This window comes from Microtus oregoni, unplaced genomic scaffold, assembly GCF_018167655.1.
Source record: "Microtus oregoni isolate MIOR12 unplaced genomic scaffold, Mior012 000035F_ref0000213, whole genome shotgun sequence".
Classification (NCBI taxonomy): Eukaryota; Metazoa; Chordata; class Mammalia; order Rodentia; family Cricetidae; genus Microtus; species Microtus oregoni.
In genome coordinates, this window is record NW_024543094.1 from 23905613 (window position 1) to 24049791 (window position 144179).

At 39.8% G+C, this 144179-nt stretch overlaps 1 protein-coding gene across 2 annotated transcripts; it reads left to right on the forward strand.

Annotated features, from left to right (window-relative positions):
- Window positions 1-21556: 21556 nt before the first annotated feature.
- Window positions 21557-115082, forward strand: Slc39a12 (solute carrier family 39 member 12). 2 transcript variants are annotated; one of them, XM_041630834.1, is made up of 13 exons: window positions 21557-21765; window positions 22521-22855; window positions 29008-29289; window positions 33190-33397; window positions 42556-42725; window positions 47399-47573; window positions 57821-57990; window positions 77865-78017; window positions 78656-78763; window positions 84107-84173; window positions 88953-89111; window positions 91118-91305; window positions 114165-115082. In XM_041630834.1, exons 2-13 carry the CDS (start codon window positions 22547-22549, stop codon window positions 114291-114293), a joined length of 2118 nt encoding a protein of 705 aa, XP_041486768.1. In that variant the 5' UTR covers window positions 21557-21765; window positions 22521-22546; the 3' UTR covers window positions 114294-115082. The 2 variants fall into 2 exon arrangements, with proteins under 2 accessions (XP_041486768.1, XP_041486769.1); XM_041630835.1 differs by lacking the exon at window positions 114165-115082 and adding an exon at window positions 106830-106933.
- Window positions 115083-144179: the final 29097 nt, after the last annotated feature.

Consider the following 144179-nt stretch of genomic DNA (forward strand, 5'->3'; position numbering starts at 1 on the left):
GGCCTAATTTTAAGAACCATGTCTGCTTTATATACATCTGAATCCTGGGCTATGATCTAGTACAGCCACAGGTAATCAGGATCAATGGTCTCCACAGTCCTTGTGACAGACTGTGATGTGCCACGGACTGGCTCAGGGGAGTCACTCAGACCGCAGGAGAAGCAGGGTCTTGGTACGCAGGAAGGCACAGGTTTGGCGAATGACAGACACAACACACAAGGGAGAGCTTGGAATCTGCCGTACTTTTACTAAATTTATGTTTTCATTATATAGTAATCAAACAAAGAACAAGTCAGAAGGCCATGTGTCAACAGTTGGCACAGTATGAAAGCTTCTTTTAGTCACATTACCAGGGACAGGTGTTAGACATAAAACATCCTTAGAAAAGAAAATCTTGTCTTTGAGAACATAAACCTCAGACAAGTGGTTTCATCTTATGAATAGAAAGTTTCTGTCTCATTATCGCTATCATGGCCTTTCCTCTTCCTAACCCTTTGCTTCATTTAGTGACCAAATATACCTAATCATCTCTCTGCACCTGCTGAAATATACTTTTTAGTACCTTCTTATGCAGCAGACACTATGGGGGTTGGGGTCTAGCAAGCCTATCCATAAAGTTCAGAGTATAATATAACACTTTTTGTCCATCAACATTAACCCATCTATTCCCTTGCTCATCATACACCCTGTGTATGACAAAGGTTCTGCTGTAGTCTTATACATTCCCATACTGTGCTTCCTTATCCCAGAGCTGTTCCTGAAGAGAATGATCCTTGTCTTGTATATATAAAGACTAACATTATTATGAAAGAAATTGTGCAAAGCTCATATCCCACATAGCCAGCTAATTGAGAAACCTGTCTATGCCTCAGCGGTGGCTAATACCAGACTGTCTGCCATTGACCTCCAGGAAGCCTAGTCCCATGGGACACGTAGCTCCCGTCCGGCATAATGACATATGTCATGTTACACAGACGACACTGGAGTTGGTGTGGCAGTGATGTGCACAGACACACAATGATCAGAAATCATCATATTATTGCCTGTTCTGGAGCAAGCTAGAGTCGGCAGCTTCTTTCCTTGCAAACCTTTGTATGACTAAGAGAATAAAAGGCCCATGTTAGTAAGTATTTCTCAGCTGAGATATCAGGGAGAGCCAGTTTCACCAAACACAAGTCTTAGGTTGTGATTGTAATCACCAAGCCCTCACCTCTAATCTCTTAGATTGGAATCTGGGAGTGGGACTCGAGAGAACCAAAGAAACTCTCGGTTAAGGTGTGTGTGTGTGTGTGTGTGTGTGTGTGTGTGTGTGTGTGAATTTTGCCTGAAAAGTATAAAGAAACTGTCATTTAAAGTGTGTGTGTGTGTGTGTGTGTGTGTGTGTGTATGTATGTATGTATGTCTCAATTTTTCCTGGAAAATGTAAAGACCCAATCTTGATTCCCAGATCCTCAGAATCTATGTAAAAAGTCAGCATGATGGTTCACACTTGTAATCCCAAGGCTCAATGGTCAGTCAGTTCAGCCTAATCTGTGATCTCCATGTCAGTGAGAGATGATTATTTCAAGGAGGTGGATGACATTCCTGAGGATGACATCTCAGATTGTCCTCTGACCTCTGTGTATATGTGCTCATAAAAGCAACAAGCAGAAGTAAAGTTCCAGTCAGTTCTACCAGGTAGTGTGTGGCTTGATTGACACTCTGTGGTTTGACTGGAACCCTACTAAAGCAGTACTGAAACCTGGTAGTTAATGGGATAGTGTGGACAGGCAGGCTGTTCTGTGGGAACCCTGCTTTGGAGTTGTGATTGAGTTCCTTAGGAAGGAGTCATCACACAGATTCAGATCTTCTGTTCTTGTGCCTTCTACCACACGAGGATCAAACTGTCCTCCTTTGAAGCGACATGTAGGGGGCTCTAGCAGGATGCCAGTCCATTGAAAGTGGACTTCTTCTGGAGAGCTGTGGGAAAGTAGTTCTGTTCTTTTAAGTTACCTATTTCTATTACAGCAGCGCAAAGGGCCTCAGATACAAAGAAATGATATTTAAAAAGTACTAGCTGATAGTGTGAATTCTTCCTCAACATTCCCGATTAGTCTGGATTCCGGAGAAGTGAATTCAGTGATTTCTCTCACAGTTACAAGATGAACAGGGGGCTAGTTCCCTAGAGCATGACTGCTCAGAAAATAACCAATTTTTGTTGAAGATGGGCTTTGACCAAAAAATCATTGTATTATTGCCTTTTTCCTGATTCTGGTCTTTTGTTGGGAATACATATCATGTCCAAATATCACATAAGAAAATGGCCTTAAAGTATTGTTTTTGATTAAGTCTCAATAAATATTATCATAGAAATGTATCAGGAGGAGATGGTTTCAGTGGGAAATTTTACCCAAACCACACCACCAAGTACCAGGAATGCATGTTTTGGTATTAGAAGTTCTTTGGCATTCTGTAAGTAGCATTGTTTCATTTGGAAGGGCCCCCCCTGCCAGTCAGTTCCTTTAAGAGAAGGTGACAGCGACATTAGAACGCTCCTTTGCTTGGCTGGAGACACTGAGTACTGCTGCTTTTGTTTGGTAACAACTATTGATCTTGAGCTAGTCCTGAGTGCTAAGTGGAAACCCTCAGTCAGACAGCTGTCTTGTTTGAGGTCTAGTACCCTGGGGATGTTAAAGAACCCTTTGTAACTACCAGGCTTTTTCTTGCTGGTTTTCAGATTTTATTTATTTAAAATAATGTGCATTTATTTACTTCCTGTAAGGGCAAGAACTCCCAAACTCCTCTGTCCATGGTGCATGGTTTTGGTGGTAGTGGTGGGGATCTCCACCCTGCTGTACACTGGTGTCCTTGGAGCCTGTTTAAAGGTCCCCTTCCTGTGAGTCCATGCTTGGAATTTTGATGAAGTACCTCGATCAGAGCCCTGAAACCTGTATTTTAGTCAGCTTCTACGGAGAGCCCAAGGAAGGCCTGCCTTAGTCTGCCAATTTGACAAATACTGTGTTTACAGCCATATCAGGTCAAAATAGTATTTCCCTAAATTGTTAGAAGTCTCTCATAACCAAAGGGCACAGCCCAAGAGCATCTCCACTTTTTCTCTGTCAGGAATTATAGGTGCCAAATTCAGCTCCAGGGCTTGGTGTAGATAAATGGTCCCCAGTCCTGGTACCAGAGTGGCATTATTGGGAAATAAGGGAACTTTTGGAAGATAAGACCTTGTGAAAACTCCTTGGAACTTAAAGGTATATTCTTGAAAGCAACTGTGGGGCCCCCGGCTCTGCCCACCAGTCGCTACCCCTTCATCCTTGTTCTCTGGCTCTTAATGGACTGGCTTTTCTCTGTCATATGCCGCTTCCACATATGTTGCCTTAACACAGGCTACTGATGATTTAAATAATAATGCCCCCTTTAGGCTCATCTATCTGAATGCCTAGTCACCAGGGAGCGGAGCTGTTTGAAAGGATTAAAAGGATTAAGAAGTGTGGCCCTTTTGAAAGAAGTGTGTCACTGGGCAGAGGTGGGGAGCTTTGTAGTTACAAAAGTCAATGCTAGGTTCCAATTTTCTCTCTCTTTGTATGGATCAGGATATAGAACTATGTCCACCTTTGTATTGCCATGGAGACAATGGACTATTTTCTGAAACTATGAGCAAGCCCATAATTAAAAGCTTTGGTCATGGTGTCTCTTCACAGCGATAGAACAGTGCCCCGGTCTACTTAGCCATAGGCTGGGAGCTTTAACACCGTGATCAAAAGTATCTTTCCTTCTTTTTCCATCGTTGTTTCCCTCCATTTTTCTCTGTCTCTTTCTCCTCCTCGTCTCTCATTTTGAGCCATGGTCTTGTTGTATAAGCCAAGCTAGCCCAGAATTAGTATGTGACTTATTCTGTACTTAAATTTTCTTGGCCCTCATGTCTTGGCACCTGAGTATTGGGGTTACAGACATGAGGTGCCACACATGAAAAAGAGCTCTTTATAAATGAAGACTCCAGTATTGTGTTATAGTGATGGAAAGCTGGTAACATGATACATTTCCCCTGAGCTTCTTCCCTTTCCTGGTGTTATACTGTTTCCAGGTCCCTATCATCAGAACCACTAATGAGTATGTGCAAGCAAATAGGTCCCATTTGTCTAATCCTGGAGTATGAACTCCAAGAGAGGAATGGCCAGGGTTTCTGTAGTTCTGGGGCAGAACTTACATTTCTGTAAATAGAATCATGTTGCTGCCTTATTGATGAGGAGAGTGAAGTGTGTCTTCATAGTGATGCTGACCTCAGGAGAATTTCAGAATTCTTGGGTCAGAGCGCTGCTCATCTCCTAAAAGGAAGGAAGCAGGAACTTGTGTGCTGAGAGCACAGAATGAGCAAATCTTGCTAATACAGCTTTATTCTCTATTTGAAAAAAAAAAAAGGCAGAAGTAGAAACCGCAGCAGCTTCTTAGAATTGGCTATACACAGTTTGAAGGGATATTATCCCCTCAAATGTGTGGAGATTAAGGTCCCCTTTGTTATACAATGGTAATGATTTGGTGGTCATCTAGTGTGGAATAGTAGCATGTGGCCTTGTGGGATTCTATACATTGCTTCTTTGTCATATACTACCATCGGGATTGATTCCAAAGTCAGAGGTCCTAGCTCTGGTACTGGTGGGGCAAGGGAGGACTTAAGTGTCCAATGATGTTCTGTAGGAATCCACTTCTTTGAATAGAATCATTTATTTGACTGGTAAGGTTTTACTCTTTGGGCAATGCACCTTACTCTGTGCTTCTTGTGTTACTGAGTTAGATTTCCTTTTATTAATTTTATATATAAGTTTGTATGTGGGAGGGGTGAGCACATGCATGTGTGCAGGCCGAATGATGAGGTCTATCATAGGTATTGCTTCTTAAGTTTGTCTAGGTTTTTGTTTGTTTGTTTGTTTGTTTTGAGACAGGGTTTCTCACTGGAATTCACCAAGTAGGCTGGGCTGTTTAATCAACAAGCTCCCTGTATCGGCCTCCCCAAACCTGGAATTACAAGTGTGTGCTACCTTTTTAAAATGTAGGTTCTGGGGATGGAACTTAGGTCCTGGTACTTGCCTGGGAAACACTTTATTCCCTGAGCCAGTTCCTCAGCCTGACTATAACTAGGAATGGGTCTTTGAATAAATGCTTCTTTTAGAACAGGGGCATCCATGGTGAATGCACTCTGCAACCTCTGCTGACAGCCCTCTGTCCGGGGACACATAGCAACCTGGCTGAAGGTGTCAGCAATGAGTCTCAGGCACCTGTGATCTCTGTATCACAGGTGGGACTCCGCCTTTCACTTTTGCAGGGGTACACCTCCTCCGGGCAAAACCCACAGTACATGAAGAAAGCAGATTCAGTTGGGACCTTAGCCTGAGCAGCTGACTTGGATCTACTGCCAAGTAGCAAGGAATCTGGCACACGCTCTGAGCATTTCAGCCAGCTTGAGCTGCTGGAGCCCAAGCTCCCCTCTGCACCCCCTCACCATGTGGACAGCTTCCCTGTTTGTTTTGTTCTTTTCTTGTTTTATTTAAAAGTCAGATTTCATCCTTGAAGGGCAACAAAACTGTGGGCACTGCACATCTCCAAGAGTGGGGAGAATAAGCTGACCAAGTAGAGGCTGTATCAGGTCACCTTTCCTGAAGTTGATCCTTGGACGGTCCAAGCCACTGTGTTCTTTTGGACTGTCTTCAACCAAGTATGTCGTGCAGTGCCAAGCCTCAGGATACCAAAGAACTGCTTACAAAACACTTGCTCCTTCACGAGAAGCAGAACGCTTTAGCCAAGAGAAGATCTCTGCCAAGAAATCTCACATAGGCTAAGATAAAAGCCAAAAGCCCCAGCACATGAGAGTGAGTTCTTGGTAGAGCAAGGCACAGTAGGTCCTGCTAAGCCTCCCAAGTGCTAAGATTACTGGCACATGTCACCACACCCCGCTGAGATCGGGAAGAATCAATAGTGGAGTTTGCTTGCCTTTCAGTGTGGCTGGGTGTCTCCCTGTCCACTGCGGAACTGGAAAGAACCAAGGGAGGAGGAAAATGAGTCCACCCTTTTGCTTCTGGTCACCCTGTTTGATCTGGGAGCTTCAGACTTGACTGTGTTTGGACTAGAAGTCACGTCACTGGCTGTGGGTCTTAGAACTTAGACTGAATTCTGCCACCTGCTCCTCTGGGTCTTCAGTTTGCAGAAAAGTCTTGGAATTCTCAGCCTTCACAATTTTTATAATCATATTAGGATACATATCTGATATAGACAGATATAAACACATCTCTCTATACACATGTATGTCTGCATGCATACACATAAGAAGATACATTTATACTTAGAGATCTGTCTATTAATGAACCAGAATATCCTATGACCTATTTTGTGGGTCCAATACGACTCCTGAGGACTTCTTGACAGCCATGACTGAATGCCAATTGGTGCCCAGTGACAGCCATTTTCTTCGAGGGCGTCCCTAACCTGTGTGGTTCACTTGATTTCACATAGATGGTTCCATGTTATTATAAAGTTCAAAGTCAATTTAACTTTTTTTTTTTGCTCTAAGTTTTTTTGTACTCAATAATGGGTAAGGATTCCAAAGAGCAATGAATATCCTTCCACTTAATTTTTTCATTGTTTGAGAATTTCATACGTGCAAATAGCATGTTTTAATAAAATCTACATTCCTTTCTCTCCAAGTTTTTCCTTTCACCCATACCATTTTTTCTCCCCAATTTCAACCTCATGATTTTTGTTGTTCTGTTCTTTTTAAACACTCAGAATCTGCTTAGTGCTCTTTTTATGTTAATGAATGTAGGAACAGCCACTGGGGCTGATTTCAGGGACGGCATCAATGAAGAAAATCAATCCCCCTGCCGGCTTCAGTAGCTATCCAATTAACAATAGCTTCTTTGCTAAGGGTGCGAATTTGCTAGCTTTACCTTATCCGTGCTTAAATTTGAAGTGGCTTGATCATGTGCCCGCAGCCACAGCTGTCATCAGTTGTGCTCTGAAGATCAGTTTCTATCATCACTCTGGTGGTGTAAATGAAAATGTCCCCCCCCCCTCCCCGCCCAGACTCACATATTTGAATGGTTGGTGCCCGGTTGGTGGACTGTTTAGGAAGGATTAGGAGGTGTGGCTTTGTTGGAGGTGGGTAACTAGGGTAACTTTGAGATATCAAAAACCCACACCAGGCCCAGAATCCCTCTTTGTTTGCCTCCAACTTGGGGATAAGACAGAAGCTCTCAGATACCATTCCAGCACCAAGCCTGCCGCGCTGCTCTCCTGCCCTCACCATGTGGTTATGGAAGTAACCCTCTGAAACTGTAGGCAAGCTTCCAGTGAAATGCTTTTATAAGTTGTCTGTGTCATGGAGTCTCTTCACAGCAACAGAACAGTAGCTAAGACGGTCACTCTCACAGAAAATTCAGGATCATCGTGTAGCTTATCCTACAGCCCAAGAAGCAGAGACAGAATTTGAGCAATGGATGGACAATGAGTCATCAAGGAATCATGATAACCTTGAAAGGAAAAAAATGAAAAAAAAAAGATAGAAGAGCAAGGACTTTTATCTGCATGAGTTTCCTTCCCTGGCAAGAGGACAACAGAAAGGGTCAGGGGGTAGTGAAAATGGCCATGAGGTGGAGACAAACCAAAGGCCGGAACAGAAGTGTCAGTGTGTACCCGAGGCAGGAGCAGGAGCGTCCTGGAAACCGCGTCAGCAAAGGTTAATGGGCTTTCCTGAACCTACTTGTCCCCCTCTCCGAGAGACGAAGGCCTTGGGATCAGTGTGGTAGGTACTAAGGGCCTTCTGCTATTTTTTCTAAAATCGTCAGGACTAAGAACAGCAAAAGCAGAATCTTAATGCAGTTGCTCCGTTCATCACTGTTCTCACCTCCATCAACTTCCTCAACCACAGAATCGTGAAGAAACATAATACATCGTAGGGTGAGAGGAAGAAGACCCCGAACTACTCGCTCCCTGAAACTCTGCGCAGGCTCTGTGACTGCATATGGGAACTCATTCATGTCAGGAGCTGATTTGCAAAGAGAAAAGATCTAGAGCTTTTCCTCATAGCACGGGGATCCTTACAGCAGAGTGAAGTCTAAAAAAGTGATGGAAGTGTGATACTTTTATATTTTTCAGGCAAATAATAATACTAAATTTGTGAAGGAAAAGCAGGCCAAATAAATAACTGGACTAGGCAGTAAGTTCTAGGAACGTTACTCAGAGATGGGTGAGAAGGGTTAGAGGCTGGGGGAAGATAAGGGCCACTTCAGAGCTTGTTTATTTATATCTGTTGCCGTCCCATTAATAATCTCCGGTGCTCACAGCCATTTTTCAGCCTGGCTGTGGGAAGGACATCTCATGCAAAAGAATTTTTATGGTTACTGCCACAGGGAAAGTCAGGCCAAATAACCTTGCCTGAAGTTATAACAGCATAGGGGATATCAGCTGGGAAAAAAATCAATTTGGCAATTTCATCTATTTTGTCCTAATGTTGCCAATACTTTATACATAAATACATACCCATGTATGCACTCCTATGCGTGTACATATCACAGCATGTCTCTGGAAAATATAAAGGTTAATATAGTAGCATTTATATAGATAGGAACTGCTACATATAGCAAAAAGAAAAAGCAATATATACTCCCTCACATTGTTATTTTATACAAATGCAAAATTATATGCCTTATTTTTCCCTTAAGCTAGCTTTTAAAAATTATTTTTTAGTAATACCTATAAAATGACTTAGTTAATTGGCTGCATAGTGGTCAACTGAAAAGATGTCCCATAAATTAACTAGTTCTTTTTTGCTAGTCACTTGAGAGGGCCTGAACCTCCATCATAACTATACTGTTGTGATGATTGCTTAACAGGTTTCTGTTTCTTTAGCCAAGGGAAACAGAGCTGGGGAGATGACTCTCTTAATAAAATGCTCTGACTTGAAGTGATGTCAGAACTAGGTCTTAAAAGAAATAGAAACCTATAGGTTTAGGAGAAGAATGGGCCATTTTAGTCTGGTATAGTAGCATGAAAATTTTAATCTAAAGAATCCCCAAGAGACAAGGGATGCTGGTTTAGAGAAGGAGCTAAAGAGATAGAGACGGGATCAGTTACTACTCTCATTGGGTTGATAGATACCTGTCAACTGTAACTTAAGGAAGGAAGGGTTTAACTGAGCTCTGGTGCAGGAGAATTATCTGTATTCTGTCAATCATGTATTTTAATAAAACACTGATTGGTGAGGCAGGAAGTATAGGCAGGTAAACCAGACAGGAAGTAGAACAGGAGAATGCTGGAAAGGAGGAGGCCCATTGCTCCCATTCCAGCCCAGACCACCGAGAAGCAAGATATAACCTGCCCTACTAAAAGGTACCGAGAGCCATGTGGCTAACATAGATAAGGTACAAGAGCTAATAAGAAGACTGAGCTAATGGGCCAATCAGTTTATAATCTTAATCTCTGTGTGATTTTCATTGGGGCTTGCCGGTTGCAAGGTACCGGGCAGGACTGAAACCCCAACAAGCAGGCTGTCATGTTACAGAGCTTACAGTTTGAGGGTGCAGTCCATCATGTTTCATGTAGAAAGCATGGCAGTTGGAGCTGGAGACAGCTGGTCACACTGTTTCTACAGTCAGGGGGCAGAGACATGAATGTTCAAACCAAGCTCTCTTACTTGGTTTTATGCCTTCTAGCACCCCAACCCACAAAGTAGAGTCACGTACATTTAGAGTAAGTCTTCCCAATTCAATTAATCCAATATAGATAATCTATCATAGACAAGCCCAGAGGTTTGTCTCCTAGGGAGTCTGGATCTAGTCAAGTTGATAATTGGTACTAATTATCACAGGGTTTAAGATTATGTTTTCTAGAATGACACCGTAGAGCTTGGATAACAATTGAGAAGTGATGAAAACATTTACTGAGGGCATAAATGTGCCAGATACAAAAGTTTCATAAGAACAGAGGGTACTCTTTTGAGTCCTTCTTGGAGCCAGAACTCTTTGTCTCCAAACACTTAGATTTTTATTTCTTGTAAGACCCAGCTCAAATATCACAGCATATTGATATTATTGTGGCATGACTTAATGCCAGGTAGCCTTAAAATTCTGTTCCAAAGAACATTTTACTATAGTGAATTTCTACAATAGTAAGAAATATTTTCCCAAGGTGTAATCATCATTATCATTAGCTTTATAAATTATGGCACCCACCAAGTTTTTAAGAGGAAGACTTTTGACCCTAAAATAAATAAATAAATAATTTTATTAAAATAAGCTGTTATTTTCATTTAGTCTTTCCTTGAAAAAAAAGGGACAATTATTTTTCTATGTAAAATTATATACATCTTAAAAATCAAACTTTGGAAAGCATAATAAATATAAAGTTCTAAATTTTAGTCATCAGTAGGTAGTTATAATTAATACTTTATTGATATCAAATTACTTGGCCATAAAAGATTTAATATAGCTATGATTTAGATAACATTATATGTAAATATTTTTTAGTGTTTTTGAGGTAATTTTTAAGTGTGTTCTTACTATGTATCCCAGATTGACCTTGAACTTTCATCCTCCTGTCTCAGTCTTCCTCCCAAGGGCTGAGATTACAGGTATGCATTACCAAGCTCCAGGACATTACACATAGAGGCCAAAAGTAAAAAAAATTACATCTAATAGTTCCTCAGGTACTGGAAGCATCCCAGCTTACACTATGACTAAATCTAGTGAAGAATAAGCTTTGAACGACTTACTTGGTAGCATACTCATCAATGCCGTTAACTTAATTAGCGTAGTGTTGAATCACTTTTTCTTAGCAATATTTGAACTTGAACTTTTAAAAAGTATTCTTATTTTGAATGCTATTTAAATGGCAAAAATTTTAATGTAAGCTACATGATCAGATATATTCACTAATCAATTTAAAACTCTTAAATGAAAAAAGAATTCTATTTTTTAAGAACATTGTACAAATGGCAATACTTTTTGTTTGAGAAATAAAGTCATGTTTGGTTATATTAGCCTTTTTTTTATTGCTATGAAATGCCTGAGGCTGGCTAAATTTGTGTATAAAATGTTTATCTAGATCATAGTTCTGGAGGTTCAAAGTTGGAGACAGAGTGGGCCCCTCTGGTTCAGCCTTTAGTGAGGACTTGGCTGTAGAAGGCATTACAGAGAAGGATTATCTCAGAACAAGAAGCAGAGAGGTATCTCTCTAACTCAAGAGAGACTTGCAAAAGGGTGTGAAGTGTGGGATAATTTATAATTTTAGGATCAAACAAGTAAGATTCATTTTTAAAGAAGAAAAGAGCCCAAATGTTTTACATGATTATTAAGATTCTGAATAAATAAAAAGGTTAAATCTATCTTTTGTAGATATTTGAAGCTAATCTGGGGAATTAAAAAATGGGTAATTGCCGGGGAGAAAATTAGGATCTTGGGGGTGGGGTGGGATGGGGGTAAGGGGAGATGGGGAGAGAAAAGGTAGAAGGGAAAGAGGGGGGATTTGGGGAATCAGGAGAATTGGGATAAAGGAAAGGTGGATAGGGGAGCACGGAACCACAATTCTTAGTTAAGGGAACCACTTTAGGGTGAGCAAGAGATTTGACCCTAGAGGGGCTCCCAAGTGCCCAACATGAGGTTCCCAGTTAGTTCCTTGGGTAGCTGAGGATTGGGAACCTGAAATGACCCTATCCGAGAGCAATACTGACGAATATCTTGCATATCATCATAGAACCTTCATCTGGTGATGGATGGAGATAGAGACAGAGACCCACACTGGAGCACTGGACTGAGCTCCCAAGGTCCCAATGAGGAGCAGAAGGAGGGAGAACTTGAGCAAAGAAGTCGGGACCACGAGGCGTGCACCCACCCACTGAGACAGTGGAGCTGATCTACTGGGAGCTCACCAAGGCCAGCTGGACTGTGACCGAAAAAGCATGGGATAAAACCGGACTCTCTGAACATGGCGAACAATGAGGGCTGATGAGACGCCAAGGACAATGGCACGGGGTTTTGATCCTACTTAATGTGCTGGCTTTGTGGAAGCCTAGCCAGTTTGGATGTTCACCTTCCTAGATATGGACGGAGGGGGGAGGACCTAGAACTTAACACAGGGCAGGGAACCTGGACTGCTCTGTGGACTGGAGAGGGAGGGGGAGAGGAGTGGGGGGAGGGGTAGAAGGGTGGGAGGAGGGGGAGAAGGGTGGGAGGAGGGGGAGGGAAATGGGAGGCTGGGAGGAGGTGGAAACTTGTTTTTTGTTTATGTTTTTTTTTCTTCTTTTCTTAATAAAAAAAATTATTTAAAAAAAAAAAGATAAAAAAAAAAATGGGTAAAGTTGGAAGATGGTCAAGAGATGATGTAAATGCCATCTTCTTCATTACCCCAAAAGGGCTATGGATAACAAAAATGTTCTTTTGGATGTTGCATTAGCTTATAACTTCTTACCATTCTGTGCTTGGTAAGTTATGGCCCTAGGTATCTTGGTAAGCTAGTGTAGGGCCCTGGTCTCCCTTATTCCTGTGGTGCATTCGCGGGGACAGTTTATGATCAACTGACTAAGCTTCCTGTGTGTTTCTGTGCTATGCCTGCCCAGCCTGGTGGTTAACTGCAGGGAATTCACTCCATTGTTAATATGGTAATTTCCCTCCTGCCTGGGTGGAAATCCTTGTGCTGCAGTTAGGTAGATAAGGACTTCCCAAAGGCCGAATAAACTGGCATTCGGCTGTTCTCCTTTCGAATGACCCTGGTCTCTCTGTGTGTTCTTTTCAGTCTCCAGGCCCTTGCCCGACTCGCGTTCGGTACGGTGGCGCGCGAACTGTACCGAGGGTGTAACACCAAATCGGGTGTTACAGGCTAGACCATATAATATCCCATCAAGTGTGAGTGGGACCAGTGATTCATCTTTAACTGATACGGTGTAGACATTACTCCAATTAGATTCCATCATTTGCTGACACTCATGTGAGCTTGAAAGGGGGCCCCCATTTAGGCAAGTCTTAAAAAAATAACCACAGCTCTGGCTGAAAACATTACAACTTGTGACATATTCTGAAGCAGAGGATTCCTGACCCACATGGCAAGGTAAGTCATGCATCTTGTGAATTGTTTCAGGTTAATTTGTCATACAGAAACTCAGAACAGGCCTTGTTTACATAGAGACTTATTCCTAGTGACTCAGAGTATAGCTGTGAAATTGAAGGCACCCACTACTTCTCCTAATATTAGTTTTCTGTTTTTATTAGTTTCTCCCTTGCCTGACAATGTCACTTGAAGAAACAGCATTGTAAAAAGAGAGAAAGACATATTTTTTTTTTTTTTTTGTATCAAGCTGAACTTAGGTTGATATTTGACTCAAATCAGTGAAAAACCTGAAAGTGCTTTCAGAGAAATGGGATTTTGTTGATCTTACCCTAAACCCAAAAGATGACAGAGAGCAACTTAATGAGTAACACAAATAGTGTATTTTATTTCAATTTTCTGAGAAGCAAACTTTCAAGATGACAAATATGTATCTTACAAGATAAAGCAGATACAAGTCTCACAAGATTGATATGATGCTGTAGATAAACAGTGAACTCATAAATAGGTATATAATAGAAATTACATTAAAAGAATAAAGAGTGAATGTAGGGTAAAAAGGACCAGTGAAAGAACACCCCGGCCCTGAGACCAGACCCAAGAAAACACACCTTGATTCTAACCAATTCAAAACTTGAAATCTAACCATAAAAGCCAACCAGTGCCTGAAAACAAAAAAACAACCAATCCCTGAGTATGAAATCTAACCAATCTCTGAGATTGTACCAAGCTCAGGATTTGAGATCCTACCAATCCCCACCCTGAAAATCTTCACTCTGGAAACTCCATCCTTTAGAAACCCTATATAAGTTCTATATCTGTTCAGTTTTGGGGTTTTTTTCCACCCTTGCAGAGGCAGCCACTCTGCCTGGATTCCTCCCTCTCAATAAATCTCTTGAGTGAGGTTTGTTGTAACAACTTTCTTTTGCTGGAATGGAATGAAGCTATAACAACTTTGTCTGAAACAGAGCTGTAATGGCTCTTGCCAAAGCAGAGCAGAACTGATAGCTACACTTCCATGGGGAAGCTTTCCCTTAGCGGAGAAGAATTGGAGCAGAGCTGGAGCAGAGAAGAGCTGCAACACTTTGGAAGGGGAAACTTTTTGTTGTTGGAGCAGAGTTGTTGCACTTTGGGAGAGCTGAGCAGAGCTGTAACACTTCTCTGCAGCAGAGCAGAGCTGTTAGCAACCTCACTGGGAAACCCTCTCCCGCTGGGACAGAGTTGTTATACTTGCATTAGGGAAACTTTTCCTGAAGCTTGCTGGGGAAACTCTTCCCTGATGGAACAGAGCTGTAACACTTTTGTTGGAATTACTTTCCCTTTGAAGAAGTAGGTATTCCTCGGCTTCTGACTGCCAGGATACTGTTCCATCAGAGCTGCAACACTTACAGTGAGGACCCAAACTATTGAAGATAATCTCTTTTATCTTTATTTTTATTTTTTTTGAATAATTGATGTTTTTAACCTACTCAACTTTTTTTTTTTAGAAATTTTAATTTGTAACCATGCTAATTTCTACATGGAAAAGAAACACTGTTGGAAGGTCACATATAAAATCCATAGCTTTATCATTTACTATCAGCTTTGAAAGGAAATGCAATTCACAGGGCAAAATTCAATATATCTTGACATGTTTCTAAGTATTGACTTTACAATGTCACAGAGAAGTATAGGTGACTGGTCCCTACCTATGGGCACTTTCTGTTTGGATAGTCCACTCACTCCATTATAGCCTGGAATGTTTATACAGTTTCCTAAGAAGGCATGGTTCATAGCTGACAGTACCAGTGAGATGTTACTGGGTGAGGAATATGCTAACCTCATCAGTGGATTGTTCTATTGGGTTCATGGCTGGGTGGGGCTATCAGGAAGTAGAGCTGGCTGGCAAAAGTAGGTAAATAAAGCTGTGTCTTTAAAGGGTATATTTTGTATTCTTTCTCTTCCTCTTCCTTCCTTCTTCCTGTGCACCATGATGTAAGCTGCTTTCCATGCTTCCTGTTGCAATGTTCTACCATGCTACTTGCAGGCCCAGAAACAGTGGAGCCAAGATAACCATGGACCAAGATCTCTGAAACTGTGAGATAAAATGAACCTTTTATCTCTTTTTTAAAAAATATTTATTTATTTATGATGTATACAATATTCTGTCTGTGTGTCTACTCTTGATTATGGTATTTGTTTGTTCAACTCTTTAAAAATGGAATGTATAATGAAGAAATACAGGTTAATAGATAATCATCTATAATAGTTAAACTTGTAGTCGTATTAGTTATGTTTTCTAGATATACAGAGATGTATTTCAGATAGGTATACTTCAAATCTTTCAGAGACCTTCAGAATATGGCATTTAAGATGTTTTAATGACTTAGGACTTTTTATGACAATGAGACACATCTGCTCCTGGCAGCACCAATCTACTTCAAGAGGAAGAGGCACTAACGTGGCTTCTTATGGAGTTTGCTAGCCCTTTTGGCAAGAAATTGATCTTGTCTGGACTGCTTGATGCTATGCCATATGAGCTGGACATGCAGGACTCAGAGAAATGACTGATGAACTTGCCTAAAGGTGAGATGGTCCTTTGGGGTTCCTGCTACAGAAAAGAGTCTGCCAGACATTCTGCAGGACACAGAAAAATGTTACAGACAAACTGCCAATATAGGTGCAACTGTCTTTGAAATTCCCTGCCTTATGGAAAAGTCTGCTAGATACTATGGACCTGCAGGCTGAAGATGGATGCCCCAACAGAACAGAATAACTTTGGGTGATCGTCCAGACAGCGAGATGTCTCTGTCAATTCTAGTGTTTCAGAAGTTGTTTACAATGTACTTTGTGTTTACTTAAGCAATATTACATCCTTCTGGAGTCTTTGGTGGAGTTGAAGAATAGATAGATAGTTATAATTATAGTTTCCTTAGTATGACAAAAGATAAAGTGAATATAAATATTGTAACTGTAATTCTTACTTGATACCTGTTTTGTTATATGTAATTTTACTATGTTAAAGTTAAAATCTTCCTTTTTATTTAAACAGAAAAGGGGAGGTGATGTGGGATTCCCCTCTCTATTCTTGAATACCATTGGTTAATAAAGTAACTGCCTTTGCCTGTTGCTGTGGTAGAGAATAACTAGGTGGGGAAAACTAAACTGAATGCTGGAAGAAAGAAGGTAGAGTGAAGGAGAAGCCATGTAGTCCCCACCAGAGACAGGTGCTAGAAAATTTACCCAGTAAGCCACAGCCACGAGACAATACACAGATTAATAAAAATGGATTATATTAAGATGTAAATATTATTAAGAAATAAGAAGCTAGAGCCAATGGGCCAAACAGTGATTTAAATAATATAGTTTCTATGTGATTATTTCAGGAGTTTGAGCTGCCAGGCAGCTGAGAAACAAACAAGTGGCCCCCTTACAACATCTTAGCATTTTTGATGCTGTGAAGAAACACCATGACCATATCAATTCTTGGAAAGAAAACATTATTTAGGGTGGCTCACTTACAGTTTCAGAGTTTCAGTTCATTTTTATTATGATGGGGAGCATGGCAGCATGAGGGCAGATATGGTACTAGAGCTGAGAGTGCTGTATCTTACAGGCAACAGGAAGTCAATTGATACACTGGTTGGTATCCTGAGCATAATAAACCTCAAAGCTCACCTTCAAAGTGACACACTTCTTCTAACAAGGCTATACCCACTCCAAGAAAGCCACACCTCCTAATAGTACCACTCCCTATAAGATTATGGGGGTTAATTACATTCAACTACCACACATGAGAACCATCTGTCTTCTGAATTATAAATCTGTCAATTATCTACATGCTGTTTGGGAACTTAAAAAATATGGGTGAAAGATGGATATACTTGGTGACTGATAACTATCCATAACTCCAGTTCCAGGGGATCTGATTCCTGTTGTGGAACAATCTTTGTACATTATAAATATGTATTGCTCCTATTGGTTAATAAAGGACTGGCTGGCCTATACCTAGGCAAGAGAGATTGGACAAAAGAGACAGACTAGGAGAATTCTTGGAAGATGAAGGGTAGCGTCAGAGGAGTCATCAGGAGACACAGAGGGAGCAAGACATGCTGGAGGACAGGTAAAGCCATGAACCATGTGGCAGCACACAGATTAATAAAGCTGAGTCAACTTAAGGTGTACGAGCTAATTAGTAATAAGCCTGAAATTTTGGCTGAGCAATTTATAAATAATATGTTTTCATTTGGTTATTTGGGAACAACTGCTGAGACACAGAGAGACTCCACCTACAAATGATGTTCCAATGTGGGGCTATAGTTTCCACATCAGACCTGACAAAGCTTAAAAATTTATTCTAAGTACACAAAAATGGAGTCAAGCTTGGCTTCTTGGTAACCACCCTTTCTCAGGTGGGATCTGTTTGCTGACTGCAAGCAGAGGCATGGGTCCTCTAAGAGACAGCTTCCAGCTTCCAGGCTCAATGCTAGCAGCATAAACAGGCCTGACTCTTTTAAGAGGCCCTGCTTCTGAACACTTAAATGGGATTTATAAGTATCAGGCAGTACCTTACTTGGTGGCTCTTGACAGCATGTACTCAAAACTCCCCAGAGTTGGGACAGTAGTGAAGCTAGGCTCTCAGGAAACCAAGCAGGATAGAGTAAGCCACCAAAACAGAGACAGAAATTTTAAGTATATTGCTTAGCAGTTTAAAGGCTGATGCAATCAGAAAAAGATTACAGGTATGCAATAAAGACAGATTTAAAAGGAAAAATCTTTAAATGTATTATAATGTATTTATAAATATACATAGGTTTTGGAGAACAAAGAAAAATGATACAGACAGTCATAGATTAAAAATAGTTTAAAATATTAAAATAAAGTTCTTAAAAAAGAATAGGGTAAAAAATAGAATAAGTTGTGTAAAGATGGAAAATACATAAATGGCCTAGATTCTGTATGTTATTGTGTTGTCTTTAGATTTTCTGATTGCTAATGAAGGAACAACTGCTAAAATACATTGGATTATGACAACTGCTGATTAAGCCAACTCATATATTTTTAAAATGTCTTGACTTCAAAATGGAAGTCAAAAATATGTTTCTTTGGGGACGAGGTTATACCTTTATTTCCACAGGATATAAGCCTATGGATTCATTCTCGAATAAAGAAAACTAAATTTGATTGGGGAAGACCCATGAAATCCTAGCTACAGACATAAAAATAAATAAACCTCGAAAAGCTGAAAATATAAAATATAAACAGGTTTATTTTGATAGGTAGATGATCTTCAAATATTTCAAAGGCCTACAAAATATGGCATTTAAAATGTTTTTTTAGCATAAGACTTTTCTTGACAATGAGATATATCTGCTCTTTGCAGCACTAATCTACTTCAAAGAAGATGATAGGCATCAGAGAAACTCCATATAGAGTTTACAATTTTTTGCAAATGTTAACTGTAGGCAAGAAACTGCCCTTGCCTCAACTGCTGACAGTATGCTGTCCAAATTGGACAAGCAGGCACAGAAGAAAGAGACTGAAAAACTTTGCCAAGACAAGGTAGGAACTCCTTCAAAATTCCTGCTTTGTTGTAAATTATGTCAAATATAGTAGGCCTGCAGGACAAAGTTGGATGCCCAGTATTACAGAACTTGGAGTGACTGTCCAGACAGCCAGATGTCCCTTTTCTCTAATTTTGCCAAATATAAATGGACTGGATATTGTAACTGTAATTCTTACTTGATAACTGTTTTTTTGTTTTATATAATTTTGCTGTGTTAAAGTTAAAACCTTTCTTTTTAACTAGACAAAGGGGGGAATGCTGTGGAACAATCTTTGTACTCTGTAAATATATATTACTCTCCTTTGATTGATAAAGAGCTGTCTGGCCTATAGCTGTGCAGGAGAGCCAGACTAGGAGAACTCTGGGAAGAAGAAGGGTGGAGTCAAAGGAGTTACCAGGAGAAACAGAGGGAGCAAGACATGCTGGAAGACAGATAAAGCCATGAGTCACTTGGCAGCACATAGATTAATAGAAATGAGTTAATTTAAGTTGTAAGAGCTAGTTAGTAATAAGCCTGAGATAGTAGCTGAGCATTTATAAATAATAATAATTTTCCATGTGCTTACTTGGGAGTGACTGCCAAGACTCAGAGAAACTCTGCCTACAGATGCCCTCTTCTGGCCTCTATGGCATCTGCACACACGTGGTTCACATACATATCATCAGGTAGGCACACACACACACACATACAAATGAATCTTAAAAACACAAACAAGCCATGGGTCACATGACAACCAGTGGTTGCTTGGCAGGGCATGGACTAACTCTGGTGCAGACAGGCTTAGAATTCTGGCAACTCACGCTAAATGTTTGACCCTGAGCGTTCTCGAATAGTACAGTGAGGATTTTTGAACATTTATCATGTTTTCATGATGAAAGTGCTGGTGTGATGGATGCTTAAAAAAGTCAAGAGACACTGTTACAAATGACATCTAGAAGGGATAGAATTTTAGAAAAAAGGAAGGAGTCAGCGCAGGAATATGGGGGAAAGTGCAGAGATACCTCTGTAGGGACAACTGGGTGCCCAGGAAGAGAAACGTCTTCTGCCACAGCATTAAATCAAAATGTACAATGCGTGAATTATCAGAAGGCTCAAGACATTTACATGTCTTAAAAAATCTGTCATAATGCATACAGAAATTCAGGATTATTATGGAAGTGAGACTCAATCCCTAGAGTGGCTTACATGGATGACTACATGGTACCTCAGGATTGTACCTCCAGGATGTCTCAAGTCTTGTTTGAGTCTCATCTTAAATCACCATTCTTTTACATTTTAAGAGGTCCCTTTAAGTTCTATCTTGTTTACAGAACATGTGTAAATACACTGTATGGCAGAATTTGAAGTTCAGGACAGATGAATAAGCAAAGAACTGAGTGAAAGAAAACTAGTCAGCAAGACTCAGCCCCCGCTCCCCTGCTGCTTCCTACGTCAGCACAAACAAGCTCCTCTAAGTAAGGAAATACCGCATCAGATACTGCTTGGGTGAGATGTGTCACAAATGTGAGCCAAATATCTCACATTTTTCAATCAAAAGTAAAACATCTCCTTTATGTAGCTAATAAACACATGCAGTTAACTTCTTGGAAATTAGTCTGGATTCCCCCCAAAACAAAACAAAACAAAACAAAAAACAAAACACCTTTAAGCCAAGTAGTGGTGGCATACACCTTTAGACAGAGGCAAGCGGATCTCTGTGATTTCAAGACCAGTCTTGTCTATAGAGTGAGTTCCAGAAGAGCCAAGGTGACACAGAGAATCTCTGATTCAAAGAAAAAAATTAAAAATAAGTGAAAACCAAACAAGAACAAAACAAATAAACCCCAAAAACAAACAAAAAGGAAAATCAAAACACATTTAAGAAAGATTAACTTCAAGTTTGCCGGGAAAACAGGAAGGGTGAACATAATGGGTGTCAACTACAGCCCTGAGTCAGAGAACCAGAGACCATGTATGACTTTCAGGCAGGACAATGGCAAAAAGGAACTAGGGAGCAGGTGAAAATGCTCTAGAGAGGCCATAGTCTTGAGAGTACTCTTCAGAACAAAGCAGAAACTAGTCTTGGAGCCATGGGAGTTGGTGTACTTGTGGTTCTGTTCTTTATAACTTAATTAATGAGGAGATTAAGACCAGCTAATTTATTGCGTAAGTAGAAAACTATTAATTTTTTAGTGGCTTTTTCTTTTCTTTTCTTTTTTTACAGGCTTTTGAGAGTGGGTAGACCAAGACTTTACAGGGTGGTTCCTCCTGCCGGGACAGCCCTCTAGGGATGAGCATATGATGTTAGGGAGTTTTGGTCCAATGCTCTGTAGTCTGAAGCCCACAGCCTGCCAGTTCTTCAGCCCTTTCTGGACCCTTAGATTGAAAGTCTTTGGCCTAACTCCTTGTTTCTTGCCTGAGTCCAGCCTTTAATTCCAGTTAATACCACTATGGTGCTCATGAGAAAAAGGCCAGGTCCTTTCTTTGACATTTGAGACAAAACCATGTACACAGTGGATAGCTTAACAGAACCGTCATGTTTTCTGAGCCGTTCGTGCAAAGTCCATCGCCCCACAAACTTTCTTTTGTGATCATCTCACACCCATGTGCCCAGTTTTCATATTCAATGAGTAATTAGAATGAGTTCCCCATTTGTAAGACTAACACTGCTTTTGAAGTCATAACATCGTGTAAACATTTGCAGCTTGTGAAATGAAGTTTTAAAGGGCCAGTCTTTCCGGCAACTTTTGGTTTAAGCAAAAGTGAAAGAGCGATCAGCTGGACAGACTACCTTATCGAACACTAATCTCTTTCACTTTGCAGTGTGGAAGTTTTTGACCTAGATTCTGTCCCTTGAAAGGCAACTGACTGTAGATAATTCTAAAACACTGTGCTAACTGTTAATATAAAAGGTTATTTCCCTAACCACATTTTGGTTAGGGAAAATCTGTCAGCCCGAAACTGTCCGCTTTTATCCACCTTCGTTTTTACCTTCTGAGCAGCCCTCTCCATAGCAACTAGAAATGTCTCTGGGCTGAAATAATCCTCTCCAGCTCCCAGCGCACAGTCAAAGAATTTTAAAAACAGAACTTGGGAACCGCAAAAGGCTCTCCGAGATTTAAAGGCCCAGGGAGCTCAAGATAAATATCCATTTCTCTTTCTTGAGGTAAGTGCTGGGGTTACAAAGTTTTGTGTCACCCTCTAACTTTATTTTAAATACTAACATAAGAGTCTGAAACTGTTTTGTAAACCATGAAAATAATTTCAGAATCTTGTTCTTACCGTCAAGGTCATTGTTGGCTCATTTCTGGATCCTGCAGGAGATGCTGCTAACATGTTGTACTCCTTGAACAGTCAACTGAGTGTTTTTTTTTTCTCCATAAATTCTGATTGATTCGGAAATCTCTTCCCTTGCTCTCAGAGATTCTTGCGTGCACAGATTTATCGTTCTCCTGGAGTCTTGAAATGCTCTCGTTTTTTTCTAAGATACTTCATTTTCCAGAGTCTTGATTTCTATTAGGCTAGAAACTAACAAGTGGTTCCCAAATGTAACTTGTTTTTTCTAGTAAATTGTCCTCTTGAAAGATTCTAATTCGGTGTGAGACTGGAAATTTATTGGAAGTCATTTTCTCTTGAATTTTCTTCACCGACTTCACAGGACTTGTTTCACAATGGTGTGTCTCTCTCCAGGTCCTGTGCCGGGCACTGCCTGCAGACTGAGGAAATGCACCTCTTCTCAGCATTTGCCTCTTTGTGTATTTAGTTCAGTCCAGTTTCCTGGCTGGTCTTTGGAGTTACATGCTATATACAGACCCCCCCATTGCTGCCACTGCAAATCAGCTTAGCCACCCAATTAGTGGGTGCTTTCAAATGTGTTGCAGGCACAATAATTGAAGGATTTTCTTCTCCTTTCCACCATAGAAATTCCTCTGGTTGTAAGGTCTCCTATGCACAGCCCTCACCGCAGGCCAGCTCAAGCCAAAGGAAGAGTGGACATGTGTACCCTGACAAATCTTTCAGTGGTGATGGTGCTACTACTGTCCTACCTCCTCGGCCTTGTTTCCTCTACTGAGGCGGACAAGGCCCTCACTCAGGATACCAGCAGTACTGGGAGTCAAGGCCTGCTAGAAGTCCTAAGGGGCCTCTCTGTTGGTGCCAACCAGTCCCTCAACCATCCACGAAGCCTCATCAAAATTCTGCTTGAGAAGACTGGGTGTCCACAGAGGACAAATGGAAAACAAGGAGTCTGCAAGCTGGTTAGTAAAATAAAGTGGGACTGGGTGCTAAGAATGGCCAGAATGGGAACAGTGGATTTCACAGAGATTCTTTATCACAGTGAATGGCAGGCATGCAAATCTCTTCATATGCAAGAGGGAAGTTCAGCCTGGTATGATAATGTCTGGGTTACTACAACTCATCCAGCATCCCGCAGGGAGCTCATCAAGACGAGGGCTTGTTTTATCTTTGGGAGAATAATTTGTAGGCTGTCTACACCCGATCTCCTTCTTTAGAGCTGCTGACTTGCTGGCACGCATGCTCAGTCCTTCCTCCTTTCTGCTTTGCTGAGATCGTTTTTGTTTTTATTTTGTAAGCTTGCAGTGAACATGCACAGATGTTAGGCAGAGGCAATTGCCCCTTCCACGAGATAACCACAGCATTCTGACATCTGTCTAACATTCAGTTCCTGGGTGCCCTCTCCTAGGTGCCAATGGTGTTTTCTGACTTTGTGCGTGCATGTGTGCGTGCGTGCGTGCGTGCGTGTGTGTGTGTATCTGTGGAAGGTAGTCAACACCTCGATAATCACTAGCAGTAAGGAATCAGCTGCGGGAGAGCAATGCTGCAGCCAGAGTTGAAACTGGACCACGCCTCGGGAAGCCTGGTCCACATCCTCTCAGGCAGTCTTTCATTCTTCTCATCTGTCAAGTGAACCGGACCTGTCTACTCACAGAGGCGGTGGTGCAGGCCTCATGGCTACTCCAACAAGACTTCCCTCTCCCCAGACTGAATCTTGACTTGCCTAGGATGGGATTTTGTTGTTACTTGCCCCGCCCCCCCACCTCAGACAAGGTTTTCTGTGTAGCTCTGACTGTCTTACTCTCGGTTGGCCTTGAGCTCACAGAGAACTACCTGCCTCTGTTTCCCAAATGCTGGGATTAAAAGTGTGTACCACCTCCCTGCCTTCACTCCCAATGATTTTTTTTTTAAAATCTCCAGATTGCTGTAGCTTGAAGTTAGTGGAAATTGGTGGGGACTGAGTCTGTCTCCCATTAAGGTGTTTGGGGGTCATGGGAGAAGACCCATCTGATTGCACTATGGGTCTGTGCATGTCACAGGAGAAGGTCCATCAAGTCCCACTGTGGAGGAGAGGCTGGGTTTTAAAAAAACTGCTAACAAAATCCCTCTTTGTCTCCCCATTCTAAACCAGTAATTTTTTTAATTTTTATTTTTTTAAAAGAAAACAAACTGTATTTTTTCATTATACATACCCAATCCAAGTTCCCACTCCCTCTTCTCCTCCCATTCACTCCACTTACCCCACTCCCACCCATATCCACTCCTCAGAGAAGGTAAGGCACATTGCTTTGTGGAAGGTCCAAGGCCCTCCCTACTATATCTAGGCTGAGCAAGGTACCCATCAAAAGAGAATGGGTTCCCAAAAAGCCAGTACAGCAGTTGGGATAAATCCTGGTGCCAATTCCAGTGGCCCCTCAGTCTGCCTCAGCCATGCAATTGTCAATCACATTCAGAGGGACTGGTTTCGTCTCATGCTTGTTTCTTCCCAGCCTGGCTGGTGTTGGTGACCTCCCTTCAAATACATGGATAAGTAAAACCATAAACAAGTAAAAAAAGAAGCACATAACTTCTTTCAAAGTAAGTTTTGACTGGGTTTCTCAATCCACCAGAGTTCCTGGCTAAGGGTGGGGTGAGGCAACGCATTTCCCAGCCAAATGTTTTCTGGTTTTGCCCCTCTTGTGACAGAAAGGGTCTTGCACAGATGGAATTTTCCCTCTGCTCTTTGCAAATGATAAATAACTCTATAATCATGAAAATGCCCAATGGCTCCCAGAGGAGATGTGTTATAATAATAGGCAGCTCGTCTGTGATGACATTAATAGATATAGATAGTAACAACAGACATCCCACTGGAAATAACCAGGAGCCATATCTTATTAATGTCCTCTGAGAATCTGCTCTGGGGCCATGTTCTCCTCTAATAATATGACATGCGCCTTATTAAGGTGGTGGAATATTAATTTTGCTGGGTGAAGATAAACAGGCAAGACTGTTCTCCATGTTTGAGGCTGAGGAGCGAGTGGTTGTTTTATGTTGTATTTTAGTAATATTATCAAGGGTTTGGCTAGTTTTCCTCCACTTGAATTTTATCTATTCCCAGGCTCAGTCCAAGAGGATTGTGTGCTCATAGCTGCTCTTCTTCGCCCCTGGGAAACTAAGGGGAAGGGAATGTGATAGGAGGGGTTTGATCCCCCTGAATGTTGCTTCTGTAAGGAGCCTAAGAAATGTTTTCTTGTCCTTCATGAGAAGCCAGAGGAAAAAAAATCATCCACAGACACTCATGTTCTTGCCCCAACCGCAGGGTCTGGCTTGTTGTTGAGACTCTTCACTAATTTTAGATGTATTCTTTAGATTTAGATATTAGGTGTGGCTTGTGTTAGACGCTCTGTGGTGAAGCATAGGAGCAAGAGGGTGGGTTTGAATCTCTCAGTGTCTAGGAAAAGAAAGACGGAGGTTGGTGGTGCTGTTGAATATGTGAGGAGGAAAAATGTAAACTGAAACTAGAAAAATCACTATGAGGTATCTGAGAACTGAGGCATTTAACAATAAATTCATTTCCGTTGTATTCTTTAAAAATGAATTTTGGTCCTGATCCTGGATTTCTTTCTTTTTTTTTTAAATGAGAAAAGTTGCAATGTTTTTGCTGGGAAGAATTGAACCTAGGACTTCCTGCATGCTAGGCAAGAGCTCTGCCAACTACCATGTATTCTCCGCCCCTAGGATGGAATTTTGGGAGACTAACAGAGCGGTTAACTAACCCCCATAGAACAAGCCCTCTCACAGTGGAAATCAGAGCCCTGCATACCTTCTTGGAGGGGAAATATCTCTATTCTGGAAACTTCTGGCTTTTGAAGCATATTGAACTTCCTTTCCTAATCCTTAGTCAAAGGTAATGAGTCTCCTCTGGGATACCACTATAGCCGTGGTTCTCAACCTTGCTAATGCTGCAGTCTTTAATACAGTGACCCCAACCAGAAACTATTTTCACTGCTACTTCATAACTGTAATTTTGCTACTGATATGACTCATAATGTAAATATCCATGTTTTCTGATGATCTTTGGCAATTCCTGTGAAAGGGTTGTGGCCTCCAAAGGAATTGCGACCCAGAGACTGCTAACTACAGCTCTATAGGATCACATGGACGCAGATGTATGTGCTGATACATAGAGCTTCCAATGCCTTCCGTCCCTTACAGTTTCTAGTTCCCAAGGCAATGAATGCCCCTTTTCCAGAGACTGTGGAAGAGAGCCATTCCTCATAAACTCCCTCCTGTCTATTCCAGATATTCCCCTCATCTATTTCAGATGCTTAGGGTTTTAACTCGATTTGTCAGGCAGTTTTCTAGCCTTAGCTAAGTTATATCCTGAGGAACATCTGAGTGTGTGAAGTGCTTAGCATGGTGTTAGACACAAAGTTGTCCCTCAGTTATAAGTGTGCATGCACAACTATTTAGTACACAGATTAGTTTTATCATGATAGTTTCAGTCCAGCTACTTTGATGTCTTGCTTTCAGCCCTATCATCAGTCACTGATGCGCACACTCACTGTGGGACACGGGCTACTTACGCTGTGCAAAATGGCTGCTGTGGATTCACATAGAACGTTGATTTTTCATGTGAACTCTGTGTGTCCCCAAAAGTTGAGCTGGAGAGGAAGTAGACTACAGTGTATGAGGCTTTGGGAAGAACACCTTCGTGTTCTGCTTTGAAGATGGATGTCTGTAGGTTTTTCCTGATGTATATGGCATGGACCATCTGTTACCCAGCCTGTCACGTGAGTCATGTCATTAGACCCTCCCATTCTTACGGTTCAGAGAACATATTAAAAGATCCTAGGGTAATTATTCCCACAGTAGGCTGAGCCTCCCTGAAATTTGAGAAAGTCTCCAATGCTTCAGCCTGGGGTTGTTGCTAGGCAACAGAGTTGCTTCTCAGATACTGAAAGAACTCCCAGCTATCCCTGACTGTAGTTTTTCTCTATTGAGAAAACTTTCTAGCCACAATTTCTGTCATTTTTTTCCCACTATCCAGTGATGTTACTTTGAACTCCTCGTGTCACGTGACTCTTTCAATTAGAGGATCTGCATCTCTCTATGGCTTGTGGCACAGTGCACCAGAGTGTAGGGTCTTTCCAACCAGTATTGAAGTGTTCTGAAACCAAGTGGCTTTAACAGAAAAAAGAGAAATTAATAGGAGAAAAGTGTGTAAGTTTTATTTGTATTAATAATTTATATGGTGAAGGCAACTGCCACAAAAGACAAGGATGCCCTCAAATAAGTAGGACACATATACCATTGTATCAACATAACAACAACAACAACAACCCAAAACAATGAATTGTGGAGATGTGACAAGAGGAAGGAAAATGGGGTAGTAAACTGTGAGGACTTATTAGTAAATATAAAAAGGAAGCTAAAAGATGCTAGGGATAATTTAGAAAGCCCATGAAGTTTAATAGGATTATATCAGTTCCCTGGGATAGGGATGTTCTGTTCTTGGTACAGGAAGGACACGCTTCTCAATGGAATTTTCATCCTCGCTTTTAGGAAGAAAGGAAGAGGGCAGAGTGTACTTCCATACTTACTGTTTCCCATTTGCCCTTAGCTCAAAATTGTCGACACGCCACAGTGATATGTTTGGGGATGATATATTCTGATTCCTTCCAATGGGCACATTTTTTGGCAACTCAGAATAGAAGAGGGCCAGGGGATCATTGAATTTTTAATATCTCCTATGTACCAGATTTTGTGCCAAGTGCTGAATGTAAGGCCAAGAAACCTGGCCAAATAAACACTTGTTCTTGTTGTGGGAAGGCAAAATACGCAGGCCAACAAAAGAGTTTTATAATAGAGCGCTGTGAAGAAAATATGATTCTAGAGGTATGTGGCCTAACACTGTATCTTTAGCTACATGTAACTGCTGAGTACTTGGTAAGGGGCTCTACGAAGTAAGATGTGCTAGCAATTGTACTCTAGACTTCAAAAATGTGGGCTTACAAAAAAACCTCATAAAGTATCTCATTAGTCATTTTTGGCTTTTTCGTTGCATGCTAAATAATTATATCTGTAATATGTAAAATTTTTGTAAAGTATTAAAATGAATCTCGTGTTTTTATTTTATCTATTGAAATCATGGCTGTCTAGAAAATTTCAAAGTCATATGTGTCTTGCAAACTGTTTCTACAGGCCAACACTGTGAGGGACAACACAGGTTGAGAGCGTTGTGCAAGGCATCCAGAAGAGTGACATTTCTGTCTGTATGCTTCCTTTTTTTTTGTCTTTTAATTTTTCCTGTGTATTCCTGGCTGTCCTGGAACTCACTTTGTGGAGCAGGCTGGCCTTGAACTCACAGAGATCAGCCTGCCTCTGCCTTCTGCATGCTGGGCTTAAAGGCATGTGCCATCACACCTGACTAAGAGTGACATTTTAAGACCTGAAAAATGAGGGCAACAAGGAGACCTCTAAGGCAGTGGAAAGAGATTGGTGTAATGTCGCAGAAATGAAATCACAAGAGCAGAGTTTAGAGAGATAGCAGAGAAAGAAGAAAACAAGGTAGAAGGGACAGTATAGGTGGAGAGTCAGGCCAGGAGAAATCAGAGGGTTTGGGTTGAATGCTATGGAGAATGGGGCCTTTCTCTCTCTCTCTCTCTCTCTCTCTCTCTCTCTCTCTCTCCCTCCTTCCCCCTCTCTCTTTCTTTTTCTTTTTTCTTCCTTTTTTCATTGTTTTTCAGACAGGGTTTTTCTGTGTAGCCCCGACTGTCCTGGAACTCACTTTGTAGACCACCTAGAACTCAGAGATCCACCTGCCTCTGCTTTCCCAAGTGTTGGGAGTAAAGGTGTACACCACCATGCCTGGCCAAGAAGTTGATTGGTTTAATGCAAAAGAGCAAATCAACAGCTTGAGGACCCAGAGGCCACTTGTACAAAAGGGGTCCTTAGGAAGAGATGATAGTCAGATAAAAGTCTCACCACGACTCAATCTTTGAGTGAAGCTGCTAGGACTGCCCGCCTTGCCCTGTATTCACACAGCACAAGCACTTGATCATTTATGTGGTGGTAATGCTATGGAACTGTGTGTAAAACTCGCCTTTGTCTTTCTTACTGTCCCCCACAGTGCTTGGAGCCGGATGAACTGTTACTCACGGCTGGAGGAGATTTTGAGGATGAGCTTAGAGAGGAAGTGATCCAGAGAGTTTCTCTTCTCCTCCTCTATTACATCATTCACCAGGAAGAGAACTGTTCGTCAAAGCTCAACATGAGCGAAAGAGAGTATGCATTTTACCTGCATAGCCTCCTGGGCCTCCGGCAGGATGAAGACTCCCATTTCCTTTCACAGAAGGAAACTGATGACATCTTGGCGCTCACCAGGAAGTATTTTGACACTTCTGGTGGCCAGGTAAGAGGCAAGGAACTGCTGTCTGTGCTTGTGTTGAGGTGTGGGCTTGGCCTTGCTTAAATCACTTAGTCCTAGGACATGAGTGAACTTCTAAGAGAGATAGGTATTTCTGGTTTGAACCACAGGATAGTAGATAGTAAGCGACGTAATTTAAAATTACATGTGGAAATGAGATGATTAAATGGAGGATGACTTTTAGACAGAAGTTGGGTGGGTGGGCGGGTAGGTAGGCAGGCCAGGTGACAGGGCAGTTTTCATCTCCTGAATAACTATGAGTCAAAAATTTGATCAGCATCCAAGAGATGAACTATCGTGGTGGAAGGCCATGTGTCTGCCTTGGCTTCTGGCCAGGGAAGAAGGCAGATACAATTATGAGATGCATTTATCATCAGTGATTTGATTGATAAAAGCACTACTTGCAATAGTCAACTCTAAACAGCAGCCACTCTGCTGCTTAGCGTTTTGTTTCAATGCACATACTTCTTAGTGCACTCAGCTCCGCATCTCAGCTAATGGGCCCCTGATCTTCTCTCGCCTTCATTATTGTTCTCGGAAATCTGCCTTCCAAGCATGCTTTATGTATCAGTAGACAAAGGTATCTGAACGTAAAGTTTATTCTTATTGTTCTTGTCCTATGGAGCAGGTACACGGCTCACGGGTGAAGCACTTAAAGCACAAACAAGGACACCTGGGTTTGGATCTCTAGCATCTTTGTAAAAGCCAAGTGTCTCAATCACTCTTGCAATCCTTGGAGTTAGAGGAAAATAGGCAGCTACCTGGGACTTGTGGTCAGCCAGTCTAGTCAAAATGGCAAGCTGCAGTTCAGTATCAGACAGGGTCTCAACAAATAAAGGTAGAGAGTGACAGAGGATGACAACTGACATTGACCTCTGGCCTCCATATGAGTACACACAGGCCACATACAAATTACATACCTATGCATACACCACACACGCACATGCCCATCATCACTATCATCATCATCACTGTCATCATCATCATCGTATTAGGGACTGAACCTAGGCCTTTGTGCATGCTAGGTAAGCACTCTACCACTGAGCTATACTCTCCAACTCATAAATCTTGAGCCATATTTCAAGAAGAGTTGACTGAGGATCCATTCCACACCTTGAAGAGGTGTGAATATAATTTATGTTTTTTTTTTTTTTTTTTTTTCTTTTTTTTTTTTCGAGACAGGGTTTCTCTGTGGCTTTGGAGCCTCTCCTGGAACTAGCTCTGTAGACCAGGCTGGTCTCGAACTCACAGAGATCCGCCTACCTCTGCCTCCCGAGTGCTGGGATTAAAGGCGTGCGCCACCACCGCCCGGCGTGAATATAATTTATGAAATAATGGCCATGACATTTCTATCTTTTGAATTATTCATTGATTTATGAAAACAAGCTTAATTCTTAGTCTCAATTCTGTTGTTCAAGAGCCAATGGTCTCTGCTGTCCTGTTCCAGCAAGTACCCTTCCAAAATGTTGCAAATGGGCTTACTATCTCCTCTTATTGGTATGCAATGAAGAACATATTTACTAAGCACCTTGCAAAGATCTTTATGGCACCTCTAATCCTGTGAATATCAATCTTCAGCCCATTGTTTCTGTTTCTATAAAGGTTCCTTGGTGGGATTCAATTTTTACCTTGAGTTAGGAGGTATCCCTATATGTAACAACTTCATTGCAAATTCTCTATGACATAATATTGACTTAAATTACCCAGCAGGATTTTAGGCATCTTTCACATTTTCTGTCTTTTGAGGCAGATGAAACAGAAATGGAAATCCAGTCCTTAAAGTCAGATGGTGGGTAGCAGTGGGTTTCTGGTTATGCCGTGCATAGGTCAATGCTCAGACTTGCGGTGTTTGTAAGATCAAGTATTTTTAGACTATTACATAGAAAACTACTTTTACCATGGAGTTATCAAAAAGTAAACTACTTCATAAGCCTTGTCTAGGTTTTAAGGCAGTCGTCTTCCAGAGATGCCAGTGTCTGCGACTCCTAGAGGGCCCTATTTACCTACATTATCTAGGAAGTCAGTCAGTCCAGATTTGGCAGAAGGCTGATGACATCTTTCTGCAGGCTGCTGCTTTGTCCTAGACAGCATAGGAGCTACACACCACCCTATCAACCACTCACTTTTCCAGCTCTTAATCTGCACAATCCTTGGCTCCCACAGGTCAGCCCCCCTAGTGGCCATTTTAGTGGTCCTCAACACACTTGTAGGGGAGGTCTTTCCATCCTAGTATCCTCATTCCAGTCACACTCAAAGATCAGAATATAAACATCACCCTGTTCCTTCCCTCTCGTGTGCATGAGAAACTGTGTCCTATCATCTTTAATCAGTTCCTAGGGCACTCATCACAGCAGTTCTTTTTGCTGTTTTCTGGGTTTATGGTAAATGTACCTGGATCTGCTCAGAGCTCATCCTAGCCCGAGTATCTCCTCATGAAAGATAGGTATTTACTATAACCCTAAGGACTCCTTGGGTCAAAACAATGGCTGAAATTCTCTATCCTCAATAAAACCTCATGACTATAATGTTTTCTTTTTTTAATAATCTCTCCAAAAATTCACTATGAGGATCATACTGTTATATCTCAACTTGTTCCCTTCACTCACAGCACTTCCCAAATGTGTCAAAAATGAGGTAACACTGCTGGGGATGTAGCCCGGAGAAGAACTGCTGCTTAGCCTATGAAAGGTCTAATTTCCATCCCCATATTTCCACTCTGGCTATAAACAGACTCCTGTCTAGAGGCTATCGCTAGACCTCAGAGAGAATAACTCCAATAGACTGTTTTATGCCTTCTCCAACATCACAAGAAATGAATGTTGACACAATAATTTATGCTTGCATCCTCTTTTATTGGACCAGACCACCCCAGTTCATTGACAGGGGACTTATCAGCATACATGGCATATAGCAGATATTTTAACCAATGAGAGAGAGTAACAGTAGGTTTTAAAGCAAAATTCTGCCTTACCATGTGTACACAATTTAATCAGAAAAAACTAACACACACACAAAAGGTCACATATCCTAAATTCTGTAGAAATTCTAAGAACACAGGCACAATGCTCAAGGGTACCACACACTCACTATAGTGAACACATACTGAGCTTGGGACTCAAGGTGATGTAGAAGTCAAGGTGGGGTCTTAGTTACTTCTCTGCTGATGTAACAAAACACCTCAACAATATCAAGGTAAGGAAGAATGGGTTTGTTTTGGCTTATAGTTCAAAGGGCAGCCATCATGACAGGAAAGTCAAAGTAGCAGGAGCTTGAATCACTTGGCCATACTGAGCCCAACAGTAGGAAAGAAGACAGCAATAAATATTTGTGATCAGGCTTTCTTCTCCTTTTTGTGCAGTGCAGAATCTCAGCCCCAAGAAGGGGTGCTGCCTTTAGTGGATGGATCTTTCTACTGAAGTTAACCCAATCAAGAAAATCTCCCACAAGCACACTTAGAAACCCTTCCCCAAGGTGATGGTAAACCATTTCAAGTTGACATTAAAATTAATCATTGCAGGTTCCAGTGTGCCATCAAGGCTAGGATGCAGAGTTGAAAATCATACAAGAGTCCTTGAATCTGGGAGAAAATTCACCAAAGGAAAGAATTCAAGATGTAAGAGCAGGGGATCCTTTTGAAAACAATGTATTTTTAAGACAGCCATCAGGAAGTGTAGACGACTGAGACCCGGGAGGGTGGGATTAGATTTGAAAAGGTCAGATATTTCACAAATTGAGTTCCTTCTGGGATAGTAGAATGGCGACTGCCATTCCTACAACCAATTTTCTTTTAGATTAACAATTCGTCATGCATTGTGGGAAATTTTAGAGGAGACTTATACAGTGTAACTCCAGAAGCTAACATTTTCTCTGTGTCTTTGGCTTTAGTGTGTAGACACTAAGACTCTGCAGAGGCAATCCGGCATTCAAGGCAGCGATGGTGCTGATGAAAAGACACTTCCCCAGCTGGCTGCAGCCATCCTTGCCCTGTCACTCCAAGGAGTTTGCCTGGGGAGAAGAGACTTGCCTTCCCCAGATGACTTCACGGACTATATTTTCAGTTTCTTGAATAGGACCAGTTCCCTCCACCTATCCGGTAAGGTTGTTTTTTATGAATTTCATTTCCACCTCACATCTGTCTAATTAATTGTGTCAAAACACAAAGGCTAGAGCATTGTGTGGCCTGAATTTGCTCAGGTCTGTTTTAAACACTGTTTATCTTGGCATGTGAAGAGAGGACAGATGACTTCTCAGGGCAGAAGTCTATCGGCTGATGAAGCATAAACGTGAACTTGGCTCACTTGTGTATGGATGGAAATCAGGGAAATAGAGTCAAATGGACAGATTTTAAACCTGTCTTGAGAACTAACTAAATAAAAACACTTTCTTATTGGATACATAATATTGGGCCTGAGATGGCAGAATTATGAAATGGTATTCAAAATGGTTCATGAGAGTCCATAGCAGCTTGAGTGTAACCATAAAAGTAAACCGTTTGTGTTTAAACATTAGTAGCTTATGAACTATTCATTTAATTTATTTATGATAAGCAATATTTGGAGGCTCTGAGGTGAAATGATGTCAGGAAGGAAATGTGAATATTAATTTTTGTATGTTTCTTTGTATTTAGTATGGAAAATGGCTTGATAAGCGTTTGAAATGGTTTGATAGTTCCTATATCTGAATCCAAGTATCTGTCAGTAGATTTTCTTTCTAATCTCATTATATAATATCAAGCAAAAATAATCACTTCTCAGTTTTGAAGAATGTTGGATTACATTTTCCTGAATTTTAAAAATATTTTTATTTTTTTAATTGAATCCGGATCCAGAAAAGATCCACTAAATGAGTAGGAAGTTGGATCAGTAGGTAACGTGCTTTCTATGAAAGCATGAGAAGCTGAGATCCCAGTATCCAAACAAAGCCAAGCACTGTATTGATCTGTGAGCCCAATGTTTCTATGGAAAGATACACAAACAGAAGAATCCCCCAGAAGCTCATGGGCCAGCTAGTCTGACATACATAGTGAGAACAAGAGACCCTGTTTCTACCAAGGCAGAGAGCAAGGACTGGCACCTTAGACTTCCTCATGTATAACATGTATGTGTGTGCCTATACTGAAACAGACACACACACATGCATGCAAACACATACACACAAACTAAAATCCATAAAATGTAAAATCTTGGTAGATTTCTTATTTCCTTTAAAAGTGGCATATCTCTCCCATTCTGTCTATTTTATCACAAGTAATTTTGTTGTAGGGAGTACAGGGTGTTTACCCTGGGGAATGCTGATTGCATTCAGAGTTAACTTGCACTTCTATGCATCACCTGTATGTTGGTGGTTTATGTGGTGGAGATTGTATTTATTTTCAGTTATTTAGTGAAGAGCACCTTTTTATGGTTGGTGACCACCATCCGAAGACTTGGAATATTTGCTTCTCTTTTGTATGAGATTCATAAGCTTCTGATGGATGTATAAATTGGCTATTTAAAGCTTATAAAATGATATTTTAATGCTCTCATTATGGCTCCCCCCTGCTCTCTGGTCTTTTGATCTCCATTGGAAGAATTTTTAGGAGAAACACATAGTATAGAAGATAAGCAGAGTTTATTTTAGAGTAGAAGAAGGTACATCCTCAAGTGATGACAATAGACAGTAGACAAAGGAGCCATTGTGAACAGAACACCCACAGGGTGAGAGTAGATGATAACCAAAGATCATTGATGCAACCAACATTGTAGGTAGATTTTACATGATTATTTTTGCAATTCTTTTTATTATTGTTTTTATTGAGCTATATATTTTTCTCTTCTTCCTTCCTTTCCTCTTCACTCCCCTTCTACCCTCTTCCGTGATCCCCATACTCCCAATTTACTCAGGGAATCTTGTCTTTTTCTACTTGCCATGTAGATTAGATCCATGTATGTCTCTCCTAGGGTTGTCATTGTTGTCCAGGTTCTCTGGGCTTGTGAATTGTAGGCTTGTTTTCTTTGTTTTATATATAAAAGTCACTTTTTCCCATTGTATACTTTTAGCTCCTTTATCGAAAATCAGGTGATGTTCATAGGTTTGTGAGTTAAAGTCAGGGTCTTCTATTCGATTCCATTGGTCGACTTCTCTGTTTTTATGCCAATACCAAGCTGTTTTCAATACTGTAGCTCTGTAATAGAGTTTGAAGTCAGGGATGGTAATGCCTCCAGACGATCCTTTATTGTATAAGATTGTTTTGGCTATCCTGGGTTTTTTGTTTTTCCATATAAAGTTGATTATTGTCTTCTCCAGATCTGTAAAGAATTTTGATGGGATTTTGATGGGGATTGCATTGAATCTATATATTGCTTTTGGTAGGATTGCCATTTTTACTATGTTGATCCTCCCAATCCAAGAGCAAGGGAGATCCTTCCATTTTCTGGTGTCCTCTTCAATTTCTTTCTTCAAAGACTTAAAGTTCAATGGAAAAAAGAGAGCATCTTCAACAAATTGTGCTGGCAAAACTGGATGTCAATCTGTGGAAGAATGAAAATAGATCCATATCTATCATCATGCACAAAACTCAAGTCCAAGTGGATTAAAGACCTCAATATCAGTCCGAACACACTGAACCTGATAGAAGAGAAAGTGGGAAGTACTCTACAACACGTGGGCACAGGAGACCACTTCCTACGTATAACCCCAGCAGCACAGACATTAAGGTCCTCATTGAATAAATGGGACCTCCTGAGACTGAGAAGCTTCTGTAAAGCAAAGGACACTGTCACTAAGACACAAAGGCAATCCACTGACTGGGAGAAGATCTTCACCAATCCCGCAACTGACAAAGGTCTGATCTCAAAAATATATAAAGAACTCAAGAAACTAGACCGTAAAAGGCTAATCGACCAATTATAAAATGGGGCACTGAGCTGAACAAAGAACTCTCAACAGAAGAAGTTCAAATGGCCAAAAGACACTTCAGGTCATGCTCAACTTCCTTAGCGATCAGGGAAATGCAAATCAAGACAACTTTAAGATACCTTCTTACACCTGTCAGAATGGCTAAAATAAAAAACACCAATGATAGCCTTTGCTGGAGAGGTTGTGGAGAAAGGGGTACACTCATCCATTGCTGGTGGGAATGCAAACTTGTGCAACCACTTTGGAAAGCAGTGTGGCGGTTTCTCAGGAAATTTGGGATCAACCTACCCCTGGACCCAGCAATACCACTCTTGGCAATATACCCAAGAGAGGCCTTATCATGCAACAAAAGTATATGCTCAACTATGTTCATAGCAGCATTGTTTGTAATAGCCAGAACCTGGAAACAACCTAGATGCCCTTCAATGGAAGAATGGATGAAGAAAGTATGGAATATATACATATTAGAGTACTACTCAGCAGTAAAAAACAAGGACTTCTTGAATTTTGCATGCAAATGGATGGAAATAGAAAACACTATCCTGAGTGAGGTAACCCAGACCTAAAAAGAGTAACATGGGATGTACTCACTCATATTTGGTTCCTAGCCATAAAGAAAGGACATTGAGCCTATAATTCGTGATACTAAAGAAGCTAAATAAGAAGGTGAACCCAAAGAAAAACATATAGGCATCCTCCTGAATATTAACCTTCATCAGGTGATGAAAGGAGACAGAGACAGAGATCCACATTGGAGCACCAGACGGAAATCTCAAGGTCCAAATCAGGAGCAGAAGGAGAGAGACCACGAGCAAGGAACTCAGGACCGCGAGGGTTGCACCCACACACTGAGACAATGGGGATGTTCTATCGAAAACTCACCAAGGCCAGCTGGCCTGGGTCTGAAAAAGCCTAGGATAAAACTGGACTCGCTGAACATAGTGGACAAAGAGGACTACTGAGAACTCAAGAACAATGGCAATGGGTTTTGATCCTACTGCACGTACTGGCTTTGTGGGAGCCTAGGCAGTTTTGATGCTCACCTTACTAGACCTGGATGGAGAAGGGTGGTCCTTGGACTTCCCACAGGGCAGGGAACCCTGATTTCTCTTTGTGCTGAGGAGGGAGGGTGACTTGATTGGGGGAGGGGGAGGGAAATGGGAGGCAGTGGCTGGGAAGAGACAGAAATCTTTAATAAATAAATAAATTTTAAAAAAAGTCACTTATGAGTGAGTCCATATGATATTTGTCCTGGGTCTCGGTTACCTCACTTAATATGATCTTTTCTAGATCCACCCATTTGCCTGAAAATTTTAAGATGTCAATATTTTTTCGTTTGTATAGTACTCCATTGTGTAAATGTACCACATCTTCATTATCCATTCTTTGATTGAGGGGCAACTAGGTTGTTATTTCCTGCCATCTAGTTCTCTGGGTGAGTTTGCTTCTTTTTGTTCTAGAGGTTTCAGGTGTACTGTTAACTCGAGTGGAATTTTTCCATTTCTTTTTGTAGGCATGTAGTGCTATGAACTTTCTTCTTAACACTGCTTTCATTGTATCCCATAAATTTTGGTATGTTGTGTGGTCATTTTCATTAAATTTTAGGAAGTCTTTAATTTCTTCCTTTATTTCTTCCTTGACCCATTGGTGACCCAATTGAGCATTGCTTAATTTTCATGTGTTTATGGGCTTTCTGAAATTAGTGTTGCTGTCAAATTCTAATTTTAGGCCATGATGATTTACTATATACATATATAACATGAGGTTATTCCAGTTTTTTGTATTTGTTGAGGTTTGCTTTGTACCTAGTATGTAGCCATTTTTTTTAGAAGGTTCCATGAGGTGCTGAGAAGAAGGTATATTCTTTTATGGTTAGATCGAATGTTCTATAGATGTTTATTAAGTCCATTTGAGTCAAGACATCTGTTAGTTCCCTTATTTCTTTGTTAAGTTTCTGTCTGGCAGTCCTGTAGTGATTGTGGGTTGTTGACATCTCCCACTATTAGTGTGTGGGGTTTAATTTGTGATTTAAGCTTTAGAAGTGTTTCTTTTACATATGAAAGTGCTGTTGTATTTGAGATTTCTTCTTGATGAATTTTTCCTGTAACTGATACAAAATGTTCTTTTTTTGATTGATCTTAGTTTGAAGTGTATTTTGTTAGATATTAGGATGACTACACCAGCTTGTTTATTAAGTCCATTTGATTGGAAATTTTTTCCCAACTCTTTACTCTGAGGCAATGTCTATCTTTGAGTTTGAGGTGTTTCTTGTATACAGCAGAAGGATGGATTCTGTTTTCCTGTCCAATCTATTAGCTTATGTTTTTTTATAGCTGAGTTGAGTCCATTCATCTTAAGGGATATTAATGACCAGTGATTGCTAGTTCCTGTTGTTTTCATTGTTGGTGATGTTATTGTGTGTGTTTTTCCCTTCTTTGAGATTTGTTGCTGTGAGATCATCTATTATCTGTGTTTTTGTGGATTTAGCTATCTTCCTTGGGTTGGAGTTTTCCTTCTAGTACTTTATGTAGGGCTGAGTTTGTGGCTAGATATTGGTTAAACATGGTTCTGTCATGGAATATCTTGTTTTGTCCATCTATGGTGATTGAACATTTTGCTGGATATAGTAGTCTAGACTGGCATCTGTGGTTTCTTAATGCCTGCATAACTCTTGACCAGACCTTCTGGCTTTCATTGTTTTCATTGAGAAATCAGGTGTCAGTTTTTATATTATTTTTAAAGACTGGAATAGACGCCTTTCCTGTGGGATATTTTTTACTTCTGTAAGTGATTGAAAGGCTCATTTGGATTGACCCTGACAGGAGAGGGTGGTGATCTAGCCTTGTTCTTTATCAGAATGCTTCCTGCCAGATGGTAAATTTAGGAGGTTTGGAGTTCATAGAATCAGTTATAGACTGTTATCAACTCATGACCTTCTTGGACCTTTGGAATGTCACACTCTTCTCCCAAGAATGACTCAGATTCATTCTTCTGGCCATGAATGAGAGTCTGTAGTTTCAGACCTTTCTGTTGGAAGCTGTTGATTATAAGTGAGGCATACATCTATGGTATTCTTCAAGTCTGATTATATCTAGCTACCTATTTCTTGATATTATAATTCTATAATGAAAATATTTCCTTCCACATTAATTTTGTTTTGCTTGGGATCTTTATATTGCATGTGTATCTGTGAGTGAAATGTGCATACATTCATGTTCACATGTGTATATACATACATATGATATATATATATGTATATGTATATATGACTTCATGTTGAAGTCAGAGGTTGATGTTTGGTACCTTCCTTGATGACTTTCCATCTTAAATGTTGAGTCAGAGTCTCTTGCTTGAACCCAATATTCACAGATTCAGCTAGTCTACTTAGCTTGCTCTGGAGATTCCTTGAGTACTGGGATAATAGGTGAGCTACTACCTTGACTGGCATTTTCTTGGGCGCTGAGGATCTGAAGTCTAGTCCTTATGCTTGCATGCACTGAACCATCTCTGCAGCTCTTTGCTGATGTTCTCAAAGGAAAACAACAAATTATTTTCAAGATTTTCCTGGCTTGTTTGTTGATCATAACTAACATGATTAAATTGTTGAGCCCCCCTTCAAAAAAAACATTGTCATGCATGCATACTTATATATGTGTGTTTATATAAATACTTAGAGAAAATAACATAACATGTTACATATTATATCCCATAATGAAACATATTTTTCAACTAGTTTGTCTTCGCATGTGTGTTTTATTATTTGTATGATAGAAGTTTCCAGATATCCCCTTTTGCGTTTATGTTTAGGCAGCTCACTTTCTTCCTGGCCATCTTAAATGAAGTTTTCTTTTATGTATCTTCTGGTTGGTTCTTATATAAGTGAGAGCTACTGACTTTTATAGATTAACTTTATAACCTGCCCCATTAAGACTATTGTTTTTACATCACTTTTCTGAGGAGTGTCAGATATATATTTGCATCATTTCCAAGTAGTTATGGCTTTGCCTCTTTCCAGTTCCTGTAACTTTGCTTGCTCTCTTACATACGTGTTTTAGTTAATAACTGAGATACAATATTAAGTAGTATTGTGGGTAACTTGTGTTCCTATGGTTCTGAGTTTGAAAGAAAAGACTACAGTACGTTCTCATTAAATATATATTTATAAATATAACTACAGAATTTCTTTTAGTAACGTACAATTTCATGTTTCTAAAGCTATCCATTCCTTATAATAAAGTTGAATAACCTGAAATTTTTACCAAAAGGAAACTTTGAGTCATTTCTTTACTTCTGGTGTTTCCAAGATGGCTCAGTGGTAAATAGGTCTTGCTTGTTTTTCAGAAGACTGGAATTCTGACCCCAGCATCCATATCAGGAGTCTTGCAGCTTGCTTGAAAAACCAGCTTCAGGGAACTCAATGCCATCTTCTGACCTATGTAGGCAACTGTATACACATATACATACTCAGACACACAGACACATATATGCATATAGATACAAAAAACCACATTTAATTCTGTGTTTCTTGTCATTTATGGATATTAGCAAAAAATTTTATCATTCACTGTTTACCAGGATTTTGGTGTTTTTTATTTTTTCTGATTCATTGTGAGGGACTGTTTTGCTGGGTATAAAACCATTGATTGACAACTGATTCTTTCAGTTCTTTGAATATGTCATCCTACTATTTGAAGGGGGGGGTGGAGCCTCCATTGTTCAGATAGGAAGTCAGCCATCTGCTGCCACATATATATGAATCATTTTAGCTTGATGAAAATCTTGGATTTTCATCAGTTTGACTATAATGTGTCTGAACATGAATGTTGGCTTATTTAAATTGGTTGGTGTTTAATACGTTTCCTGAAATGCTAATGAAGATTCTTATGACACACTTGAGAAGTTCTTGGCCACTCTTTTCATCAGTTTTTCATCATTATTCTTTGTCTCTCTTTCTGTGGCTGTCAATCCATGTCTGTTGATAATAACTGTACTTTTCTAAGCCTCTGAAACTTATTCCAGTTTTTCTTTCTCTATTCTTCAGGAAGGATTATTTCTGTTACCCAGTATAAATTATCAGTGAATTTTTTTACCTTCTGCTTTCTCACATATATTGTTTAGTACTTTTTGTGATTGTTTATCTTAAAACAATGTATTTTTTATCTACTATTGAAAAATTTTTTTTTACTTATTGCCATTCTTTACTTTTATTATTTAAGTATGATTTTCTTTTGTTCCTTAAACACACTTTTGCTAACTTCCTTGAGGACTTTGAAACTAAATCCAACATCTGGGATTACCCACAGATGTATTTATCATTTGCTATTTCTCTTTAATACGAGTCACCCTTTTCCAGTTATTGAAAGCTCATATAATTTTTCTCACTGAAAATTGGTCATTTATAATAAAATTGCTTGGTGTATTTTTATATAACTAATTATACTGTTTAAGAAAATTACAAAGCTATTTTATTCACAGATAAGAAGAAGAGTAATTCCATATGGACTGACTACTTTATTTAATCATTCTTTGTATATATAATTTTAAAAGTGTAGAAATGAATTGATGGAACTGAACTGCAATATATGTGTGCCATCAAGAGCAGAATTTTAAAAAATTAGAATCTAGTGAACCTCTCTAACCTTAGCTTGATTTCATTTATTTTATTTGTTCTGCATATGCCTCTAAAAGGAAAGTATTTTCATTGGTTTATGTACAACAAAGAAATATATAATCTGATGAGGATGTAGAGTACCTTCAGGGTGTAAATGTTCTGAAGATCAGGCCAGTTTCTACTTTACATTTTCTAGTTTGAGTTTTTAATTACATTGTAGTTATTTTATGTGTATGTGTGTGCGAGTGTATGAGTATGTTTACATGTATATGGTTGTGCACATGAGTGCGCCACAGTTCATAAATGAAGGTCACAAGAAATCTTTCTAGAGTTGGTTCTCTCTTTTCACCATGTGGGACCTGGGAATCAAAGTGAATCATCAGGCTTGGCAGCAAATATCTTTATCCCTGAGACATTTCTTTTTCCCCTTCATTATATGATTTATAGCAAGTAAAATACATGTGTCAATGAAATGTATGTTCTCTGGATGCTCACTTTTGTTATTTCTAGGGTATAAAAATGTAGGATTTTTCTGGGATGATTCACTTTTCATCCAAGTTTAATCAAGGTCTTTCGAGGGAATCAGCCCATGCGAAGTACAAATACTCTTTAGCTTTGTTCCATTATAACCATAAACCAAGTTTACTTTGTAAAAAGTCTGAGCTGTGGACTTGGAAATTGTGACTACTCAAAATGTGACCTGTATATTTCATGTGACACCAGATTTTATTTGAAATTTCTAGAACTAGAACAACTCCTCAACACACTCTCAACCAGAAGGGCCTGTGCCAAAAAGGATGCCCTCCATCAACACCAAAGGAAAGAAAACATGACAATACCCAGTTGGGGAATTCCTAAGTCAACTATAGCAATGGAAAAAGAGTCTGATGACCGTTCTGTTTCCTGGTATCCGGTATTTTCATTTTTTATGTTATCATTCTTTATTGTTGAAGGACATTGATAGTTCTGTTAGAATTATTGAAATCCTATGAAGATAATAAATATTTTTCTTTATGGTATGTTTATAGTTTTCTTTTTCTGTACATTGATTTCTAAAGACATATTAATAGACCTAAAATATTTAGGGTTTCTCTTAGGTCCATATTAAACATATGAATAATTAATTTAGAAAAGATACACTAAACATATATTATGAGCTAGTAGTTACCTTGGCAGAAAGAATGCCATACTGGTTGAAGATAAGCCTAGCCCTTACAAATCATACAAATCAGTGGGGGATTTAAATATTATACAAGTGAAAATAATGATAAGCAGTCTAAATTTAAGATGGATTAGTACAAGATTCCTTTGTGTTTTGACTAATGGAAGCATATGTGTATAATAGATTGGTCCTTTCATATAGTTTTCGGGTTTGAACCTAGGCCTAGGTAAATACATCCTTTGAACTACATCCTTAGCCCTATTAAAATATTTAGCTTTTTCCTTGACATATGTGTGCATGCATGCTTGTGTGTTCACATGTGTACCCATGTGTGTAGAGGCCTGAGGGGGTAGTAGAGTCACCCTGATTGATTGCCACTTTATATATTGGCATAGGGTTTTTGATTTGAACCCAGAACTCACCAATTCTGCCAGTCTAGCAAACCAGTTTGATCTTGCAATGCCCTCTGTTCTTGCAGTACACCGAGAGTACAAGCATGTTGCCACAGCTGCTCAGATTTTATGTGTGTTCTGGGGATCCAAACTCTGTTTTTACACTTGACCTGGAATCCACTTAATATGCTGGGCCTTCTCTCCAACCCCAAATTTTTGTTTTGAGTGTCAGAGTGTCACTAATTTCCCCAGTCTGGTCTGAATTCTTTATCTAGTTCTGAAAGGCCTTGCCCTTCCAAGGCTCCTGTCAGTGCCTTCTTAGTAACTGGGATCAAAGGCATTACTGCTCTTTGTGGTGACATGCCATGGTCAGCTCACAACTCTTTTTTAATATTTTGTTGATTTTATTGAGCTATACATTTTTCTTTGTTCCCGTATTTTCCTCTCCTCTCCTTCAACCCTCTCCCATCATCCCCAAGCTCCCAATTTACTCAGGAGATCTTGTCTTTTTCTATTTCCCATGTAGATTAGAACCATGTATATCTCTCTTAGGGTCTTCTTTGTTGTCTAGGTTCTCTGGGATTGTAAATTGTAGGCTGGTTTACTTTGATTTATGTCTAGAAGTCACTTATGAATGAGTACATATAATATTTGTCTGAGTCTGGATTACCTCACTCAATATGATGTTTTCTAGATCCATCCATTTGCCTGAAAATTTTAAGATGTCTTTTTTTCTGCTGTGTAGAACTTCATTGTGTAAATGTACCACATTTTTTTTGGTTGAGGGACATTTTGGTTGTTTCCTGGTTCTGACTATGATAAGCAAAGCTGATATGAACATAGTTGAGCACATGTCCTTGTGGTACAATTGAACATTTTGGGGGCATATACCCAAAAGTGGTATTGCTGGATCTTGAGGAAGGTTATTTCCTAATTTTCTGAGAAATTGCCATACTGATATTCCAAAGAGGCTATACCAGTTTTCATTCCAACCAGCAATGGAGGAGTGTTCCCTTTACCCTACATCGTCTCCAGAAGAAGGTATAATCAGTATTTTTGATGCTGGCCATTCTTAGATGTGTAAAATGGAATCTCAGAGTTATTTTGGTTTGCATTTCTCTGATGGCTGAGGATGTTGACCATTTCCTTAAGTGTCTTTCAGCCATTTTAGATTCCTCTGTTGAGAGTTCTCTGTTTAGGTCTGTACCCCATTTTTTTTTATTGGATTATTTGTTGTTTTGATGACCAAGTTCTTGACTTCTTTGTAGATTTTGGAGATCAGACCTCTGTTTGATGTGGGGTTGGTGAAAATCTTTTCCCATTCTGTAGGCTGCCATCTTGTCTTGTTGACCATGTCCTCTGTTTTACAGAAACTTTTCAGTTTCAGGAGGTCTTATTTATTAATTGTTTCTCTCAATGTCTGTTCTACTGGGGTTATATTTAAGAAGTGGTCTTGTGCCAATGTATCCAAGTGTACTTCCCACTTTCTCTTCTATAAGGTTCAGTGTGGCTGGATTTATGTTGAGGTCTTTGATTCATTTGGACATGGTGACAGAGATAGGGATCTATTTTCATATTTCTACATATTGATATCCAGTTATGCCAGCACCATTTGTTGAATATGTTTTCTTTTTTCCATTTTATATTTTTTGCTTCTTTGTCAAATCAGGTGTTTGTAGGTCTGTGGTCTGATAGTTGTATCTTCAATTTGGTTCTATTGGTCATCCTGTCTGTTTTTATGCCGATACTAGACTGTTTTCAGTACTGTAGCTCTTTAGTAGAGTTTGAAGTCAGGGATTGTGATATTTCCACTTCATTTATTGTACTGGATTGTTTTGGCTATTCTGAGTTTTTTGCTTTTCCATATGAAGTTGAGTACTGTTTTTTCAAGGTCTGTGAGCCCATATCCAGATTCAGGGTACACTGAGAACAGCATTAAGCACATCCTTTCACCAGATTAGATTCTATAGCTGTGTTCTGACATCCAACAAGAATAAACATGTTTTATAAATTGAATGCAAATACTTGTCACAGCAGGCATGGAAACACATCCAAGAACAATCCAGGGAACAGAATGCACTGAGGTAAAATACCCTCTGCCTTTTTTCCTGGAGCCTCTCTCACAGTCCCCCAAGGCATTGCTCACCATGTGTCATCCTTGTGACTGTGTTTTATAGTGCTATCCTAAAAGGTCACTTTGGAGTGAGCACTTACATGGCTATGTGTTTATAGACTAGGAGGACCATACTGGGAAAAGAAATACACACACACACATACTCACACATGCACATACATGCGCACACACGCGCACACACATGCATACATGCACACACACACAAATGCGCGCGCGGGCACACACACACACACACACACACACACACACACACACACAAGAATAAAGAAGAAGATCCTGGTATCCGGGACAGGCATGTGTGTACATCTTAATATTTTGGGATGCAGGGGCAGGCATGAATGTGCTTCTTTGGTTCTGATTTTTCAGTTTAGACTTTGGATTTTTCTTTACACTCTAGGCTTTCCTTTTTGTATGCATAGGTGATATTTTGTCTCATTCTATTGTAGGCTCCTCTTGGTTTTCTTGTTTGTGTGGCTTTTCTTCCATGAAACCAAATATTTCCTGGCCATAGTAAAACTTTATTACCCACAAAGTCACCAGTAAAGATTTTAATATGGGGAGAAAAACACTAAGTGTTTCTTCATAATTTCTTGATTAACATGCTTTTACTGAAAACTTCTTATATCCTACACCATAGAAAAATCAGGCCAGACTTGTAAATCATTGATTTGCTTCCCTAAAAATCCTGTACTTGTTGTAATTAAAGTCCACAAGGGCACTGGTTTGTTATTTGAATAAAAGTTACTCATATCAGAACTATATTCTATCCTCATTAAAAGTTTTAGGGCATGAGAAGATGTACTATTGTGTAACATACCTATCCCACAAATCTGTGGACTCGCGCTCAGATACCCAAAACCCATGTAAAGCCTGTCGGCATGATAACTCACCTGCAGTGTTGGAGAGATGGAGGTGAGGGATTCCCTGGCTATGCTGTCTGCTAGACTAATTAAAATGAGGAGTTCAAGGTCAGAGAGAGATGAGAGACCCTGACTCAGTACTAAAGGAGAGCAATAGAGAAAAATACCTAATGTCAGCCTCAGGCATCCATATGTGCATGCATACAACATGTATACGCTCCCACATACGGACATATGTCCCCACATTTAAACACAAACGCATTCATACACAGCACACACATATATATAGAAGCCCCAACTTTTTAAGTTGTGATTTTTGATGCATACAACCCTAGTTTTTACTTTTAAAGTGGACAGACACCTTATGACAGATTTTAAAGGCATGTTGCTTTGATTTGAGTTTTGTCTAAGCATGCCTATGTAACATCAAAAAAAAATCCATAAAATTGTAGCTAAGCCAGGTAAGGTCAAACGAAAATTAACTGTTATTGCTACTATTTTTTTGTAGAGAATGTTAACAGAGGTAGGTTACCCTACTATTTAATATGCATACTGGCTACTTGGCTATCTGATATTGCATTCCCTTCTAAATTTAAATTTTCATTTCTTTTGAAAAACGAAAGCATGTTTCTGGCTGAGGCTTGTTAAGTTGGATGGTACCAAAGCCAGAGATTTCATTACTACCAGGCTCCTTTCCATCATACAAAGTCACAGGTTTATACATATAAAGCTCCCCCCATTTTTCAGTAGGAGAAAAGAAAACTATGAAAACTTCTGAGGGATCACTGGTTAGAACACCATACAACACTTTGAAAATCAGTCTCTAGTTATCAGAAAGAAAAGATATATGCCAGCAATAATAAATGATTCTCAGAATAAAATAAAGGTACTTCAGATTTTTAAATAAACCTTGGAAGGTAGCAAAGAGTTAACAACGCAAACATGAGCTGTTGGGGTCCTGTGCAGTTTGGGCTCCTTGAGTGGCTGTTGTGCCTGATTGAAGGCTAAGGTTTGTAACTGTGTGTTTTCTTCATACAGGCTTGCTTCTCTGCTAGGCAGCTGGTGGAGATATTTCTACAGAACCGTAGTAGTCCATCGATTTCTAAGGAGGACTTTAAGCAGCTAAGTCCAGGGATTGTCCAGCAACTACTCAGCTGCTCTTGCCAAACACCCAAGGACCAGCAAGAAAAGCCCCCACCCACCACTCTGGAGAGTAAGTCTGGATTCCTCACCAGTGTGCACAGTGCATGTGGTAATAGCAGGAAATGCAGAACACTTACTGTGTAGAAAGAGCTGTCCTAAGCACTATGCATTTCCCAACTTATTTAGTTCTCTATGTAGTGAGGAGGGATGATTGCTTTCTTTCTCATTTTACATATGAAGAAGCACAGATATGCATATGCTAGGCCACAGCTTAGAAATTACACACATGATCACATTGGAAGCCAAACCTGAGCAGTCCTGGAGTCCTTAATTCTGTTTGCTCTGATGTTTTCCAGTGATTTTTTTTTTGTCACCTTTGAGACAAAGTTTTTCTTTATAACCCAGGTGGGATTCCCCCTGCTTTGTTCTCCCAAATGCTTGCTGGAATTATAGATATGTACTAACATGTGAAATTGTTTTCGAGGAATATTTTGTATATAATTCATGTAAATTGTTTCTGTCCTTCATACTTGACTAAATCGTGAAGCAACTTAAAATTCAATGATTCTTAAGGGGCCTGAAGAAAGATGAACCAGTAAAGTTCTTACTAGGGAAGTAAGGGAACCTGACTTGGGTTCCTAGCACCCAAGCAAAAAAGCTGGTGTAGTGGCATGTGTCTGCAGCCTCAGTTCTGGGGAAACAGAGACATGAGTATCCCAGGGGCTTGTAATCTAGGCAGATTGATAAATTCTAGGTTTGGTGAGAAACTGCTTTAAAAAATAATACAGAGCGGTCGAGGAAGACACTGTGTTGATATCAGCCTCCACACTCATGAATGTACACACACACACACACACATACACACACACACACACCTCTATAGTTCCTTCATAGTTGAGAAGTGGCAGGGTAAAAGAGAAAACATATCACTATTGGAATTGGAAATGTATACCTGAGACAATTCCTTTATTCTCAGGAACTGTGTGATCTTAAGCAATTTCTACTTCCACTTCTCGGGATTGGCTCTTTTCAACTCACTGGGAAGTAGGTGATACCTTACAGGGCTTTCAGCAATTCACACATCCTGGAACCTGTGAAACATGAAGGCATATTGGGGTAAATAAAGGTACATGAGCTGGTCTGTGTTGGAGGTGCCCAATTCAGGGAGATGGCCTTCTAGGAATGGTTGGTGGCCTTAGAAGTGCAGGGATCAATAACTACACTCCTGGCTCCCACTGAGTTACTATAGCAATGACTCATTGATTTTTATAGGGAACCTACAGGTTCAGATTGGATAGAGTTAAAAAATGTGTGAAATACCTTGAAACGCTTTATGTTTATGACCTTTCCCCAAAATGGTGACGGAGAATAGTTATGATATAGTGAAAATATAAACCTTCAAACACTTTCATTAATATGATCATACATTTGATATATATAAATATATATGAGTATACATATTTAGAAAATGGCCTCTGTGATAGACTGTAATGCCTACAATTTAAAAATTTAATTATTCAACTACTCATCTGTAAGCTACACTGGATTCTTGAGCAGTAGTAGTTCATTTTGAAGGTTTATTGTGAACAAAAGCATGGTATGTTTAAATACCTAAAACTTCATAGTTACTAGGAGGAAAAACACTTTATGAAGGTGAGAAGCCCAGAAACTCGGCATGTGTACTCACTGATGCTCCTCAAGTGATGGGGACAGTAGTGTGATACTTATGAGCACCTGTGGGCATGTTCATACTCCCACCACCTGGCAGGGTGCCTGGTGTATACAAACCCCTTATAGAAAAGCTGTTTGAACCTAAGATCTATGAAAAATAAGGTGAATGATTTATTCTCTTTTTTTGAACTTCTAGGCTCTTCTAGGGAAATCTTCTTTAAAAATATACCATTCATAGCATAAAGTAAAGAACACATTTTAATAGCTGTCTCTGCAATTTAAAATGTGGCATTATGTAATTAACGAAGGCTTTAAGACTTAGAGCAATGTAAGATGCTGCATTAAAGTGGGAGGGACACAGGGAGACATTAATAAGGAAACAGAGTTCAGTGAGTTTTAACGTATGCCTTTAAGTGCTACCCTCAACCTCATTTCTAGAAAGGACACTTGCTGCTCAGGCAAGGCCAATAATTTAGTGTGTAGTTCAAGTTCTGTCACAAAGGGAAATGCTGAGAGAGAAACTATTGTTAAATTATCAGTCACCAATCAAGATACCATGCTTGGCCTGGTGCTGAGGACAACAGCAACCCTTTCACAACACATCAGAAAGTTTATCATTTTCAAGATATCCCACCTGCAAGAAAGAAAGCAAAATCTAACTCACTGAGGACCTAAACAGACTTTAAAAGCTCCAAAGTTATGGAAATGACCATTTTCCTGGCAGCATCACTTTGTTGCTGCCCACAAGACAAAGAGAAGAACAGGGGGATAGGATGTGAGATCCGTCCAGACTCTAACGTGCCTTATGAGGTTTTCTTGACACTTTAAGGTCTTTTTAAGGTACTATTAGAAACCTTGAGTTGCCCATGTCAAAATTCTAATAATTTTGTGTATTTAGGTGAGAACCATGGCACTTGCGAATAAAGTCCAATTGGAAATGGATGGGCTATGAAAATCTTCAAAGATGTTTTAATAGCATGGGAGTCCTTGTGTTCTTAATAAATTAAAAAGAAATAAAACAGCTGTGTAGGTATATGACCATCCCAGCCATCCTTAAAGTTATTAAAATTAATTGTTGTAAAATATGTACGTCATAAAATTTATCTCCACTCCTTTCTTAAGATACAGAGGAAGGAAGCCAGGCCCCATGAGTTCTCAGCACATGCTGTACTGCTTGGACTGTAATTCCAGCTCCTAATTGCTTTGCTTTGTATAATTCAGCAGTGTTCTGTATATTCACATAACTATGAAACAACTAAGTTTTTGTATTACCAAATCGAGAAAACCGGCTCTTCATAGTCCCCTAGGCCACTATAGAGAGGCTCCACAGTGAAGAGGTAACAGAGGAGGTAAGAAGATTGATAACTGACAATTTCTTTCCTCTTCTTGGTACACTACCAACTCCCTTGATCCTGGTAAAGTGAGAACTAGAAATAAATAAAGCTCCCTCTTAAAACCTCAAGCTTATTGCTGTATGCCCCTTTGCATCATTAAAATGATCTGATGTGAAGTGTGAGCCTCCTAGAAAACCTGAATGTGATGGGAAAAGAACATTACTTTCTTAATAAATTTATATTTGTTCTTTGACAATTTCATGCTTATATGTAGAATGTATTTTGTTTAAAGTTACCTCTAATTCTCCTCTTCTACTAACCTGAATCCCCAACTTTTTTATTTCTTCTTTAAAAAAATAAAAACAACAACAAACAAACAAAAAACAACCAGGGAGTCAAGTTAGTGGTGCCCACAAGCTGATGAGCCATTCAGATGAGCTTGGGAAACCTACCAGCAGATAGATACCCTGATAGAAATGACTACCTCTCCATCCCCTCAGCTAGGAGTGGGGCCTCATGGTCGCCTCCCACAAGATTCTTCTAATATAATAAACTTGAAGAGAATATTTTTTTGAGAATACATTTGAGGGGGTACAGATAGCTAGGCAGGAAGGACCATGCACAGCTCTTAGAGAGGAACCATATTTGGTTCCTCACATTCACATCACATGACTTACAAGTGTCTGTAACAACAGCTCCAGATAATCTAACACCTTTGACCTCTGTAGGCAACTACACAGTGACATGCACAAACATAGATGTAGTCACAGGCTGCTCGTTCATTTCTTGGCCACCCAGACCCAAAATAATAACACAGAAGCTATATAAATTGCAATTCTGCTTGGTCAGCTAACTTAGGCATCTTATTAACTAACTCTAACATCTTAAATGAACCCATTTCTATTATTTTATGTATCGCCGCAAGGCTGTGGCTTACCAGGTATAATTCTGGTGTCTGTCTACTTCGGCAGCTACATGGCAGAGACCACATGGCATCTCCTCAACTGCACCTACTCTCTCTATGTGTATCTGCTGTAGGCCCAAGGCAGATTCTTTATTACCAAAGGTAATAAAACATATTCAATGCATATAGAGGGGAATCCCACATCACTTCCCTTTTTATGTCTAAAAAAAGGTTTTAACTTTAACAGCAAAATTGCATACAATGAAACAGTTATCAAGCAAGAATTATAGTTACAATATTTAGTACATTTACATTTCACAAATTAAGAAAAATATACTATCATCTATCATATCTTGGTGAGTTTTATATTGAATCTATCTTTTATAATTATAACTATCTTTCTTCAACTCCATCAAAGTCTCCAGAAGGATATAATATTACCTAAGTAAACTGGAAGTGCATTGTAAGCAACTTCCGAAATTCTAGAATTGACAGAGACATCTTGCTCCCTGGACAATCACCCAAGTTCTTCTGCAACACAGGGGCATCCATCTTCAGCCTATAGGCCCATAGTATCTGGCAGACTCTTCCATGAAGCAGGAAATTTCAAAGACAGTTCTGCCTATATTGGTAGTTTGTCAATCACTTTCCTCTGTGTCCTGCAGAATGTCTGGCAGACTCTTTCATGAAGCAGGAACCCAGAAGGGCTGTCTCACCTTCATTAGGCAACTTCAGCAATCATTTTTCTGTGGATTCTGCATGTCCAGTTTATATAGCATATCATCCATCAGTCCAGACAAGAGAAGTTTCTTGCCCAAATGGCTAACATACTCCATAAGAAGCCTCTTTCATGTCCATCATCCTCTTGAAGTACATTGGAGCTGTCAGGTGCAGATGTGTCTCATTGTCATGAAAAGTCCTAAGTTCTTAAAACATTTTAGATGCCATATTCTATAAGTCTTTGAAATGTTTGAAGAATATATATCCAACTGAAATATATCTCTGTACATCTAGAAAACCTAACATGACTACAAGCTTGACTATTATAGATAACTATCTGTTAACCTGTATTTTAAATTATACATTAGATTTTTTTAATGAGCTGCACAAACACAATACCTTAAACAAGAGCAGGAATACATGTAACAAAATTGACCTTAAATTTGTATTAAAAGACCAAAATCTATAACAATGCAAAGTATTTATCTCTATATCATATCCCCTTTAACTGAAAACAAACATTTATAAATAATATTTGAGAATTTGGGCATAGTTTTTCCAAACTGCTTCCTGCTTTTTGTGAGGTAAGTATTTTGTGGGGTTCTTGGAGACCATTTGGAAGGTCTTGGTTCATCAAACCACATTAGTCTTGAAGGAGTCCACAGGTTCTCATCCTCTGTGGAAACAAAAGCAGAGTCTCTTTACCAAAGCAGCAAATTCTTATGACTGTCTGTACTCTTTTATGTTTCTTTTCTGTCTCCTTAAAAACTTTGTTTTATTTTTAAAAACTATTTCTTTTCATAGCTGTCCATATTTTTTTCTTTTCTTACCCAAGCCTATGTACGTTATCCAACACTGTGATCCATTCTGAAGTCTTTTTCTTCTGAATCTGTCTTTATTGCATGTGTGCATATCTGTAATTACTTTCTGACCAAGAATGATTTTTTTAAATGCTAAACAGGTCTGGCTTACCTCACTCAGGATAGTGTTTTCTATTTCCATCCATTTGCATGCAAAATTCAAGAAGTCCTTGTTTTTTACTGCTGAGTAGTACTCTAATATGTATATATTCCATACTTTCTTCATCCATTCATCCACTGAAGGGCATCTAGGTTGTGTCCAGGTTCTGGCTATTACAAACAATGCTGCTATGAACATAGTTGAGCATATACTTTTGTTGTATGATAGGGCATCTCTTGGGTATATTCCCAAGAGTGGTATTGCTGGGTCCCAGAAAGAGAAACATGGTATGTACTCACTCATATTTGGTTTCTAGCCATAAAGAAAGGACATTGAGCCTAGAATTAGTGATCCTAGAGAAGCTACATAAGAAGGAGAATCCAAAGAATAACATATAGGCATCCTCCTGAATATTAACCTCCATCACGCGAGGAAAGGAGACAGAGACAGAGACCCACATTGGAGCACCAGACAGAAATCTCAAGGTCCAAATTAGGAGCAGAAGGAGAGAGAGCACGAGCAAGGAACTCAGGACCGCGAGGGTTGCACCCACACACTGAGACAATGGGGATGTTCTATCGAAAACTCACCAAGGCCAGCTGGCCTGGGTCTGAAAAAGCCTAGGACAAAACCGGACTCGCTGAACATAGCGGACAATGAAGACTACTGAGAACTCAAGAACAATGGCAATGGGTTTTTGATCCTACTGCATGTACTGGCTTTGTGGGAGCCTAGGCAGTTTGGATGCTTACCTTAGTAGACCTGGATGGAGGTGGGTGGTCCTTGGACTTCCCACAGGGCAGGGAACCCTGATTGCTCTTTGGGCTGACGAGGGAGGGTGACTTGAATGGGGGAGGGGGAGGGAAATGAGAGGCGGTGGCAGGGAAGAGACAGAAATCTTTAATAAGTAAATAAATAAATAAAAATAAAATGCTAAACAGGCATGGCTATGACCAACTTCATTTTCCTGTCTGCTTGCTCTGCACAGTCCAACATGGCAGAGGCATGTTCATTGCCTCTGAGCCATGAGCACACTGCCACAGCTCCACGGCCACAGCACGTCTATGCCACCATTAAGCAATTTGTAACATGCTGCTCACAAACCCCATTTACGTGCTCAGCCTCCTGAAGGAGCCAGAGCTGTTTGTACAACTAGCACAAATCAGGAAACCCTCTCCTAAGGAAGCCTTCCAGCTTTGCTGCCAATGCTGAGTCAGGAAGTTCTCTTTTAAAGGAGCCACCACACCTCTGCTCAATGTCAGCAAACAGAGCCTATTTGAAAAAAAAAATGTGGCTACCAAGAAGCTGCACTAAACTCTGTGTTTTGTGTATGTGTGTGTGCGTCTAGAATTCCTTTTTAAGCTCTCTCAAGTTTTGTGTGTATATAATCATCACACATTTGGCTCCATTTTGTAGTCAGAGGCTTCTTGTTCATTTTCCATCTGCCCAGACCCAAAAATAATAACACAGAAACTTTATTAATTGCAACACTGCTTGGTTTATTAGCTTAGACTTCTTATTAGCTAACTCTTACTTCTTAAATTAACCAATTTCTATTCTGTGTATTGCCACAAGGCTGTGGCTAAAGTAAAGGATAAAGTTCCAGCATCTGTCTCTTTCAGCAGCTACATGGTGGCTGCTACATGTCATCTCCTCAACTGGTTACTTTCTCTATTTATCTCTTCCAGCCTGGCTATATTCTGCCCTGCTATAGGCCCAAAGCAGATTCTTTATTAACCAATGGTGATAAAACATATTCACAGCACACAGAGGGGAATCCCACATCACAAAGACACTTTGTATCTATGTGCCTCACCTCCCTAAGTGGTGGGGTTTGATAGATCCTCTCCCCAAGGCAGGGGGTTTAATAGGTCTGTATTGGTTATGATGAAAATGAAGTTTATATAGCTCATTTCCAAATGGATAATGTGGTGTACCAAATAGGCAGGGTTACAGGAGCAGAACATAGGTATAACAAGTTAGTCACAATGACCTCCTGAAACAAAAACATGATTTGCAAGATGGTCAAAACAAGATGTAGTGAAACAAAGGTAGGGTTGTAAGATTGTTTTTAACCTTTTGAAACAAAGACATGATTGTCATTCCTGGGTAAGGCCATTTAAAACCATTTGTCGTGAAAGTTACAGGAAGGGCATAGTCCAATCCTTGAGAAATAGAGATTTAGTCATAAACAGGAATGAACCTAGTCATCTTAACTATGAGATGTTTTTTAAGCCTAAGAGGGAGGCAGGCTTGTTTTACAATACCCCACCCCCAAGTGGGAGGAACCACACAGGTGGTGAATAAAACCTGGGACAATGAAACTCAGGGCAGTACAATAGCTATTGGGACTGGTTAAGACCCCTTAGGGACTGACCTCTTGGCTCTTTTTCTTACATATTTAAATGTAGTAGAACTTGGGACCTGAGACCTTTACAATAAGAATGTATTCTATTGGCTGATGAACAGAGTTCAGGGCTAGGGCCTAGAGGAAAGATCTGTGATTAGCACGAGGATAGATTCTACTCTTGATCTTAGCAAAAGGCGGAGAAGCCATACAAGGATAGATTCTCTTGGTGGGGGAGCAGAGTTCACTGAAGGATCAGGCTCTACACAAGGCTCGGAGTGCTGGGGAATTCAGGTGGAGGCTGGCTCCTAATAGAATAGCAGAGAATCACCAAGTAGATTGATCACTTTTCGCTCTGGCATTCCAGGGGACTAGGAGTCATTCACTTGTTGAAGAAAATAGGCCTGTGTGGTTGACAATCTGGTTTCTTCAATACTAAGCTGTACTTCCTACACATATGTGCGCCATTAAAAACAATAACAATAAAATCTTTAAAACTGCAATCAGTTTTAAGCACTATGATAGCTGAAGTATTCCATTTTCTTCTTGATTTTTTTTCAAACACATATATTAATTTTTAAAAAAGAATCTTAGAATCTTACTGTATCAACTACTTTTATAGTTGCTGTGAGAAAATTCCCAAGGGTAGCATTTTAAAGAAGAAAGAGCTTGCTTTGACTCACAGATCCAGGGAGCAGGCTGTCATGGAGGAGTCTGAGGCTCTGATCATATTACAGACGAAGTCAGAAATCAGGGAGCTCAGCTCACAGTCTCCTTTTTAATCAGTCTGGGATTTCATCCCATACGATGGTGCTGTCTACACTTAAGATAGCTCTTTCCACCATGATTCACTTAAGCTAGACAATCACTCAGAGTGTTGTTGTCTTCTCGATGATTCAAGGTTCTGCAGGTGGATAACCAATTCAAACCACCACATTTACTTTGCTGATTATTAAAACAATATTTGGACGCCTAGATACATGAAACAAATTTTAGAGGTTATAAGAATTCTTGTAAGAGTCTAAAATATAGACTGTTAAAATGTATATTATCAATTGTTCATATTGATGGGTCAGTTTTAAGCTATAAAACTATTCATTTTAGTTACTGATAGTACCATTTTTTCCATATGCAATAGCTTTGGGAGCTTTAGGAGAAAGTTCTGCTGAAGGGTGTGCTCAGTTTGTTCATAAACGCTGGTCCACAATGGAGCAACACTTCATGCTCCCTTGTCACAACTTTTTTGTCTCTGAAGTGTGTAAAATGAGATAGGAGCCAGTACTGTATCTCTCTGGGATGTTGCACTGGGCAGCAGGAGACATGCCTTTCTCTGTGGGTGGTGGGAAAACTGGGAATTTGCTTGCTTTGGAGATTTGAAATAAAATATTGGGTAACTCTGCATGAACACCTGCATCTCAGAAGAGGGAATCAGATCCTCTATCAGATCACAACAGATGGTTATGACCAGCATGTAGTTGTTGGCGATTGCACGGCAGCACCTCTGGAAAAGCAGCTGCTAGTGCTCCCAACTGCTGAGCCATCTATAAGATCTCTATGGCTTGAGGCAACAGCAGGATGTCCAAGAGGAGTTTTGGTGAGGGTCTGGTGATGATGGTGTGCCAGAGGCCTTGAACCAGACCAGTAACTCATTGCAATCAGCGGGTGGGGTTGATTGGGCACAAGGGTACACTGTGTGACACCCCGTAGCTCCTGAAGCCATTAGGATGAATGAAGAGATGGTGGAAAGAAAGAGGAGTGAGGTGGGTTTTTTGTTTGTTTTGTTTTTAATTAATTTTGGGGGGATTGTGCTATGGGCAGATACAGAGGGACTGGGAGGTGAGTGGAGTTGGGGTACATGATATAAAGTTCCCAAAGAATCAATAAAGAGTTATGTTAAAATAAAACAAAAAACATGGGGTAGCTTCAAAGCCACAGTGAAAACTTAGTCTTTGTTGTAACGAAATAATCTGTTGACTCTTAAACAACAGAAATGTATCTCTCCCAGTTCTGAGAGGCCCAAGATCAATGTGTTGGTAGATTCTGTTTAGCCGTGGTGGTGATGGGGTCTAATTTCTGGTTCATACAATGGGACCACATCACTGTCTCCCCCTGCTGGAAGTTCGTTATAAAGCACTTTCCTCATTCTCTAGGACAGATTCCTCATGACCTAATGACCTCCCAAAGGCATCTCACTTCATACTGTCACCTTTGGGGGCTGGGCTGAAAAAGGAAAGTAATCCTTTACTCCACATAAAACGTATAAAATCATTGTATGTCCCAGCAAGCTGTTATCGCAGGAGAGCGGACTTGGAATTTCTGCTAGTTGAGGCATGAGTGGACAACAATGCACACTGACAGCCTTTGTCACCTCCTTTGACTAGAATATGGCTACAGCACGGTGGCTGTGACGATCCTCACGTTGGGCTCGATGCTTGGGACAGCGCTGGTCCTTTTTCACAGCTGCGAGAACTACGGCCTTGTTTTACAGCTGTTCGTGGGCTTGGCTGTGGGCACCCTCTCTGGAGATGCCCTGCTCCACCTCATCCCTCAGGTAATCTTCTCCTTTCTGCCGCAGATGGTGCTGTCTGGTTTTTCTTTCCATTCCACAACTTGAGATATTTACGCAAATTTTTGGTGTGAACCTCAGTGAATAAATACAATGACTGGTGTTTTTCTTGGAAAGAACACCTCTTGCCCCGAGTGACTTTGCACCCAGGGAAGAGAAGAGAGAGACAAGCAGATGTCGAGTCCAGTCCATTATCTTTGTTTTCGAAATGAAGGTGGTCAGATTATTGGTTTGGATTAAGAAAGACTCAGGAAGCAACTATCACAGGCAGGACACACAAACGTGCGCACAGTCTACAAGAGCAATGCTGGCTTTCTCAGATCCTTTCTTCCAGCCTCATGCATCAGATCCGTTTTTCTCTGCTCTTGGGTTCTGACACAAAGTTTGCTTCTTCGCAGATTTCTTGCCGGTTGGATTTTTGCTTAGTTTCTGCCAAGGGGAAGCACCAGGGGAAAATCAGGAATGAAGGAAGAGGGGCAGTAGCTTTTCTTTCAGGAATGAAGGAAGAGGGGCAGTAGCTTTTCTTTCAGCTTGGTCCTGACTCTGACTCTCATAGCTGCTTCAGAAGTAGTGGATACACCGTCAGGTTTTATCTGGAGGCTTCCTCCACAGCATCTCCTCTCTTGAGGTTTCAGCAATGTCATTTCGTACCTTTGCCTCGTTAGAGCTATGGTGGAAATGGGATCTTGGATGGCGGGGATCTGGGTCCCTTGTTCCTTGGCCCTGCATGAGTCTCTGCCATAGTGTCATTATTAGCATCATTGTCTTTGTGATTGAGCCCCCAAAATAAACTTCTTTTCTTCACTGTAATAATGGTATTTGGATTTCTTCCTCTTCCTCTTCCTCTTCTTCTTCTTCTTCTTCTCTTCCTCCTCCTCCTCCTCCTTCTCTCTCTGTCTCTCTGTTTCTCTCTCTCTCCCTCTGGTGTGTGTGTGTGTGTGTGTGTGCGCACACGCATGCACCTACGTCACTTACATATATGAGTATGCATACATGTGTTTGGGCATGACTGTGGTTGCTAGATATTACTAATAGTGTCTTCCTCAGCCAGTCCTCACCACACTGTTTGAGGCAGGGTCTCTCACAGAACCTGGAGCTCATCATTTGGTCACACTGGCCTGCTGCTGAGTTTCAGGTATCCCCCTGCCTCAGCTGCCCCAGGCCTGGGATCGCAGATACATGCTGTGACACTCAGTTTTTCATGTGAGTGCTAGAGATCTGAGGTCGGGCCCTTGCTTTTGTGAGATGAATCATTTACTGATAGCCCCTGTAATTCTTTCCTTAAGAACTCAGAAGCAGCAGGAGGCTTCTTTCTTTATGAGAAATGAAAGAACAATGACTTGAGATGGGATCCAGGTGAGGCAGGAGGCACTGCGAAGGAGGTCGGCTGTTTGTTCTTAATAGAAATGGTGATGGCGGACTAATGATCATGCCTCCTGAGAAGTAGGAAATGGTAAAAAAAAAAAAATTCCACAAGCTGCTGGCAATTTCCTCGGGATCACTGCTGTTGCTTAGAGATTCAACAATTATTTGATATTCAAAAAATTGTAAAGTGAGCTTTGGAGAAATTAAACAAGCCCCTATTGGTTTTAATTTCCCTCATAATCTAATTTTCTGGAACTATTTCAAGACTCATGTGTTGGCTCTAGGCAATGGCCACAGCCGTTTTCTAGGTCACTGCAGCAGATATAGAGATGTTTGTTGCCTGGGATCCTGGGAAACAGCAGGAGGTTGCCTGAGTTTCCTCCAAGGAGTAGTGCACAGCTGGGGAGCAAGCCTGGACTTGGGGTGCATAGGAAATCCTGCATATTTGTGCAAAAAAGTTAGCATGTATCTATGACAGTTGAAGGCCACAGTTTTGCCTTGAGGAAAGATATGAGGGCAGAGTTACTGAAAAGTGAATCTAGTGTAAAATGTGATAGAGTTAGAGAAATCTGTGGTCCCTGGATGCGATCTGCATTTTCAACCATCTTTACTCAAGTTAGAAAATACCACTGCTTGATTGACTTTAAAACTGATAAATTTGTTCACTGTGAAGACTTATATTTTCACCTGAGATTGTATTGTTCTTTTATTTACTTGTATGGTATTATAATGCTCCTCACCTTATGAAATGTTGATCATATGAGTATGATAAATACATCAGTGTTATTACCAAACACGTCATTACAAGGAGATCAGCATATTCTGGTTTTTAGTTGTAACTACACATATGTGCTTACACATGTATACATGGTATCCACTGGGGATTGGTTCTAGGACTCCTGTGGATACAAAAGCCCACACACATTCAAGTCCCTTTGTAAAAAATTATATAGAACTTGCATACATCCTATGTATAGCTTGTTACTTTAAATCATTTATATCACTCACAATATGTAAAATAACTGCAATACTATAGTACTCAGAGAATAATTTAGTGAGGAGAAGTTTAGTTATTTTTCCCCTAATATTTTCATTCTATATTTGGTAGATATATATATATATACCAAGACTATATTACATAAACATAAATGATCTATATGGATTTATAATTTCTATTTTCTTTATTTGACTCAGAAATATCCTGCTTCTACAAACCACTGAGCTATTTCACAAACTGATATCTTTTGGGAAAGGAATATACTAGGCGATAGTTACAAGCAGTCATAAAGTCATTCACGGACTGAGCGAATGGGATGAGTGAGTTAACCAAAAGGAAGCTAACAATGCCTTTCAGAAGCTGATAGCATTCTTGGTCACACTGTAAAATAGCGACGTCTTGAAATTTGCAGACAAATGGATGAATCTAGAAAACATCATGTTGAGTGAGGTAACCAAGACCCAGAAAGACAAATATCATCTTTACTCTCTAATAAGTGACTTTTAGATATAAATCAAAGAAAAACCAGCCTACAAATCACAATCCCAGAGAACATAGACAACAAAGAGGACCCTAAAAGAGACATACTTGGATCTAATCTACATAGAGAGTAGAAAATGACAAGATCTCCTGAGTAAATTGGGAGCATGGGGACCATGGAAGAGGGTTGAAGGGAAGGGGAGAAGACAGGAGGAGAAGGGACTGGAGAAAAATATATGGCTCAATAAAAAGAATTAAAAATGCATTATTAATAGTAAAGTATAATGATTAAAAACAGAAATGAACACATTTGAATTGAACAAAGCAAACAGAAGAAAAAGAACTAAAGAGAAGGCACAAGAAACAGAACTGATCATTTGTATACTTGGGAATCCCATAAAAACACTAAACTGGAAGCCATATACGCAAAATAATGTAGGATAAAAAGAGAGAGGCAAATAAAAATAATAAGATAAACTTATATAAGACATGACATTATAAGACAAGGAACCTCAAAATGCCATTGAGTTCATTTTCAATTGGCAATCTATTGCTAGGCATGTAGTCTTAAGAGTAGTTTGCTTCTCCAGTGAGACATCCTTGGAGGAAACTAAATTTTTATTTGCAAGTGGTTATCAATTGGAGAAGGTTCTGGGTTGGGCCATGTGACCACTTCTCCATTCAGCTCTAGGAACCCAAATGGTACAGTCTTGAGCAAACCCTGTGCATCTGCTGCAGTCTCTCTGAGTTCATATGACATTGATCACGATGATTTAGAGGGCTTTGTTTTCTAGGTGTCCTCCATACCTCCTCCTAGCTCTTACACTCCTTCTGCCTCCTCTTCCAGAGGGTTTCCTGACCTTGAGAGGCGAGACTTGATGGAGACATCCAATTTAGAGCTCAGTGTTCTGAGGTCCCTCACTGCATAATGTCTGGCCATGGGTCTCTGCATTTGTTCCCATCTCCTGCAGGTGGGAGCTTCTCTGATGATGGCTGAGTAGGGTTACTGATCTATGATATAGCACAGCGTCAGTAGGAGTCAGTTTATTGCTACTCTTTTTCTTTTCTTTTCTTTTTTTCTTTTAGAACATTAGTATTTGGTTTTACCCAAGGTCAATCCTGGGCTACCTAGTGTCAGGTTCTTTCTCACACAAGCACTGTTGGGTGTGGGTTCTAGCTTATGGAGTGAGTGAGCCTTCTGTCAAATCAGATGGTAGTTGGTTCATCTCACAAGATTTGTGTCACCGCTGTTCTAGCATATCTTCCAGACAGAACATCATTGTAGATCAAAGCATTTGGGGCTGGTTTGATGTTTACATTTCTCTCTTGTGGCATGGAGAGTACTTTCTTGTACCAAAGATGGTAGAATGCGGCGGACTTCTCGACCAGCGAGAAAGAACAACCACCACATGAGGATTCTTCTCAGATCACGCTTTATTGGAGTGCCCTTGGTTGAGAGAGAGCATGAAGCGAAGGGGGGCCGAGAGCGCTAAGGCAGCTGCTTATATATGGAAATGGCACACGGGTCGCCCTGTGATTGGCTGCCACCAACAGCTGACACCAGACTGCATCGGGATAGGCCCAGGGACCCTTATCCACCGCGCATGCGGGAAGCGGGGCACACGCAGCTCTCAAAGGCTTAGTCAAATATGGAGTTGTTTATTTCCAACAAGACAGGATGTCGGCGCCATCTTGTAATGGCGATCCTGTCCGGCTCACTACAATTCCCCCTTTCTTTTATAAAGACAGGCAGCTATTAAGTGGAGGGCGTCAGGTCAGAGTCCAACCATGGTGTCAGATCTAAAGGAGAAGGGACTGGGACAAGGAGAGACCCTTCTCTCAAATGGTGAAGCAATTTACCTCTCCTGGGAACAGAGGGGTGCCTTATGAAATTTAGATCGAGTGGGGACCAGGCCTTTTTTCCCCCTTACCCGTCCTAGGATTTTCAGTATCCTGTCTTAGGTTGGGGGATGTCCTGCCACAAGTCACCCGTCCTTGGAGCTCCTCAAATAAAAGGTATCTAGCAAGATTTAAAGTAAGCAGATTACAGGGCACCCTGTCTTAAGCCATGTGGAGTGCACCCCTCGTGTCTGGGACCATGCCATTTTGAGCCGGTTTCTACAACCTCTGTATGGTGTGCTGTTCAGGTGAGGGCTCCACAATATCTCCCGTCATTGGGCCCCTTCGTCAATCATTAATGGAAAGACTGTGAGGATGAGGAGCTCCTCAAACGAAAGATATAATGGTATAATTTTGGGCACCAATAACTCCATCTCCAGACAAGAAGAAAGGGCATTTTCCAAACCCAGTATCCACCTTTTAGTCTGGCCTTAGGTATCCTCCTTCCTAAATGCCTATTCCACGTAAAATTACGTGTGCTGCCTGCCAAAAATTAGGGCAGTGTAAAAGGGATCAAAATCTAAAATTCTTAGCATATGCATTAAACCCAAACACTTTACAGCGTGTGTCAACCCTTTCCCAACATCTATAAGCAGTTACAAATATCATTAGATTAATTGTAGTAAGAGTACAATGACATACATTGTTGTTATTAAATACCACCAGTTCCAGTCTCTGAGCAACAGTGACAGGAACCTCAATCTTCCCCCTTCTTAAGTGAAGAGGGATTAATATTTTAATTAAAATGAGTTTTGTGTCCCAAAGATTAAAACTGTCAGATGTTTAGTCTGTATCTTAGTTTCAAAGCAAACCAGAATTCAAACTGCAAAAGGAGCTCAGCATTAGTGCTTCAGGGCAGGTGGGATTCCTGAGTGAGGTGAGCTGGATTCAGCTATCTGGAGCACATCCTGGCACTTATCTCAGCCGGGTCTCCCTGGACTCTTGAGGCAGAACGACACCCTGCAGAGCGGTGCAGCAGGTTCTGCTATCAGGCACTCCTCTCCTTGGGGGTAGGAAAGGCAGGACCAAGGACCTCTCTCCAATCGCCTCTGGAACTCCTCTGTGGGGCGTCTGTAGCCTCAACTTCAGATTCAGCTTTTTTCTTTCTGTGAAAAAAGCATAAACATATCCTCGACCCCAAATATATATAGGTCGGGTTTTTTTTCATAATGCATTGCAAAGGCTTTTTCACCTTGCCCTAGCAAAGGTCAGCTTGGTGTTATCACACCAGATCCATTTGCATTAGGATCTGCTTGTAATTTTTTATGAGTTGCTTCTAAGGAGCCTTGTTAGGCTCCACAATTTTTTTTTATTATTAGCCATATATGCAGTTCTTCCATTGGAAGAGCCATTTGTAAAATTTAGCATAAAATCCTTAAAGGGATTTTTTTTTTGCTATAACATTAGCAAAATACAGGTGTGTGAACTGTAGCAATGATCATCTGGGAAAAGATTATTGTTTTTGCCTTTGAATTGAGCAAACATAATTGTCCACGAATCAATCTTAAAATTATCAATGAATCTATTATTTAGTATAAGAAACATTGATCATAGTCAATATTTTGTCAAACCATTTTTCACCCATTTTAAAAATATATGAAGAACTCAGGAAATTAGTTATTAAAAATTAATCCAATAAAAATATTTGTTACAGACCTAAACTGAAAACTCTCAACAGACGAACTTAAAAATGACTGAGACATTTAAAAAATGCTCAAACATAACAACCTTTAGCCCTCAGAGAAATGCAAACCAAAACTCTGAGATTTTACCTTATCCTTGTAAAAATGACCAAGATTAAAAATTACTGCTAACAATTTATGCTTAAGTAAATGTGGTTAAAGAAAAAACTCCATTGTTGGAAGTGTAAACTGACACAGCCATCTTTGGATCATATACAGTATTGAAAAACCTGAACAAACCAGACTCTCCCAGCAGGAAGAGAAGAACCAAAAATCCAGGACTAGACTGTTCAGCGACCCTGCACCAGGAACTAGCTGAAGACAAAACCAGACTGCAATCCTGATAACAATCCCGAGAAACAGGGAGCATCCCCATTGAGATTATCACTGTACTGTTTTAGGAACTAGCCCAAGAGAAAGCCAGACCAGATCTTGAGAATAATCTTGAGAAACAGGGAGTTTCCTCCTGCAGGTACTACTGTTTTAGGAACTAGCTGTTTACGACCCTGGGAGTGGTCCCGAGGTAGGGAGTTGTCCTCCTGCGACCACCATTGGATTTTTGGAATTTATGACTCTCCTGGACCATTGGGCTGTAGCCTCTTTTCTCAAAAATTCTTTCTCTTGGTCATTCGGGGTCGAACTCCTCCCCCGCCAACCAAAGCCGCGAGCGCAACCTCAACAAGGACGGCCTTTGGCAAGCCATGGGGGGGGGCGCACCATCCCGAGACCTGAGTGAGAGTCTCCCCAGCACTGAGGGACCCCCATTATGCCTATATTTTTAAAATTAGGCAAATATCTACCTCAAAACTTAGCAATACCCCTTTTGGGCCTAAATACAAAGTTGTTTAACCACAAGAACATGTGCTCAGCCTTGCTTGGAGGCGTGGCTGAGCAGAGCAGCTAGGCCTGACCTTTCAAGCTGGTGAGCCTTACCAAGGTCCTGCTGCACTTCTATGCCCTGAGGCCCATGCTGGGAGTGGCCTAGCGTTCTAGCCTTGTCAGTCCTCAAGGCAGGTCCCGTGTTTGTAGCTTTGCAGACCCTCAGTGCTGCTTGGCCTTGGAGCCGCAGCTGTTCACATTCTACAAAATCCGGAGGCCTTGGTAACTTGAACCACAAGAATATAATTCCCTTCCTTAGCATATTTTGTTCAGTGGCAAAATCCAGATCTCTACCAAGCCTATCACAGGATGACACATTAAGATTGCCAGAGGCGGCAAACCAAGGTGCAACTATGTCACCTTCAGCCAAAAACCTCTCCAAAGCACTCCATAACAGCTCGTTAAGAGCTAGAAAAATCAGGTGTGTTGTTGAAGCGCCCATTCTAAAATCCCATTCTTAAACCGTCCACTTTGGTCGTGGCCCTCATTTTAAACCATCTGCTTTGGTCGCGGCCCTATTACCTCCACTCTCCCTTCTTCTACCAGCGAGAGCAGAAAACCTGCTTTTTGTTGCGGATCCCCAATCTTTACCTTGAGGATTATTTGGTGCACCCGCTGACTGTAATCAGCATACTTGGAAAGACTTACCGACGTCACCACTCCTCGTGTTGAGTTCTGAATCCTCTTCAGCCCCTTGCCTGGCGACGGAAGTTCCCGGGGTTTTGGCACCAGCTGCGGCGGACTTCTCGACCAGCAGAAAGAACAACCACCACATGAGGATTCTTCTCAGATCACGCTTTATTGGAGTGCCCTTGGTTGAGAGAGAGCATGAAGCGAAGGGGGGCCGAGAGCGCTAAGGCAGCTGCTTATATATGGAAATGGCACACGGGTCACCCTGTGATTGGCTGCCACCAACAGCTGACACCAGACTGCATCGGGATAGGCCCAGGGACCCTTATCCACCGCGCATGCAGGAAGCGGGGAACACACAGCTCTCAAAGGCTTAGCCAAATATGGAGTTGTTTATTTCCAACAAGACAGGATGTCGGCGCCATCTTGTAATGGCGATCCTGTCCGGCTCACTACAGTAGAACATAGAGATGAAGACTCTACAGAGGCACCATCTTGATTTTTCCATGTTCAATGAGTTATATAGGCATTGTCTTCAGCAATGGGGACTTGATGTTTCTTTGTGGAGAGCAACCTACAGTCTAGGTAACATCCTGGGTTGTTTGAGGATTCCCATGGGACATCTTTAGCCAACAACTCAATTAGATGTAACCCAATTCCAGCACTGGAAGCTTCATTTGGTGACAGAAGATGGCCAGTTGGGACTATATCTCTCCCATTATTTGACAGATTCATTTAGATCACCTTCATATATGTATATGTTTTAGGAAGCTTCTTGTGTATTAGGTTTCAATACTACCCTCAAATGGCTCTTACTATTAGCTGTATCTTCACATATTTCCTCCTTTATTCCCTCTTAACCCCTCTCCACTTGATCCACCCATTCCAATCCCCTACATCCATCCATAACTATCTATTTTATTTCCCTTTCCTAGCCAGATCTATCTGCCTACCTTACCTCAGCCAGTCCCTTACTCTATGGTTCCTAACTCTGTGGTTCTACAGATTATAGCTTGGTTATCTTGAGTTAATAGCTAATATCTACATATTGTGAATACAAACCATATTTGTCTTTCTGGATCTAAATTACCTCACTTAGGATGATTTTTTTTTATAGTTCCTTCTACTTACCAGTCAATTTTATGTTTTATTTTTAATGGCTGAATGATGGTCCATTGTGTAAATGATGAACCATACCACATTTTCTTTATCCATTCTTCTGTTGAGGGACACATAGGTTGTTTCTACTTTCTGGCTATTATGAATAGACCATCAGTGATCATGGCTGAACAAGTATTTCTGTAATAGGATGAAGCATCCTTTGGGTATATGCCTGAGAGTGGTTGTGTTAGTCAGGGTTCTCAAGGGTAATAGCACTTACAGAATAAATCTCTCTATATAGAAAGAAGATTTAGTGGAACGACTTACAGGCTGCAATCCAACAGTGGCTGGCTGCAATCAGAAAGGTTAAGAATTCAGTAGTTTTTCCATCCAAAAGGCTGGATGTCTCAGCTAGTTTTAAGTATACACTGGAATTACAAAGAAGTAGGCTCTAATGCCAGTAAAGAAATGGAATCACTAGCAAGATGAGGGCAAGAAGGCAAAGAACAAATTCTTTCTTCTTCCATGTCCTTATATAGTCTTCCTGATTAAAGGTTTGTCTTCCCTTCTCAAGATCCAGATTAAAGGCAAACCTTTTCCAGGCTCAAAAGATCTGGATTAAAGGTGTATCTTCTTATATTGAATGTCTAATCAGATCCTAACATGCTGTAACTTTCCTTTGTATAACCATAACGCATTATAAATTTAGAACAAGTGGCAGTGTCTCTTGGGGGATATTCTTTTAGTATCTCATACTTAAATATGGTAGCCACTGATATTTTCTTAATTGATATTATAGCACATGATAAAGCAATTGAGGGAAAAACACAAATATCTGCAAAACACATTCTTAAAAAAGTAGAACAAACATACATGTCAACTATAACCCTCATTTCTGTAACTGTTTACATGGACTTAGCTGGTATGTACAACTACTTTTCTCTACTGCCCACTATGTATTTCTTCCACAATCTACAAGCACCTCAGTATATCTTGGCTCTTTTCCTGGAGAAGGGACCCAGCTTCATTCCTCATGGGTCTGTGTCCTTTGTCATCCTGCTTGGGTTAGGCTGTCGTAGTTTCCCATTGATTTTAGTCATTGAACATGGTAGCACTAAGAGATGCCCTAAAACGTCTCCTGCACATGAGATATAATTCCTTACCTCATTGTGAAAGGAAATCCAATTTCTCCATGGTAATCTGGATCAATCACCCTTCCATTGTTAGCTGTTGACAGAAGGGCTTCAGAAGCCCAAATCTAGGGGAAAGTCTGAGCTTCCAGTTCAATGGAATGTTTGTTGTGGCCCCTGGAAGAAGTGTTCTCCTCTCTGGAACCTAAATCTAGGGCAACAGGATTTAGCATCCAGGAAACAGGAAATAAATATTTTCATAGTGGGCCACTAGGGGTGATAGTGAGTAAAATTATTCCCTTTTCGAGGCCTTCATTCCTGGATCCTTGGATCCCAGGAACCTATGCTAGAACTCATACCATGTATTGGATGCTGATCCAATGCACAGACTGCTTCTGAAGAACCCTGTCCCAGACTCCTGAGCTGCTGCCACCTAATTGGCACTATAACTGTGACTTCAAGAGTCCATTCCCTCTTTCTGTCAGGTCAGGCCAGCTCCTTCAGGATGGTGAGGAACGTGATAAGACCAGTGGATTCCGTGATCCTGGGCTCATCATTGCCCTTCTCTGTGTGTCAAGTGAGTTCCTTGATGAGGAGCAATACTTTGTGGAATACCATCATGGTGGATAAGGCTTTCTCTAAACTCATAGATGGTGGTTTTTAGCAGAAGCATCACATGAAGGAAGGGAACTCCACAAACAGAATAAGAATCTATTCTAGTAAGGACAAAATGTTATCCTTTCCATGGAGGAAGTGATCCAATACAGTCAGCCTGCTACCAAGTCTCTGGCTGACCACCCTGGGGAATGGTGCCATATCTGGGGCTCAGTGATGGTCTCTGCTACTAGCAGATCTGGCATTGAACAGCAACTGTAGGCAGGTCAGCCTTGGTGAGTGGAATACCATGCTGTTGGGCCCATGCATAACCTCCATCTCTACCACCATGGCCTCTTTGTTCATGAACCCATTGAGTAATGATAGGAATGACTGAGGAAAGAGACTGACTGCCCTCAGAACATCTTATCTATTTGAGTTTTAAACTCCTCCTTAGTTGAAGTCGCCTTTGGATGAGCACCTGACATAAGCATGGTATCTTCATGATCTTCACTCATTTGGAGAGATCTACCCATGCACTTCTTCCCCAAATGTCTTTCTCATCAATTTTCCAATCATGCTCTTTCCAAGTTTCTGACCATCCAGCCAACCATTGACTTGAGCCCATGAATCAATGACCAATTGTGTGTCTGGTCATTTCTCCTTCTATACAAACTGTGACCAGGTGTACTGCTGGAAGTTCTGCCCAATGTGAAGATTTCACTTGACCAGTGTCTTTCAGCCATGTCTCCAGAAAAAGGTTGTAAGGCTGTAACTTTCCACATCTGGGTGATTCTTGCCTAATGTGTAGAACCATCAGTAAATCAGTCTTTTTCTCTGTCAGTAGATCATAGGGAACACTCCACGACACTATCAGTGTTTACTTGGCAGCAGATAACATTGTAGTGGGAGTAGAATCCATAGGCATTTGGGTGACTTCATGTAACTTACTTGTGCCTTTAGCACCTGCTCAGGACCAGTCATGTATACACCACTCACATTTATTAATAGATGGTTGCTGTGCATATCCTACTTTACGGCTTTGTGGGCCAGATAACACCTAGCTTATGATGTGTATCAGGTTGCATGATAACTTTTGGCTCATTGTGAAAGGATAAGTTTTCACTGTGTCCCAATACTAGACCAAGAGATGTCTCTTTCCAAGAGAGAAGAGCTGTCTGCAGATGATGGTAGAGCCTTACACCAAAATCCCAAATCTGGGTTGAGGTACATCAATTCTCATCTTCCTGAGGTACCAACACATTGATTTTCTTTTTTTTTTTTAATTTATTTATTTATTAAGGATTTCTGCCTCGTCCCCACAACCGCTTCCCATTTCCCTCCCCCTCCCCCAATCAAGTCCCCCCCCCCCATCTGCTCGAAGAGCAATCAGGGTTCCCTGACCTGTGGGAAGCCCAAGGACTGCCCACCTCTATCCAGGTCTCGTAAGGTGAGCATTCAAACTGCCTAGGCTCCCACAAAGCCAGTAGGTGCAGTAGGATCAAAAACCCACTGCAATTGTTCTTGAATTCTCAGTATTCCTCATTGTCCGCTATGTTCAGCTAGTCCGGATTTATCCCATGCTTTTTCAGACCTAGGCCAGCTGGCCTTGGTGAGTTCCCAATAGAACATCCCCATTGTCTTAGTGTGTGGGTGCACCCCTCGTGGTCCTGAGTTCAGACCCAAAAAGAGGAACATGGGATGTACTCACTCATATTTGGTTTCTAGCCATAAATAAAGGACATTGAGCCTATAATTCATGTTCCTAGAGAAGCTAAATAAGGTGAATCCAAAGACAAACACATAGGCATCCTCAGGAATATTAACCTTCATCAGGCGATGAAAGGAGACAGAGACAGAGACCCACACGGGAGCACCGGACAGATATCTCAAGGTCCAAATCAGGAGCAGAAGGGGACGGAGCACGAGCAACACATTGATTTTCATAGTGCTGTACAACTTTGCAGTCCTACCAGCAATGGATAAGAGTTCCCTTTACTCCACATCTTTGCCATCATGGGCTGTCTTTGGTTTTATTGATCTTCTGACAGGTATTAGATGAAATCTCAACGTAGTTTTGATTTGCATTCAAGATAGCTAAGGACATCTTTAAGCATTCATTTAAACATTATCTAAGTGTTTCTTGGACATTTGAGTTTCCTTATTAAGACTCCTCTGTTTAGATATATATCCCATTTTTAAACTGGATTATTTGCTTTCTTTATATCTAGTGCTTTGAGTACTTTATATATTTTAGATATTAACCCTGTCTCAAATTTATAGTTGATAAAAAAATCTTTTTCCATTTTGTAGGCTGTTACTTTTTCCAAATGATGCTGTCTTTCCTGTACAGAAGCTTTTCATTTTCATGACATCCCATTAATTAATTGTTTATCTTAGTGCCTGTGTTAAATGTTCTGTTTATAAAGTCTATTCAAGGCCATTTTCCACTTTCCCTTCTATCACATTCTATACATCCAATTTTATGTTGAGGTGATCAATTGGGAGTTGAGTTTTGTGCAACATCATAAGTATGAGTCTATTTGGGTTCTTCAACATGTAGTTCTACAGTTTGGCCAGCATCATTTGTTGAAGATGCTGTCTTTTTTCCATTGTGTGTTTCTGGCTTCTTTATCAAAAATCAGGTGTCCGTGGCTATGTAAATTTATGTCAGGGTCTTCAGTTTGACTTTGTTATTTGACATGCTTGTTTTTGTGTTATGTTGTTTTATTGGTATCATGCTTTTTTTTTATTTTTCAAGACAGGGTTTCTCTGTGGTTTTGGAGCCTCTCCTGGAACTAGCTCTTGTAGACCAGGCTGGTCTCGAACTCACAGAGATCCACCTGCCTCTGCCTCCCAAGTGCTGGGATTAAAGGCGTGCGCAACCACTGCCCGGCTTCATGCTTTTTATTGATATTACTTATAGTACTACTTGAAATCTGGGATGGTGATACCTTCCATAGTTCCTTTATTATTCAAAATTGTTTTTAGCTATCCTGATTTTCTTATGTTTCAACATGACACTGAAAATTGTCCTTTTAAGATCTGTGAAGACTTCTGTTGGAATTTTGATGGGGTTGCATTGAATCTGTACATTGTTTTTGGTAGGATGGCCATTTTTACTATGTTAATCTTACTGACTGATAAAGCATGGAGATATTTCCATCTTCTGATAGCTTCTTCAATTTCTTAAGGTTTTTATTATACCTGTCTTTCATTTGCCTGGTTAGAGTTATCCTAAGATATTTTATATTATTTGAGGCTATTGTAAAAAGTGTTGATTCCCTGATTTCTTTCTCAGTCTATTTATCATTCGTATTTGTGAGGGCTACTGATTTTTATGAGTTAATTTTGTATCCAGTTACTTTGCTGAAAGTGTTCATCAGCTGTAAGAGTTTTCCAGTGGAATTTCTAGGGTTACTTAGGTATAGTATCACATCATCTACAAATAAAGATATTTTGACTTCTTCATTTTCAAGTTATATGCCCTTGATCTTCTTCAGTTGTCTTATTGTTCTAGCTAACAAACTCATTCTGAGGATTCCTGGAGGCAGGATCACTATTTCAGACTGAGGCAGAGGTAAAGAGCCAGTAGCTGGCTGTTTCGCTTTCCTGACCTTTAGGTTGAACTCCAATATCAGTCTCTGGGTTTTTATTAATTGTACTACACTTTTATTACTATATTAAATAGGTATGGCGAGAGAGTAGGCAACCTTCTCGTGTGCCTAGTTTTAGTGGAATTGCTTTTAATTTCTGTCTATTTAAGTGGATATTGATTATGGGCCTGCTTTAAACTGCCTTTATAATTTAAGGTATGTCCATTGTATCCCTAATGTTTTACCATGAAGGGGCATTGGGTTTTATCAAAGGCTTTTTCTCTACCAAATGAGAATATCATGTTGTTTTTTTTTTCAGTTTTTTTTTAATGTGGTGGATTACATTTATATGACATATGTTGAACCATCTGTGCACCTCTGCAATGAAGTCTACTTGGTCATGGTGAATGATCCTTTTGATCTGTTCTTGGATTCAATTTGCAAGTGTTATATTGAGAATATTTGCATTTATGTTCATAAGCGAAACTGGTCTGTAGTTCTTTCTTTCTTGGGCCTTTAAGTGGTCTGGTTATTGGGGTAACTATGTTCTCATAAAATGAGGTTTTATGCCAAAACATTGGCAATGTTCCTTCTGTTTCTATTTTGTGGTATAATTTGAAGAGTATTGGCATTAACTCTTTGAAAGTTTGGTAAAATTCTGCACTGAAACCATCTGGGTTTGGCTTTGGGGACTGAATAGGAGACTTTTAATTACTGCTTCTATATCAATAGGGGTTATAGGTCTGTTTAAATTGATTATCTGATCTTGATTTAACTTTGGTACCCTTGTGTTTGGTGCATAGAGGTTAAGAATTTCAATGTCCTCCTGGTGGATTTTTCCTTTCTTGAGTATGTGGTGTTATTTTTATAATAACAAATAATGACTGTTTAACTTCTTCCTTTCCAATTTGAATCCCCTTGATACCCTTTGTTGCCTTATTGCTATTTCTAAAATTTTAAGAACTATGTTGAAGTGGTATGGAGAGAGTGGATAGCCTTGTCTTGTCCCCGATTTTAGTGAAATCGTTTCTTTTTATTTTATTTGATGTTGGCTGTTGGCTTGCTGTATATTGCTTTTATTATATTTAGATATGTTCCTTGTATCCCTGATATCTCCAAGACCTTTATCATGAAGGAATGTTAGATTTTGTCAAATGCTTTCTCAATATCTAATGAAATGATCATATGTTTTTTTTCTTTCAGTTTATTTATATGATGGATACATTGGTAGATTTTCCTATGTTGAACCAGCCCTGCATTTCTGGGATGAAGCCGACTTGATCATGGTGGATGATTTTTTGGTGTGTTCTTGGATTCAGTTTGCCAGAATTTTATTGAGTATTTTTGCATTCATGTTCATGAGTGAGACTGGTCTGTAATTCTCTTTCTTGGTTGAGTCTTTGTGTAGTTTTTTTTTTTTTATAAAGGTAACTGTACCCTCATAAAAAGAGTTTGGCAATGTTCCTTTTGTTTCTATTATGTGTAACACTTTGAGTAGTATAGGTATTAGCTCTTCCTTGAAGTTCTGGTAGAATTCTGCACCAAAACCATTTGGCCGCAGGCTTTTATTGGTTGGGAGGTTTTTGATGACAACTTCTATTTCCTTACAGTTTATAGGTCAATTTAAATTGCTCACCTGGTCTTGATTTAATTTTGGCATATGGTATCTAGCTAAAAAATTATCCATTTCTTTCACATTTTTCAATTTGTGGAGTACAGGTTTTTGTAATATGACCTAATGATTCTCTGAATTTCCTCAGGTTGTTATATCCCCCTTTTCATTTCTGATTTTGTTTATTCGGATGTTGTCTCTCTGCCTTTTGATTAGTTTGGATAAGTGTTTGTCTATCTTGCTGATTTTCTCAAAGAACATATTTGTTTCATTGATTCTTTGTATTGTTTTCTTTGTTTCTATTTTGTTCATCTCAGCCCTCAATTTGATTATTTCCCATCTTCTACTCCTCCTTGGTGAGTCTGCTTCTTTTTGTTTTAGAGCTTTCAGGTGTACTGTTAAGTCACTAATGTGAGAATTCTCTGTTTTCTCTATGTGGGTACTTAGTGCTATGAATTTTCCTCTTAGCTTTCATAGCGTCCCATACTTTGGGTCCCTTCATTTTTGTTGAATTCAAAAAATTCTTTAATTAGTCTTTAATTTCTTTCTTTATTTCTTTCTTGATCCATGGGTGGTTCAGAAGTTCACTGTTCAATTTCCATGAGTTTGTAGAATTTCTGAGAGTAGTAATGTTGTTAAATTCTAACTTTAATCCATGGTTATCTGATAAGACACAGGGTGTTACTCCAATTTTTTTTTGTACCTGTGGAGGTTTGTTTTGTTACCAAGTATGTGATCAGTTTTCAAGAAGGTTCCATGATGTGCTGAGAAGAAGGTATATTTTTTTTTTTGTTTGGGTGGAATGTTCTATAGATGTCTATTAAGTCCATTTGGTTCATGACATCTGTTAGTTTTCTTATTTCTATGTTAAATTTCTGTTTCTGTCCATTGGCAAGAGTAGAGTGTTAAAGTCTCTTACTATTTGTGTGTGGGGTTTGATGTGTGACTTAAGTTTTAATAATGTTTCTTTTACATATGTGGGTGCTCTTGTATTAGGGGCATAAATGTTCAGGACTGAGATTACATCTTGATGCATAGTTCCTGTTATGAGTGTAAAGTGTCCTCTATCTCTTCAGACTGATTTTAGTTTGAAACCAATTGTGTTAGATATTATGATATCTATACCCACTTGTTTTTTAGGTCCATTTGATTGTGAAACCTTTTCCCTACCTTTTACTCTGATGTAGTATTAATCATTGAGGTTTAGATAGATGTGTTTCTTGTATACAGCAGAAGGCTGGATCCTTTTACATATCCATTTTCTTAGCCTGCGTCTTTTTATAGGTGAATTGAGTCTATTAATATTAAGCAATATTAATCATCGGTGGTTGTTAATTCCCATTATTTTTCAGTAGTAGTGTTTGTGTGTTTCCCTTCTTTGGGTTATGCTGGTGGGGGGCATTATCTGTTGCCTGTGTTTTTCTGGGTGCAGTTAGCTTCCTTGGGTTGGGGTTTTTCTTCTAGAACTTTCTGTAGGCCTGAGTTTGTGGATACGTATTGTTTAAATCTGTTTTTGTCATGAAATGTCTTGTTTTCTCCATCTCCATTGAAAAATTTTCTGGGTAGAGTAGTCTGTATAGTAGTATGGGCTTGCATCGGTGGTCTCTTAGTGTCTGTAGCACATCTATCTAGGACCTTCTGGCTTTCATGGTTTCCATTCAGAAGTGTAAATGTAATTCTGATAGGTTTACTTTTATATGCCATTTGATCTTTTTTCTTTGCAGCTCTTAATATTCTTTCTTTATTCTGTACGTTTTGTGTTTGGGTTATCATACAGTGAGGGCATTTTTTTTTTTTGATCCAGCCTGTTTGGTGTTCTGCAAGCTTTTTGTACCTTCATACGAATATCCTTCTTTAGATTGGGAAAGTTTTCTTCTATGATTTTGTTGAATATATTTTCTGTTCCTTTGAGCTGGCGTTCGTCTCCCTCTTCTACCCCTATTATTCTTAGGTTTTGTATTTTCTTTTTTTTTTCTTTTTTTCTTTATTTTTGGTTTTTCGAGACAGGGTTTCTCTGTGGCTTTGGAGCCTGTCCTGGAACTAGCTCTGTAGATCAGGCTGGTCTCGAACTCACAGAGATCTGCCTGCCTCTGCCTCCCAAGTGCTGGGATTAAAGGCATGTGCCACCATCGCCTGGCCTAGGTTTTGTATTTTCATGGTGTCCCAGATTTCCTGAATGTTTTGTGTTAAGAATTTGTTGAATTTAATGTTTTCTTTGATTTAATGAGTCTATTTCCTCTATAGTATCTTCATCACCAGAGATTCTTTCTTTTATCTCTTGTATTCTGTTGGTTATACTTGTCTCTGTAGTTCCTGTTCATTTACTCAGAGTTTCCATATCTAGAATTGCCTTGGTTTGTGTTTGCTTTATTATTTCTATTTCAGTCTTCAAGTCTTGAACTGTTTGCTTCACCTGTTTGATTGTTTTTTTTTTTCTTCTTCTTAGTTTTCTCAGTTTCTTTGAGGGATTTATTAATTTCTTCAATTTTTTGTTTGTCTTTTCCTCCATTTCTTTAAGGGAGTTTTTCATTTCTTCTTTAAAGGTCTCCATCATTTTCATAAAGTTACATTTAAAGTTGTTTTCTTTTACTTCTTCTGGGTTAGGATGATCAAGTCTTCCTGTTGTGTGACCACTGGGTTTTGGTGTTACCATGTTGTTTTTTAGGTTGTTGGAAGAATTCTTGAATTGGTGCCTACCCATCTCTTCCTTCAAATGAGGCCAGCAGTGTCTTTACATCTTGGCCCAATCCTTGCAGTGGCTGTCTGAGTGTTTGAGAGTTTTTCTTGGTATCTAAACATCTGGATTTTTAAGACTGTAATTCTAGGTGCTGATAGCTGGTTTTTGTTGGTTGAGTATTTTGTTCCTTGGTTTCTGTTGCCCTCTCTTGTTTTTAAATTGTGGTGCTGTATGTTGCCCGGTAAGAAATCCTTCTGGGATATGACATGTGTGGCTTCTGTGGAATCTTGTTAAAATGTGTATTAGGAGACAACACTTGGACAGGGAACTAGGGGGATCCACAGGAGAAAGGCAGGATATTTCACCAGGATTTGCTTAGTCCCCTGGCAATGGGGATAGAGAGTAATTGAGGAGATGCTAAAAACAGCTAAGGATCTGAAGATGAGGTTGGGGACTGGATATGAAGGAGAAGATGGGACATAAAGATCTGAATCTTGCCTACCTGATTCTTTGGTAGGTTTGGCTGGTGGATTCCTAGAGAAAGCCTGCTGGAGTCGGGGCTGGAATGACAGAACAAGTGGTGAGGAAGGTTAGAGGAAAAGATGATTTATCAGAGAGAGGAGGGACAGCAGATGGTTGGCTACAGAGGTGGCAATGAAATTAAGAGTCTAGGGCATTGGGTTTGGAGGAGAGGATGAAACCATGAAGAGCTGCAGTTAGGTTACCTGCATTCCTGGCTGGAGGGAGGACTGGGATAAAGTGATAACTGGAATGAATAAAGGTTATAGGAAAAGATCTGTGTGTTCAGGTGAAGATGGGGGCAGGGAGAAATGTAAGGATATGGCATGAGGTCTATTACAAAGCTGGTGGTGAAGAAGGAGGGTTGAATTTGGAGGAATGGGGAGAGAATAGAGATGTGCAGTTAGTCTACCTGCTTCCCTGGATGGAGCAGCTGTGGGTTCCCAGGTACTGTGTGCTGGAGTTGGGGGCTATGATAAAATAATGAGTAGGAGAGGGAAATTTGGAGTGGGAGATCTGCGTGGCCCATTGGAGATTGGGACAGGGGGGAAAGTGAGGCCATAAATGCCCTGCCATGAAGCTGTGGATAAGGCTGGTGGTTAGATTTGGAGGAGTAGAGAGAGAGGTGAAGCTCTGCTGTTAGCATACCTGCTTTCCTGGCCTGAATCTTCTCTCAATTTTCTTTTTCTTTTTTTAAGGTTCTTGGTTTACATAAGAAGGAAGCCCTAGATATTGGACATTTCCATGAAAGCCAAGGTCCTATTTGGAAACTGTTGGGATTGCTTGGAGGCATCCATGGGTTTTTCTTGATAGAAAAATGTTTTCTCCTCCTCGTGTCACCAAATACCAAGGTATATGTCTCCTTTATCCTCTGTTTGAAGCTTTATTATATTCATATTGATTTTATAAATACTCAAATAACTTAAAAGTAAGCAGTACGTTGTAGTGCCTGCCTTTCGTCCCAGGTACTGGAGAGGCTCACCAAAAGGATCACAGTTTCAAAGCCAGCCTGGGCTGCAGAACAATACTCTTTCTCAAAATACAAACAAATAAATAAAAAAGGGGACTAGGGATGTAGTTCAGCTTAAAGCGCTTGCAAAGCTCTGAGAGTCTAAGCATCAGTGTAGATAAAGTAGGCATGATGGTACAGGCCTGCAGTTCCAGCACTTGGAGACTGGAGGATGGAAGATCAGTTCAAGGTCATCCTCAGCTGTAGAGTTCAAAGCCAGATTCAGATTTCTATAACTAACTAAATTAATTCACTCTCTAATTAATTTAAAGATACAAAATTTATAAAATGGCGATCGGTTTGGGGTTAATGTGTTTACCCTACATGTGCAGGAATCAGGATTCAGTCCCAGTACTGGGAAAAAATTCTTTCCAAAACTTTGATAAACAAAATAATGAATAGAGCATGGACCTGGAAAAGTCTATGTATGTATGTATGTTTCTGGATTCTGACTACTTTTGCACTGTACTCATCCTGCAGAGCCTGCCATTGGTTAATGGACATGTGGGACATGCCCATCATCTTGCACTCAACCCTGAATTAAATGACCAGTCAAGTGGAGGCAAGTCTATCTCAACCATCCAGCTGGTAGGTCTCAGGTCTAAAGTGGTCTACAGTCTCAGCTGCTTTTACTTTACTCTTCCATGCACAGAGGACTCTCAGTGGGGGGAATGAGAAGGCCTTACTCCCAATTTGCCTGCTCTTGACCACGAGAAACACTGTTTGGAAAAGTTTGTCAAGCACCTCAAATCTATTTTTCCTTTCCCTTCCTTTCCTTTCCTTTTCTTTCTTTCCTTCTTTCCTTCCTTCCTTCCTTCCTTTCTTTCTTCCTTCCTTTTTTGTACAAAACACATTATGAACAGATTTAAGTCACCACTGTCTGCATTGTTAAAGCCCAGTGATCAGACTGACATAATAATTTCCATCATTTCAGTTATTTATTTTCACAAGCCAGTTGCCCTATGGATTTTCCATTTTGTTTAACCCTCAGTTATTTCTTGTTTAATGCAAATAAATGGTGGGCAAGGGATTTGTTAGTCTGTCTAGATTGAGAATGTTTATTTTATAATCCAGGAGAGAACCAATTTTTTTCTAGTGCTGTGTGCCATAGTAACTACCTTTGATGCAAATGGATTTCTCACAGCATTTTCCATATACATTTTTAAAATAAAATTCCAATCAGGTAAAAAAAAACATTCCCATTTCTAGTTCTTAAACAAAAGCTTGTAGGGACAGACCAAATGGGAAATGGCACACGAATGTAAACTTGTGAGCATGACTTTCATATGGGGTTGACGCTGAAGGAGAAGACCTAAGGAAAGAGATGTTACAACATGTGTAACAGACACACAGCATGAGAAATGCAGCAGGAGGCTGCAGATCTAATGTTAACTCAATGATAAGAAAATAAAAGAGTTCCCTTAAAAACGATTTTAATTCCCTCTGCGATTGTGTAGACAGCTGTGTAGCTTGGTCTATTTGTGGAACTCCTGGTAATTGGAGCAGGGAAAGTCCCTGGTGTTTTGGCTGGCTCTTGGGAATCTTGTCCTCATGCTGGATTGCCTTGCCCAGACTGAATACAGGGAGAGGTGCTGGTCTTTATGGCAGCTTGATAGGTCATGCTTTACTAATGCACAGGGGAGGACTGCCCCTTTCTGAGTAAGTATGGAGTGGATGGGGAGAGGGGAGGAGGGAGGAAGGAGTGAGAGGAGAGAAGCAAGGGGGAGGCTGCGTTGGGATATAAAACAAATGAATGAATGAATAAAATAAAATTATTTTAAAGCTGGTCATGGTGGTGCACACCTAGCACTGGAGAGGTAGAAGCAGGTGGATCTCCTTGAGTTCAAGGCCAGTCTGGTCTACATAGCTATTCAATATAATACTTGAAGTTCTAGCTAGAGCAATCAAACAACAAAAGGAGATCAATGGGATCCAAATTAGAAAGGAAGAAGACAAACTTTCGTATTTGCAGATAATATGATAGTATACATAAGTGACTCAAAAATTCTTCTAGGGAACTCCTACAGTGGATAAACACCTTCATTAATATGATGGGATATAAGATTAGCTAAAAAAATCAGCATCCCTCCTATATACAAGTGATAAATTGCCTGAGAAAGAAATCAGAAGAACATCACCCCTCATAATACTCACAAGTGTTATAAAACACCCTAGGGTAATTTTGGCCAAACAATGAAAGACTCGTATGACAAGAACCTTAAGTCCTTGAAGAAATAAATTGAAGAAGATAGAGAACAGAAATATCTCTTACGCTCTTGGTTAGGTAGGATCAACATAATAAAAATGGCAATCTTACCTAAAATAGTCTACAGATTCAGTGTAATCCCTTTCAAAATACCAACACAATTTCACCGGTCTCAAAAGAATAATAATCAACTTCATATGGGAAAACAAAACACAGGATAGCCAAAACAATCCTGTACAATAAAGAAACAATTTCTGACTTCAAACTCTACTATGCAACTATAGAAGTAAAAACAGTTTGTTCTGGCATAAAAACAGGTACATGGATCAATGGAATCAAATTGAAGACCATCACATTATTCCACACATCTATTAACACCTGTTTTTGGAAAAAGAAGCCAAAATTGCACAATGGAAAAAAAGAAAACATCTTCAACAAATGGTGCTGGTATAACTGAGTGTCGACATGTGGAAGAATGCAAATAGATCCACACTTATTGCCGTGCACAAAACTCAAGTCCAGGTGAATCAAAACCTCAACATAAATCAAAACCTCAAATTCAATTACACTGAACCTAATAGAAGAGAAAGTTGGAAGTAGCCTTGAATGTTTTGGAACAGAAGACCACTTCCTAAATATAGCACCAGTAGCATGGACACTGAGAGTAACAATTAATAAATGGGAACTCCTGCAACTCAAAAGCTGTAAGGCTAAGGACACCGTAAATAAGACAAAAATAGCAGATTAAAGAATGGGAAAGGATCTTTACCAACCCCAAATCTGACAGATGGCGGATCTCCAAAATATATAAAGAAATCCAGGACTAGATATCAAAATACAAAATAATTTAATTTAAAAATGAAGTAGAGATCCAAACAGAGAATTCTCAACAAAGGAATCTCTAATGGATGAAAAACACTCAATATCCTTAGTCATCAAGCAAATGCAAATCAAAATGACTTTGAGATACCATCTTTTACCTATCAGAATGGCTAAGATCAAAAACACTGATGACACTTTATGTTGGAGAGGATGTGGAGTAAGAGGTAGACTCCTCCCCTGTTGGTTGGATTACAAACTTGGACAGTCCCTTTGGAAATCAGTATGGTATTTTCTCAGAAAATTGAGAATCAGTCTACCTCAAGACCCAGTAATACCACTCTTGGGCTTATATCCAAAGGTTTCTTAATCATACCACAAGGACACTTGCTCAACTATGTTTATAGCAGCATTATTTATAATAGCCCGAACCTGGAATAAAACTAAATGCCCCTCACCTGAATAGTGGATAATGAAAATGTAGTACATCTACACAATGGAGTATAACTCAGTTGAAAAAAAATGACATTATAACATTTACAGGCAAATGGATGGAACTAAAGAAAAATCATCCTGAGGGAGGTAACCCAGACCCAGAAAGACAAACGTGTGTACTTACTCTTAAGTGGATACTAGATGTAAAGCAAAAATTAACCAGACTACAACCCATAGTTCCAAAGAGGCTTGGTAACAAGGAGGATCCTAAGAGGAACATATATGGGGGGCCTAGGAAGGGAAAATAGGTAAGATCTCCTGGGAAAATTGAGGGGGGGAGAGGATTGGGGAAGGGGGATAAGAACATGAGTGAACAGGATGGTTGAATTGGGGGAGGGATGAAGAGGGAGAGCTAGGAAAGAAATATCTTGACTGAGGAAGCTATTATGAGGTTAGTGAAAAACCTGGCACTAGGGAAGTTCCCAGGAATCCACAAGGATGACCCCAGTTAAGACCCTAAGCAATGGTGGAGAGGGTGCCTGAACTGACCATCCCCTGCTATCATATTGGTGACTACCCTAATTGTCATCATAGAATTTCCATCCAGTAACTGATAAAAGCAGATGCAGAGATCTATAGCCAAGCACTGGGCTGAACTCCTAGAGTACAGTTGAGGAGAGGGAAGAGGGATTAGATGAGCAAGGGTGGTAAAAATCACGATGGGGAAACTCACTCACAGAGATTGCTGACCTGAATTAGTGGAAGCTCATGAACTCTGGACTGACAGCTGGGGAGCCTGTTTGGATCTGAACTAGGCCTTCTGAATGTGGGTAACAGTTGGGTGGTGTGGTCTGTTTGTGGGGCCCCTGGCAGTGGGACCAGAATTTATGCCTGGTTTATGAACTGTCTTTTTGAGCCCATTCCCAATGGTAGAATTCCATGATTAGCCTTGATACAAGGGGGAGGAGCTTTTCCTGTCTTAACTTGATATGCCAGGCTTTGTAGACTCCCCAAGGGAGTCCTTACCTTCTCTGAGGAGTGGATGGGGGTGGGGAAAGGCAGAGAGGAGTGGGCGGAGGGGAGGGAGAGTGGAACTGTGGTTGGTACATAAACTGAACAAATTTTTTTAAAATTTTATTTTTAAAACAATCTTTTTCTCATTTTACATACCAATCCCAGTTCCCACTCCCTTCCCTCCTCCTGATCCTCCACCTTCCCCCGACTTCACCCCCTATCAACTCCTCAGAGAGGGTAAGGCTTCCCATGGGAGCCAACAATGTCTGACACATCACTTTGAGGCAGGACCAAAGCCCTCTCTGCTATATCTAGGCCGAGCAAAGTATCCAGGCAAAGAGAATGGGCTCCAAAAAGCCAGTTCAAGAGCTGGGGATAAATCTTGGTACTACTTCCCGTGGTCCCACAGACTGCCCCAGCTACATTCAGAGTGCCTAGTTTGATCCTATGCAGGGTTCCCCACTGCCAGTCCAAAGTCAGTGAGCTCCCACCAGCCCAGGTCAGTTGTTTCTGTGGGTATCCCCATGGTAGTCTTGACCTCTTTGCTCACATGTCCACTCCTCCCTCTCTTCAACTGGACTCTGGAAGCTCTGCCTAGTGCTTAGCTGTGGATCTCTATATCTGTTTCTATCAGTTGCTAGAAGAAGACTCTATGATGACAATTAAAGTAGTCATTAATCTGATTACAGGGTAAGGCCATTTCAGGCACCCTCTTCGCTATTGCTTAGGGGCTTAGCAAAGGCCATCCTTGTGGATTCATGGGAATTTCCCTGGTGCTAGGTTTCTTACTAACCCTATAATGGCTCCCTCAATCAAGTTATCTTTTTTTTTTTGCTCTCCCTCTTTGTCCTCCCCCAGTCTCAGCCATTCCTTTCCCTTATGATCTCCTCTTCCCTCTCTCAATATTATCAACTCCCAATTTTCTCAGGAGATCTTGTCTATTTCCCCTTCTCAGGGGGATCTATGCATGTCTTTCTTAGGGTTCTCCTTGTTACCTAGCTTCTCTGGGGTCATTGACTATAGGCTGGTTATTCTTTGCTTTGTGTCTAATACCCACTTTTGAGTGAATACATAGCTTTTTACTTTGTCTTTCTTGGTCTGGGGTACCTCCCTCAGGATGGTTTTTCCTATTTCATTCCATTTGCCTTCAATTTTTAAGATGTCATTGTATTCTACTGCTGAGTAGTACTTCACTGTGAAATGTACCACATTTTTTTTATCCGTTCTTTGATAGAGGGGCATCTAGGTTGTTTCCAGGTTTTGACTATCACGAATAAAGAGGCTATGAACACATTTGAGCAAATGTCCTTGTGGTATGAGTGTGCGTACTTTGGGTATATGAAAGCTGGAGTAGCAAAATATCTTCCAAATGTCAATGTAACTCTTTAGATGTTTCAGGTTCCAACCAAATGTGACAGTTACTCACTTTTCATTAATTATATTTTAATCTGACATAGAAAGGCCCAGAAGATTCACAGACAGCTGAGCTACCCATTGGCGATGTGCCAACCTCCAACAGAAAATGTGAGTCTCAATTTTACAGTTAAACTTTAAATATAAAAAGTGACACAGAAAGTTATATCTGTTTTTAAACAAATATGTCAAAACGAGCATGATTGAATAGTGCATCTCTATTTCATGATGAAAAGGTTTGCAATAAGATCTTGGCAAATATCCATTCTTGTCTGCCTTTTAAGAATACCACATGCCAATATTAACTTTATTCCATTCATTACAATTGATTTCTTCAATTATTTAATGTCACTTTCTGAAATCTTCAATTAGTATATATACATTTGTATTTTCTATGTTTCTTCGAAAGTCAGGCTTCGATGGTCTTCCAGACCTTTCATTCACTATTACTTTTGGAGGCAGAGTTACATTTTTATTTTCTCTCGTGATTCGTCTCATTTGTTGCACTGTCAATGAAATGGCAGCATCCCAGTCAGTGGCTTTGTGCACATCTTATTTATTTGCCTGATAGTTAACTATCAATGTTTATTTCTATGATTTTTCCAGTTAACTAATTTCTGTTATTGGAAGAAAGATTTTATGTGAGATGGGGTCTCACCACTAGTCAAACTGTCCTGGATCTCTTTATGTAGGCCGGTTGACCTGTCACTCATGACAACCCTCCTGCCTCGGCCTTCCAAGTTCTGGGCATACAGTCATGAGCCATCATGCTTGGTTTGTCTCTGTTATTTCTGAATTTCAGTTATGTACTTTATACGTTCATTTTTCTTTCCTTAGTTTATGGATAATTGAAGTTTGTGTTTGGTGTGATTTTCATCAGCTGCTTTTATACCTGCCCTTTTCTAATTTTTGTTACTTTTCTGTAACAAAATTGTCATAATGTTTGAATGCTAGCCAGTCATGACTAGCTAGTCCAATTCTACCATAGTAAATTAGGTGAGCAAGTATAAAAGTTATCATGAAACCCTTCTTATGTGCCAGGTACTGTGGTAAACATTTAGTATGGATTACTTCACTTGATTCTCCCCTAGCACAATAAAGTTAAGAGTAAGTATTCCTAAGTTATACAAATGAAGAAACCAGTTGTTGGAGAGGTTACACGGCTAGTGAAGCTCTAGCATCCACAAGCAAAGAAAATGCTATTGTATCAAAATTTCCTTGTGGTCATTCATGCATACATAGATGGATTCTCTCAAGTTTTTATTCAAGATGTACTTTGGGGAGCTGAAGCTGCAGCTCAGTGGTAAAACATTTTCTTAGCATGTTTATAACCCTGAATGTGATCACCAGCATGAACAAAATAGTCTGAAGCTGTGCTATGATTGAGGCTGTGTGTATGTACTGGAGAATAGAACAGGCATGTGTTCACTGTCTGTAGTTTGCCATGTAGCTTGGAATGTAAATACTAATAAGAATAAATACGTATTGTTACTACCAATATTACTATAACAGAACTTGCTTTGTTCTAGCTATACTGTCTTGTAATTTGCTAATTTGATTTAAAAATATGTAATTTCATACTCTTTACAATTCTGCTTCCAGGATGTTGTTTAATTCTTTTGTAAATATATTTTTAACTTTTTTATATATGTGAATATATTTTCTGCATGTATGTCTGTGTTCCTCATGAGTGAGGTGCTCTTAGTGGTCAGAGGAGGGTATGAGATCCCCTAGACCTGGAGTTAAAGATGGTTATGAGCCACCATATAGGACCTGGGAAACATAGTTGGGTCCTCTGGATGAGTAGCTAGTGTTTGTAACTGCAGAGCCATCTCTACAAGAAGTCAAGGATACTATTTAATCTTTGTATAAATTTTAGTTCCAGTATGAATTTGGAATATTTGGCACCTAGCAGATCTATGTCAGACTTTGTTGGTTTTACTTTTGAAATAAAAGGGGGGGGGTATGCCAAGTCAAATTAGGAGCAGAATGTGGAAACCACACCAGGGAGCAACAGCCTTTTCATGGAAATAATCCTCCCACTGCAGGTATCATGCGTAACATACAAATGAACAGCGAACAAATCCGAATTAAAACACTCAGCTGCTGTTTGCCGGGAAAATACTGAGTTAGCTTTGACTTTGTGATCCGTTCTTTCATATTGCCTCGTTGGTAGGGCTCAACTTTTCTTTCAAAAGACAGGATGTGAAAATCCTCTCCACAGTCTGACTTAAATAAACAAAACCACTAATCAGATTAGTTCTAGCCCACGCTTCATGGTGGAAAATCTCAGTTCAGACATGTGTGACTCCGTGCCAGAACACGAAGAAAGGTGAAATATTACATTTTGGTGTCAAGTATATTAAACCATCAGCAAACGCTATCTTCCATTAAATGCATGAATGATCTTGCTAAACATGCATAGGCGCATGGTGTGTAGCTTGTGGTTTGCATGCGAATGTTTATTTGCTTTGTGTCTTCTTACATTTCCACACTGTGACATTTATAAACCTGTAACCAGAGATAATAAAGTAATAGACAATGAAAATAGGCCACACAGTTTTCTAGAAAGGGTTAGAGCACAGAAAATCTTGCATTTGTATGCATTCTATTAGGATCAAACCTGCATGTAGGCAAATGGAAAACATAAGTCTTTATTTGTAGGCAGCTGTGCCTTAATACACCACTTTAAATTATATTATAAAAAGAAATTTGTTGTTGAAAACTGGCAGGAGCATCAAAGTGACATAGTGTCGTTAGAGGCTGAGAACTTTCAGGCAGTGTTGGAGTGAACCTCCTGAATCCAAAAATTTGGTATTTATCCTGTGTGTTTATGATCACTTCCTGAACTTTCTCCAGTTTTAACAAAGGATTAAAAAAGTTAGTAAACCCTGAAAAAGGTGAAAATTTGTTCTATACTCTTCTTTTTCATATGGGAGATTAAACCTAGTCCCTCATACAGCCAGACAAGAACTCTACCACTGAAATTATATAACCTGACACATTAACTCAATTCTTGATATTTACAAACATGTATGGGCTTTAGAAGTAAATTATATAGGCCATCTTTGTAGCACAGTTAATGCAGCTATCTCCTGCTTGAAAACAGGAACTTTGTTCATCACTTGTTTAAGTATACAGTGTGTTGTCTCACTCACTGTCCTACTGCAAAATACAGCAGGACCTCTCATTCTTGGGTCACAATTGGTCAATATCTGAGAAACTAACCTCTGCCTGTTTCCACCACTTATTCAGAAAACATTCTCAGTGATAGTGGCAGCAGCTTCTGCTTACACCACTTCCACAGCATGTTTGAAGCAGAGGAATAAAGCTTTAGTCTGCGGTTATTGGTAAATGTCTATTCTTATTGACTAAAATAACCCAGGGAGCTTACTGTCAGAACATGTATTATTCTCAAAGTACCTTTTTGGTTAGTTGCTCAAATCTGTAACTAGGTTGAGTTATGAAATTTTTAATAGATTTTTTTCTTTTAAAATGCAAGCCCATTATGATAATTTTTAACAACTACTAAGCAGATATTGAGCACAATAGAACATAACCCTATGTAAAGAAAACGTCTCTTTATTTTGTTCAGTGTTTAGCTGGTCTGGTACTAAAAGTTATCTTGCAAAAAGACAGTACAGTGAGTAATAGCTACAAAGATAATTTGGGAGCCAGAAAAGTTGATTGTGATTCCGTTTGCAGACACGGTTGGGGGGCAAAGAAGGCAGTTTAGGAGGGTCGTTAATCACAGTCAGGTCAGGCATCGCAGTGATCTCATGATGACAGAAATTACACTGAGCAGACCGGTGCAGGAGCATCAGGGTCAGAGCAGCAGCTCTGGATGCTCATCAGCACGCCAGTGGTACCCCACGGGGAGAGTTGACTCAGTCCACGAACAGTGCTGTGCTCTAATACATTTCCTTATGTGGGTAATTTATAGATGATAAAAAAATTTTTTCCAATGTCTGTAACATGAAAAGCCAAAGTCAAGGAGAGGCAAGGTCCCCCATTCTGGCTCACTGATGGTGTTTTCTCACTGTGCCCTCACATGGCAAGCAGGATAGAGCAGAAGCCCCAGCTCAACACCTAACAACTTCCCTAAGGCTCTACTTCCCCATAGCATCACCTCAGAAAGTCAAGTTCCAACATATGAATGATGTGAGGGTCATCAGCATCGTGCATGTAGCAGGGTTCTTAGGTTATCTTAGAATGCTTACAAAGACCATGGCAGGAAAGGCACTGGGAGCATTTTAGGGGTTTGTAGCACTGCTTTAGGGTTCATCTTTGACATGTGCATTAGTTCCTTTTCTATTCCTGCGATAAAATGCCATGACCAAGGCAACTTATAAAAGAAGACATTTAGTTGTACTTATGACTTCTTAGAGTTAGAGTCCATGATGGTGGAAGAAAAACATGATGGCAGGAACAGCAGAAAGCTCATATCTCAAATCACAGTAGAAGGTAGAGGGGAGCACCCAGAATAAAACAAAGACTGTCCCCAGTGACACCTCCTCTAGAGGAGTCATGTCTTCCAACTGTTACCAGGGAATTTCACCAACTGGGGACCAAACATTCAAACATACGAGCCTGTGGGGTCCATTCTCATCCAAATCATCCTAGCTTAATTCAATTAAATGAAGAAACCAAATATCAGCACATAATTTATTTTATGATTGGTCAAAGCACTTAAAAAATATAGTGATCATTTTGAGTTTATTGGGTACCACATTTCATTTCCGGTTCTGGCTTATCTTTAATTCTGAATATGACAGGGCTGTTTGATGAGGTGCAATGTAAGAATGTCAGGGCGAATGGGAAAGGTGCTGGGAGGGGAAGGAACCCATGACATCTGTAGCTCTTTATTAATACTTCTCATTCCTTCTTTAGGCAAAACTGTCAGCTTATTGGCAATCATGATACTGGTTGGGGACAGCCTGCACAATTTTGCAGATGGCCTAGTAATAGGGACAGCCTTCTCCTCTTCATTGGAGTCAGGAATAACCACAACAATTGCTATTTTGTGTCATGAAATTCCACATGAAATGGGTAAGTGTTCCCGCTTCTTGAGGGTGTCCTAGTATATCCCCACCAATAGTTTGCTTGGCTTCTTCTCTAGACTTTAAAACAGAGAAACATTATATTTCAATCACTTTCAATTTTTAGTTTATTTAATTCATAAGCAAATCAAATCAAAACAAAAACCAACCAACTAGGCAAACAAATGCATTGACCTTTAGATAAATCTTAAGAGGGTTCCTTATTTTCTTTCCCAGGGTCGAGAATTGTGCCTCACATATTCCAGCTAATTCACTATAGAAGAGAGTCATCCAGAGAAGTCTCATTATAAAGAACTTTGGCAAAGTTCACAAAATCTTGCATGTTAATCATAGTAAACATGTTAAGAGAGAAATCATTGTGTCAGAAAACGGGCCTGTGAGATAAAACATCATTCAAATTAAAATAAAAACATGAGTTAACCCGATTAATACAGAATAATTAAAGCTCAGCATAAAATTGAAGCAACAGGTATATGGTATCAGATACACAGAGCACTTTTATTATATAAAGTTAGTATCCAACCTTGTACACCAATCCCTAGGAACCAAGACTGAATAAAATAGAGATTTCAGAAACAGGGCTAGAATTAGTGCAGGGGGTGCTGCTTACATAGGTGGTCTATAGAGAGGGAGACCTCTACCCAATTAGCCTTTAATTGTCATTTTGACACAGCCTAGAGCCACCTCAGAAGGGTGCATACATTGAGGGATTGGCTAGAGGAGGTTGGTGTCCTGTAGACATGGCTATGAGGGACTGTCTTCATTGATGGGCTAGGAGAGCCTAGCCCATGGTGGGCAGCACCATTCCCTGACAAGGTGGTCCTAAGCTGTATAAGAAAGCTAGCTAAGTATGAATGGAGTGCGTCACCAAGCAGCATCCTTCCAAGGTCTTGATTGAGTTGCTGCTCTGACTTCCTCAGTGATGTACTGTGGCATGAAAATATAATACAAAATAAATCCTTTCCTCCCATAGGTTTTCAGCCAGAGTGTTTAATCAGAGCAAGAATGAAGAAAGTAGGACAGGCTCATTCTTTCTGCTTTCAATTTCAAGTTTGCGTTGTCCCATGGGTCAGCCATGCCCTCTTGTGATCAATCTCCATTCCCCAAAGTCCCATTACCAAGTTATTACTGACCCACTTTAGCTAAGGTCCTTTCTGAGTCCAGCGAAATTGAGCTGTTCTGGGACTCAAACGCCATGGCCATGTGTTAAGCTACTGCACTAGTGGTGTGGTACTTGACCTTCAACCTCAACTCATGGGGCCATGTAGCAGTGTGCAGCAGGCCAGTATGGTGCCATCGTGAGCTATTTCTGGGACCGGTTATGCAATGGAATTTGTGAATAGAGCCCCACATGTAATCTCTATTCAATTTCAGCCTCTGTTTGGTGACGAGACTGAACACTAGACCGTCTAGATTTGCAGGTAAAATGTTCATCTTCTGGCACAGAGGTATGGAAAGAAGGGTATGCTCTGACTCTGATCATTGCATAAAAGCGTTTTCTAAAGAAAGGGCTCAATTCTCAAATCAACATTTGAAGGATTTAAAAATCTCTGATTCAGCTGTCTTTCTCTTTCCTTACATTACACTCCAAGTAAGTAAGCCATAAAAGCCTGGATAGCATCACAATTCTCCCAGCAAGGATCCAGACCAAAGCAACAACAGAAATGAACTAAGAAACTCCAGGCTAGAGGATACCTTCACTTTGCATTTTTCTGAGCTGAAAATGCTGCGGGGTATCAGAGACTGGAGAATGTGTCACAGACCTCTCTGGAAGGGCTATATTTAGGAAAAGAAATACATTGATTTTGAGCCTCAAATCAACTGGGCTGCGAGCCCCAGAGGTGTAGGTGGTTGTGTTTTACTAACTGATCATTCATCTTTACTTTCCAAATCAGTTCTGTTTGCTCAATTCAGAACCAACTAGTAGTACATTAATTTGTCAAAAGCATCTTCAGATAAGTGATGGTGACTTCCCCCTCCCTGCCCAAACTCCAGGAGACTTCGCTGTACTCTTAAGCTCGGGACTCTCCATCAGGACTGCCATCCTAATGAACTTTCTAAGTGCCCTGACCGCCTTCATAGGACTGTACATCGGTCTCTCCGTGTCTGCTGATCCATGTGTCCAAGACTGGATCTTAACAGTGACTGCTGGAATGTTCTTATATTTATCCTTGGTGGAGATGGTAAGATTTCTGGGTTTTCTATTTTGTTTTGCTAACACCAAAAATGTAAAAACCAATGAAAAACAAGGGAAAAAATCAACTAAAGGGAAGAGTGGTAGGAGCTGAAGAATGTAAGATAGATAGATAGATAGATAGATAGATAGATAGATAGATAGATGATAGATAGATAGATGATAGATAGATAGATGATAGATAGATAGATAGATAGATAGATAGATAGATAGATAGATAAATACTCCGTGGAAGCCAAGAAAGCAAGTTGTAGGCAGAGGACACATCACTCAAGACTCAGAAAATGCTGATGTTCTGATGGTGAGCTGAGATGAAGGTGCCCTCTGTCATAGTCCTCAACTGGGCAACAGATCAATGTCACAATGCTCCATCTGTACAAAATGCCTAGACTTGTAGCTAAAATGGAAAGTCCTCTCACACAGCCATCCTGCCTATATAATGCACAACGGTTGAATCAACATTTGTCAGTAGATTCATAAATGTTGGAATAAGTTAACCAACCATATGCTCTAAAAATATGATTTTATTTTTGAATATGGAAGGACTTACGAAATAAGAAAGATTATGATGGATTTTGCTGTGTAAAACTGCAATATAATTCCTTAAGAGATCTTTGTTAATAATAATAAAAACTTGCTCACTAATTTTCATTCTCTATAATATTATTTAAAAAAAATAGACCCTGGAAAAATTTCCCCACTCTTCCCCTGCCCACTTCCTTGCTTGTTTCCTGCGTTCCCTCCTTCTATCCTCTTCTCTTTATTTTCTTGGTGGCTAGCATGCACAGAGCCCCAAGGTCAGTGCTCAGTACTACAAAAGCTGGGCATGGCGGTGCACAGCTATTACCCCAGCACTTAGGAGATGGAGGCAAATGACGAGGAGTTAAAATTTATCTTTGATGCATAAGCCTAAACTACAGGCCTTGTCTCAAAAACCAAAGCAAAAGTTCTTAGAGTAAAACATTAATTATCACCCCATCTTGTGAGTTAGAAGGCAGCAAAAAGAAAAAAAAAGAAAATAAATGAATGGTTAAGTCAGACTGAACAAAAGCAACTTCTGTTATTCCCTGTATCCTGGAGAAGATAAAGCAAAATAAACAGCCTTGAAGGTGATTTGTGGAGCAGATCCTTAGGGATTGACTAGCGATGCGGCAGAACCAAGTTATTTACTGTCTAGGAAGTAAGTACGGAGAGCTGTTTCATGAGAAAAAATAAGGGAACAAGAAGTGGAGCTTCTACAACCAGAGGACCAGAGCATCCTGAAGGCAGATTTCAGAGAGGTTCCCATGGCAAGTGCCAAATTGAACCCTGTGCTTCTGAACTCTGGCAGCTTTTCTGAATTACTGAGAGTTAAGTGGACAAAGCCAACACCAGGCATGCTCTTTGTTTACAGATGTTTGAAAAACATTATTTGCCATGCTAAGCAAACATTTTCATTTTGATAATGAAGCTAAAAGTGGATCAAATGGTACCTCTGACCTCTGTCTCCCAACCCAAGGTCACCGTTGCTCCCGTGTTCCTTCTGAGATAAGGAATCCAGATTTCTAACCTTTTCTAAGTTGGAAAACACACCACCACTTCCCATCAAATGATGTGAGCTTCCCATTGTTCAAATGTTCTGTTGGTCTTCAAGTTCACTTCTGAGCCTCCAGCTTCAGTGTTCTCTTCTGTCCTCTATGGGTCAGTACAGCATTCCTTTGAAGGTCATTTTGTTTCTTCACCTAGATTGAATTGCTCTTGAAAGTATGATGGATGTGTCTGTGTGTGCGAAGTCAATCCCTTTTCTTTGTTGGTTATATATTCCTCCAAGAAAGATCTGGGAAGATTATTTGTCCCATCTGTCGTGTGGCAGCCTAAGCTAATGCTGTCATTTTCTTGCCTCTGTTTTTGCTGTATATACGTAAGGGTAAGAAGAGAGCAAGGTGGCTGAGAGCTTAGGCGAGCCCAGCTAGCATAAATTTTGACCTTACTGCAACTCACCATTGGCCAAAGAGAAGCCAGCTTCCTGGCAAGAAGACAGGAAAGAAAATCCTGTGAATTTCCTGGGGCGGCTTCTAAAATCCAGGTCGCTTGCTCTCACGGCCCTCAGATTAAATTCTAAACAAATACAGCTCTTTCACATAGCGGCGACTTTAACTGTTGCTGCTCTCTGGAGCTGTGCCAAAGAAAATAGTCTGTCATTTAAAAAGAGGAGCGCATGGCTCTGAGACTGTGTAACAACAAAGAAAAGAAATGAGAGAAACAGAAGGGTTGAGGGATTATCTTAGGGTAGCGTAGTTCGCTAATCACCAGGTACCTTCCCGGGAAAGTTAATGTGAAAAGAGAAGCTATGTGTTTGGCTTTTTGTTTCAAAGAAATGGAACTCCTAAAGAGAAGGGACTGTGGGCAAGAAGGGGCCATTAGCAATGGGGTCAAGTTAGAAGAACGTCTTCCCTAGGGAAAACTGCCAGCCTTCATTCTCCCAAGAGGGGTGGCCTTATACAAATACATGGACTGCAAGTTGTGTTCAATCCTTTCTAAAAAACATGAAGAGCTCTGTGTGGCCAGGGAAGAATCAACATTCTGGTATGAAGACTGGTGTCCCAACTGGATTTTCCTCAAAGAAAGGACAAAAAAATTACATGAGAATAATTCATTTAGGACGAGACCCAGAGCAAAGAGCAGGAGGAGGGAGCCAGAGAATGAGACAATTCATCAGAACAGGGCTTCTATTAAGTTGATGGCTGCATGTTCCACCACCCAGAACCTTCTGAAGCTTAAAGCGTGCCTCATAGGTCTTTTTACCTGAGACAGGAAGGAGGCTCTCTTCTCTCTATCTCTCTGTCTCTCCATCTCTCTGTCTCTTTATCTCACTTTCTTTCTCTTCTCTCTTTCTGTCTCTGTCTCTCCATCTCTGTGTGTGTGTGTTGGAGGTCAGAAGTCAACCTCAGGTGTTATTCCTCAGAAAGAGTCTATCTTGTTTTTGTGGCAGGGTCACTCACTGGAAGCTGGGGCTCACTGATTAGGCTAAGTTGCCTGGATAGCAAGGCCTGTCTATGCCTCCCAGTGTTTGGATCACAAGTACACACCTCTGCACCTGACTTCTATATGGGTACTAGGGATGGCACTTAGGTGCTAGGCTTGGGCGGCAAGCATTTCACCAATGGGGTTTCCCCTCAGCTTTGAAAGAAGGTGTGATTTATGGGCCTTTCTCCCATTGCCCAGAGATATTTATATTGGCCTTCTTTCTCTACACTTCTGCACTTGAATGACAAAGTCGTTTCTACAGAAAGCCCAAAGCCATGACATCAAGAACCCAGGACAGAGAGAGGGATGAGTGTAGGAGCAGAGCAAGGAACTGTGCAAGGCTAACCGTGCTCTGGGATCTCAGCTGCAGTGCTTGGACAGGAGATGGGGCTGGGGGAGGATGAAGTGTGACAAGTAAAATCCAACAACAGGGTCCCTGTCTCCTCAGAAGCACTCATGTCCTCATTGTCCTCATTTTAACTTCAAGTTCCATCTATCTCAAGGTTTCTCTCTGGTAGCAGCCAGCCAAGGCATCCACTAAGACTTAACACACACACACACATACACACACACACACACACACACACACACACACACACACACACAGAGAGAGAGAGAGAGAGAGAGAGAGAGAGAGAGAGAGAGAGAGAGTCACAAAAAGTGCAAGACGCTGCTCTTGAGGTCCTGTGTGCTACTTACCTTTTTATTCCTCCAGAATACACACTTCTTTCTCATTACTTCCATACAGCATGTGGGCCAGTTTGGGTTCCCTTCTGGGTAAAAGGCACAATCCAGGTGTCACTGAGCGGTCTGAGCCTTTATCATTACCCTCATGTTTCCTTTAGTGGCCTGCTCACTACTGGTGGGCAGAGATGGCCAAGGGAGGCTCCAAGGAGTCTCCCAGTTTCTGAGTGGATTATTTCTAGCAGAAGCCCAGGCTGCTTACAGTGGTCAGCAATGAGTACTCCCATCACCATAGTAACTTCGAGCTACTTTATGAATTCCCCAGATGTTCAAATTGTAGTCATAGCTTCCAGTTCATTGGGTTCTGCTACTCTGCTTTCAGAAACAGTCTCTGGCTTGGTGCTAAGTTTATAGGAGCAGGAAACACAAACCTTACAAACGGAGAAACCAACAGTAACAGAGGTATGAGAAGTTGTGATTGGTTGTTGCTGCGTCTGCGATAATTTCTAGTATTTTCTTCTTTATGCTTTGAATGTATTTTATTTTATTTTCTTTTTTTATGAGGTAGAGTGTAGTCTCTATCATGGGTTTTAACTTTTCTTTTCTAACACTAGCACTTAAAGCTATCAATTTGCCCATGAAGTTTCTCTCCAGACTCCCATGTATTGTATACTTTCAGGGTGCTCCTTTGGAATTTTCCATGTAATTTGTTTTCTTTTTGTCACACGGATTATGTAAAAATATATTGTCTAAGCAATATTTAGAATTAAATGCCTTTCAGTTGCCCTTTTAATGAAGTGCTTTTTTAGGACAGGCATGTTTTCTTATGTTAGTGCAGAGGACTGTTTGGAGACTTGTATATCACACAGTCCATTTTGGTGAGTTAGTTATTAGATACAGGGTTCTGTGAGCATCACTTAAGTTGACTTGCTTAGTAGTATGGGTCATATTTTCAAATTAATTCCTGATTTCTCTCACTGGCTTCATGCTTGATTCTCAGTTCCTGTCTGTAGGTTTGCCTGCTTCTTCTCTTAGTTCTGTTGATGTTGCTTTATATGTCTGGGCTTCTGCCATTTGCTGCCTATATATCTGAATATTTTCTTTGTCACTTTAGGCTGCTATGACAAAATGCCTCAGTCTAGGTGGGCTGAGAAATAGAAATGTAACTATTACAGCTGGACATCCTGGTTAGTCTGAGATCAATTTTTTGGCCTATTTAGTCCCCAAGAAAGCATTCTTCTTGGTTTTCAGACCAATGTCTTCTTGCTATGTCCTCATGTGGGAATGGGACATTGAATGGGAATTGGAGAATTTCAATCTCTCATCTCATACAGTGGTTCGAATTCTACCACGATGAGCTCACACTCGTCACCTAATTAATTTTTGATGTGGTTTTAACATGGTGTGTGTGCCTCAGGTTCATATATTAACTGCTTGGTTCACAGCTAAGCTGCATGATATGAGCGGTGCCAGGACCTTTAAGAGATGAATCTTGACTCTAGGAAGTAAGATACTCAGGCATGTCTTTGAAAGGTTCTTGCCCCATCCCCTTTCTATCCCCATTTCCCTCTCTCCCATAGTTCTGTCCATCGTGAGGTGAAAAACTCCATATATTGCCCACTCCATGATGTTTGCCTCAGCATGGACCCAGAATCACAGAACCAAGTGTCCATGGGATTAACCCTTTAAACTCTGAGCTAAAAGAGGTCTTTCCTCTCTAGAAGTTTTCAGTGTTGGATATTTTGTTTACAGTTGTAGAAAAGCAGATGATAGGCATCTCAAATTTGATCTTCAAATACTTTTATAGTATGTATTGGGGTATTGACCAATAAATTCTTGGGAAACTACACCTAATTCACTCATATCTCTGGTGAATTGACATTTCCATCACCTCTATCTGGGAAAATCCTTGGCTTGATGCCTGTTTTCCTTAACTGTTTCTGAGGTGTCCTTTCTGTCTTTGTAACTTTTTCCCACCTTAAGAGAGATAAGTGGTACAGCTCAGGTAGCATGTTTGATGGGGAGGACCTAGCAGAAGAGTCTGACATAAGCAACAATCTTTGATTATTATCCATTATCTTGATTATTAAAGTTCTCCAAAACATTAAAACAATTGTGCTTTGACAATTTCATATATATATATATATATATATATATATGACAGTTTTATATATGATATATGGAAGTTTTAACAAATGTACATATACATAATTTTATACAAGTATATTTGACAATTTCACACATATATAATTATATTAGTCAGATTTCTCTAGAGGAACAGAGCCTATAGAATGAATTTATATACTCTGCATCTATCTATCTATCTATCTATCTATCTATCTATCTATCATCTATCTATCAGATTTGTTAGAATGGTTTACAGGGGTGATCAGCTTATCTAAAAGTCTAACATGGCTATCTACCAATGGAAGAGTCAAGAATCCAATAGTTGTTAAGTTCATAAGGCTGGATGTCTCAGCTGGTGTTTTATATAGACTGGACTTCTAAAGAAGTAGGCTCTAATGCCAGTGAAGACTTGCTCATGACAACAAGCAGGCAGAGTGAAAGCCTCCTTCTTCCATGTCCTTTAAGTAGGCTAACACAAGACGCTGTGGTCTACATTAAAAGTGGATCTTCCCACCTCAAAAGATCCAGATAAAAATAGATCTTCCCACTTAAATTGATTTAATTAATGAAAACATCCCTCGCAGGTGTACTCAGTCACTTGAGTTTTAGTTAATTCCAGATGTAGTCCAGTTGACAACCAAGAGTAGCCATCAAAATAATATTCGACAATTTCTTACATATATAATAGTTGATACTTTTAAGGATGTTTATATGAATATATATATATATATATGTTACATTATAGTCGTACTATTTTTCTACCTTCTCATCATTCTCCTACCTCCACTACTTTCCTCCCACATTGTACCCATGCCACTTTTTTTCTTTTTGTTTCGTTTTTCCTTTGTGACCCGTTAGTTTTAATCAAGAGCATTCATGTAGGCATGTTATGAAGCCATCCACTGGAGGACTCATTAGTGGCTGTATCACTGAAGACAATGACTTTTTTTCCCCCAACAATGTTGGATAGTCATTAGGTCCCTTGGGTAGTATGGGGGCCCCATGAACCCCTCCCCCATTTCTGGTTGAGTGCTTGCTGGCTTTGTTTTATGTATGTCCTATGTGGGCAACCACAGCTAACCTGAGTTTATGAGTGCCATAGCCATGCCATACTCATAAGACAGCATTTTATAGCCTCTTCCTATCATGCAGATCTTATTTTCTTTCTGCCCTTTTTCTTAATGCTCCCTGAATCTTGGAGGAGGGATATGATGTTGACTATAGTTTTTATCCTGCCCCATTCCCGCAGTTGTTGAGTCCCAAAGAAACCACAAAGAGATCTACATTAGTTATAAACAGATTGACCCATTAGCTCAGGCTTCTTATTAACTCTTATAACTTATATTAGCCCTTTATTTTTGTCTATGTTTGCCACATGGCTCAGTACCTTATTCAGCGAGGCAGTTACAATATGGGTGTCCAGTTAAATCATGAGCAGTCAGTAGTGGGCAGTTCTCAGCATTCTGACCAGTCATGAATTTTTGCATTAGATCCCATTTTATACAACTTTTCTTTTTTTTAATTAAATTTTTTTAATTAAAAATTTCCACCTCCTCGCCACCTCCCTTTTCCTTTCCCCTCCCCCTACTCCCCACACCCCACTCCTCTCCCCCTCCCTCTCCAGTCCAAAGAGCAGTCAGGGTTCCCTGTCCTGTGGACAGTCCAAGGTCCTCCCCCCTCCATCCATGTTTAGGAAGGTGAGCATCCAAACGGCTAGGCTCCCACAAAGCCAGTACATATAGTAGGATCAAAACTCAGTGCCATTGTCCTTGGCTTCTCAGCAGCCCTCGTTGTCCACCATATTCAGTGAGTCCGGTTTTATCCCATGCATTTTCAGTCCCTGTCCAGCTGGTCTTGGTGATCGCCTAATAGATCAGCCCCACCGTCTCAGTGGGTTGGTGCCCCCCTCGCGGTCTTGACTTCCTTGCGATGTTCTCTCTCCTTCTGGTCCTCATTTGGACCTTGGGATCTCAGTCCATTGCTCCAATGTGGGTCTCTGTCTCTATCTCCATCCATTGCCAGATGAAGGTTCTATGGTAATATGCAAGATATTCATTAGTATGGCTATAGGATCGGGCCATTTCAGGCTCTCTCTCCTCAGCTGCCCAAGGACCTAGTTGGGTACATCTCTCTGAATCCCTGGGAACCCCTCTAGAGTCAAGGCTCTTGCCAACCCTAAAATGGCTCCCTTAATTAAGATATATACTTCCCTGCTCCCATATCCATTCTTCCATTATCCCAAGCATCCCATTCCCCCAAGTTCTCCCTATCCTCTCCTTCACACTTTTCTCTCCCCATCTCCCCTTTCTGCCATCCCACCCCACCCCCCAGTTCCCAAATTTTTGCCCAGCAATCTTGACTGCTTCCAATATCCAGGAGGATAACTATATGTTTTTCTTTGGGTTCATCTTCTTATTTAGCTTCTCTAGGATCACGAATTATAGGCTCAATGTCCTATAGTTATGGCTAAAAAACAATTATGAGTGAGTACATCCCACGTTCATTTTTTTGGGTCTGGGTTACCTCACTCAGGATAATTTTTTCTATTTCCATTCATTTGCATGCAAAATTCAGGAAGTCATTTTTTACCGCTGAGTAGTACTCTAATATGTATATATACAACTTTTTAAATGATTTTTTAAAAAAATTATATACATTATTGTTTTACCTGTATGTGTGAGAGTCATTGAACCCCCTGGAACTGGAGTTACAGACAATTGTGAGCTGCCATGTGGGGATTGAATCCATGTTCTCTGGAAGAGCAGCCAATACTCTTAAACACTGAGCCATCTGTCCAACCGCGATCTGTTTGCTGTAAATAGAAGGGTTTTTTTTTTTAAATTAATACCTAGGATAGCTCAGGTCTATTGATATACAGACAATTTGACAACACATCCTTATAGTAAACAATCATAGTAGGTTCACTCCTAGTGCTGATAAATTTTCCCAGCTATGAGTCTTTGTGATCAGGTGTTCTGTACTACACGTGAACTCTATGGAACAGTCAGTACTCAGATCTAACCAGAAATACGTTGGTTTCCTCTATATTGATCATGCTATTATTGCACCAATAAGAAGTTCTTGCTTTGCAATTAGGTATTGTAGCACACAAGGGCTAATATTGGGGAAGACCATTGCTAGCTCTTCTTCCCCACATGTCCACATAACAATGTTTATCACTTATAGAGGTTAGCCATAAGGCAGAAAGCTTCTAGTTCAGTTCTGCAACCATGATGTGGGATACCTTCAGAGATAGACTATAATCTTCTACTTCCAGTGGACAACTAATGATAATAACCATATCCCATAGAACTTTTTGTGGACAGGGGGTTCTGTGCCCTTCCTAGCCAGCTACTCCTAGGGAAGTATCCTATATCTGGCACTGGGATTTTCATTTCATAAATCATGGATTCTGGAATCAGTACTATCCATACATGCATGGTACTTTCACACAAAGTCTTTCTTTTAAGACAATTGTTTTAAACTATCTTATAAAGTACGAGTTTCCATATGGCTTCTTCATGTATCCTTAGTTTCTCTTCACTACCTTCCCATGCTCCATATTTTTCTCCTTTCTGTTTATATCTAACCATCCCCAGTATTCTTTTCCTCTATTTTCATAGTACATGTGCTCCAAATATTAATTATAATTAGAAATTAGATCTATTCTTCTGATGACTTTTTCACAGTCCTGTGTTTGCCACAAATATTTTATATAGAATATTATATATATATATTCTATGAAAGTTATATACATATAACTCCTCCTAATCTGGGGGAGCCTTGACTATGTTAACTAATGTCAAAAGGAACTTGGAAATGCTATTGAACTTTAAACATTTGAAAATGAGTCTTGGAAATAGGAATCCACGATCTGGCTATGATCAGGGAAAAAAGCTAAAATGATGAAACGAAGGTCAGAGATATGTAGCCCTGCTGGCTTTAAAGATAGAGAAGAAGCCAGGAGCCCAGGAACATGGGTGCTCCCTAGTCTAGAAGATGGAAAGGACAAGAAAATTGACTCTCCTCCAAAGTTTTAGAAAGGAGTCCAGCCCTGAGGGCACAGGAATTTTAGCCTGGCAATACTCACGCTTAAATTGGGAGTCACAGAACCATATGGTAGTACATTCTTACCATGTCAAGGCACCCAGTTTGTGGTCATCTGTTAGTAGCAGCTGTTGAAAACTAATCCATCCCTTGGTATCAATTCATGTTTGAATGTAATTGTAAATGGAGACAGCTTTGTAAACGCATCTTTTTCTGTCTGAGAAACTAAAATCCCTCTGAGAAAATTCTCAGAATTGAAAGTGCACTGATTTCTCAGACTCAGCATCTCTCAGTTTAATAAATTGCTTGGATGTGAGGAGGAACGAACGTTCGAAGTATCTCCTTCAGTAGTTTGGATAGAGAGGCTTCATTTTTAGCAAATATCATGTATTCTATATTGCATAAATTAGTGAATTTTTAAAGACATACATGGTTATGCTAGGGAAAGTTTATTTCTGGAGCTGAGGCAAAGTCTCAAACCTTCAGGCATTTTTCCTAAGGTTTTTAGATCCTGCAGGCAGTTTCTATAGCAACAAGTGAGTAGAATCCTCAAGGGACTGCCTGCACTGTAACTGGAGATGTCCCTGGAATTGGGGGAGCTGGACCACTGCCCAGGGTCCACTGTGTTAATAGAACTCTAGTGACTGTTGGAAAGCTCAAACTCTCTGAGGTGGCAGGGCAGAAGGAAGTAAAAATAAAAGTTTAGGTACCATTTCCATGAAAATCCTTGGCAAATCAGTCAAGGATGGAGGCAGTTCTTCATAGCTGTAGTTTCAGTAGTTAGGAGTCAGTTAACCACAGACCAGGGATCCCAGGAAAGAATTCCATCTGCACTAGACATAGGTATCTCTCTTGTCATTGTTCTCCAAAGAGTGCAAAATAACAGTTATTTGTATGTTGTCTGCTCTATGTCAGTTCTCTCTATATCTGCTTTCTACACAGTTGATTTACAGTATAGAGGAGGATATATATCGATAATATGCAGTTATTGAGTTACTTAATGTAAGGGGCATGAGCATCTTCAAGTTCTGGCATTAGAGAGAATTCCTGGCATAAGTGTCTCCTGGATGCTGAAGAATAACTATATGCCCAGTTTTCTATCCCAACCCCCTACACACCCACCACCCACCAATCACTATACCACAGTTTTTTAAATCATTTTCTCTGCCCTCACCACACAATTTTTTGGATGTTTCTTTTCAATAGCTCATCCTTTTCAAGACTATCAACAGTTTTCCATTAAAAGTGTGTCTCACATAATAATAGATGAAGAAAAGCCACAGGGAAGGGCATTGTTTAGAGGAATTTACTGGGTTACTACTAACAAACGCAAGAAAGTGACATCACAGTCAGAGTTTGTCTTGCAACATTTTCCAGTTTCCAGGGAATGTTCTCTGTGAAAGGAAGGGACAGAATATTTTGAATTTGAACCTTTAAACCAATGCAAAAATGTGAAAAAGGAAGGCTGGCTATTACACTCAGCTAGTAACCCGACTGCTGGTAATTTTCTAGGCTGCTTCATGACTGCAACAGCTCAGCAAATGTCGCACTTATGGTTACGGTACAAATGTTACACTTAGAATTACTGCCACACCATTTCAACATAGGGAATCTGATGAGAGGAATATGAAGTAGACACATGTCTGGTCTGCACTTCTAATCATGTGACTACAAAAATGAACTGGATTCTATGTTTTTAGGCTTTTCATTTAATTGTATCCTTAACATTATTTTATTTTACTTTATTTGTGTGTGTATTAGGTTCATGCTTATTTGTGCAGGTATCATATATTTCATATATATGCATGCACATATAGAGACCAGAGATCAACTTTGAATATGTCTTCTTTTGTTATCTTCACACACATACGCATGTGCGCATGCACACACACACATACACGCAAATATATACAACTTTCCCAGTTTATTTAGTATTACTTGTCTATATATGATTTCACGACTGATCCCATGGGATTGGATAACCAATTAGAGACCTCTTCTTGGGGAACTCAATTTCTCCTGCTCTAAGCAGTTGTTTTGTCTATAGCTCTTTGTCACTTTACTTTTTGATACAGTCTCTCCCTGGAGCCTGGGGCTCTCTGATAGGCTCGGCTGACTGGCTATGGAACCCCAGGAATCTGCCTGCCTTTGATTCACTAATGCTGACAGTATACACATGTATCAGTACATAAAGTTGTTTATCTGAGTGCTGGGGATAGAACTGTGGTCCTCAAACTTGACTGGTGGCCGCTTTGCCAGCTGAGCCATCTTTCAACCTACCATCCCTTCCTTACCTTTTATTTCATTGAGCTTTATTACTTAAGAGAAATGCAATGAAATTCATTATCTATCACCACCAGGTTGTCTGATGCTATGAACCCTTTCATATCTGTAAGAAATAGTAAATGTTTTTTTCTAGAAGTTTGACAATATGTAAGCATAATCCTATTGGCTGTTATCCATCCATAGGAAGCAAAATTTTAAGGGAGTGTAAGGTAGCTTTTATATTGCCAGAGATTTCTGTCTTGCCAAGTCCCACAGCCATTCAGTCCCAAAGAAAACACACAGAGGCCCACATTATTTACAAACTGATTGGCCTATTAGCCCAGGCTTCTTATTAACTCTTTCTTGCATCTTAAATTAGCCCATAATTCTTGTCTGTTTTAGCCACGTGGCTTGGTACCTTTTATCAGTGAGGCATTCTCATTTTCCTTCCTCTGCATCTGGCTTCCTCTGGGATGACTGAAGACTGACCCTTTCCTCTTCCCGGAATTCTCTTGTTCTTGTTGCCCAGCTTCTACTTTCTGTCTGACTTCTGGCCAATCAATGTTTTATTAAAATTATACAATATAAGTGACAGGGTATAATTCAATTGTCCCACAGCAGTATCTACCACCACCACGTTGTCTGATACAATAAGCCCTTTCAGAGCTGAAAGAAATAGTAAATTATCTTTTTCTAGAAGTTTGACAGTACGCAAGTGTAATCACATTGGCTGTTATCCATCCACAGGAAGGGAAAATTTAAAGGCATGTGAAGTGGTCTTTATGTGCATGTTTGTTTTTAAACAAATGTTAGACAGTAAGCATTGCTTTAGGAACTCCTTTAGCCAGTAGACTTTTAGATACCAGCTCACCTGGGCATGGGCTCTTATACTACTAATGCTGATGTAACGTGTGCACTCGCTCTCCCTTCTGGATGCTGGTTAAAGTTCTTGTTTCCCTGTTGTGCAGAGGACTGTGATCTGTGAGTCTACTCCTAAATAAATAACCCTTTATTATACTCAATTCTGAGCTAGTGTCTTTGTAGCGTCATCTTCGAAGCATCACTGTCATTGTATTGGGAACTCACTGAGAATGTGTACCCAGCATTCATAATCCATTTCAGAAGCAAAATTAAGATTATTTGATGTTGATAGTTCTTTTCAGAAGAAAGAAGTACGAATCCGTTCTGCCAACAACTTTGAAAGACTTCTGATCTTTCTGTAAACCAACAACAAATCAATTAAATATACTTTTTACATTTTCTACTGAGATACTAATATATCAAACCCACTCTGTAATGTAGGGAAACCAGGTCCTGGAAATGTTGATATTTTCTTACTTACAACATGTCTTAGTTGCTCTTTTAAACCACATTGTGAATGCCTGAACACACTCACATGTGCACACTTTCCAGAGTATCCTTTTAAAAATAATTTTAATTAATAGATTGCTATATTACTATGAATAGTTTATTCTGGTCATCTTAAACTATCAACTTGACTCAGACTACTGATGGCAATGTCTTAACTGAAGAATAGTGTGGATCAGATTTGTCTATGGGCATGTCTGTGAAGGATTGCTCATTAATGTAGACTGTCCTCACCCACTGTGGTTGGCACCATTCCTTTGGTAGGTAGTTCTGAACTGTATAGTTAGCTAAAAGTGCAAAAATTGATGTTCAACCTCCAAGCTCCTGCTTGAGCACTATACCTTGACTTCCCTCAAGGATAGACTGTGACCTGGAAGTGTTAGTCAAATAAACCACCTCCTACCCTACGCTGTTTTTGGAAACAATGTTTTATCACAGTAACAGAGATAAAACCAGAATGGTAATTCTTTTAATATTATGAGATAAATCATTTTAGCTAAATCTACCTGAGACTAGATGACAACATATTACTTAAATCATTACATGTAGACTGGATATATTTCTAGGAGTGGAATTGCTAGGCAGTATGGCAATTTGACAGTTAATTTTCTAGGGAATTGTCAGACTAGTTTCCTTTGTGACTGTGCCAATTTAGATGGTTACAACCAACAGAAAAAAAGATTACAATTTTCTCATATCCTCACCTAAATGTGTATTTTCACAAATGTACGATTTAATTTTTAAAAGTGATTAGCTGTTATGGATTACATATTAGCACTTCTGCAAAATCAATACTTTAACTTTAATCCCTAGAATGATGATATTAGGAGGGATGGCCCTGATGGTAACAGATTGTGGATTCCCACCCAAAGGGGTCAGATCCCCTTAGATTGCTAGGATGCAAATGGAGCGCTACACTTCATTTTTAGGTTTATGTGTATGTTTTGCCAGTTAGTATGTATAGCACATGTATTCACACCCTCAGAGGTTGGAGGGTAGCTAGAGTTGATGGGATCAGGTGTATGGAGCCTGCATAACAGGCTTGGACTGAATGTTTCATAAGAAGAGAGTGAAGAGGTGCTCTCTAACCTATGTGAACATACAAGAGAAGGTAGAATTTCATAAACTAGGACTAACCATAGAATTCCACATATTCTATAGGTGACCTGGTTTTTGATTTCCCAGGTTCCAGAGCTTCATGAAATACTGTTGAAGATGCCCAACCAGTTAGTATACTAGAGCTGCCCTAGCTGACCCACAGAAGAGACAGTTTGCAGATGTCGATCTGTCTCCCTACAGTTTTCACATGCCTTTCCCTAGAGAGGAGTGACTCTAGGGAGCATTTCCTGTGGTTATTAGCCATCTGTATATCTTCTTTGACAAGTTTCTATTCAAGTCGTCTACATATTCCTGCTATTGAATTCTGAGCTCGTTACATATTCTGAGTACTGTCTTTTCTGAACATGTGGTTTGCAAATATTTTCCCATTCCATTGACTGCCTTTTAAGTCTGTACAAAGATTATTTTTTTAATTTATAAAGACTACATTTTAATTTAATGTTTTTGAGAATTTCATACAGTAGCACAATTTTTACATCATTTCCACATATTCCTTTTTCTCTCCAACTCTTCCACATACCCCCAACTACCTCTTAAATTATTGACCTTTCTTCTTTAGCTATCATTTTTTCACACACATGTACATGTACACATGCACATCTATTCAGTGTGGTTCACATGTGTATGTGTTTAGAGTTGACCACTTGTGATTGGAAAATCTTAAAGGGGTTCACCCCTAGAGACTGGTTTTTCTTCTCCTAGCAGTCACTAACTGTCTATAGTATTCCTTCTAGGGGTGGGATTGATAAGATTTCTTTATTTGTATTCCATGCCAACTGGTCTCGTTTTATAGGGGATCTTTAGGGAACAGATTTTTCAGATTTCCTCTCATATGTAGGATTTTGTAGCAGTCATTCTGTTCCTCTGGCTCTTTCAGTCTCTGTGTCTCACTTCTAGGGTGCACCTGAGCCCTGAGAGGAGGAGATTCACTGTAGATGTACTGGTTGGGTTTGGACACCCCCTGATCTTTTCTCTGTGTTTTAACCAATTGTGGATTTCTTCAATAGTCTCTCCCTGCTGCAAAATGAAGCTTCTTTGCTGAAAGTGAGAGCTATAATTCCCTGTGAGTACAAGGATAAATTTTGATTATGTTCACTTTACCTACTTATCTCTTCTTGGAGTTTTATATTTATATTTTTTTAAAAAAATCAGTGATAAATCAGTTTTCATGAATCTTTCAAATTTGCTTTTAAGAATTTTGTGATTCTGAATCTCATATGCTTAGGTCTTTTTTCAATTTTGATTTAATATTTTGACTCAAAGTCTAAAGTTTATATTAGTTTTCACTGTGAGTCTTCTGTGTCCATGGATCTTGTAAATACATATGATGAAATGTATCCATAAATGCCATGTTATATAGGAAACTTTCACCTTCCTAAATATATTCATGCTCTCTCTGCTTATCTTTTCTTTTATTCTAACATACAGAAACGACTTTTATCTTTTACTCTCTCTGTACTGCTGCCTTTTCCACATCATTATGCAGTTTTTTTAGTTGCTGCCTTGTTAGCTTGTCTTCATAGATTCAGAAGTGCACATCTAAGACACTGTTCATGCTAACTGATAAAGCTGTGTCCATGGAACTTCACTGTCTGGGTCCAGCTAAGGAAAACAGACTCAGGTGCCCGGGGGAGTTGCTTTTAGAAATAGGCATTATGAGCCTTTTTCCCTATAGAGAACTGCACAGGAGGATGGGAAGGACATAATATTTATAACACAGTCACCATTTGAGATGCATTCAAGAAACTTCTTGCAAAAGCATGGACGTACAGTGCCTGTATGGAAGCATATGTGTATCATGTACACATGCATGTGGAGACATGAAGTTGATGTTTGTTGTCTTCCTCTATCACACTCTATTTTACAAGAGTATAGTTTCTCTTTGAACCCAGAGCATAGCAACTGGATAGTCTAACTGGTTGTCTTACTGTGGGAATCCCCTGTCTTTGCTCCGTGAATTTCAAGATACAGGTAACAGCTACACCTACCCAGGTATTATGGGAGATCTGGAGAGCTGAACTCCAGTTCTTACACTTGCATGGCAAGAACATTATCCACTGAGTCAGATTCCCAGTCTCCTATTGGTTTTCTTGTTGTTAGTTATCCTGATTAGCATGGAATGAACTTTATTTCCAAAATAAATCAATAGATAAATGCAGGTAGTTCCAATTTGTACTTCTATTATAGCTAAGGATATCACATACTATTTCATATAGCTATTTACACACACACACACACACACACACACACACACACACACACGAGAACTGTCTGTTCAGTTAATTTACCCACTTATGGACTGAATGATTTAGAGCGTTCATCTTTGAGTTCTCTCTCTTTTGCTCTCTCATTCTCTGTATGCTGGTGTGTATGTTTGGGTATATATATATATATATATATATATATATATATATATACTTGTGTGTGATGTGTGCATGTTTGCATATGTGTGTCTGTGCACTCATGTCCATACACCTGCTCTACATTACTTCCTAGAAGCAGAGTCTCTCGCTGAACAGTCAGCAAGCACCACTGTACTCCATACAGTGCTAGGGTTGTGGGGTTTTAATGTAGGTGCTGGGAATTCAAACGTAAGTGTTCATGCTTACGTAGCAAGTATTCTTAACTAGAGTTCTTTGTGGATTCTGGTGACTAAGTTTCCATCAATGTGTATGGTTGGCAATGACTTCTTACTATTCGGTTGACTGTTTCTCCACAGTCAGCTTCCTTGCTGTGCATAAGCTTTTTCATTTACACAGCTTCACTTGTCAATTCTTACCATTATTTCCTAGGTTACTGGAGCCTTTTCAGCAAGTCTTTACTGACACTTGTGTTCTGACGTGTTTTCTCTTACAGTTACATTAAAGTCTTTAATCCGTTTTGAATAGATAGATTCTTTTTATACAGTGATAGATCAGAACCTAGTTTCATTCTTCTTCAGGTGGATGCAGTTTTCCTAGCACCATTTATTAAAGAGGTCATCTTTTTTCTATTTATTTTTGGCATCACTGTTGAAATTATGTGAGTTTATTTCTGGGGCCTTTTTTATATTTCATTTTTCATAAAGTTTTCATTTTGCCACTAACATACTCTTCTGTAACTGTAGGTCTACAGTATAATTTGCAACCAAATATTGTGTTACTTCCAGTGCTGCTCTTTCTGCTACTGACTGATCTGGTTTTTTGTGTGATCATTTATATTTTCATACACATTTTAGCTTTTTCCTAGTTCTGTGAAAAAGTCATTGGAAATTTTACAGAGATTGTATTTAATTGGTAGATCAGTTTTCATATTAAAGACATTGTTTGTCTTGCCAATCCATAGGCTTGAGAAATGTTTTGGTATCTCTTTCAGTTTTTTTCTTCATTGTTTTTAAAGTGTTCATTGTAAAGGTCCTTTATTTCCTTGTTTAGGCTTATTTAAAATTTAAGTTATTGTCAATGGGAATATTTCTCCGATTTCTTTCTTATAAGTTTGGTGTTTAGAAAAGTTACTAATTTTTTATGTAGATTTTGTAGTTTGCTATTTTACTGTGTTCATTAGACCTAAGAGTTTTCTGATTGAGACTATTGTATCTTTCAGTATATTATCACATCATCTTCTTTCCCTGTTTGTGTCATTTTGTATTTCTTAGCTCTAGCAACAATTTCAAACATTATATTAGGTGACTAGAAAGTGGATACCACTGTCTCAGTCTTGATTTTAGACTTAACACATTCATTTTTCCTAGTATAATGTTGGAAGAGACAGCACTTTAGGAATTGTTATGTTAGGTAATATTCTTTTATTCAATCCTTGTTTTCATTGCTATGATAAAGTACTGACCAAAACCAACTTGAAGGAGAAAAGAGTTTATTTGGATTATACTTTCATGTCACTAATGTGGGATGTCTTTCTTTATATGTGTTGCTTTTATTGGTTGATGAAAAAAGCTGTTTTGTCCAATGGACAGGCAGACTATAACTTGGTGGGGAATCTGAAAGAAGAGACAGAGAAGGAAGACAGAATGAGAAGATGCCATGTAGCTGCTAAAGGAGTACCATGTCTCGCTGGTAAGCCACAACTTTGTGGCAATACACAGATTAGTAGAAATGGGCACATTTAATAATTAGAGCTAGCCAGTAAGAAACCTAAGACGTTGGTCAGACAAATGTGACTGATAATAGGTCTTAGAGTGGTTATTTCATAAGCAGTTGCAGAAGCTAGTGAGCTGGACCTGGAGAGAAACCAGTCCAGGGAGCCAGCGGGATGGAGAGTACTGATAGTTGTATCTCACAGTCCAACTTTAAGGGACAACAGGACAGGAACTCAGCAGGAGCAGAAGCAGAGACCATGGAAGAATGCTGCTTACTGGCTTGCTCAGTTTGCTTCCTTATACAACCCAGGCCTTACCTAGAGGTAGCACTACCCACAGTGGTCTGGGCCCTCCCACACCAATCATCAATCAAGAAAATGCCTGAAATACATGCTTGTGGGCCAATCTAATGGAGGCAATTTCTCACTTTTCCTAGATGACTCTAGAGAATCTAACTTGCATCAAGTTGATAAATTTAAAAACAAACTAACTAACAAATACAAAAAGCCATCTAGCACATATTCCTAGTATCATGTATCATAAAAGGATATTGAACATCGTCACAGGTCTTTTCTGAATCCATTTGAGATAATTATGTGATTTCAATACATAAATATATGCATTACTATATTACACTTAATGATTTGCATACGTTGAAACATCCTTGCATTTGGGGGATGAAGCTAATTTAATCATGGTATATGATTTTTTTAAATGTGTTGCTAAATTTGACTTACAAGTATTTTGTTGAGAATTTTGAATCTTACATCCATCAGGAAAATGATGTATATGCTTCTTTTTCATCCATCATTTGTTAATCATTTTAGAAATACATAGAGCTACTTTGGTAGTGTTCCTTCCTTCTCAACTGTATGGGACTTTCTTTAAATTAAAATTGTATACATACACATTAAAATTTCATACATGAGTACTATATTTATATCATTTCCAATTTTCTCACTGCCTTTTTTCTCTCACTCCAATTCCTCCCGGGTCTTCTCCTCAAATTCATGAACTTTTTCTTAACAATTGCTATAGACATATATGTAAATACATCCACACTCACACATCCTGCTGAGCCCAGTTAATGTTGTTTGTATGTGTATGTATTTATGGCTGACCACTTGGGATTGGATAAGCGGTCAGGGGGCTCATTCTTTGAGAAGAGTGATTGATTCTCTTTCCTCAGCAACCATTAACTGCCCGTAGCTCCTCATTTAGGGTTGGGACCTTGTGAGACTTCTCCCACTCATGCTGGCATGCAGTGAAGGTCTCATTTAGGTGACCATATACTTGAGATTTCACTGGTGAAGCTTTCCTATCATTTGTAAATAACATGATGTCCCAATAGATCACATGGTCCTCTGTCTCTTACAGTCTCTGTGCCCCCTCTACCATGGTGTTCCCCAACCCTAGTCTAGGGGTTGTATTATTTTTTTGTTTATTTTTATTTTTTTAATTTTTCATTGAGAAAAAGAAAAAAAAAGTTCCCGCCTCCTCCCAGCCTCCCATTTCCCTCCCCCTCCTCCCACCCTTCTCCCCCTCCCTCCACTCCTTTCCCCCTCCCTCTCCAGTCCAAAGAGCAGTCAGGGTTCCCTGCCCTGTGGAAAGTCCAAGGTCCTCCCCCCTCTGTCCATGTCTAGGAAGGTGAACATCCAAACTGGCTAGGCTCCCACAAAGCCAGAACATGAAGTAGGATCAAAATCCCGTGACATTGTCCTTGGCTTCTCATCAGCCCTCATTGTTTGCCATGTTCAGAGAGTCCGGTTTTATCCCATGCTTTTTCAGCCACAGTCAGCTGGCCTTGGTGAGCTCCCAATAGATTAGCCCCACTGTCTCAGTGGGTGGAAGCACCCCTCGTGGTCCTGACTTCCTTGCTCATGTTCTCCCTCCTTCTGCTCCTCCTTGGGACCTTGGGAGCCCAGTCTGGTGCTTCAGTGTGGGTCTCTGTCTCTATCTCCATCCATCACCAGATGAAGGTTCTATGGTGATATGCAAGATATTCATCTTGAGAGGACAATAATCAACTTTATATGGAAAAACAAAAAAACCCAGGATAGCCAAAACAATCTTATACAATAAAGGATCTTTTGGAGGCATTACCATTCCTGACTTAAACTCTATTACAGAGCTACAGTAATGAAAACAGTGTGGTACTGGCATAAAAACAGAGAAGTCGACCAGTAGGGGTTGTATTATATATTTGCCAGTTGGGGTTGATGCCCACAGCTGCCTATTATTCTCTGCACTTAGCCAGCTGTGGATTTCTCTGATAGCCTTTGTTGCAAAAGCAAGATTGTTTGATGAGGAGGGAGGAGCACCTTTTAACTTTGTTATTTCCAACCTTTTGTTCTAATGATACAGCAGGAATTTTCACAACAGGCATGGGTGAATTGCAAACAGAGCTGGCCTTTGTACTCCTGAAGGAGCGGACTTGGCTCTGCCCTGGATCTAGTCTCATATCTGCAGCGACGCTGATTCTACATACAGGGGCTAAACAATTTATCTCTCAGACGATTGTGAGGAGTAAGGGAGGCAAAGGAAACACAGGAACGGTATATGAATGAGGGTGTATGCAAATCAAATAGAATGTACATCATATTTTGTAGTGTAAGCACTTTAAAAGTATATTCTATGAGGACGTTGTTCTTGGAGCATGCAGTATTTGTGATGTTTGCTTGAGCAGAATGCCATCTGCATCGAATACAGGACTCATGAATGTCTCACTGGCGGAGGTTCTGTGGTTGCTACAGACAAGTGCATTCCTCTCTGCCATCTGCTAGACACTCCAAGTAAGCAGTAGGACCATAGGCCTAGGTTAATAAAGAACAGTAAGAAATTAAACAACTGCTTGAATTTTTGTGACTTAGTTTTTGAGACAGAGTCTGACGTATCCTACGCTGGCCGCAAAATTTCTATATAGTTGAAGATGATTTCTGATTCTACTTCCTCCACCTCCCACATCCTGGGACTACAGGCACATGTCACTAGGCCTGGGGTGTGCTGCTAATTCAGCCACATACAGTAAATGACAACTATCTGATTTGCAAACTAAGGAAGAAAAGGAATCTTAGTTCAGTATTTGGAAATAAGTTTATCCAAAATAAGTTTATTCAAAATTAAGTGACCACAGGTGATATAACTGAAATATAATTATATTGCCTAGCTTTGGAGTTAACTGCCAAAACTGTTTTAAACTATTGACATTTAAAGAAGTTGGGTAAATTCAGTTGGTATTGTTAATTCTTTAAGAATACCACCAAATTTAAGCTCTTAAGAATAAATAATGTCCATTATACATATAAACTAATATAATCTGGATGTATATTAATTACCACAGTACCAGAAAAATAGTTATCTATTTCTGGTTGTCATTACAAGGGGCCCGAGGTGCCCATGACATCTAGACTAACTGCCATCTAGTGGAAGCCAAGGACACAACTAAGCATCCAGCAGTGGCTCTCAGTGATGCCAACGTTAAGTTAGATGAGTGAATACACTGACCTGAGACTATGCATTCCAAAGGGAAACAATCTGGCTTGTTACTCTCTATGAGCTTGTTAGGGTAAGGAATTTGAACTAATACAAGCCCAAACCACACTGGGCTCTTTCTACAGAAGCCTGGATGCACCTTTTCTTCCGAATGGCACTGTGACATTTGATAGGCATGAAGCTATTTCCAGTTGTCTCTTTGAGAATTAAATACAGTCCTAGGAAATGATGTCTTTGTTGCTCTAAAGGTCATGGAGACCTTGGTCTTCTCTTTGACGGTAAATAAACACGAGCGCTTTGCAGAAGCTGGTCCATTTAGATGTTTCATAAGCCTAATGGAGCAATCCAAAATTGTACCTTTCATGCCTTGTTTATCTCACATTTAAACATATCCTGAAACAAAGGGAAAGTTGGCTTCCGTTGACAGCTGTGTCATTTTAAGACTTCTGCCAATGCGAGAGTCCTTCCAGTCACCAGCAAGTGGCTCCATTTAGCTTACATTTCAAACTAATGGCAGGAGTAGGTACTAAACACTGGGGAACTATTTGGGGAATTTTGAAGATTATTAAGTCCTGAATAACAGAGTAACTCGTGCTTTCCCATCAAGCTTTTCTCAGCAGTTGAATATATCTGGATCTTATTCTGGTTTTTCGTTCTTTTTTTAGCTTCCTGAAATGACTCATGTTCAAACACAACGACCCTGGATGACGTTTCTGCTGCAGAACGTTGGATTGATCTTAGGCTGGCTTTCTCTTTTGCTCTTAGCTGCATATGAACAGAATATTAGAATATAAGTTAAGTTGCTTCAATGTCTTCCAAAATTATATCTTATTTCTTATGTGGTCTCTATGCTGATTACTAAATTTCAGTATTTTTATTTTAGGCAAAGAATGTATTTTATCTTAACTTATTAATTACATATTATAATATTTTTAGAAATGTATAAAGGTAAATCTGTCTCGCACTGAATTGTTTACTTTTGTTTCTGACCCTATAATGAACCACAGTAATGGTCAGTGTTGTTTGTAAATTCTGAATTCTATTCAACTGTAAAAAACGTCATTTCCCTAAAAAGAATGTTTATTTGTTGCATTTGAAACCGACAGGTGCCGGTTGGCATAAAAATCAGTGGCAACAGTTTTGTGGGTTTTTATGTTAACAATACATTTGTTTTCTATGTAATCTATAAACCATAAGCAAATAGGATAATAGAAGTATAATAAAGGCTAATTTGAAAGTGGTGCTTTTAAGCACCTTCTGTTACTTTATATACAGATCCTCTCTTCCAAGCTGGTGTAACCTGGTCATCTGGAAGAATCAAGCCCTGCTTTAGCACTATACATGAATAGACAAATTGAGAAGCCCAAAAGATATGTCAGAGTATCTGTCTGTCCCTCTGTAAATGTCAGCATGTCTGTCCTAGGCAAGAAGAAGTGGTGATGTTCCCAGATTAGTAGGGTAACAAAGAATCAGGCAGGAATCTAATGACTCAGCTCTCATAGATTATATAACAGGCTTTGTCTCTGTCTCTCTGTCTGTGTCTCTCTGTATTTCTCTCTCTCTCTCTCTCTCTCTCTCTCTCTCTCTCTCTCTCTCTCTCTCTGTGTGTGTGTGTGTGTGTGTGTGTGTGTGTGTGTGTGTGTGTGTATGATCTTACTAATAAGATACGTTTGCATTATTTCTTGGGTCACTTTAAATGGAAAATCAGCCAAGTGAATTCATGAACAAGAAATATTGCTGGTAACCTAGAATATTATTAAAAGAGAAAACAACCCCGGCTTTAATCATTTGTCCTTGGAACGTGGATGCCTACTATTTTTCTTCGTTTTTAATGACGGGCCCTGACAAGGAAAAGGTCATTTGCTCTGACTGTGACTCACGGCACTCTGTTACGTATCTCTCCCACCTCTTACTTGCCAGCTGGTAAACGCTCTTCGTCATGCCCCAACCCAAACATAATCTTTTAAAGCTACTTCGCTTTGATCTCAAAATGAAGTGGACCTCTCTAGTTCTCTTTTGTGCTTGCTTGGAGACTTTGGGCCCTTGTGTGTGAGAACTCGGTGTACCCCAGGAACAGCTAAAGCCTTAACTACAGAGAACAAACGACTGCTTTCATCAGAACCTCTGACTCTGTGGGTCTGAGAGCGTCCTGAGATCTTGACTGAGAACTTTAAGGTGTTGCTAAGGCAGCTGGCTGTGGCCGGACTCCCAATGCCACTGAGGAAAGAAGTCAATAGGCCTGGCTTTGAGAAAAAGCAGAGCACAGGTCTGTGACCCAAGAGCCATGTGCTTTTGACTATGTTGGTTAACACTTCTGTACTTTGATATTTTTTCTGAAAGTCGACTTGACACATAGAGCTTCAGCCTTCTGATTGCGGAGAGGGAGCTAAACTGAACAAACACTCTCTTTGTCCGGGCCATCCTGGAGTGGAGGATGCATAAAAGAAGTACCAGACACTATCTCTGTGTGTGTTTCAATGCCCAGGTTCTGGTTTTGACATTTAGCCATCATTAATGCTAACTTAATTGGAATAGCTCTGATGGATGACTGTGGCTCTGGTTCAAGGTTAGACAAGTCCTGGCTAAATCACATTTGAGCTGTGAGCTGTGTACTCTATACCCTTCAAAGCAGAGTGATTTTGATACTAGTGGAGCTGGGAATGGTGTGCAGAGGGGCTTGGATGGAGCCAGCTCTCAGGACACTTTCTGAGTACTTTACAAGCTTGTCACTAGTGTTCTCTGATAGAAAGCAGAAACCTAGCCACTCAGAGGGCAATGGATAGTGGCATAGTAGCTTCTGAGGGCATCTTTCTGGGTTCTCCCTTTCTCCCCTTCACCTTATCATTGATTTGTTGATAATCAAAATTGTGTTCCAGACAACATAACCCCAGTAATCTCAGCAGGAAGATGACTAAGTGCAAAAGGAACTTGCTACTTGAGCCTGATAACCTGAATTGGATCCCAAATCACACATGAAAGGCCAGAAATGGTGGCATGCATCTGTAATCTCAGCCCTGACACAGCAAGATAGGAGACAGAGACAGGAGAATTGATTTCGCCTTCATGGGCGAAACCTGGAGTGACAGACGAGTGAGACCTGTCTTCAAAGCAAAGTGGAAGAAAAACAACTCCTAAAATTTGTGTTCTGGTTTCCTTATGTGTAGTGTGGCAACTGCGTACTAATATTCACACTCACTTTTTACTTTACTGAAATGTTTCTATTCCTCAAAATTGAGTGGTAATAATAAAAATATGATGACAATTGTGTACCCTCTGAAAATGAACTGAATCTAAATTTGGGGTGGGCTGACAGTAGTTTCTCTTTAAGCTAAACTGTATTTTCCTTAAAAGCAGGTTTTTCAACAGTGTTAGAGGGTCTGTTTCCTAGGACTCAATTTAGGGTTCTACTGTAAGTGTGCTCAGAGATTCATTTATTTCCTCTTCCTCCTCCTTTTCTTCTTTTTTCTTAAATCACTGAACTAGAAATGTTGCTGGAGAAAACTCAGAGTGGACCATGCAGTTTTCTTATTTAAGCATCTATCATCTACTGACAGGTCTGTTTTTAGAGACAGAGGAATTGGCCCATGGTGCCGTGATACTCTCTGGGAAAAATGGCTTCATCACTATTGAAGGGTGAACAGTCCCAGAGTCTTAGGCAAATGTCCCTGTGAACAGGGCCACTCCCAACTCCTCTGCCCTCTTCTGCCCTCTTGTATCTCAAGACACAGCACAGTTACATTGTTTCCTCTTTGAAGATAAAGGTCATGATTACAGGATGCCAATTATGAATGTTATTTGGGGCTCTTCAGTTGAGTCACTAAGAATTCAGGTGTCAAAGTTACATCTAAGTTCAAATGCTAGCCATACAATGATTTCCTTTTTTCCCATAAAATAATGTTATGGTGATGTCATATAGAATATTGCTTGTGGAACACTTTGCACAGAGCCTGAAAAATATTAATAATAATAAAATGTATTAAGCACCCCTCCTCCTTGATATTTTGTTTTTCTAATAGTTTCTACTCTTTCTTGGTTTTGTAACCTTCATTAAGAAAGTTTTTTTTGTTGGTGTAGAATAGGGATTGAACATTTCTATACACCTGTACTCCTGGGCTTGAGGCTCCACAGTACAGAGTTGTTTGCTTAGCATATAGAAGGCCTTAAGTTCAATTCTCAGCATTGAGAAAAAAGTATTAAAAATCTGTATCCATCTATAATCTCTCTTTAAAGCCTGCAAGATGACATCTCCTACAGAATCAATACCATCCTGTGTGTGTTTCACTTTGACTCACTTCTGGAGAGTGAGAGACAGGGCCTCCTTTGGCTTGTCCTATTCTGCACATCCTCTCGGGCAGACTCCATCTTGTGTCCTAATACTTAGACTCAGCAGGCATCCTCTTCACATATTCTGTCTCCCTCACAGTAAGTGAGAAACTACTATGTTCACTGAAGTTATTTTTCTGAGGATGAACAAAGCAAGCTGCCCGAGAAGAACCTGTCTGAGATGATGGCTGTTGTCACAACTTAACTTTGACTCAAGGAAAACAAAACAAAACAAAAAGATGGGTTGAACCTCGCTGTTCCAACACATTTGTGGATGGAAGGAAGATAACTCCCAAAAGAAACAGGAAAGCAGAGCATTGACTTGATGGAGCCCTGGTCTGTTTAGATAAGGCAGTGTCCTCGAGCTGAGAGTACAGCCTCACTCTTAAGAAAGGAACCCTGGACTACAGGAGCTGAACATACTCCAACCCAATGTCCTCCACTGTGGGGAAATAAGCTTTAGGTTGTCATGTATCTTTTAAAATGCAAATGGATTATAGAAGTTTTGAAAGGCTAAGAAATGACTCTACGACAGGAGGGGTCTTACCCCCCCCACACACACACTACATCCCTAAATGATTTATTCAATATATCCAGGTCAGTGTTCATGCCCCCAAGATGGATTATGTGCTTCACAAGGTCTTCCTCACAAGCTGCTCAGTCCACACTGCAAATCTAAAAACTTCTGCTGCTTCTCTGTCTTTGTCGTATTAAACTTCTCCACCTTCCTAATCATGCTGAAGTGTGTGTGTGTGTGTGTGTGTGTGTGTGTGTTATACATATAAGAGGGAAAAATAAAACAAAGCAGAGATGTAGTTATGATGGCCAAGGTACAGACTCCAGGCTAAACACTGAGATTTAATCCTAGGATTAAACCGTCTCCCCTGCACAGTATTGTCAGTGCAGCCCCCGGGAAATCAGAAGAGAATGCAGCTGAAAATCTCACAGTTCAGAAGACTCTCCAGAGAAAGGCATAATGTGGGAGACAGGAATAACAGAGGGAATGCTCTGATTACAGAGATGGTAGGCAGTACACAAGGCATAACTCTTGGCTGGATAATTTTAAAACCCTTTTAAAGGCCTTATCCATGTCACTTCCTTTCATTCAGCATGACATGTTGGCTCTCGTCACAAAGTTACAAGACGGTCAGCAGGACAAGGAGAACATAAGTAGAAAGACAGTGCAAGCATCACAACCAGACTCAGACTGGAGACTTAAACAAGTGGAATTAATATGACTAAAGCTTATGGTGGGGAAATGTGCCATCAGTAATGCAGAGAGGAGTGTGCCATTAAAGGTGGCGGCGCACACCTCTAATCCCAGCACTCAAGAGTCAGAGGCAAATGGATCTCTGAGTTTGAGGTCAGCCTGATCTACAGAGTGAGGTCCAGGACAGCCAAAGCTACACAGAGAAACCCCTTTTTTGAAAAACCAAAAATAAAAAAAAAATAAAAATAAAAAAGGAGAGAAGAGTAATGTGAGCAGAAATGACACTGTGAAGAATAAATAACCAGACACAGAGGATAGAGGTTCATTTCTGGAATATTACTAGCACTAAGAAAGGAGAGATAGCAAGATCACCATGAGTTCAGTCCAGTCTGGTCTACACAGTAGTAGAACAGCCAACGTCAGTGTGTGACTATCGGAAATGTTTAGTGGGTAACTCTTTCTCAAAAATGAGAAGGGGGGGGCTGGTTATAAATTCTTAAGGGAGAAACCAGAGGTGTGAAGAATATCTTGAGTAGTCCTTTAAATCAACAAACATGTCCAATTAATGAATCAGTCATCTCGAAGGAGTGTCCCTGTAAACATCTAGACCTAAATACAGAGAAAACTGGAAAATGCCAAAGAGAATGTCCCAGAGTTGTGGATCAATTAGGGAAGATGTGACATGCAGGTAAAAATCAGATGATGCAGGGGAGGGGAGAACGAGAAGGAATTTAGAGGTGTTTGAAACAATGATGGTCTAGAAATAATAACATCCAAAGCCATGTACTCAGGAAGTTGCAGGAAACCAGAGACAGAAAAGAACATTAAAAAAAAAAAAACAAACAAACAAACCCAGAAACAAACTTTGAAAATAAAAAAAAAAAAGAGCTGACTGACCCTGGACTGACAGCTGGGGACCTGCACAGGACTGAACTAGGCACTCTGAGTGTGAGTTCAGCCTAGATAGGGCTCCAGAGAGTTGGTCCTGCCTCAAGTGAGCTAATTGACTTCGTTGACTCCCCATGGGAGGCCTCATTCTCTCTGAGAAGTGGATGGTGGTGGGGTGGGGAGAAGGAGGAGAGAATAGGAGGATGGGAAGGAGAGGGAACTTGGATGTGTATGTAAAATAAAAAAGACTATTTAAATAAAATAAAGAAAATAGAAAAAAACTTTAAAAAACATCAAAAAATAGAATAGGAATTATCAGGTTCTCTTCAAAATCCACGTGAATTATTGGATAAGCCAGGGTTTAACTCAGTGGTAGAGTTCTTAGGATACACTACACCACAGCTTCAACCCTCAGTGATACAAATGAGAAAGAATTCAGTAAAAATATTTTATTGTTTTAATGTAATGAAACAAGGTTTCTTTATGGCCCTGGTTGGCCTTGAACTCACAGACATCTGCCTGTAAAGGTATGAAACCCTATGCCCTATGCCACATATTATGTTATAAAGGACAAAAATCCTCAACATTTGCTACTTCATTCAATGAAACTATCCTTAGAAGTAAAGGAGAAGTAAAAAAATCTCCAAAACAGGCATTGAGAGGATTCATTTTTCATACACTCCTCTTGTAAGAAATCTTCCAAAGAGACTTTCAGAAAGAAACTGTAGTTTTCAACAAAGAAAAATGTAAAAATGTAATGAATGAAAGCACAGTGAAATCTTTATTGCATTTTTAATTGAACTTTAACATCTTCTTAAATGATTTTCCAAGTTTACATGTAAATATATATATATATATATATATATATATATATATATATATATATACAGGAGGCTAGATAAATTTTACCAAAGCTTAAAAGCAGTGAGATGTTTTCAGTTGGCAAATGAATGAATAGACCCTGAGATAGCCATCAGATTGAGTATAGCTTAGCAGTAATAAAGAATGAGTTATAGGGCTGGAGAGAGAGGTTCGTTGATGAAGTTCTTGCTGTGTATGCATGATGGCCTAAGTTTAGATCTCCAGTGCCCATGTCAATGTCAGGTGGATGTGCGGGTCCACCTGCCATCCTAGTAGTCAAGAGACAAGGGATACCTGGGATAAGCTGGTCCCAAATATAAAAATAGCCAATCAATGAACGCTTGATTCAAGTGACTTTCAGTAAATATGATTCAGCTTAATGCAATTGGCAAAATAATTTGAAGAGAACACATGAAATAAAGTCTTTTTGGTTGTAATTTTGTTGTTTTTGCAAAGACGTGTTTGTAAAAGCATATGTAGAAGTTGGGTTTAAATAATAAATACTAATAAAGATTATTTATTAAATATTTGTAAGGCACTCACTAAGTACTCTGTCTTTGTTATCACACTGATTACTTAAGTCTCACACAGCAAACTTTTGAAATGAGCAGCTTGAGTCAGAACACGTCAGAAGCTTTCCAAGGACCACACAGGATACCATAGGGCCACTATGATTCTGTTGTCGCTGATGTCTCCCACCCGACATCAGGTAAGAGGGAAGGAAACAGAAAGTTTGTATCTGCTTCCTAAGAGGGGTACAAGCTGCTACAGTATGGGAGGGTCCCCCAGATGGGGAGGTTATTAAAGAGGAGGGAACTGGGAAACTTCTAATGCATCAAAGTCTGGGAACAGATACAGCTGAAAAGGCAGACTGGAGAATGAAAATCTATTTGCCCTATGAAGACATAAACTTTGTTCTACATACAGTTCAGAAAAGAAAAGTATTTTCCCATGTATTTTTGGAGCTTTTTGGGGTTTGCCAACTGTATGTGAACATGCTCTTCTGAAATATTCACACTACTGTCTTAGCACTCAGCAGAGACTCCAGTTAACTCTTGCTTGTCTTTGTCCCTAGACTTAACTTCTTCTTGTAAACATAAGAATAACATAACAAACATGCCAACTCCCATGCATCTGTACTGTCTTGGTAGTGAATGCAAAATTAAGATAATCTACTAGAAAACAACCAAGTCGCATGATTCTCCTAATCAAAACTGTGGTCCCATATTTCATATTAGATAATATACAGGCAGGCTCACTGGCCACTAGACAGCTGCAATCCTGCCAAACAAGCAAGTTAGCCACCTAACAAAGGCCAGGATGTATTGCTCCTTTCTCCTTTATTAAAAGGTAGATCGCCTGGGGAGAGGTGTTTTCCAAAGCTGGTGACTAAGTTGCAGGTGTTTTCCTAGCCCCACATCCCCCCCCCCCCGGAAAGAGAATATTAATGAGTATCTATATTGGTTTACCTGGCGGATAAAAGGTGTTTTGTATAATAAATGTGGGTAGATCTTCAGGATGGAGGAAACCTGAGATGCTGTTCCGTGATGACTGTGTGAACTGTGTCTCATTATTTTCTTGCGCCTCCGTACTGGTCAAGTAAGGGAAAGATAGTTTCTGTGTTGGGGCCTATGGGCCCTGACACAAAATATCTCATTTCTCTCTGCTGCCTTCCATACATAACCTTGTTGATTATTAACATGAAATCATAAGAGTTGCCTTCCAGATTCTCCTGTTGCATGTCCCATCATCTTCCATGTGTTTTGGGATCTCATGAAATTGCATGCCTGTGTGTTTCAACACTTGTGGCTTCTCACCCCTGTGCGAGAAGCCAAGGGGGCTTCTTGTCTGACATGATTTAGGCACATCCTCTGTAAGTTGTCTGTAGAGATCACCAAATCTAGTAGGTTCATCCCTCATGAGAACCTCCAACATGCCTTCTTTGTCTACTATGTATCACTTTTTACACAGAAAATATACAGAACAACTGATAGCCTCCAGCTGCCAGCATTTTATTAATGTGGGAATTCAATAAAATTTCTCAACACTGTATCATTAATTTGGTTTTGTGCCATATGATTTTGCCTACCTACAGGCCGATTACCAGTTGTTTAAGGGAGAACTGCTTGATTTATGAAGTTTGGTATGTGAGATGTTTTATACGTACTTTTAACACACGATATTTTCAATTTATGGAGTTATTAGTGCATAAACCTATTAAGTCAAGAAGAATTCATAGTCCATTTACCAGTACTGTATTTCAATTATCAGTCCCAACCTTCATAGACTGAAGTAGTGAGAGAATATAAGTTTTGAATTGTGCCTCTGATATTGCCTGTGTTGATTTGGGTAAATCTTTTAAGTTATTGGAGCCTCAGTACTCATTTTAAATATAAAACTTCTAATTTGCAAAATTTATATATGTAAGGAACATGTGTTAGTCACTTTTCCACTGCTGTATCAAAATAATCAGAAGGACAACTTCAAGGAAGAAAGAATTCTTTTGACTCACGGTTTCAGAGGCATTAGTCCAGGGCTGGCTCCATTGCAGGGCACAGCCAGGCAGAGTACAGTAGGAACCTGTGGTTGTAGAGAACTCACTGGGAGGCAGCCAGGAAGCAGGAGAGTGAGGAAAGGGGCTCCCTTCCAAGGCAAGCCCCAGTGACCCACTTCCTTCAACCAAGCTCCACCTCCTAATTTCCATCACCAACAAATAATGCCGCTGGATTATGAATCTGCACGTGGATTAGTTCATTGATCACCTTAGAGCTATCACGGTCCTATCAGGTCCCAGTGCTCTGTCTCTGAACCTCCTCCTGGGAGGGGTCTTCAACCCCTGAACTTTTGGAAGTCATGTCATATCCATATTCTAACAGAACCTATCATGACTCTTGCCATATATTGAGCAGTTGATAAGTTCTAACGATCGTCATTGTAAACAGCAGTGACTAAATAATTATCTGGAGTAGTTTCAGCCACATAGCATGGCTGTGTGTATTTATTAAAACAGACAGAGACGAATCCGTTTTACCTCATTCCTCAGTAGGAAAAAGCAGCTCACGTGGGCCAAGTTGGCCAAAGGCATGGGGCTGGAACATCCCTCAGAACCTGTTCTGATGTTTTTCCAGAAGGCTGTGATGGTAACGGGGACTGTGACTCACCTGTTGAAGGGTTACTTCTTTCCTCATATAGTACTTTTCAAGCCTCTAACATCCCATTACGTCTGTGCATTAACCTGGGCTTCTACTGAGATGAACACAACCACACGGACCTCTTTTTCTGATCATTTTGAGACTGTACCTTGTCAACCTAACTGTGGTTTAGATAGATGCCATCTCTACCTCCATTGGGAGTTTCAGATCACCTACATTTGTCCCTCTTCTTTGAGTTTCTTGAAACTGCCCTGATTCTCACTTTGCAAAGATCTGTGCCTTCCTCTGGTGTCCCCGGGACCACATTTCAGAGAGTGTGCAATTCTGTTACATAACCACACAAGAGAAACACAGCACACAGCTTATCTTTCAGTCCCCTGTGTCCAGAGTGCCAGGTCTCGTGACAGATTGTGCTCATCTCGTTAGGACGGTGCTTTTTCTTTTCATCCCAACAGCCTATGTTTAGTACATTTGCACAGAGAGTGTTTCTGTTCAGTCTATTGCTTTGATCCATCTGATAAGAAGCTCACTATCAGTTGAGTACACAGCTTGGGGGCCTGCTTCTCTTTTTCAAGTACGGTACATTCTTAAACACAAGTGAGATGAGAAACATATTGCACATCCCTTGGGGACTATTTAAAATGTAAAATATAAATATTTCTCCTTTGAATGTACTTAACTTGGTGAGGCTGTCTCTGGTTTGTGTTCTCTCAGGCATCGCATTGACACTGTGTTTGCTAGGCCTTCATTTAGCAGAGTTGAAATGAGCTGGGCAGCGGGCATAAGCACCACAGCCATCGGCTCCGCAGCCCTTCCCTCCCAGCAGGGTCTGTGTAGGTTGCCAAGTCTCCTCTGATCACATAAGGCCATTCGGAGAAGGTCAACACTGCAGTAGGCCTGGCCTCGTCTTAGTGCTTTATGCTGACAGATATGCTGGCTCCAAGTTGCCTGAATTCTACTGGGAAAACTGACAGCAAAGCAAACAACCAAGGGCCCCACATGTCCCCTCTCTTGGGCAGAACCTGGGGACTTGGGGACAAGAACTTTGTTGAGCTGACTCGACACCACCTCATACTGCTTTTCCATACAAGCTGGGGGTTTAAAGAGGCTCTAAAGACCTGAGAAAGCATCCTTCACCTGCCATCTTCCTCCTGCATCCTTCTCCTGCCATCTTCCTCCTGCATCCTTCTAATGCCATCTTTCTCCTGCATCCTTCTCCTGCCATCTTCCTCCTGCATCCTTCTAATGCCATCTTCCTCCTGCATCCTTCTAATGCCATCTTCCTCCTTCATCCTTCTAATGCCATCTTCCTCCTTCATCCTTCTCTTGCCATCTTCCTCCTTCATCCTTCTAATGCCATCTTCCTCCTTCATCCTTCTCATGCCATCTTCCTCCTTCATCCTTCTCTTGCCATCTTCCTCCTTCATCCTTCTAATGCCATCTTCCTCCTTCTTCCTTCTGCCATCTTCCTCCTGCATCCTTCTGCCATCTTCCTCCTGTATCCTTCTCTTGCCATCTTCCTCCTGCATCCTTCTAATGCCATCTTTTTCCTGCATCTTCTGCCATCTTCCTCCTGTATCCTTCTCTTGCCATCTTCCTCCTGCATCCTTCTAATGCCATCTTTTTCCTGCATCTTCTGCCATCTTCCTCCTGTATCCTTCCCTTGCCATCTTCCTCCTGAATCCTTCTAGTGCCATCTTTTTCCTGCATCCTTCTGCCATCTTCCTCCTGCATCCGTCTCTTGCCATCTTTCTCCTGCATCCTTCTCCTGCCATCTTCCCCCTGCATCCTTCTCCTGCCATTTTCTTCCTGCATGGATGCAGTTATTTTCAGCGCCTCTCATCTTTCAGAAGCCACTTTTTCTGTCTTGGGATTTAGGACAAAGACCATGAGAACTCAAGGTTAAGACCTTAGTACTCTTTTTCTGTGGGTGAAGCATTAGATAATGGGTGCTTCTGATCTAAAAGGATGAGATTTTCCAAATGTCCTTTCCTTCTTTCAAATTGCCATGTGTGTGTATGTGTATGTGTGTGTGTGTGTGCTCATGTGTATATACACACATTTGTATAAAGGGTGTTTGTGTGCCTGTGTGTACATGCCTGAATGCCAGGCATTCATATCAGGCATCTACCTCAGTCTCATCTCCACATTATTTTTTAAGACATGGTCTCAAACTGACCATGGAGCTCATAGCTTGTGCCAGACTGGCTGCTCAATGAGCTTCAAGGAGATGCCTGTCTCTGCTTCACAGCACTGGAGCTGTAGACACATGCCATTATACCTGGTTATTTTATATGACTGCTAAGACTCTAAACTGAGGTTCCTTCTCATGCTTGCACAGCAAAAATTTTACCAACAGACACTAGCCTAACCCTCATCTTTTGTTATAAAAAGTGAATTAGTTATAGAAATTTCATTGGATAAAAGAAAATTTTTCATTGCTATAGACTCGAAAGACAGGGTTATTTGGGAAGGTGGTCTTCATCTGGATACAGTGTCCTTTTCTCAAACAGAGACTCTTGAGGAAGCTCCATTGTTAAAGTGATTTTTCTAGGTAGCAGGCAAGGAGGCCAGTGTGCCTATGAGTAGCATCTACAAAAACCATCTGAGGCTTCTAGAAACAAATCACAAAGTTTAGCATATCTTGGCTCCAGCTCTGCTAAACCTTCCTTGGTGTTGGATAAATCATATCATATTTCTGGACTTGAGTTCAGACTTGGAATGGAGGATGGTGAATGAATGCAGTAGCTGTAGAGTCACTTGTTGACTAAAAATGCAGGTGTGATAGCTTTTGCATACATATGACCAAAATATCTGAGAGACCAACAAAAAAGACAAAACATTCACTTAGGATCATAGATTCCAATGGTTTGGACCATGGTGGCTTGAATCTCATGCACTTGGGAAGATCATCATGACAGTGGGAATGTGTGGCAGAGGAAAGGCACAGAAAATACAGAGAGGAGAGAGCCAAGGGCAAGCCAACCCCAAGGACCTGCTTCCAGTCACAGAAATCCTCCAGCTAGGAAGTACCTCCTTGTAGCACAAATAATAAAAACCCAGAGACTGATATTGGGGTTCAAGCTTAAGATCAGAAAAGTAAAGCAGTCAAGCCCCTAGAAAGGTCTTATCTCTACCAAGTCTCAGACAAAACAAACAGGAGATCCACCAATGCTCTCCACCAACCCCAGACTCCACTTCCACTGAGTTCCTGTCTTTTCCCCTTTATATTCTTGTCTCTGCCTAGCTATATCTCTCCTGTCTCCACCTCCCTAGTGCTGGGATTAAAGGCATGTGATCCCAACTGCTGGGATCACCTTCTTGTGAGATGTTTTTCTTCTAGACAGATTCAATCTTGAGTAGTACAGGGTGGCCTTGAACTCACAGAGATCCATCTGCTTCTGTCTCCTGGGTTCTGGGATTAAAGGAGTGTGCTACCACTCCATGGCCTGTATTGCTGACTGGTATGACTGCTTTGCCCTCTGATCTTCAGGCAATCTTTATTTATTAAAACATAAATAATATACTACTTTATTTCCCCTTGTTGTCTAAAATAAAAAGAAGGCTATAATATAAGCAAAACTATATACAATAAGGACAATAAATACAATATACAGGCAATAAATAAATACATCAACAATGTCTATCCCATTTGCATTTGACAAATTCAGAGAAAATACTCCTTATCTATCCTATCTTGGGGAGTCCAAAGTCTTGTAACTAATTTACTTTCTGTCATAACTTACTTTCTGCATCTGGTAAACAAGGAAGGCAATAACTATAACTATCTAGTCTTCAACTCCTTCAGAGACTCAAGAAGGAAATAATATTAACTGAGTAAACAGAAAGTGTGAGCAAGTGACTTCCAAAAAATGTGAGAAATGACAGAAACAGCTGACTGGCTGCCTGGGCAGTCACCCAAAGTTCCTCTGCAACATTAGGATATCTATCTTCAGCCTATAGGCTTAGTATTTCTGACAGACTTTTCTGTGAAGCAGGATACTCTGAAGGGCTGTCACCTCTTGTCTTGACAATGTTTGGTAGTCACTTTTTTGTGTCCTGCCTGTCCAATTAGCACATCTTATTGTCAGCAGTCAAGGCCGGGGCATTTTCTTGACCAGTGGCTTACATTTGCCACAAAGAAAGCAAACTCCATATGGAGTTTCTTCAATGCATCATCTTCTCTGAAGTAGATTAGTGCTGCCAGGAGACATTATAACATGTTTCATTGTTATAAAAACAAAGAAGCTATGATATTAAAACATCTTAAATGCCATATTCTATAGGTCTCTGAAGTGTTTGAAGATGATCTTCTATCTAAAATATATAAAATATATTATTTTTGAGCCTGAAAACATACCTAATGTGACTACAAGTTTGATTATAATAGGTGATTAACTACTTATTACTTCCTTATCCTAAATAGTTGGTAATAATAATTTTCAAGGACTAGTAACTTGCATTACATTGTTAAATGAGTTACAGAGGGACAGTACCTTGAACAAAAGTAGAAATGTATGTACAATATATTCTAACAAATTTTTATAAATATAAAAAATCCAATGTGAAACATTTAAAACTAGTAGTTGCTTTTTAAAAGTAGATTCAATAATCTACCTTTTTATTTTACCATATCTATATCCTCCCTTCTTTTCTTTCCAGAGTAGATTCAATAATTTACCTTTTTACCCTATCATGTCTATATTCTCCCCCCTTTTTTTCAAAACAAGTACTCTGAATCTAATCTCCTCTGTTCAACTTTCCTCCTGGCTGTAACCAATAACAACTTGTAACCAACCCTTTAAGCAATGACGGATAACCATAAACCCATTTAATGACCAAAAACTGCCCACCTCACTTCTTGGAAATGTGGGCATTGTATTCTTAAATTCATTTCCTACTGTCTGAGGGTGATGGCATCTTTGGGGATTTTGAAAAGAAAAATTTGGGTTAATTGCCAAGTCCTTGGAGAGGTAGCTATATCATTTATTGTCCAATCTTTGTGTAATAGGAAAATGCAGGACTTGTCTTAAGTCCTGGCTATAGTAGTCTGTTGGGCTGAATCATCTCAGTGAGCCACCTGGAAATTTTTCTGAGTATTTTGTAGTCCAAAGCCAATCTTTAGGTAGTGTTTTCAAACTTAGTGGTATTATCACAGTCTTGGAGGAATTGTGGTTGTGGGGCCCCATGCTCCTTTTGGAGACTTCAAAGGTCACTTTTAGGTGTGCTCATGGTTCACTGTAGAAAACTGACAGAGGATCAAACTAAAAATTCTATAAAAGAAAGCAGATGAAAGCTTTTTATAGAATTAGTTAGTACTCTATATGACCATTAATATCATGACAAAAATGTAATATATATATTTGTATTAATCTTATAAAATTTATACCTTAAGAAAAGCTGTTAAAGAGTCAATATAAAATGAGAAGATTGTGAGGTTAGTGCCAATAAAATAGTTTTTAAATATTTGTTTTTCTTCTGACATAAGACAGAGATTGTAGATTTCACTTTAATAAGCATGCTTGAGTTCAGAGAAGGATGGAGCCACACTCCTTCTCCAAGAAAGCCTTAATCTTTAATTGGACTGGTACTACAAAAAGATCACTTGCATTATACATGTCTGTAGGGAATATCAGAAGCAAACATTTATGAAGATTTATGAAATTTTATCCTGTTGGAAATGTGACATACCAATGGGCCAATTTACTCTTTTACTTTAGACCTTTTCTCTGAATGATTTGTCCTTTTTCTTCAGATGTCCCATTTTCCCAGTGGTCTTCAGATTTCTTAGCAGGATACCTTTATTCTCCTGAAAAGACAGAAACAAAACCCTTCCCCAACCATAATTTTAGGGGGATTCTCTTATGGCAAGTTATATCTAATCAAATTAAAAGCATTAGTTAGTTTTATAAGTTGGTTTAGAATAAATGGTGTCTCTTGTTCAAATCGAATCTTTATCAATTTGATGGTATCTATAGCTCTTCTTCTCCTGTGGAAACAAAAACAAATCCTTTTCCCTCGCATAACACATGTTCTGGTTTCCATTCTGATGTTAGTACATCTTTAAAATTTACCAACTGATCTAGTTCTATAGTTTTTTCTATGATCCAATTTCTCCCTGATGCTGTTGTTTCTTTCTCATTAGAATTGAGAAAATTCAAAGTTAGTTAAGCATTATTTAATCTATTTCTGGGGTAAATTATCACTTATTTCTGTTTATTTAATATATCCTTTAGAGTTCAATTTGATTTTTCTATAACTGCCTGCCCTGTAGGATTATGTGGTATATCTACCTGTAATATGCTTAATATTATAATAAGCAAAAAACTGTTTCATTTTCTTAGATACATATGCTGGAACAATTGTCTGTCTTTATCTGTACAGTTATAACATGATGGTCATAAATTCTAGCAAATGTGTGATTACCAAGTCATCCTTTCCAAACTCAAAGCAGTTGCCCATTGAAAACCTGAATGAATGGTATGGATGGGTATAAATTGTATGGTGTATATTAACATATTTTAGTTTTCTAAATTCTACAAAATGGAACACATTCATCTGCAAGATTTCATTCCTTTGAGTACTCTGTGGGTTACTTGCAGGTAGTGGTGTTTGGCTGCATAAAGAACAAGTAGGACATTTCCTTGGCTTCTTGCCACATGGTGGAAAACTCTTTTTAAGCTGTTGGTATTGACATGATGTTTTTTATGAATTTATGAGGCCTTCTGCACACTTTTAATCAATAATACATTGATTTCTGCATTACCTTGTGCTAGAAGACCTGGCAGACCCATATGGGATCAGATGTATATTATGTATATGAGATGATACCTATTTCTGATTGTATCTTGTAACTGAATAAATAATAAAGTCAATTCTGTATCATCTGTTACAAATTCAGCAGCTTATTTTTTTTAATTTTTGTTGTAAATTTTTATTTTTTATTAGATTTTAAAAAAAAATACCAATCCCAAATTCCCACTTCCTCCCCTCCTCCCATTCCCTCATACACCCTCCCTTCCCATCCCCCCTTCAATCCTAAGAGAGGGTAAGGCACTTTGCTTTGTGGAAAGCTCAAGGCCCTCCCTACTACATCTAGGCTGAGCAAGGGACATATCCAAAGAGAATAGGATTCCAAAAAGCCAGTACATGCAGTAGAGATAAATCCCAGTATCACTGCCAGTGGCCCCTCAGTCTGTCCCAGCCATACAACTGTCAGCCACATTCAGAGGGACTAGTTTCATCATAGGCTTGTTCCTTCCCATTTCAGCTAGAGTTGGTGAGTTCCTGTTAGCTCAGGCAAACTGTTTCAGTGGATGAACCCTTCATGGTCTTGACCTCTTTGCTCATATTCTCGTTCTTTCCACTCTTCAACTGTACCTTGGGAGCTCAGTCCAGTGCTCCAATGTGGGTTTCAACAGCTTCTATATGCAAAACAATTCTTTCTACATATTGTGAATCAGTAACTGTGTTGACAGGTTCTTTAAAATCCCTTAGTACCATAAGCATAGCATATAGTTCTGACTTTTAGACAAAATCATAAAGACGTTTGATCCACTTTACTTAAATTTTCTGATTTGTAACCTGCCTTTCCTGATTTATCTGCATCAGTATAGAATATGGGGCTCCAGTTATTGTTGTGTCCATACAATGCTATGAAGGAACAAATTAGTTCTCTTTTTTTAAGGTTAATTCTATTGCTTAGGAGATAGTTATTGTTAATCTCTTCCAAAAATTTACGACAAGCTCTTTGCCAGGGTTCATTTCTTCCCATAATTTGTCAATTTTATTATTATTAAAAGGTATTATAATTTCTGCTGGGTCTATTCCTGCTAATTGACAAAGTGTCAATTTTCTTTTTAGAATTAACTCAGGGTCATTTTCCACTTAAGTTTTCAATTTCTATTCAGTTAATGTGGCAAAAAGATCATTCTAAGATAATGACTTCCCTCTGTATTAAATGTCCTGTAGGGGAATATTTGGAGGCAATATGACCAGAATGCAGTTAAGATTCTGATTCACATGATCCATATATGCCTTCTGTAATTTCTCTCAATCAAAACCAATTCTCTCTCAGCTTCAGCTGATAACTCCCTGGGACTTTTTAAGTTTTGTCATCATCCAAGATTTCCTTTAAATTAATCAGTTCATCAGTTTCCATCCAAATAGTGCACCATAAATGGGAATTGTCTCCTAGAAACCTTTGAAAATCATTAAGAGTCAGCAATCGATTTACACCTTTTTGGGGTCAATTTTTTATAAACCCACAAATTCATTTCTATGTTAGCTACATATGGTTTTAATATTTCTCTCTGTCCTTCTGGCCCTATATAATTGACCCAATTCATGTTCTTCTTTATCTGAGATAAAGTTCTTTCTGATCCCTAAAGCCTGAGCATTTATGTCCTGTAGAGACCAATTTGGATGCCAAGGTTCTGATGAAATAATTGTCGCATCTGTACCTGCGTCTATCAGACTTTCTATGACAATGTCATTTATTCATATTTTTAATTTGGTCTTTTTTAATTTATAGAAGTTTGTCAATATACTCACTTTATGATTTCTCCTGAATTTTTTGTTCTCTTTTCTATAGCTCTTCTACTATCCAAAGCAGTATGGTCTCTCACAACAGGCATTAGGTTTTTTAATTGCTCTGGGAAGGAACTTCCTCTATGATGGCAGAAAATTACTGAAACATATTTGGTTCAGGGCCCTGCTTGAGGCCCTTCATGGAGTTTCCTGACAGCAAAGGATTACCTGGTCTATTTCTTAATGACATTCATTCATTAATCCAATATCTGCCTTTGCCATACCTACTGCATAATCCAGAAGGTAGGGACATTCTGAATAGATTATGCTTAGAAAACATTGTTTCTAGGAATGCCCTATATATGATTTCTTTTAAGGTGACCTTGGTTGCTACAACTGAAAGACATGATATTTCAATTTTTCTTCAAACCTCTGGAAACCACCTCTCCTATCCAAGTATCATCAAGGTCATAGGATTCAATATTAATTTTATTTTTGATCTATTCCTCCAAAGGTGCTGACATTGCCTTTAAGAACCTAATTATTCTTTTGCATTGAAAGTTAGCATTTTCAAAAGCCAGAAATTCAATTATTATTTATCTAGCTTCTGAATTTACTATCTTTCTATTTACTGCTGAAGTCAATTTTTGTAAAGGCTTCCTTTGGACCCTGTATAACTTTAGTAAGTGACTCAATTTTCTTTCCTATTTCTCCAGTTTTGTCTCAAACATTCACAGCTGCTGCATGGCATAAATCCAGGGTGTGGTCATCATATACAGATTTACTTTCTATAGTAACATATTCTCTTTCTCCAAGAAGTAGATATTGGAAATTTCCATTCTCCATTGTTCAATAATCTTGGCCTCTTTTCTGAACCAGGGACTCCATTGTAATTGTGAACCAGGTTCTAAAATATCTTTAACTAATTCTATCCAGTCTTTAGGAATAATTCTATTACAAACTGACTACAAGTTTAACATTTACTTCATAGAAGGTGAATGCATTTCATATGAGGCTATTGCTTCATTGAATCTCCTTAAATCTAATGGGACAGAATTCTGTTAGCTGTAACAGAGCCTCTACAATTGACAATTACTGTAAGGCTACTGGGTATAATAAGTTTGGTTGTTTGAAAACCTTAGACTGTTCCTCTCTAACCTTATAATGCAGTGCTGAAATTGGTTCTTCATTAAATTCCTCTGTCTGGTTTTGAATGTCTCTGTGGTCTGTTTTATGAAGTTTTTCTAAGGACTGTATCTTAGCACTCAAACGAACCAACTTTCAGTGATGAAGCAAAAATGATAATGCTGATAATGTTTACAATTGACATTATATAAGTCTAATTTAGATTAGTTATCCTTTCATTGTTTTATTTGCAAACTGTCTAGCATATTATCTATCATAAAGTGACCCAAATCCCTCCATTGTAATGGTTTTTCCCATTTTTAATGTGAGAAAAACTCTCTCTTAAATAATTCATCTCTTTAAGAATTCTCAATTGTCTAAAGTGGTCGCACAAGATTGCATTCCTGCCAGCAATGGATGAGGGTACCCCTTCCTCCACAGCCTCTCCAGCAAAGGCTATCATTGGTGTTTTTGATTTTAGCCATTCTGACAGGTGTAAGATGATATCTCAAAGTTGGTTTGATTTGCATTTCCCTAATTGCTAAGGAGGTTGAGCATGACCTTAAGTGTCTTTTGGCCATTTGAACTTCTTCTTTTGAGAATTCTCTGTTCAATTCAGTGCCCCGTTTTTTAATTGGGTTAATTAGCATTTTAAAGTCTAGTTTCTTGAGTTCTTTATATATTGTGGAGATCAGACCTTTGTCTGTTGCGGGGTTGGTGAAGATCTTCTCCCAGTCAGTAGGTTGCCTTTTTGTCTTAGTGCCAGTGTCCTTTGCTTTACAGAAGCTTCTCAGTTTCAGGAGGTCCCATTTATTCAATGTTGCCCTTAATGTCTGTGCTGCTGGGGTTATACATAGGAAGCGATCTCCTGTGTCCATCTGTTGTAGGGTACTTCCGACTTTCTCTCCTATCAGGTTCAGTGTGTTCGAACTGATATTGAGGTCTTTAATCCATTTGGACTTGAGTTTTGTGCATGGTGATAGATATGGGTCTATTTTCATTCTTCTACAGAAGGGGTACCCTCATCCATTGCTGGTGGGAATGCAATCTTTTGCAACCACTTTGGAAATCAGTGTTTCGGTTTCTCAGAAAATTCGGGATCAGCCTACCCCTGGACCGAGCAATACCACTCTTGGGAATATACCCAAGAGATGCCCTATCATATGACAAAAGCATTTGTTCAACTATGTTCATAGCAGTATTATTTGTAATAGCCAGAACCTGGAAACAACCTAGATGCCCTTCAATGGAAGAATGGATGAAGAAAGTGTGGAATATATACACATTAGAGTACTATGCTGCGGTAAAAAACAATGACTTCTCGAAATTTGCATCCAAATGGATGGAAATAGAAAACACTATCCTGAGTGAGGTAACCCAGACCCAAAAAGATGAACATGGGATGTACTCACTCATAATTGGTTTCTAGCCATAAATAATGGTCACGAAGTTTACAATTGGTGAACCTAAAGAAGCTAAATAAGAAGGTGAACCCAAGGAAAAACATATAATTATCCTCTTGGCTATGGGAAGTAGACAAAATTGCAGGGGAGAAAATTGGGATCTTGGGGGTGGGGTGGGATGGGGGTAAGGGGAGATGGGGAGAGAAAAGTGAGAAGTGGAGGATAGGGGGAACTTAGGGAAACAGGATGTTTGGGATAAAGGAAGGTTGGATAGGAGAGCAGGGAAGCACAATTCTTAGTTAAGGGAGCCACCTTAGGGTTGGCAAGAGACTTGAACCTAGAGTGGCTCCCAGGAGCCCAAGGCGATGTCCCCAGATAGTTCCTTGGGCAGCTGAGGATAGGGAACCTGAAATGACCCTATCTTATAGCAATACTGATGAATATCTTGCATATCACCATAGAACCTTCATCTGGCAATGGATGGAGATAGAGACAGAGACCCACACTGGAGCACTGGACTGAGCTCCCAAGGTCCCAATGAGGAGTGGAAGGAGGGAGAAGATGAGCAAGGAAGTCAAGACCACGAGGAGTGCACCCACCCACTGAGACAGTGGGGCTGATCTATTGGGAGCTCACCAAGGCCAGCTGGACTGTGACTGAAAAAGCATGGGATAAAACCGGACTCTCTGAACATGGCAAACAATGAGGGCTGATGAGAAGCCAAGGACAATGGCACGGGGTTTTGATCCTACTACATGTGCTGGCTTTGTGGGAGCCTAGCCAGTTTGGATGTTCACCTTCCTAGACGTGGACGGAGGGGGGAGGACCTTGGACTTTCCACAGGGCAGGGAACCCTGACTGCTCTTTGGACTGGAGAGGGAGGGGGAGAGGAGTGGGGGGAAGGGGAGAAGGCTGGGAGGAGGGGGAGGGAAATGGGAGACTGGGAGGAGGTGGAAACTTTTTTCTTTTTTTTTCCTTTTCTCAATAGAAAAAAAGGATTCTTTCAATAAAAAAAAGAATTCTCAATTGTCTTACGAAATCTGCTGATAATGTTGATGAAAATGTGAGGCTTATTGCTTCTGCATAGAACAGTAAAAGCCTGACTGAATTTCAAGGCACCAACCTAGTTTGGGAGCAGCCTGAGAAGGGAGTTTAGGAAGAACTGCCAGGAGAGAAAAAAGAAAAACCTCACCAATAGGGCTGTGATTCTGACTGCTTATAGCTTGTTGGCTTATGCCAATGGCCATAAGCTACAGACAAATTTTTTTTGTGTGTGAATTTGTACCCCAATCATTGGGTGCCAAATTTAGAATGAATAATAAAAACCCAGACACAGTCATTAGAGTTCAACCTGAAGATCAGAAAAGCAGAACAGTCAAGCCACTAGCGAGATCTTGCCTTGACCAATGCTCAGACAAAACAAACGGGAGATGTAACAGTGCTCTCCACCAACCTCAGACTCCACTTCCACTGAGTTTCTGTCTTTTCCCCTTTACATTTCTGTCACTGCCCAGCCATATCACTCCTGTCTCCACCTCCCTAGTGATGGGGTTAAAGGCATGTGATCCCAAGTGCTGGTATCACCTTTGTGTGAGCTCTGTTTCTCAGACAGATTCAATCTTGTGTAGCCCAGAGTAGCCTTGAACTCACAGAGGTCTGTCTGCCTCTGTTTCCAGATTCCTGGGATTAAAAGAGTGTGCTACCATTCCCTGACCTGTATCAAAGACTTTTATGGATCTTTTCCCTCTGATCTTCATGCAAACTTTATTTATTAAAACACAAATAATATACCACTATACCTCCTAAAGTTTCCAGATTCTCCTCCAAGTAAAACCACCAGTATTCACAAGTCTTTGAAATTTGACTCTTTGGGTAAGGGACATTTTGTATTTAAACTTTAATAACAGAGTAATACTGGTGGCTTACATAATGAAGCTGTGGTTGACAAATCTGTGTATATCCCTTCCAGGCCCATGTCATTTTTAGAAAATACTGTTAAAATTATTAATTGATATGCAATATACAGGATATAGAGTAAAGTGTCAATATATCTATGCAGGTATAATGATTTTATCAACTTAATTGACAGAGCCATCTCTTCAAACATGTATCACTACTTTGTGTTGGGAATATTAAGAACCCTCTATGCTACCTATTTTGAAATGTGCAATTAAGTATTGTCATCCAATAGCTTTCCTTTCCTGCTACAGAACATTATCAGTTATTTCTTTTTTCTAACCGCAGCTCCATAGATATCTCCCAGAGATTTTGTATAAGATAGAGGAAAAAATAAGTATCCAGAGCCCCACATTGTACCCCACCAAGCCATAAATAAGTTAAACCCATCAATTAACACATGCCTACTGATCTTCATTTTTGAAAAACTGTTTACTGTGTGGAAGAAACATTGATAGTCATCCTGGAGTTTATCATCTGCCAGGGAGGTGGAGCAAGTGTGTGAGGAGCTAACACAGTGACGCCAGATTTACTAAGCAATGTGATCAGTCCTGGGACTCTGTGAAGGGAGCAGGAGATTCTAGCTCCAAGATTCAGTTCCAGTTGGCATACACATCAACATGAACCTGCTCTTTAGCTTCCTGTCTTATCTCACCCATCTGGGTTACTTGTCAAGATGCTTTTTTGCTGTTTTACTGCTCTTAGTTTAACTTCCTTGTTTTAGAATCCAACTTTAAGTTGCTTTTTCATGTCTTCCCTGTGTTCTGCCAGGACTGACCTCTGAGCTTTGGCACATAATATACACAAAGAGTCCATTCTGTGTGGGCCCTGATCCAGGACATTTGTGTGGCTATCCATACTTGACCCTGTCCTTCCAGACAGTGTGGTCACTTGGGATATGTGGAAGAAAAGGGATTTTATCAACTTCTTTGAAGGTAAATGGTTTGCCAGACAAGGATGGATTTTCAGGTAATGGAAATGACCTTGGAAAACAGAGGACAGAAGAGAGGTGTAAGTTTGGAGTGTGCTGAGTAGTGAGGTAGTGTAGGCGGTCCTTCTGTCTATGTGTTGCTTTCATTGGTTAAATAAAGAAACTGCCTTGGCCTTTTGATAGGGCAGAACTTAGGTAGGCGGAGAAGACAGAACTGAATTCTGGAGAAAGAAATCATGTGTTCTAGATATTTCTTGTAAGTGGAACATACACTCTTTGTTCTTTGGTGTCCATTCAGTTCACTTACTATTCCATTTTCAAGGATCTCTATGTGATGGGTTAAATTAGAGCTGAATTTATTTGTATAGATAGATAACATTCCATTCATGTCTCTATTTTTTCCCATTTACCTCTTCTTGGAATATTGGGCATCTGGTTTGTTTTTGTTATTGTTATTATAATGGCTACAAGCATAGAAGTAAGTTCTAAATTTTTACATTTAATGTTTGGGGTATTTATTGGGGCTGGAGTTCCTAGTCAATTTACAAATGCCATTTTCAAGTGTTTGGCTCTACTGCTTTCCACAGCAACCATACCATGTTACTATATAACCAATAGAGTAGACATGGTCCAATTTCCTGACATCATCAGCACTTGGTATTTTCTATTTGTTTATTATTCTCAATCATTGCAGTTTTGAAATGATATTGTGATTGTAACTGACTTTTCTGGAATGATGGAGGATATTTAATATCTTTTCATGTGCACACTGACTTTTTGTTTATCTTCTTTGTAGAAATGTCTATTCAAGACTTGCTTATTTTCTAGAGACACTCAGATTTAAAAATAAAGAAGTTTCATATTTACAGCAAAATAAAGCAGGAGGGGTAGATGCATTCCCCATATACCCCATCCACGTGCAGCCTTCCTTGTTATTAGGATCCCTTCAGAGTGGAGCATTTGTTACAGCTAAGATTGCACATCACTGTCATCTAAGCCCATTATGCATTGGGACTATATAGAGTGAATATTGGTGTTGATACTATAGCATTCTTGGGTTTGGAATATGTATACTAACATGCATCACATATCTTCACTGTCCTAAAAATCCCCTTTGGCTTATTCATCCCCCTTTCTCCTATAACCTCTAGAAATAACAGATGTTTTTATTGGCCTTATAGCATTGCTTTTTCTAGAATGCCATTTGTCAGAATCATGCAGTAAGCAGACCTTTCTGATTGGTGGCTTTTTTCACTGACCAACACAGTTTTACCCTTCCTCTGCATCTTTCAATGCACCACAGCTCATGGCTTTTTATTATTGAATACATACCACTGTCTGAATGCACCATACTTACTGGGGAACATCTTACTTTCTCCCAGTTTTTGCCAACTATAGATCAACTGTTACATATATCTGAGCGCAGGGTTTTTGTGAGAATACATGTTTCAAAGGCCTTTGGGCAAAGGTTCAGAAGCACGAATGCTGGCTTATATGCTTAGCCTTACAGGAAACTAGCTAACTTCCCAAGTAGTTGTGCTACTGTGTTTTTAGCTGTATAAATAGGTGGTGTTGCTGCTTGCCCCCACCAGCATCTGGATGGATTTTGGTCATTGCATTGGCATTGTGCATCCATATGTATATCAATGTGTTTTCTCTAAGGAAATATGATGGAGATTCTCTTTTTCTTTATTTGCCATGTGAGTATCTTCTTAAGAGAGGTCTTTGGTCCATTTCCTAATCTTGCTGTTACTGCTAACTTTTAAGTATTCTTTGTGTATTTTGGGTAACAGTCCACTAACAGGTCCTTTTTTGTTTTTTGTTTTTGGCCAGTAGTTTATCTTTTGTTCTCTTGGCAGTGTCTTTCACAGAGCAGAACAATTTGATTCTAGTAGAGGTAAGCATATCAATTGTTTCTTTCATAGGCAGTGCCTTTGCTATCATAGACTGCTATCACCAAACATAAGAATCACGTGGATTTTCTTGCATGCTATTTTCTATGTAATTGTATAGTTTTCCATTTTGTAATTAAATGTGTAATCTATTTTTATTAGTTTTAAATCTAAATTGTATTATTGTATTAGGGATGCTTCCCACTGGCAGAGAACTCAACTGCTTTGCAGAAGGCTCTGGGTTCAATGCCCAGAATTATATAAAAAAATTGTAACTGATTCATAAAATTTGGTCATATTAATGGTGTATCATGTAATATTTTAATACATTGACCTTATTAAGGTAGAGCATAAATTACTATATCTAGATTATTTTATCTTTTTTTTTTTCATATAGCCCAGGTTGGACTCAATATACAGCAAGATTGGTCTTGAATCCTGCCTCCATCTCTTGAGTTCTGGAATTACTTGTTAGTGTAAGAGATGGCACAATGGTTTTCTCCTTCTCCTCTGATTTTTCTCTTTCCTCTTCTTTTTTTCTCCCCTTTCCTTCCTCTTCCTTTTCTTTCACTTGTTTGTACTGTCCTCATGATTGGACCTTGGGTCTCAATGGGCAGACAATTTATCACTAAATTATAGCTCCCATTTTTATGTGAATCCCGAGTTCTATTATTATTTCTTAAAAATTGACTTTGCATGAATGGCCTGCCATTTTTCTTTATCTCAGATCATTGGCTGTACTGATGTTGTCTCTGTTTCTGAGCATTCTGCTGCTCTCTGTTAATTTATTTGTGCATTCTTTTGCCTGTATCACGCAATCTGAATTACTATTGCTTTGTAAGAAATCTCTAACTTTTGGTCATTTCCTTCAAACAAAATTAAGTCTAAGTCTTTGGTCACTTATACACATTTTAGAATAAGTTTGATCAGTGCCCACTAATTAATTTTCTAGTAAATGCATCAAAATTATGCAGCAAGTAGAAGACAGTAGACATGTTGAGGAACATGTCTCTCTATACACGAACACGAAATATCGTTCCATTTATTTTGAGAGCTTTTATCAGAGTTTTGAAGATTTCTGTTTGTGTTTCATTTTTGAGGGCTATATATAGATTACAATATTATGCTACTTCATTAATAATATAGAAGAGGCTGGGTAGTGGTAGAGCATGCCTTTAATCCCAGCACTCAGGAGGCAGAGGCAGGCAAATCTCTGTGAGTGCAGCCTGGTCTAGAAGAGCTAGTTCCAGGACAGGCTCTAAAGCTACAGATGAAACCCTGTCTCAAAAAAACCCACTATATATATATATATATATATATATATATATATATGAAATTAACTTTCACTTATTAATCTGAAATCTTGTTATAACTGATTGTTAATTCCAGGGACCTCTTTTATTAATTTCTTGGATTTTCTCTATAAATGGTCATGCTGTCTATTAAGGAAAAAATGTATCATTTCTTCTGCCCAAATCTGTATTCCTTCTAATTTTCTTTCCTGACTTAATTCATTAGCTTATACTTCCACTGTTTAGAAAAGGGACATCTTTACCATGTTCGTGATATTAGTGAGTTTCCAGTTTTTCCTATTAAGTTGATGCTGTAGGGGCTTTGAGGGGAAAGTCAAATAGCTTTTTTCTTCAGTTATTTGAGGAAGTTCCCTCAATTTCTAGTTTGCTGAACATTGCTTTTGATGGGTGCTGCCTTTTGTTTTAAAAAAATGATTCATAAGTATGAATTGTTTATTTTATTTTAATTGCTGGTGTGAAATCCAGAGATTAACATTAGATGTCTTCCTCAGTAACTTTCTACCTAGTTTTTTGAGACAGTATTCTTTACTAGACATGGAGTTCATAAATACAGCAACACTGGCTACCCACAAGATGTGGAGATTTTGTTTCTGCCCCTAGTGCCTGGATTACCGATGCGTACAACCACACCAGGCCTTAAAAGTAGGTGCTAGAGAGCTGAGCTCAACGATTCACATTTGTGCAACATTTTACTGAGCCATCTCCTGATCCCTTGATTTTAGATTTTTTTTATTTATTAATTTAATAATACTAACTTTACATTGAATTCCTTTTCTTACTCAACTTTACTGTTTTTTCATTTTCCTGAAAAGTATTTTATCTAAAGAGAAGTACATTGCTTAATCTCCAACTATTTAGGGACTTTCCTGGTAGCTTCCCCCTTGTTTGTAGGTTAATTCCATCATAGCCTGAGAGAAAACATTGTATAGCTCTTAGCTTTAAAATTTATTCATGTATATTTTATGAATATAACATGCCTGTCTTTGTGACTATTCTACATGAGAATAAAACAATGTGCCTTGTACTGTTAGATAAAGTTCTCTTTAGATGTTGATGGCTGACACTGAATTCACATTAATGATTTTCTGCCAATTGGATCTATTTCTTTTTTCCTTTTTGTTCCAACTCTTTTTTAAATTAATTTTTTTTTTAAAAAAAGCTATCTTTTCTCATTTTATATCCAATCCCAGTTCCTACTCCCTCTCCTCCTCCTGCTCCCTCCAAATTCCTCCCCACTCCTCCACCATCTATCTACTCCTCAGAGAGGGTAAGGCTTCCCATGGGAAGTCCACAAAGTCTAGCACATTGTTTTGAAGCAGGACCAAGCCTTCCCACTATATCTAGACTGAACAAGGTATCCCTCCGAAAGAATGGATTCCAAAAGCCAGTACAATCAGTAGTTATAAACCCTGGTCTCACTTCTAGTGGCCCCACAGTCTGTCCCAGCCATATAACTGTCACCCACATTCATAGGGCCTAGCTTGATCCTATGCTGATGTGGGATTCCCCTCTGTATGCTGTGAATTTCATTGGTTAAGAAAGAAACTGGCTTAGGCCTGTGATAGGGTAGAGTTGAACTGAGCAGGGAAAACTAAACTGAATGCTTGGAGAAAAAAAGGTGAAGCTTAGAAAAGCCATGAAGCCGCCACCAGAGACAGACATGCTGGAACCTTGCCAGTAGGCCATGAGCCTCATGGAAAAATATAAAAAAAATGGAAATGGGTCAAATTAAGATGTAAAAGCTAGCCAATAAGACGTTAGAGATAATAAGCCAAGCAGTGATTTAATTAATATAGTTTCTGTGTGGTTTTTTTGGGAGTCTGGGCACCAACAGGCCTCCTTCTAAAACAATTTGTCATGCCAACATCACCAACTGAAATCCACTTAAAATCTGAGAGAATTTGGGAGGGAATTCTAAACACAAAAACAAAACAAACAAACAAACAAACAAAAACAAAAACACAGAGTTAAGCATGTCTTAACGCCAAGTCTCCTTTAAGAGAGGTTTTCCTGATTCAGTAGTAGCAGAAAAAATTTGCGCAGTTTAAAAACAGCGGCTTTCTTGGCCATGGTACCAGCTCTAACTCTGGCTCTTTCTGGAGGGCAAGCATTTAAATGGGGTTTGTGACCAGCATGCTACAAGGTACTTGGTAGAAGCATGGGCCAACTGGTTATCATCATTGAGGTGGTGAAGATGGCTCCTACCCAGCAGTCTCAGGCACTAATGGACTTCTGCCATGTTGGACTGAGCAAGCAGGCAGGGACATATTACCTCTAGCAATGATGCCACACAGGTTTTTAAGAAGAACTTAGGATTTTAAGAAATTGTCCTGGTCAGAAAAGGATTACAGATACACAATAAAGACAAATTCAGTTCGAAAAGACATCTAAATGGGTCACAGTGTTGGATAAATGTACTTAGGCTTAGAAGAGAGAAGAAAATGAATATAGACAGTTATAAAAAGAAGTAATTTGGGTTCACCTTCTTATTTAGCATCTCTAGAATCGCGAATTATAGGCTCAATGTCCTATATTTACGGCTAAAAACCAATTATGAGTGAATACATCCCATGTTCATCTTTTTTGGGTCTGGGTTACCTCACTCAGGATAGTGTTTTCTATTTCCATCCATTTGCATGCAAAATTCAAGAAGTCATTGTTTTTTACCACTGAGTAGTACTCTAATATGTATAAATTCCACACTTTCTTCATCCATTCTTCCGTGGAAGGGCATCTCAGTTGTTTCCAGGTTGACTATTACAAATAATGCTGCTATGAACATAGTTGAACAAATGCTTTTGTAGTATGATAGGGCATCTCTTGGGTATATTCCCAAGAGTGGTATTGCTGGGTCCTGGGGTAGGTTGATCCCAAATTTCCTGAGAAACCGCCACACTGCTTTCCATAGTGGTTGCACAAGTTTGTATTCCCACCAGCAATGGATGAGTGTACCCCTTACTCCACATCCTCTCCAGCAAAGGCTTTATCATCCTGGATATTGGAAGTAGTCAAGATTGCTGGCCAAAAATTTGGGAACTGGGGGATGGAGTGGGATGGCGGAAAGGGGAGATAGGGAGAGAAAAGTGAGAAAGGGAGG

What these genes read in the sequence shown, in the direction of transcription:
- Slc39a12 (XM_041630834.1), top strand. Translation starts at nt 22,547, where the DNA reads ATGCACAGCCCTCACCGCAGGCCAGCTCAAGCCAAAGGAAGAGTGGAC. An exon ending in AACAAGGAGTCTGCAAGCTG is followed by an intron (nt 22,856 to 29,007) that starts GTTAGTAAAATA and finishes TGTCCCCCACAG; the next exon opens with TGCTTGGAGCCGGATGAACT. An exon ending in ATTTATCCTTGGTGGAGATG is followed by an intron (nt 91,306 to 114,164) that starts GTAAGATTTCTG and finishes TTCTTTTTTTAG; the next exon opens with CTTCCTGAAATGACTCATGT.